General features: G+C 54.6%; 3 protein-coding genes across 4 annotated transcripts in view; 2 read left to right on the forward strand and 1 right to left on the reverse strand.

Annotated features, from left to right (window-relative positions):
* Positions 1-490: 490 nt before the first annotated feature.
* EFNB1 (ephrin B1) lies at positions 491-48833 on the reverse strand. Its single transcript, XM_084213123.1, has 5 exons — positions 48624-48833; positions 20147-20424; positions 6977-7069; positions 5935-6063; positions 491-4992 (listed from the first exon to the last, which is right to left on the reverse strand). Exons 1-5 carry the CDS (start codon positions 48737-48739, stop codon positions 4604-4606), a joined length of 1005 nt encoding a protein of 334 aa, XP_084069249.1. The 5' UTR covers positions 48740-48833; the 3' UTR covers positions 491-4603.
* Positions 48834-93031: 44198 nt separating this feature from the next.
* On the forward strand, positions 93032-112300 carry NALF2 (NALCN channel auxiliary factor 2; the record flags this gene model as incomplete). Its single annotated transcript, XM_084213239.1, has 3 exons — positions 93032-93802; positions 111226-111397; positions 111891-112300. 3 exons carry the CDS (start codon positions 93032-93034, stop codon positions 112298-112300), a joined length of 1353 nt encoding a protein of 450 aa, XP_084069365.1.
* Positions 112301-129519: 17219 nt separating this feature from the next.
* EDA (ectodysplasin A) overlaps positions 129520-140915 on the forward strand; it is a 60205-nt gene continuing 48809 nt past the window's right edge. For both annotated transcript variants that reach the window (XM_084212989.1, XM_084212990.1), the window contains exon 1: positions 129520-129844. In XM_084212989.1, the coding sequence (XP_084069115.1) occupies positions 129569-129844 (276 nt within the window). In that variant the 5' untranslated portion in view covers positions 129520-129568. The remainder of the gene's footprint in view (positions 129845-140915) is intronic.

Consider the following 140915-nt stretch of genomic DNA (forward strand, 5'->3'; position numbering starts at 1 on the left):
CACTCCTTTCCTGCATTTTCCTGCGCCTGTCTGGAGCAGGCTCATTCCTGCCAGGAATGGGACATCCCTGTCCTGTGCCACCAGCAGCTCCCAATAGGCTCTGTCTGCTCTGGAGCACAGGAGCAGCCCCTCAAACCTGAGGGCAGCCCAGTGGCCCCAGGAGCCTCTAGCTGCAGGCACAGAGCCATGGAAACACAAAATCATTTGGATTGGAAAAGACCTTTAAGATCACCAGGTCCAACCATATCCATGGAGTGCCCAACCATATCCACCCATATCCAGCCCTGAGTTCATCCAATCCTGAGTGCATGCTGTAAATATCGGACAAAAATCTCCAAATTTTTCCTAAGAAAACCAAACCCTCCAGATCCCTCCAGGACCAGCCAGTGAGGATCTCTCACAGCCAACTTTTTCCAGATCTCTTCAGCTCAGGCTGCAGTTTCAAACCTAGGGCAGGAATAAAGCACACGGGAGACAGCCAGAATTCCATAGGAAAAAAACCCTTTTATTTAACAATATATCAGGTTCCATCATGGCTCCATGGAGTTCAGCTGCCACAGAGCTGTTACCGATGCCGATGATATGCTACTGGGCGGGAGAGCTGGGAGAAGGCGAAAGGAATCAAAACCAGGAACATGACACGAAGAAAGAAAATCTGCGGCGCTGGGAGCGCGGCCGAGGGGATCCCGGCACCGCCGGAGCCCCACCGGGAGCCGAGGAGGATCAACCAGCATGGGGATGCCAAGGCCGGAGCCAGGACGTGCCCTGCAGCCGAGGAGGAGCCAGCACAGAGGGGCCTGGTTCCCTCCGTGCCCGGTTCCCCACATGGTGCCCAACCACTCCCGCTCGGCCCAGCCCCATCCATCCCCTGTGCCCCGCACCAGGAGCACATCCAGGCTCCAGCTCCGTATCCACCCCTCGGCTAAGGGCAGTGCAGGGTGCACAGGGAAAATCTGTCAGCCCGGCTGCTCTGGCAGGGGCACAGGGGTGGGGCAGTGGCAGTCCCAGCTGGTTGATGGCAGGGCCAGGCCCCTCGGGACAGGGACGGTGCGGATGTGACGCTGTGGGATGTGGAGGTGGCACAGCTCTGAAATGTGGGAGCGCAGTAAGGACGTGCAGGGGCGCAGCGCTGCCGGGATGGAGAGAGGGATGTGAATACCTGCTCCAGCACCTTTGGAACCTCCTAGAAACCATCTGTCAATATAATGCAGGTTCACAGCCCAGCTCCTGGGAGCAGCTGGGAGAACTGGGGGCTCCTTGATGCCTTCCAGCTGCCCACGACAAGTGCCATGTGACACCAGAGATGGCTCCAGGCGAGGCCACCACCCCTGGGCAGGGACCCTGCATTGAGGTGGGCATGGCTGAGGAGAAGCCATCCCAGCCCTGGCACCAAGAAGAGATGGGGCCATGGTGAGCTGGCAGTTGGCAACCAAAATAGGGAAACACAAAATGGGATAGCTGGGAAAGGGATCTGCACCAGGAGCAGCTCCACAGACCCAGAAATGCTGAGCAAGATCTCAGGATGTTGCATTAAGTTCTGCATCCCCAAGTCAGGGATTTTTTGGTTAAAGATAAGAAAGCAGATAAATTTGATGTCCCTTTAGATCACCACGTGGTCCCCAAGTCTCTGCCTGTGGCCAGGACAGGACTCAGAGCTCTGGGACTCACTGGGAATGAGCCACAGATTCAAGGATGGACTAGAATCCCAGATTCCTGCCTCATTCTCTGCTTGGAGCCCATCTGATCCTGCATTATATCGAGGGCAGGTCCCCAGTCCCGATCCCGGCAGTTCCCACACTCCAGCACAACCCACAGGCTCCGGGCTGAGCTCTATGACAATGTTTTACACCCGTTCTTGTGGTTAAAATTTCTTTTTTTTTCATCTTTTTTTTTTTAAGTTCTCATTTGTTTTTCTAAGAAAAAGCAACCAGAAAATAATTCGGAGTTTATACAAAACATTTTTACATTATTTCTTCCAAAAAAGACTAGTATTTACACAAACAAAAGGAGGGGGGGAGGAAACAAAAAAATTAAAAAAAAATTTAAAAAAGGAAAATCAACCAAATTTCAATGCTTTCCAAGAAAAGAACCCGAGGGACACACTCTGATCCAGGACCCAGCAGCCCGAGGTGCTCAGCAAAAACCAAGAGTTCTGATTTCACCCTTTCTTCACATATTTACAAGATTTTGCAGCTGTTCCCAGCAGCAGGAGTGGGACTGATGGAGACCTCAGCTGGGGACAGCCACCATAAGGAGCCACCAGCACTGTCAGATCACTTTTGGTACAACCTGTGGCCAGACTCTGTCCCTTCTCCACCAAAACCAAACCAAAACTACATCGTCCCCTCACTTCCCCCTGCACTCCAGTCACTATTCCTAATGGATTCCACTGTCACTGTCACCATCACCACTGCCACCACCACCCAGCCAGAGCCCTTCCCACTTGGGGAAACACAGGCTAAGGTTTGGCAGAGGGAAAAGGGAAAGGGGATTTTTTTAAGACACAATTCTCTGGGATCTCCCCATCAGGGAATGGGGGTCCTGGTGGGTGTGGCTCCCAGGCCAGGATGGGCAGTGGATCCCACAGAGCAGAGAGGGATGGAAGGTGCTACAAGGGGGAAGCAGTGCTGGGATGGGGAATAGGGGGGAGCACCCACTGTGCATCTCTCCCAAGGGAAGCAGCTGGTTTGGGGCCCTGGAAGCAGAACCACCTCAGGATGCCAAGGGCAGGAGGGGAGCTGAGACACCCCACTCCGCTCCAGCCCAAATTCCTGCCCTAAACCCAACAACGTGACACCACAGGATGCTCCCATCCCGCTCAGGGCCAAACTCCAGCACAGCAGCCGGGCCACCAGATCCCCCTGGGACCACCAGGTCCCCCCAAGTCACCAGATCCTCCCAGGCCACGGGCCCCTGTCCCTGCTCTGCCCCTGCCCCTGCCCGCTCCTTGTCAAGGCACTTTAGCAGAGCAGCTCCCTCGCTCTTTGGGCACTTCCTAACGCGGGATTCGGGGCCCTGGGGACAGGCGGGAACAGCCCAGGCGGGAACAGCCCCGCCGGCCCCACTCCTGCTCCCTGAGCAAAAGCAGCTACTGCTGGAAGGAAAAGAAAGTGAGGAAGGGGGGACAGCCCGAGGACAGGCAGTGACAGGGCAACGCCAGCCCTGGTGGGCTCACTGGCATCAGCCGCAGTGCTGGCCGCTCCTCCCGGGAAGAGGAAGCTGGGAATGATCCCACCAGACAGGCTCAACCTCTTCCCGTTTTGGGCGGGAGATGGGCAAGGCAAGGGCAGGGGAGCCCGGGCTGCAGACCCCCGGAAGGTGGCAGGAGAGGGAATGCTCCTGCACCAGGAGCAGGGCAGGGAACAGGCACAGTGGGGCTGGTCCCCAGAGCAGGTCCCACCGAGGGGCACTGGATTCTTCAGGTAAACCAGGAGGGTGGAAAAGCTGTTGGCTCAGATCTCAACCAAGCCAAGCCTGGTGCTCCAGCCTCTTGGGGGCTTCCAATCCCGAGCACCAGCCTCCTCCTGACACTCCTGGCACAAGCTGCAAGTTGGGAACCTTTGTTTTCCAGTTTTCCTTTCCAAGGACAACCACCTGCAGTATGCCCAGCTTGGGAGGGGGCTGCAGCTTCCCCCTGCCACCCCCTACTTTGCTTCCAGCAGGCTCAGCCCCAGCCTGATAGAAAGCCAAAGGCTTTTTTCCACAGTGGGATGCTCCAGAGGGGTTGGGAAGAGCTGCCAGGCGACGGCTGCTCGGCGTGGGGCAGGAGCAGTGTCCAGCCCCTCGTGCACTGAATGCTTGAGACAGGGTGGAGATAGAAATTTTTTTTTCTTTCTTTCTTTTTATAAAGAGACTAAAACAAGAGTCAACAGCTACGAACACAAACGTTTCCAGGGGCAGTAGGGGGAGCGGGATCTGCCCCGTGGCCGGCAGGATGACGTGCTGGAAGGAGGTGATGGCGTGTGCCCAGAGGTGGCGGGCCGGAGTCCCGCCCAGAATTCACAAAAATAAAAATGTTACAAAAAAAATTAAAATAATTATTATAATAATAATAATAGTAGTAGTAGTAAATCGGGTTTGCCAGCTTCCTCCCTGCACAGTTGTCTGCATCTTGGCACCATGGCAAAGCATCCTCCTCCTCATCCCCCTGTGCGCTCGCTGCTCCTGGGACTGAGGAGGCCCCGGCATCGCTCCAGGCTCCGGGACCCTGTGGCGCTGGCGGGCACTTCCCACAGGGCCAGAGGGGTGACGCGGGGAAATCCCAAACCACAAAGGGGAGGTGGAGTCTCCGGGTTTGCCAGCGGTGTCCCGAGCACAGAAAGGCACGGCGCCCGCCCCCCACGGCCGGCCACAGTCTGGAGAAGAAGAGGAGGAGGCTGAAGGCTCACCCTCAGAGTCTCGGGATTACAAAAGCTGAGAACTACAAAACTAAATACAAAGGGGAGAATCAGCACGTGAGCGTTGAGCCCTCCGCTCCCCGGCGCTGCTCCCGGCGCTGCCCGCGCCGTGCCGGGGCCAGGGGAACGTTTCGCTTCCTCCCTGCGGCGCCAGCCCCGCACCCGGCGCTCCCGCGCTGCTGCATCGGCCGTTCCCAGGCTGCTCCTCACACCTTGTAGTAAATGTTGGCTGGGCTCTGCGGGGGCATCTCCTGCACGATGTAGACGGGGTGCCCGTAGTCCCCGCTCACCTTCTCGTAGTGCGGGCAGTAGTTGTTCTCTGTAGTCCGTAAGGGGATGATGATGTCGCTGGGCTCTGAGCCCGCGTTCCCGCTGCATTTGGGGCTGGCCAAGGTGCTAAGGGACAAGGCTGCGGCTCGCTGCTGCGTGTGCTTCCGGTGCCGCTTGCGGATCTTGATCAGGAGCACGACGAGGAAGATGATGATGAGGATGAAGATGACACAGCCGGCGCCGATGGCCGCAAACACGGCCACCTTGGAGCTCAGGAAGCCATCGCTGGGACCTTGGGTCTCCTGGCCATCCTGGTTGACAGAGCCTGCAAGGCAAGGGGAGATGGGGGTCAGAAAGGCAGCCAGATCTGTGCTCTGTCCATGCATGGATCACACCTGTGGAGCAGGGGGATGAGTTGCTCATTGGAGCCCCTCTCTGCCCCCCAAACTCAGCACAACATTCTCCTGCCGTGCTCCCAAGGAGGGGAGCCCCCTCACCTCCAAGGGGACACCACTTGCTCCCCACCTTCCCACCCCAGTCAGACCCACACATTTCTGGGAAGGACTGGGCAGGGCAGGCAGGAGCCCCAGGCATCCACAGAGGGGGCACCACACGCCCTGTTCCCCATCCTGCACCACTGCTCCCCTTCCCATCTCCCAGCCTAGGGAGCAGAGTGTTGATTGTGTCCAGGTGACACCATTCCAGACCTGGGGAGCCTTCACTCCCCACAGCAGACTGGGATGCCCTGGTGAACGTGGGCTCTGACACGCAGAGCACCCCAGTCTCCAATTACTGACCCCTGGGCCAGGGCAGCTGTAGCCCCTGCAGGGGCAGCATTCAGAGATTGATCCAGGCAGGAAGAAAAGAAAAACTTCCCAGCTTCATCTGATTCCACTTTGCTCTCAGAGGGGTCAGGAACTCAGGAAACCACCTTCAAAGGGCTCTCACACCCAAGGACCTCACCTCCTCCAAGCTCTCAGATGTGCTGTAAGGAACACATGGGAGGAGGAGGAGGAAGAGTGCTGAAACAGCACTTCTCTGCCAGGAGCTGGGGAAATAAACCTGAGCTACTCTGCAGACTGGGCTTAGGATGGCAGCGGGACAGCAGAGATGAGCACAACACTTAAAGCAAACCCATCCAGATCCCAGATCCAGAGAGTCTGGTATCCCTGGGATCCAAGCAACAAGTTTAACTTGGAGGTGCTTCATTGGCCCCATGGCAGGCAGAGGATCCCATCCCTCTCCTGGGGATCCCTGGAATACCCACCTGGCTTGCCGGGCTCCTCTGCTGCCGGGACCTTGCTGCGCGGGCTCTGTGTGACGACCTTCACGGTGTCATCCGACTCCTTGCTCGGCCGACTCGTTGTCAGCTGCTCTGGGATCACTGCGTTGGGATCTGGGAAAGGGGAGGGATGGATGAGAAACCTTGGTCCAACCTGGAAGGCAGCACCTTGTTCCCCCTAAAGAAGTGCCCCCAGTTGTCAGCCCCTCCCATGGGGCACAGGAGCACTGGGAGATGCCGAGAGCAATAGAGCAAGGCTGAGCTGCTCCAGGGCTTGTGGGAAGCAGGTCCCCACCCTAATTCCCTGGTTTGCTGTTTTCAGAACTCCCGTGCATGGGCTGGGACAGGTTTCTTGCTCGGGCAGCAGGAGGAAAGGAAGGGAAGGGCAGGCAGGAGGCCAAGGCTGCAGCACAGCTTTGCCTGTTTATTATAAATATTGGCCCCAACGTGCAAACACAATAATGAGAAGCAGAATCGGGAGCTGCGCATCTGAGTGAGGGCTGAAATGAGGCCGGGGAATCACTGGGAAGCAGCTTGGGATGGAGGTGGTGGGGAGCAGGAGCTCCAGGAGAAGAGTCTGTTAGTGATATCCCTGCTGTCCCACTGCCACCAGAGTCCCCACAGCCTGGTGGCCTCCAGAGCTGAGAGCCACCAAGCCAAATCCCTGACGCCTGGCCAGCTACAATATCCCCTTGGATGCCCAGGAAGTCACAGGGGCAGTGCCTTTGCCAGCCCCACCGAGACACTTGCAGGGCTCATGGGTCCCGGTGCTGAGCTCACTTCCCACCGGGATATGGCCCACGAGGTAACTGGGAACAATCGCTCCCTTTCAATCCCAGTGCTCCGCACATGCGCCATGTTGGCAGGAGAAAAAAGGCAGGAAGAAAGATCCTAAAAATGAAATTCTGTTGAACTAACCCAAGAGTGCTCCCAGGAGCAGCTGGCCTGGCCTCAGTTTCCCTGGAATCTTGAATTCCCACATTCCCCAAAGGGGCAGCAGGAGACCCCAGGGAACAGGAGGACTCACCCTGCCCCACTTTCATGACAATCTTCATGGAGCGTGTCTGGCAGACCCCTCCTTCCCGGTTCTCCAGGCCATCCAGCGTGCCGTTGGAAGTGGCTGCAAGAAAAGAGAGGGAATGTTAGACAGGCTCCTAGGAGCTGGAAGGGCACTGCTGGGCAGCTCTCTGTTGTTCCCTGGCATTACTGTGCAGGTCCTCACTGTCCCATGGCACTGCCAAGCAGGTCCCAGCTATCTCCTGGCACCTCCGACCCCAGGGATTCACTCCAGACCCCCCATTACAGCCACATCTTCACACTCCAATCCAGAGCCCTCCAAACTGCCAGCTCCTGTCCCTTCCAAATCTGCCTGCAGCAGTGAGGACATGATCCCTGCAGCTTCCTCTCACTGCCACATCCACACAAGTGAGCCATTCTCCACGCCTGCACCCTCCTCCCCCTTTAATTCCTGGATAATTTCCTTTGCTCCTGGTGCAGAATGGGAACACTTGCATATGCACAGTTTAAATTATACATCTCTAATTACACCCTGTGCCTCGGTGAAGAATGTAAACTCAGAGCCCCAGTGGACTCCAGGGGCTCTAATTGCAGGGCAGAAGTCACTTAAATTCACATTAACTTTTTGCTGGAGCCGGCACGGAGTTTTCAGCCCTTGGATCCCATGGGAGCACAGGGAAGATTCCCCCATCCTCCAGCCCTCTGCAGGTCTCAGGGCAGGAGGGACACAAGAGAGAATAAACCCAAACACAAGGATTTCAGGATTAAGCACCTAAATGGCAGATTCTGCTAAACAGACTCAAAAATCTGGTTTCTGACCCCACCAGGGCCCTGGATGTGGCCACTGTGCCTGGCATGGAGCCAATGGGATGGTTCCCACCCCATCACCTCCCTCCATCATGGCAAACACAAAGCATCCCAGTGCTCCAGCAAATCTAACCACAGAGACCAATTCACCAGGGAAGCAGGGAAACCCAGGAGGAGCTCAGCAACAGCTTGGGGAAGGCAATGAGATGGAGAATCATGGAGTCCAGGGATTAGTTTTCCAGACACAAGGCAGGACTTGGCCAGCACAGCGCAGCCAACACCTCCCGGAGTCTCAAGTCAAAGCTCAGCCCCAGGGTTTCAGATTCCCTGTGCAGCCCAATTCCTGCCTCCATCCTGCAAAAAAGCAGGTCTGGGAGGGCAGGTGACTGACAGAAATTTGGGATGAATCCATTGGACCCTGCTGGGTGCTGGTGAGGGGACGGGAAGAGGCTGGAGTACAGAGCAGTGAGGCACTCAGGAGGAGGTTGGGTGCCTCCATGAGCCTCTACGCTGGGATAAACTGGAAAGCACACCCGGATCCCACCAGGAAGAAGGCTCTGAGTCCATCAGCTCTTTCCAAACACCTCTGTGCAATCAAGGCTCTTGCCTGAAACCCCAGCAAATGTTTTGCTAATCAGAAAGTCCTTGGGCCATTTGCTGAGTTATCACCTCTCCTGCAGCAGGGTCCCCCCTGCCAGCGGCTCCCAGGATGGAGACGCGCATCCAGCTGGGATGGTGCATCCAGCTGGGATCTGCTGGCAGCCCTTCCAACAGCAGCACTGTCAGCACCAAACCCCACGCAAATGCCTGGGAATGTGGAGAAACGCCCCCGACAGCCTGCACGAGTTCTCTGGAATCCAAACAGGATGGACCTGAGCTCAGACTCCCCATAAAAACACATCAGGAGTGAACTCCAGCAGAAGGCTCAGCAGCCCAGTTCTCCCAGGCCAGAGGCGCCGGTTTGGGGGTGAAATCAGCAGGTACATCCCGGCTCACAGCCCTGAAGCAGCTCCTTGAATTGTTTCCCAGCTTCCCAGCTCCATGCCATGGGTTGTTGCATCTAGAAGAGACACATCCATCGAAGGAGAAGGCAGCAGTCTGTAAAAACCAGTCTCTGTGAGGCCTCACAAGGTCTGATTTATAAATAATTAACTAATTATAACAAAATGTGGCAACAAGCAAGCATGGTTCCAGTGGGGGAAACCAGAAGACCCCACAAAGGCAGCAGTTCCTCCAAATAACTATGAAGACATTCCATCCATATACAACAAAAAATATTAAAGGTCCAAAGAGGACAGAGGGAGCAGCGGGAGCCACAGGGATGGACGAAGGGACACAGCTGAGCATCCTTCTTCCCACCCCACACTTGGACACAAAGTTTCTTCTTGTTCTAGCCATGGAAATGATGAGGGAGAAAGTAGCTTTGAGAGGGAACCATGTGGAAAAATGAAACAGTTGCCTGAGGCAACAAAAAAAGGGAAAAACATTTGTAAAACCCACAGTGATGGTCTTGGAATCGCCTCTGGAAACAAGGACATGAGCTTCCACATTTCGTGTAAATCCACAATGGGCCAGAGAGAAGCTGGATGCTCCACGCAGCTGGTTGGGCTTCCAAAAGTCAAAATCCTAAATCCCCAAATTCATCCAAATGGTGCAGAGTCCAGAGAGTTTGATGTGAACATGTAGGGCAGGGTGATGTGAGAGCAGCAGGTCCCTGATCCATCGGGAAAGGTTCCTCCAGCGCAATTCCCTGTGAAGCTCAGCGATGAAGAGCTGCTCCTCCCACTCTGTTTCCTGCTTTCCCAGTGGAAGAAGCTCCAGCAGAAGGCTCCAGGCTCAGCTCAGCCCAGCTCCAGAGGATCCAGACTGGGATCTGGGTGGCACTTGATGGATTCCTCAGGTACCTGTGCCGCTTACTGCCACAGTTAGGGTGAGCCATGGTGACACCACCAATCCTCAGCTGCCAATGGAATTCAGAGTCAGCAACCCACAGAAGAAAATGTTAAATCCACAGGCACGGCTGCAGGAGAGCTGGGAGAGCCTCGAGCTGCAGAGAGGCAGCTGCAGGGCAGCAGCAGGAGACAGAGCTGTGACACAACGAAGGAAGCCAGGCAGGGAGCTGGGAATAGCCATGGAATAGGAAATGGCAGGTCGCAAACAACACTGTCACCTCCCCATGCCACACCAGCAAGGCTCAGTCCAGCCAGACCCAGCAACACTGAGCGCACAGGAGCATTTTCCTGCCTTATTCCATTTTGGAAGTATTCGCAGGTTGGCTGTAGGACTGGGAGAGCAAAAATAACCTCTGGCCAGTGACTTCCAAAGGCTGACTTCCAAAGGCTGCTCCCAGCCCAGAGAGCCATCAGATGCCTCTGCCCTAATGGAGCATTAAGCCCCGGGCTGCTGAGTGATGAGGATTTAACAGTGATACCATTAACCATGTAATTGCTTGTCAATTTAGAAGAGATGCTCAGCCACCATGGAAGCCAGGCAGGACCTCCACTCCTGGAATCCCACACGCCCATCCAGCCCAGTGACACACACCACAGAGCTGGGACAGATGGCTAAGATCCCCAACAACCCCATGGTCCCGTCTCCAAGCCAGCAATGCCATGTGCTGTCCCTGCTGCCTCCCCAGCGCCAGCACTCAGTGTCACCAGAGCTTTTCTCCCTCCCCTAAAAATATTTCAAAGGAGAACTCGGGTTTTGGCAGATGGGAGACGCTGGAAGTAATACCTGGCAAGAGATGAAGGCAAGGGTCTCTTAAATGGTCAGCCTTGGCCAGAGTGAGATGTTTGGTTTCTCTGCTGGATTCCCTCTAGCAGGGCTGCGTTATGATTTGGGCCCCAAAGCACAATTAATGTGCTGAGACTGTAGCGAATCCAAGTCTCTTTCCTTTTATTGCTCTTAATCACTCTTCCATCTGTGCAGCTCAGCCCTGCTCCAGCCCCAGCCAGGCACAGCGTGGCCGCAGCCTGGCTGCCATCGCCAGCACCCCCCTCACCCCCAGACCTGCACAAAGTTCGTGTTACCATCACTTCAGGAGAGGTGGCAGCACCCCATCAGTGTCCCACAGCCTGACCCCGATCCTGCCAGGACCACAGGGGCAAAGGGGCAGCTTGAGCCCAGCCTGGACACCCCTGGGCTGAAAGCCCCTCCTGGCACAGGTGAAGTACCTACAGGTCACCCTGGAGATGTGCCTCCCACATCTCTGACGTGCCCAGACACTGTAGGGATCCACAAGCAGACTGCACTTCAAATAAAATCCCAGCTCCTGCCACCTCCCCTCTCCAGATCTTTCAAGCTGTTTTACACCCCCTCAGTACCGACACAGAGGTGCTGCACTGGAGCCCAACCCACCATGGGCACTGAGCTCCTTCCTCCCCATCCCAACCAGGGCTGGTACCCCAAGGGGACATGGAGCCACTTCCAGGTCACGGAGCAGAGGCACCCGCCTGCTCCACTGCACACCAACTCCCTGGGGCCTCCGGGGAGCACGGCTTGGTTACAGCCCCTGCTCCTCCTCCCCCTCCTCCTGCTCCTCCCAGGCATCAGGGCCATGCAGCTCCGGCTCAGGGCATCCCGTTATTGGTACTATTAATATTAATATCGGTGTCACTTCCTAGCCAGCCCCACTGTGTCCCCCACCCCGCACACATCCTCCAGTCCCTTTCCTGAGCTCCAGCACATCGGCTGGGGCTGCTGCCAGCGCCGGGGCAGGGGCTGTGCAGAGGGAGCCCACTCCACGCTGTCACACTGCCAGCGGGGCCGGCAGCCGCCTTCCAGCCTTCTCCCAGCCTTCCCGAGGCAGCTGCGCCGGGAAGGGGCCCTGCAGCCCCTGAAATGCCTGTGTGAGCCAGCCCGGCCCTGTCCCGTCCCTGCACAGCGCAGGAGGTGCAAGGCTTGGGTTTCGCAGCCACTCCTGCCAGCTCCAGAGCTGCTCCAGAGCTGCCCCAGCCACACGGCCCGGCATGGAGAGAGAAGGGCCTGGGGGCTGCTTCAGGGGACCCTCTGCTCTCCTCCCTGGCATCAGGGCACTGCCAGGCCCAGGCCCATGCCATGAAGACAACTGGGATTGCTGTGTCCCTCCTCACAGCTGTACAAGGCAGGTGAGGAGCCTGTCGCTGAAGCAACTGGGAATCTGGCCATCCCACCCCACACTCCCTGCTCCGGCAAACACAGTGGGAAAATCCCCAGTTCAAATGCACTGCTGGAAATAGGAATGAAAACCATCACATGGGGTTTGGCTAGGATGGGGTTTGGCTTTCCCTGGCAAGGGTCAGCACCCCCAAAATCAAATTAAATTAGTCCCATTCCTTATAGGGAGCAGCACACAGAGCTGGAAGAAGGGAGGACACCACCCACCACACTCATCCTCACCACCTACAGTTCCACTCTCTCCCACTCTTTCCTGGGGCAAAGGGAGAACAGGCAAACACTGAAGTATCCACTGGAAAAAGACACTTTAACACAAGTAATGCTTAAGTGAAAAGCTAATTTCACTTAAGCTTTCTGGTGGAAAATTATAACCAGTCCTAATTAGTGTCATAATTAAGAGTCACTGCTGGATTGCAGGGAACCTCATCCAGTCTGGAAAGCACATCTTAGCTGCAGGACCACAGCTTGATGACTCACTCAAGACCTTTATCATCAACACTGTCTGCGGGGATGAGCTGTGGAAACTCCCAGTGTCCATCCTGCTTCCTGCTCAGCTCAGGAGGACCACAGCCCTAAATAAACCCTTTGTCTTCAGGTCTGTCCATCTTTTCCAAAGAAAGAGCACATCATTGGGAGAGGAAAGTGATTTGTGCAGTCTCTGTGGTCACCCCAAGCAACTGGAGACGGGTCAGGATGAAAATGCCACATAATTCCCCACCTGATGCTCTGCCAGAGTCATTTGTGGGCCCCACTGGGAGCAGGAGGGGATGAAACCACTTACTGCCTTTTAACAGGGTGTAAATCTCTCCTGTTAGGTAGCAAAACCTCTGGGAGATGACTGAAAAATCCTTTGGAAAGGGGATGGAGACAGACAGTGCCATCCCCCAGCTGCAAGGCCGATGCCAGCTGCCCACCTAAGCTCACACTCCATCCACACTCGCAGGGGCTCAGAGAAAACTTCAGGTGATCAGGGACAGAGAGGCTGACAGAGGGACAGATTCATGTGCAGATATTCTGGAAGCTCCAGATGCCTGGGAGAGCTCATGGAGACAAGAAGATGCCAGGCAGTGGGGAGGGACAGCAGCTCTGGGTGCTATGGGATAGCCAGGAGGAAACCCCACTGCAATTACAGGCAAACTCTGCATAACCACCAGGAACTTGTGGAACTGGGGAGGTGACATCAGTGAACCTCCTGGCCCAAAATTGCAAATAATCCCCTGCCTGCAAGAGGAGGCAGCCCAGGCACTGCTCCCACTGTGGCTATGCACCCACCAGAGCCCAACTCAGAGCAGGATCACCTGTGGCTTCCAGGGCTGTACCCCACAATAACTGGAGCAGGAGATGATCCACTGCTCCTGGGGATTGCATGGAAGGACCTCAGGAGCTGGTCTGCTCCACACAGACACCAGTGCACGGATCAAATAGTACCCAGCAACACTCTGAGTTACAGGGTTTGGAAATTTCCAATAGATGCCACATAAACCCCTGACTCTCCAGACAAAGATTTGCCTCCTCGCTGAGTAACGGATGGAGGAAGGAGACTCTATCCCTAAATTAGAGCTGATCCCACTGCAGCCACCCCCAGATTCCACTGTTCCTGCAGCCCCCTCTCCATGAGGTGTGTAACTCCCACTCCACACTGCCAGGTGAGATCAAAGAGCTCAGCAATTACACAGCACCAGCAAAAACATCAATCCCGGGGCAAAGAGACTTCGAGTGGAGGATGACTCCAATCCTCCCCGGAAAGGTGACCTGCTGAAGGTGCCACACACCACCTGGGCTGGCCTGGCTGAGGGGTGGATAGACACAGATCCCCAGAAATTAGGGATGGAAAAGGGTAGCATGTCACAGTTCACTAATGCCAGACTCTCTGCACCCTGCATGTCTCAGGGTCCAAGTGTGATGGTGCTTTCTGGAGCTCCCAGTGAGCTCTTGGTCTGACAGACAGCACCCACCATCACCAGCATCCCCCACCACATCCCAGCACCCACCATCACATCCCAAGCACCCACAATTACAGACCCCTCCACACCAGTCTGGAGCTGCAGTGAACCCAACAAGCCTCTTCCCAGCACTATAGGAGCAGTGGATTGCAATAGGGATCCCAGAAGAAAAGCCCAGGGAGAGGGCCTGGATGTTACGGTTATTTAAAAAAATATGCCAAGGAAGTAGCTGCCTGCACTTACCCATGCACAGCTTCCCAGCCACACCAGTATGGCAGGATTTGTTTCAATTCCTCATCAAGCTGAAAACTCTTTCTGTCTTAAGAGTCTCCTACTCAATGTTTAATCCAAAAGCAGCCAAGTTTATTGCTTCTAGTGTCCCAGAGGAAGTCCTTGGAGGTGACCACCGATGAAGAGCCAGGTTCACCACAATCCATGCAGCTGCAGCTCTAGGAGATCCCCTGGGATTTGCTGCAGACATGGCAGGAGGAGCAGGGGCTGGAAGAGCCAGGGTGAGGAAAGGGAAGATGGTATGCACCAAAAAACCTGCTTTGGCATGAGCCTCCCACCACAGCAGAGCAGGATCAGGCAGGTGATCCAGGGGGAGATGTCACCTCTTCCCTGCCATCACCTCTGCCATCCCTACTGTCACCTCAGTGTTCAGGAGCACTGAGAAGTTAAACATGTTTTGTTTTCTCCTAATGGGTCGTGACAATATTAAAGGGATCGTGACAATGATAGAGATGCTCTTGCAAATCATTTCTCCTGGGGAAGAACATCCTGGGATGCAGCCAGCCCAGTTTCTCAGGCAGACAGCACCCAGTGCCCAAGTCCAGAGCCCTCTGCTGTGCCAGGGCTGTAGGAAGAGCTGGGCTGCCCAGCAGCCAGGGAGATGAGCGGGCATGAGGACCCCTGGGTGGGTGGTTATGGCAGGCAGGGACCCCTGGGCGGGGGTTTGTGGCAGGCAGGGCCCCCCTGGCCCCAGAGCAGATCAAAGCACGGGGTATTTACCTCCCAGCCGGGCCCGGGACACCGGCCCTTTCTGAGGGGGCTTTTCATCCCTATTAGGGCCATGAAAGGCTGAGCCATGAGATCAGCTGCCAGGGGCTGTCCGGGGACAGCGCTGAGCCGAAAAGGTCAGGAGGGAGGAGGAGAAGAGAAAAGAGGCAGAGGCTTAAGGGACAGGGCTCAACAAAATCACATTTACTATGGTCACGCTCTTCAGACAAGCCTGCAAGACAAGGAACCGCGTGTTGTCTAAGGGCCATTATTTGGGTTTGACATGGCCAGGGCCCGGGCTTTGAAGTCGGGAGCAGGACACCGTTAGAGCCGTTTGTGTCCGGCCACCGGCTCCCACGCAGCATCACCATCCCCTGCCAGCGGCTCCCAGCGGGATGGGGATGGGGATGGAGGAGCAAAGCCCCAAAACCAGATGGATGCCACCAGGCCGGCTCTGCTTGGCCCGGGTGTGTCGCAAGCCGGGCTCCTTTGGGTGAAGAATGAGGAAGCCGCTTAATTGGAGTTTTATCAGCAGAAGTTCACAGCTCCCATCATGGCATCAAACGGCCCTTGGGCTTTCAACTCCCCTCCACCAAACAAGTTGTGGGAAGGAGCACGAGGAGCACATGAAAGTGGCCACATTCAAATGGCATCAGCAAAGAGCTGGCAGGCTGACAAAGCCCCCCCTGGCACAGCCCCCAGCCCAAGGAACCAGGGAGGGAATTATCAAATCCCAAGGAATGCAGGAAGGAGCACGAGCGGCTCTGCACACATGCACTGGCACAGGCTGAAGGCTTCCCAAACCAACGGAAGCTGGAGGAGCACAGCCAGAAAAGCGAGTATGGCAACGTGTCCCAAAAAAGCTCCCGAGGAGGAAGGATGATCCTGGCAGCTGGCAGGGTATAGGTGACCCCCTTCCTCATGCTGAGCTGCAGGAAAATGCTGACAGAGCGTGGCCTGGGGACGAAGCCACATCGCAGCAGCAGCGATGGTTTACAACAAATAACTCTTGCCAGGTTAAGACTAATTGCATCTAAAAACAGAAATGCAAGACAAGGGCTTTAACACAACACTCAGGGTAATAGATCCGCTCTCACTGCATCCCACTGCCAAAAAGCATTGGATTGGATTACGGACATTATTACATCAAAAATGGATTGAAGGGCTTAAGGACTCACAATAAACAGCAAATGCGTCGGATTTATGAGGAAACATCTACTAGGACCTTGCTTTTCCTTCAGAGTCGTCATCAAACAAGGGCTCTGTGCTTTAAAGAGGCTCATGGGACAGGTTGGACACTGAGGAAGAACACCTGGAAGAACACCTCAGCACCACCACCACCACATCTGCAAACAGCTGCCTGGAGTGCACCCCAAGGCTGAGCAAGGTTTGCTTGGGGTCTCTATACCCCATTGAACACAGAGGGGCTGCCAGGACCACACCAGCTCCAAAACCCAGAGAAGGAGCTGGGAACTATGGGAGTCCATCCAGTTCATCCCCTGCCATCAGAAGGGACACCTTCTACTAAACCAGGTTGTTCCAAGCCCTATCCAACCCAGCCTTGAACACTGGTCCCTGGTATGGGACATTCCAGGGATGGACTGGGTTACATTTAACAGTTCCTTCTAACCCAAACTATTCTTTGACTCTCTGATCCAGAGCTCTAGGATAGCAGGGAGCCACTCCGGGAGCTCCTCCTCACGTCACCCTGCTGCCAGGACACAGGGATTAATGGATCTCTATCCAGGCACCTCATTACCAGAGATAGTAAAACTGGAGCAAGTTCAAAGAAGAGCAGCAAATGCAATTAGGAGTTGGAGTGAATTAGGAGGGGAGGTGGAAGGAGCTGAACCTGCAGGGCTGGATAAGCCATGGTGGGGCTGGAGCTGCCCACGACATCCCGAGAGTGCAGGCACCAGGCAGGGGGGAGGCTATTCCACTGGGAAGTATTTTGAAGGGAGGGGACAGGACACTGGGGACAGGTAATCACACCAAGACACCAAAGGCAAGCAGGGAAACACCCAGGAGACCCAGGGATGGAAGCAACCACAGCACATCATGATATAAAACACACAATTCCCAAATTCCCATCTCCTTCCCCCTCTCATCACTTCATCCTGGGGATGGTGCCCACATCCTGCTGGAGGCCCACATGCCCCTCAGCCTCTGTCTTCAGCGTAGACCTGCATGCAGATGCTGCTGCATCTTGTTCATTATGGAAAGCCTTAAGAATAAGCATCACCTTTCCTTATTCATCCCCAGGAGCAAAGATGCTTTTAAGGAAAGCCTGGAGCTGGTGTGGAGGGGGTCGGTGTGAGGCTCCAGAGAGGACGGGGACAGGGAACAGCAGCTTTCAAAAGCCTTTTCATTGCTAAGCCGAGGGCTGGGGCCGTGTCCCTCCGTGATAAAAGTGTCCCTAAACAAGGCTTGGCATATCCAAAGTGATGGCAAGGAGCAGTCCTGAATAGAGGGACCCTGGGAAGCCCCCAAGCTCTGGTGAGGAGGTTTTCCAGCCGCTGGGGAAGGTGGGGCATGAGTGGCACACGCCCTGCTCCCCTCAGCTTCAGCATTGCTTCCCTGGCTTAGAAATGAAAAGGGAGAAAAAAAACCTTTTGTGTCCAGGCAAAGCTTGGGGAAAGGGAGGGGAGAAAAATTGGGGGGGGGAAGACAACATGTGGGTGGTCTGCTCAGGAGACTTTTGACTTTGTTTTTTTGGCTATTTTATTTCTTGGCAGAAAGAACTCCTGGGGCTGCTCAGCAGAGGGTATGGCCAGATCACAGGAGCATCCTCAGCCCACCCAGGGGCCAAAGTTCAGCTGGCAGCTCCCAGCTCTGAGGGGTTTCGCATCAAAGCTTAGAGGAGTCAAGAGAAATTAAAGTCAGAAACGGTCCAAGGCAGGGATAGAGGGCACTGCCGGCCCCCTGAGGAGAGGGGGGGCATCCCACAGGGATGCTCCAAGCACCCTGCTTGCTGCATCCCTATACAGCCTGAAACTGGGAACAAGAGGATAAATAGGATTTTATATTAAAAAATGAGTTAAAAAGACTCAGCCCAACATCCAACAGGACACACAGGGATTTCCCAACCTGGGCTATGCTGTCTTTGCAAAATCCCGGCTGCGTGTCCCGTCGGATCCACAGCGAGCCGGAGCCGGTCACCTGCAGTGACCCAGGTGTGCTGGCAGCCTTGGAGGGGAGCTGGCATTGGCTCAAAGCTGCAGGAACCCCGCGGGAGCCGCGTTTGGAGTCGGCAATGCACCGGCGGCCGCTTGTGAAAGCACCTCCCAAAGCTCTGGGAGGTTGATTTTCACTTCAGTTTTCGTGTGAAATGCAAAACAGCTCCTTAAAATTTGGGTAATTCAGAGGCTGGTAAATCCTTCTGCCTCCATCTTCCTGACGGACTTGGTTACCATAAGAGGGATCCCATATTTCTTCTTCTTGGTGCTTTGTTCACCTCCTGAGCTCATTTTGGGGAACCTATTTGTCTTTGAGCACTCTTTGCAGCCTGAGAGTCCCATGGGCTGTAGCTCAGAGGACCCCAATTTCAGCCCTCATTAGCTTGATGACCATGTCAGGTGCTTGAACTTGACCCCCAAACACAGAGGAGGCACTGATCAAGTACTTCAAGATGCTTGGCTGACCTGGCACTTTAGCTTCTCCTCCAAATTTTTGCCCACTGCAGGCAAAGCTTATACTCAATCAAGCTTTCCATCAGCTGAAGGATGGCAGAAGGGCTGAACTTTGCCATCCCAGAGCCACCAGGCTGGTGCAGCTGTGGTAAGATGAGAGCCTACATGGGAGTTGTGCCAGGGGTTTTGGCATCCCCAGCCCATCTGGGGCATCTGGACTGGAACCAGGGTGTCCTGTCCACAACGGCTTCAAAGCTGGTGCCTCTCAAGTAACACAGGACAGACATCCCCATGTCTGGACAGTGACAGTGACCATTGTTCTGGAAGAGCCTGGCCCTGCCACAGTGACTCAGCCCTGCAGAGCCCACGGTCGCTGCCAGCACTGAGCCAAGCTGGCTCTGCAGGTTGTGGTGCCAGGTCGTCCCTGCTGTCACCCCTCCTGTTAGGGAAACTTCCCTGGCTGACCATGCAGGAGCCACTTTGGCATCTCCATGGCCACACAGGTATCAGAGCCCCCTGCGAGTCCCTGTCACTACCCAGCAAAATTTGCCATGACAGAAGTGATGAGGGGTCAAGGCTGACCTGCCAGAGCCTGACCCGGCTGCTTCATCTGCATCAGGTTTATCCCAAATTATTCTGCAGCAAGATTCCAACAGCCCCAGCCAGGCTCGCTGGGGACATCCAGACCAGCAGCCTCACTACAGCACCACACTACAACACAGCCCCCCCGTCTCCACTGCCTGCCATGGCCTTGCTGCCCCCTCCCAAAGATTCCAGGCTAAAAATACCCTGTTTCCAGCCAGGAACACACGGCTCCCACGGCTGGGAGCTCACTCCCACACGGGCAGTGACCCCTGTGCCAGCCGCTCGCCGCAGAGCCCACAGCACACAGCAAGAGGAGCTGAGCCATGGCCACCGTGCCCTTTGCAGTGCACCCAGCCAGGCAGGGACAGCCAGGCTGAGGAGGAGGGGAGGGGACAAAGAGAGAGCTGGCAGCACTGCCCAGACACAGCTGAGCTCCCCCTCCATCCACACCAGAGCAGGCACAAGGGGATACATTTCTGTGCAGCAATCCCCTGCATGCACAGACCACAGGCTCTGAGGAAATTCCAGCCTCCTCTCTCTCCCCTGCATAAAATGCCATGGTGCACCAAGACACAAACAGAACAAGCCAGTGTACAGAATTTTTCAGCCATTTCGATCGTATCACACACTGGACACCACCAGCACTTCCTCATGCTGGGGCTGCTGCTCTTGGAGGCAACGCCCAGGAATAAGGACAAGCATCACCATTCCTCTTTCTCCCCAGCCCCAAAGCAAAACCCCGCAACACTTCCAGCAAAGATGGCAGCAAAAATTAAACTCCAGGCATGACAGCACTCCAGGGCCGACCCCAGATGGGGACATGCTCCTACTCCCAGCTATGAGCAGGGCAGGGGACACAGCACAGCAGCCAGATAGGGACCGGTGACCCACTCGGCCAGTGACACATTCCTCCCCCTGCTCCCATCCAGCGGGACATATTTTCCATCCGTGTCAGCTCTCTGCACCGGCCAAGTCACACACAAGTGCCTGGTGACACTCTCCAGGCGCCCAAGCCCTCCCGAGCCAAGGCTGGCAGCGAGGAAGAGGAGGGCGACTCACATGTGATGAAGTAATCCTGCTGCCGCTTGAATTCCAGGCCCATGTAGTTGGGGCTGAACTCCTGGAACTTGATGGTGAAGCGGATCTCCTGCTCGGGCCGATTGCACGTCACCAGCACGTTGGGGTCCATGACGGTGCTGCAGGCGTCCGCCTGCTCCTTCCTCACCAGGTACAGCTTGTAGTACTCGTAAGGCTTGGACGGCTCTGCCTTGGGGCAGATAATGTCCAGTTTATCCCCAATCTCTGGGTAGATGACCAGCCCCTTCCCAGTCATGAACCTGGAAGAGAGGAGGGTAAGAGGTTACCATGTGGTAGAGCAGAGGCCACAGCAGCCCAGCCCACCCCACTCTGACACCATTTTTGTGCTTCAGCTCTGCTGCTCCCCCTCTGTAAGTTTTGACACCAAAAAAAAGTTCTCCTCTTCCCTCACCAACTCAGCCTGTGCATGAAGCCAGCACAAGCTCCTGCTGACAAAATCAGGGCTGGCTTGGGTCAGTCCAGCTCGCCAGCCATGATAAGGGTGGGCACCTTTCCCGGCCCCAAGCCTGGCATCCAACTGGGAATGAGTCTTCCCACAAAGGGCTGGGAGACGCCACGGCTCTGCCCGACGGCCAGGCAAGGAGCTTCCTGCAGGGACAGGCAATAATTAGGCATAGGGAGAAGTCCTGACAATGGGGTGAAGGGAGGGATCCCGTCCACGCCCCGGCTCCCTGAGGAATTCCTGTCCTTAAATGGAAGGGAAGGAAGCATCCTGCAGGACAACTTCTACTGAGCCAGGCTCAACAGCGTGCCCAGGAGCGTGGGAGGACCGGATGGAGAGGAGCAAGGAGGGAGGAAAGCTATTCGGGGCTGGAAGGCAGGGCATTGGGAAGGGTAGGAAGGCAAGATGCTGATAATTAACATTCGGATCTCGTTATGGTGGGGCAAGGCACTGATTAGGTTTTTTTCAGCATGAAGGAGAGGATTAGGGCAGCAAGGAGGGAAGCAGCAGATCATCTACTTTGATGTAGGCAACTAAATGCGTTCCTGATGGGAGATAAGGTGGGAATGGATTTTCCTGCAGTTATCTCTGCTGCAACTCCCTCACGTAATCTGGGCACGGCAAGCACAAAGCGAGCACTTTGCCAAGGCCATGCTTCCCCTTCTGCTGTCGGACACAGCCCATCCCTGCGCCAGCCCACCCTGGAGACTGAATGGGGCTGGGATACCTTCTCCCCTAGCCAGCTGCTCTGGCTGGAGCTGCAGGCTCCATGAAAGGAAGATCAAACACACAAGACCAACCTGCTTTGTGGCTCCATGCAAGTCTTAGCAAGAAGCCACAGAGCTGGAACCAGCACCAGGCCTTTGGCTGCAGGAGCCTAGCAGATCCACAGGCTGGGCTGGAGCAGGCAGGCGGAGCCGAAGCCCACGCACCCCCAAGTGCCCTTGGCAGAGGCTCTGGAGTTCAGTGCCAACTGTAGTAGCAGGGCAGACATGCAGACATCATCTGCACCTCACTTGCAGCTTGCCAGGTCAGAGGAGCATCCCAAGCACCTAGAGCACAGCACAGGGATAGCGGGCACAGCCCTATCACAGAGCTGGATTTAGAGGGGTTACAGTTCCATCCTCCCTGCCTGGCTGCCGCTCCACATCAGCTCCAGTAGTACCCAAAGCACCGCAGTGGGGCAGCTGGGATCATCCCAACCCCAGCACCAGTGGCACAGCAGCACCTTGGCCATGTGAGGTTGTAAGGAATTTTGTAGAAGCCATGATTCAGGCGGATGGTGACCAGGAGACAGTGAGAAACTTGGCCCCTGAAGGGTCTTTAGAGAGGCAGGTAGGATGCAGAGCACGCCTGCATCCCGGCACTGCCGTCAGGTGAGCCATGCTTTGCTTCACACTACCAAGTAGGTCATCTGGCCAGTGGCCAGCAGGCACTTCCAAAGGCTTGGGAGCGATAAAGGCTTCCCCACCCACGGCCGGAGCCCTGACGCAAGGCCGGAGCGGGAGCAGGAGGCGGGAGCAGCCCCTGTCCCTCCCTCCCTGCCCGGCCGCAGACACGCAGCGCAAGTGAACACTTGCACGGGTTCCCACCCCGAGAGGCAGCTGGATCCCACACTCCTTTCTCCACGGCTGGGCTGAGTCAGAGGCTTCCTGGCACAGGATTCTGGAGTGACTCAAGCTCCCTCCTCCAGCTCCTGCCAGCTCCCTCCTGCCCAGAAGATGCCAAACAGGAAGCCACAAACAAGTCAAGCAGATGTCTTGCACCGCCAGAGCAGGAGGAGAAGGCTCCTATCCACCCTCATCTCCATACCAGGAGGACCTATCACACCTCTGTGGCCAAAACCTTGGCCAACACCTGCAAACCAACCGGTCCCTGGGCCACCAGCCTGTTGGGATCAGGCCAAATGGATTTGTAAGCAGGGGAGGGGCCACAAAGCAACCGAGGGAGCTGAGAACCTCCCAGTACCACATCCTGCTGGCACCTCTTCATCTCAGAACTTCAGGACCAAGGCCTACCTTAGGTTTATGTAAGGATAAAACAAGGAGGCAAATCCTTTCCATGAACACTCAGTCTCAGCTCCAGAAGCACACAGCTGCTGTCTGGGAATTAGCTCAACATCTTCCAGATCCACACAAACATGGAGCAAGACAGAGCCACTTCTCTGTGCATGGAGCTTTTGCGCTTCTCCCTCCAACTGCTGTTCCCCACCTGCACACAGACTGTCTTCCATTTGTCCTCTAATTTTCCTGACTTTTTTCTCCTCCATTTCCCCTCTTCTCTAACAGCAGGGCCATTTCCAGATGACAGCCTGGGCAGCATAGGAGAGGAGATAAACCTGAGGCATGTACCTCGAACCCCTCACACAGCTCTTCCAGCTTTTCACCACACACAGAGACCTTTATTTCCCCCAAAAATTCTGCTTTGTCACAAGAACAGCTTGTGATGATCGTCCTAGGGAAGACCAACAATAGCTCCCACTATGCAAGAGGCTGGTTCTCTGGGAAATTCTCCTTTAAAATACACAGCGAAAAGCAACATTTATCACAAGAAAAGGAGAAGAAAAAAACGTCCAAAATTGTCACATGCTGCCTGAACACAGGATTTCAGCCAGTACTGGAGACAAGGTATTTTAGTTCCAAGGGATGGTTGAAGACAAAAAGGAATTACACTCTTGACTTGTCTTCACAAGGACATGTCTTCAGATTTATCTTAACCCGGAGGAGTGAACAGAGCAACTCTTAAATTAATAGGGAAATTCATCGTGCCCTCAGAGCACCCACTGTAATTTCAGAGAGGGAACGGGGAATCTGCTGTTCCTCTGGAAAATACAGCTTGATTTCCCCGTTTTAAGGCGGGAAGGGGTAAAAAAAAGAGAAAAACTACAACCTAGCTCAGCCTTAAGGCTGAAACAATGCTCAGCATTAAGAATCACCCTCCTCTACCTTGCCCACAATGCAGGAGGAAGAGGATAATGGTTCCAGCTTTATTCCTGCTCCATCCCTGAAGTGTCCAAGGCCAAGTTAGGTAGGGCTTGAAGCAACCTGGCATACTGGAAGGTGTCCCTGTCCATGGCAGGGGGTGGAACTGGATGAGCTTTAAGGTCCCTTCCAACCCAAATCATTCTGGGATCCTGACTGGCACCATCACCAGTTCACAGGTAACATCCCAGCATCATTTCTCCTGGTGTCCAGGGGGTGGGAATGATTAACTACAGCCACTAAAGCTTAAAACAAGCTTTTTTTTTTTTTTTTTTGCCAGCTGAGCAGGTGGAGAGGGCTGGCAGCTTCATCCCTGAAAGCCCCTGAGGTGATTTTTGGGTGGCATCTGTGGCTGCCCACCTGCAGAGCCAGGGGACCATCCCGGCCATCCCAGCCAGGCATCCCCATCCCCAGCGCCACTGCAGGCCTCCAGCTCCCGGCCCCGCAGGTTCCTTGGGAGCGATCAGGTGGCAGCGTCCAATTTCCTCATTGTTTCAGGAGGTGTTTTCTGATGGGAAAGGTGAAAAGGGGATTTGTGAGCCTTGTAAACCGATTCCTCTGAGTTGGGTAAACAACGGGAGCTCTGTTGGCAGCAGGATGCTGGGATGCCGGAGCAGGGAGATGGGATTAAAGTGCAGCCTCTCCCGTGCCCTGAGTTGGGAGGCTGCTGGTGGGGCCCCCAATCCCTTGCAGAGCCCCCCTCCCTTCCCCTTGGGGGTCCAAAATACAGGATCTGATGGAGTGACTGAGGGCTACAGGTGGGACATACTGGAAGAGCCATGGACTCAGCCAAGACCCAGTGTCACAGGCATCCCAGAAAGGGTTTGCTGGGACAGGAGGAAGAACAAGCTAAAGAGGAAAATCAAACAAGTTTGGCCAGAGCAAGATCAGGAGTTATGCTGGGAATGATACCCCACTCCTCCACAACCCTCTCCCATGCAGGCACCTCTCCTCCATGTGGGCACACATGGAGGAGCCAACACATTCCCAGCAGTCCTGCAGCAAGTAAGTCATCTGGAACCTTAAAATCCAATAGTCCGTCAGCTCTTTGTTACAGAAGACCAAAAAATGGCTTAAAAATACAATTTTTTAAAATAATAGGTTGACATATTTTCCAACTGCTCTCCCCCTGGATCCAGGCATTCCTTGCACCACATCAACCACAAAATCTCTGGGGCAGCATCACCTTTCCCCACATCCACAGCATACGATGCCCCTCACCTGATTTCAGGCTTGGCAGAAACAGAACAACATTTCCCAAGAACCTTCTCCTTGGAGAAGATGTTCTAACGCTGATGCTGACATACATATAAGATGACATATGCTAAATGCTGTTTGCTTCAAAGAAATCCAAAAATAACTGGATCTTACATGGAGAACGTGTACGTCTGGCAGGGAAGGCTGACAGTGCCCGGCAGAGCGAGACCTGCAGGAGCCGGGAGGTTTTCCTGGTGTCTGGGCAGCTGAAGCCCCCATGGGCCCAGCTCTCCACACCAACAGAGCATGTGAGTCCTTCCAGATGGATCACAGCTCCCACCCACCGGGAATCTCCTCAAGGAAGGGATGGGAAAGGGCCAGTAAAGAAGCCAAAGCTCCGTGTTCAAACTGGGTGTGGGATCCTGAAAAACACTCCTGAACCCTGCGATTTGCTGGTGCCCAGCCACACAAAAATCCAATCCTGCCCTCTCTGCCTCACCCGTCCAAGCTTCCCTGGGACACAGCAGCCATGCCCAGGCACTAGGGACTCTCTGACACCAGCCAGAAGACTCAGTCCTGTTCCCAGAGCTGTTTTCCAGACCTCAATGTCACAGAGCCACATCACACTCCTGCCTTTGGAGGGCCCCTGCACAGCTCATCCAAAGCTCCCTTGGTGACACCCAGCCACCTCTGACCTTGCCTAAATCTGTATATTCACCAAAAAAGATAATTGAGAGGTCAGTAGTAAAAACTGGAACCAAACTTAGGTGAAGTGGGATGTCACAGGTCAAAGAGCATTACCAGACAGGGACAACCACATGATCCTTGGGGAGCTTGAGCTGAGAACATCAGGCACCCCCTGTCACAGGGACAGGTTCTCCTGCTAACACCAGGAGGTATCAGTGAGACAGGGCAGCCCCCACCCACCTCTCCAGAGTGGAGGACAATCAAACCAGAGGAATTATACCTAATCCCAAAGGCCCACCTGATCCCAGCATACCACTAACATCCACAGCCCACGCCCAAAGTGGTGCCAGTACACAAAGGCACAGCCCCTTTCTCCTATTTGACTCCCATTCAGCTCTTGGGAACAAAGATACTCCGTGGAAGGAAGTTAATTACAAGTGGAATGAAAAGGTTCCTCCCTCTGTATCTGTCTCCTTCTCACTCGTCCATCGCACCGCTCATCACCACAAGAGGGTAAATAGGAGCACACGAACCCCCACGCTCTCAGATCCCACTCCTTTCATGTGCTCCTCTATTATTAGTCTCCTTTAGAAGAGCCTGCCATCTTTTTTCCCCCCTGCTAATCTATGGGTAATTATTTTCCTTGCCCTTCAGCAGCCCTCTTCTATTTCTGCTCTATCCTTTTGGAGCCGAGGTGGCCACACAGAGCCAGCAATTCCAGGTATCTGAAAGTAGCTCATATCTCCTCCACTCCTTTGGTCTCTGCTGTTCAAGGAGATATTTTTCACCTTCCAGCCCCCCCAGCTCCTCACCATTGCTGGGAGAGGGAACAGCCTCAGCTGAGCCCCTCCGGGGCCGTCCCATCCAGTCCCCCTCCCAGATACACTCCAAGGCCCTTTTTTTTTCCTCATCTCGGGTTTAATGAGGCCCATTCAACCCTCCCAAAGACAAAAGGCCCTTCTCGTTTCCAAACGGATTTACACGACGCATCAGTGAGGCATAAACGGGTCTCCATGGCAACGTTCACCGACCCCCCCCAGCTCTGGGATGCCATTTTCCAACTCTGCTGCTCCCCAAAACCCTTTTGTTGCTTCTCTGCCAGCTGGGAGGCTCCTTGCAAGCTGGTAACTCCCCATCCCACACACCCGGGTGCCAGGAGTGACATTTTTGAGGTGAAGATACAAGATGCCCAAGCCAGGGTTCCCCCGGCACAGACACCCTGCAAAGCTCTGCACTGTGACCCACTCCAGGTCATGGTCAAGCCAGGGTTGGGATTGAGAGGAAGGGATGGAAACACCAACTGCAGGGGAAAACCCAAACTGCCCCTCTCTGCCCAGAAAGAGGGGTGATGCCCAAGGCAGTGTGGTCTGTCCATGCTCAAACACCAGCCCCAGTCACAGCTTGGCTCCCAGCACCTCTCACAGGGAAACCAGTGGCTCTTGGATTCCCATGGCTTTGGCAATGGCCAAGAGGCCACTCCAGGGCTTCACACAGAGGTTTGGCAAACAGGAGTCTCGTGTTCAACACTGGACCGTAACTCTCCCCAGGCAGCCTCAAACACTGAAGGCTGAGAGAGCACTTTGCTTACCCTGAGCAATCGTGGAAGCAGGGAAGATGAGATTCAGGGAATGTGGGATGCAGGGAATGTCTCACTGTAGCTCCCTGAGCTTTGCTCACATGTTGCAGTCACTGCCATAGCTCTGAAGACAAGCCATTGCCCAGCATCTGGGGAACACACCAGGGGACCCACTTTTTCAAGAAAATATCCACCACTGCTGGGTTTCTCAAGCAGGAAGTCAGGAGCAGGACCCTGATTTCAACTGCAAACCCATAGCTTGTGGACAGGTCTGCTTTCCCCTCCTGCAGTCCAGTTCTCCTACCACCAGCCAAGAGCAGAGGAGGGTTCCAGCCATCAGGATGCTGGGAGCACTGGTCAGCAGGCTTCAGGAAAGCTGGCATGGATGCTGTGGGATGCCAGCCACACCTCAGCACCCACAGCCAGCGGCTGCCACCACAGCTGGTGACATCCCTGGCCCCAGTGACTCAGCCCTCCTGTGCCACAGCAGGGCTGCAGGAAGGGCTTTCTCCCTGAGCTATCCCCATAATTACAGCATGGCCAGAGAGAGTATCCAAGTGCCAGACTCCCCACCAGCCCCAAGGAGTATGACAGATCACCACCACCAAAGGCAGCACCCACAAAAGGAGAATGTTCTCCTTTGTGCCATTGTGGGCTCCGCCAGGATGTATCCTGCTGCCAGTCCATCACTTCCAGGAACAGCTGCTGACCACCCTCATGCCCCAAGGAGGAAGGAGAAGAGAAGGGGGAGGAGAGGGAAGGCTCCGAGCCCTCACAGCAGCCAGGCCTGCCAGGAGCAGCCATGTGCTGCTCCATCCTCCCAAGTCCGCGCACACTCCATGCATTCAGATGCTGCGCCCGAAATATCTCAATGCAAACATAGCGAGGGGGGGAAACAAAACCTGCTGCTAATTGAGGGATTTTGGAGTCGATTTAATTAGGGCCAGAGCACTGGCGCAGGCTGCTGCTGCCACCTGCAGCACTCTCCGCAGCCGCTGGCGTGGGCTCAGGGGACCCCAGGCTCCCGCCCACGCCCGCCTGGGGTCCAGACAGGGAATGAGGAACACCGGGAGTCCCACAGGCTCACCCCTGTCACACACCCACCCCCCAAACCCGTTATTTCCCAGCACAATAAGCACCTCCAGCAGCGACAGAACCAAGGGCTTGGCCAAAAAATAGAGGAAGAAAAGCCATATTTTCTCCCTGGAGTCGGATCGTCCCGATCTCCCCTCGGAGGAATCAAGAGGGGCCGAGTTATCTAATTAATGCTGGCAGAAGCGGGAGGCCGAGGGCTGGGGGGTGGCGGCGGCCCACAAAGGCGGCGTGGGGAGCGGTCTCCCCGCCGCCGCCGCCGGCATCCCCTGGCAATGGGGCCCCACGCTGGGAGTGAGGTAAGAGGGGATTCAAAGGGGGGTTTGTCAGGGGTTTTGTTTTTGGAAACGGGGGAGGGGAAGGGGACAGGGCTTGACAAGAGCTGACAGACAACTGAACAAAACCATAAGGGCCATGAATGGCAACACGGAGCTTTAATTGGCGTAGGAATGGAGAGAGAAGTGAGACAATGAGGCTGGGCGGTGGCGGCAGTGGGCACTCACCTTCTCCTACCCGCACCCCAATCCCCACCCCAACAGAGGTTGGCAGCTGGAAGCTGCACCGTGACCCCCATGCCAAAAAACACCACCTAAAACCCACAGGGAGAACACGGAGGCAGAACGACATAGCCCAGCACACGTCAGGCATCACAAAACCCTGACGGCACCAGGAGCAGCACAGTCCCAGCCCCGGGATGCTGCAGATATTAAATGATCCATCGGAAACAGCTCATGTTCCCGCTCGGCTCCGTGTGTTTTCCGGCTTCGGTTTGGCCACTTGTGCCCTGGCTACAGCCCCGCTCATCCGGAGGACGGGGGGCCGGGAGGGGGAGAGAGGGAGAGGCAGGTTAAAAGGGAACACGGTTGGATCAGCGGGGTTCCCACTCCTTCCCTGACCCCTCCGAAATAAAACGGAGGAGATTTCGTCTCCCGGTCCAAAGCAAAGAATTACTTTGGCAGGGGCTGCGGCGGCGGCCGGGCGCCCACTTGGAAGGGAAAGCAGCAGGAATATGCCCAAGGAACCCAAGACAAGCCCTCCCCGCCAAGCCCTGCTCATTCTCATGCAGATCAACCCCAGTTGGGACAGAACAGAGGCAAATTGCAGGCCCCCCTCCCCAGAGCAGGGCTGGGGGCACAGGGAAGGGTGGGTGGGGGGTTCAGCACATCAGACCTGACAGAAACCCCGGTGTTCTCCAAGATCCCCCCTCTTCCCACCTCTCACTTTTCAAGCTCAGTTGGAAAAAAAAGAACAGAAAGCTAAGAGCCAAGAGCTGAAGTTACAGCTGGTAGCTGGGCCTTAGGAGAAAAGCTGGGCCTTCCTTCCTGAACCCCTGGACCTGACACCCCACATAACCCGGCACCCCACAAACACAGTTTGCAGCCAGGAGTCTCAAAACACCCAGTAAGTGAGTGCTCCAGCTGCTGCATTCCAAGGGGTACAAGAGGGGTCCCCAAATCCCTCAGCTTCCCACTTCACTGGCCCCCTCCAAAGCAAGGGAGAGGAGCCACCAGCCTCCCCATTTTTCTGAGAAATACCAGAAAAATAAAATAAAGCCCACAGATGTCCTGGGGAGCAGCAGAAATCATAAGGTCTCCTGGATTTCCCCTGGCTCCAAGAAGCCCCTCACTGGGTCCCAGGGCTCTGGTTTCCATCCCTGGAGATCCCACTGAGGGCTGGGAGACAGCTCCAGAGCACCCACCCAGGTCCCTGGGGCTCTGGCTCAGCCCGGGGATGCAATGCTGCGGTTTCAAAGATTAATCCCAATGTTAGGAACTGGGCAGGGAGGAGCAAACCCTGCGGAGGGTTCCCCATCCCAGCTGTGGGATGCCCTGCCCTGCCCTGACAGGTCTCCCGGGTTTCGCCAGCCCTGCCAGCCCCTGGTCCCAGGGGAGCAGCGTCACCCCCACCGCGCCGCCCTGACTCACTCCGGGCCCCTTTGATCCCCCGGCTCCCGGAGTGGCCAAACGAGTTCTGGCATTCCAGCTCTGGCTCCCGTCTGGAAGCGCCATCTTCCCAGGCAGCTGCAAATCAGCAGCCCTCAGCCCTGGTCATTACTGGGAACTTGTTCGGCTGCCACCGGCACTGGGGGTTATTAAGAGCTTCCCAACCCCCATCCCAACAGAGGCCATGTGCACATCTGCCCACAGCTGCCCAGCTAGAAGGGACCCTTGACTACCCAGTTCCAACCCTGCCATGGGCAGCGACACCTTCCACTAGCCCAGGTTGCTGCAAGCCCTGTCCAACCTGGCCTTGGACACTTCCAGGGATCTAGAGGCACCCACAGCTTCTCTGGGCAATCTGTGCCAGGGCCTCTCCACCCTCACAGGGAAGAATTTCTTCCCAATATTCCATCTAATCCTGCCCTATGGCAAGTGGGAAGCCATTCTCCCTTCTCTCATCCAAAGTCCCTCTCCAGCTGTCCTAGAGGCCCTTAAAGCACTGGAAGGGGTTCCAAGGTGTCCCTGGAGCCTTCCCTTCTCCAGGCTGAACCAGGTCACCCCATGCTCCTCACAGCCACACCAATCCCACCACCAGCTGGCTGCACTCAGCTGCCCCAGACCTTCGGCCCCGCTCCACGGGGGTGGATGGAGCTGGGTTGGGTCTGGGAGAAAAAGCTGAAGATGAGTCACAGGACCTCAAAAGTTCATTTGTTCTCTCCTCTCTTATCCTCCTGCACATAACTGAGCCATCACCAAAGCCTGGAGAGCCAGCTCTGCAGGGAAGCTGGATCCAGTCTCCTCCTCCAGTCCTGCTCTGGATGTCACTTAGCAGGGCAGAAACTGCCCCTTTCTCCCCAGAAGATGTTCCCAGTGCGGCCCACACCCCTCTTTACTGCGAGGTCCTGTCCTGGAACAACAGCCCAAATTTTCTCCATATTTACACCAAAAAGACCCTCTTAAAGTTTTCATCACTGGAAGGAGCTGGGACACTCTTGCGCTCCCCCTCAGCAGTCCTTCCACTGCTCCCAGTTTATCCAGCTGAAGGCTGATGGGAAGAGCAGCAACTGAGGGAGGGGCCAGGAGAGAGGCCAACACAGCACAGGAGTGTCAGGTTTTAATCCCTCCTCCAGTACAAACAGATCTGGCTTGTGCTTGCTTTTATTTTTAGGCCAGATTTACATGTACAGCTGAACTTCAATCCAACGTAAAACTTCCAGCTGGGAATGGGAGAGGAGAGGAACCAGAACCCAGCCAGAGATCTCGGAACTGGTGCTCCTTTCCACCTCCAAGGATGTCACCAGACTCTGCCGGGATACACGGCTCCCACTCCCAGAGGGAGCTTTCACAAGGCACTAAGCAAAGCTCATGTTTAAACCTAAAAATAACCCAGCCCTTGGGCCTGGGGAGGAGGAGGAGGAGGGCAGAGCACCCAGCCTGTCCCGCTCCAGTGCCAGCAGTTTCCAATTGCCTGCGGACGGGGAGTGTTCCCAATCCTCCCCCCGAGACGAAATCCTCCGCCTTGCCACCCACACTCATGGAAGAAAACTGGCGAGAGCCACAGGAGAGACCAAAGTCTCCCCCAGCCACATCCTGCCCCCCTGCTTTGCTGCCAGATGTGATCCCCCAGAGCCTTGTCCCAAGATCCCACTACCTCCAGCGTTCCCAGCAGCACTCCTCTCCCCACTCAGTGTGTGCCACCAGGCTGGGGCCACGTCCCAGCCGTGCCACCACGCTGGGAGCCCGAGAGGGCTGATGCCACCAATCCAACCGGAGTTCATTCCAAGGCTGGTGTCTGTCTGTCCTGCTGAGGCACAGCCGGTCCCTAATCCCCAACACAGAGCAATCCTCAAACCCACAGAGCTGTGAGAGCAGAGACCAACCCCCACCTTGGAGCAATGGTTTTGGGGTGCCCCCAAGGAGAGGGGGTCCTTTAACCTGGCTTGGGAAAACCCCAAGTGAGCAGCACCAGTGCTGTTGTGGGTTTCCCCGTCCTGCCCTGCAGCCCCTGGCAGGACTCACCCACACAAATCTCTCACCAGATTCCAAATCTCCTCCCCAGCCCTCAGCTCCTGCATCCTGCCCTGCAGCTGCCAGCCCCTGGCAGGATTCAACCCACAGACCCCTCGCTGGACCCCAAATCTCCTCCCTGATCACCAGCTCCTCCATCCCTTTCCTGCTTCCCTCTCCCAGAAAAGCCCTTCATAGGGCTCCAGCTTCCAACTATCCCACTTCACTCCAACTCCCTCAATCCACTTACGTCTTTCTTTGCCTGTAAGGTGTTTTTTTCTTTGCCTCTCTCTTTTTTTAACTTATTAAGGAGAAAGTTCAAACCGTTGGCAGTGTCTGCGACGCACTAATTTGGAACTTAGTGCAGTGTCGACATTGCATTAAGTATTTCTGTCAACCATGAGGACACACCATGTCTGTGTAAGAAATTACACCAGCAATTATAGCTAAAGAGGCATGTAAAATTTAAAAAAAAAAAATTAATGTATTCAGAAATGATAACTGACATTCTTATTAGGATTAATCTAATTTTAGTAGACTCATTTATATCCTGCCTCTGGATAAAAAATGAGTTTCAATTTTAAAACCTGGATAAAAAGTGGCATTTTTTAAAAAAGTACTTTTAGAAGTCACCCTGCATGATTAAGCGGGATGATAATGCAAGGAAGCTTAACAAAAAGCTGTGCCATTAAAGGAGATATTTGTTAAACAAAACAGAAGCAGAGATATTTATCAAGCCCAGCAGATTATTCCAGGGTAACTCTGGACCTGGCACTGCTGGATGTTGCTTGCGGTTGCAAGTTAATGGAGAGAAAATTTGGAATGGCAGATAACGGGGAAGGGGCAGGAGTTTTGGCGGGTGCATCCTGCACCAGCAAGCCAGGGAAGGGCAGCACTGACGAGAGCCATCCATAGCCTGGATGAGTCCATGCCCCACTGGACAAAGGCATAAGGCAAAGCACAGGAATCACTCACAGAGTGGGAAGAAGAACCCCAAAAGGTGAGTCAGTTCACATATCCAAAAAAGAAAGAACACGAGATGGAACAACAAGGTCCTTCCCGAGGTTTGCTAAACACCAAGTGGGGCTCAGCCCCTGCCAGCACGGCCCAGCCTGCCTCCATGGCACTGCCGTAGATGGGCTGCTGGTACAAAATGTGCCCCTGGCCTCAAGCTTTGGTGCTGGCATGTTTTAACTCCATGGAAATGGGTGCTTTGATTGACACAGGTTCTGGCAGAGCACATGAGTGTCTCTTTTCCCTGTGCCAGCCCACCACACGCTTCCTGCTATGTCCTTCTCCAGCAACACCTCACCGACCCACAAATCTCCTCATCCATCAAACCAGCCAGCCCAGATGAGAAACAAGCCAAGAGGCCTCCCCCAGGCTCACCTGTTGCTCCATGTCCCCACATCCACATCCCCTGTGTGTCTGTGACCACCACATCCCATGGGGCAGTGATGAGATCCCAGCGATCCCATGGGACAGGACATGGAGGCAGGAGGGCAGAGGTAGTCTGCACAGCCAGGATGAGATCCGTGGCACCCACAGGGCTGGGCTGCCTCCTCACATCCACATCCCCCCATTACAAGGGAATTAAGCTCGGAAGCAAAGCACCAAAAGATTTAAGAATATGTGGAAAGAGTCAAAAGCTGAAGAGGAAAAAAAATCCCAGGCTGATTATTTTATTTTCTCCTGACAGTTTGAGCCACAATGGCCAATAAATCCCAATTACGGATTTTAAAAATGCTTCCTGCAGACACTTAGACCATCAAGGCAATTCTGGGCTCCCATAACTCTTGGTTTATGATGGTCATACATGTCAGTTTTCCACAGAGCCCAGCATTTCAATAAAATGACCATAAACCTAGATTAGAGATTAAAGGACTGACTCAGAAGTTGTCAGAGGAAGAAACAAGTTTCCCTGCAATTGCTTTGCCATTTTTACCGACCAACAGTTTGGCTTTTTGATGGGTTTATGCCAGCAGTAAATTTTGGGCTGCTGACAGCTCGGTGTGTGAGACAAGTGAAGGCAGCAGCAGGGAGGTGCGGGGAGGACACGAGCCCAGCCCCGGGCTCAGGCGACAAGGCCGAGATGAGAAGTGACAGGGCTCCTCCTGGGCTCCCCAGCACCGGCATGGAACACGGATGCTGGCTCCGACCGACCTTCCTGGCCCCCCCTCCCAGCCCCCCGACCTGTCAGACTTCTCTCCAGGGAGCAGCTCTGTCCTCGTTTCTCCTCCTCCCACCTTGGCGGGGTCAGGAGCTGCCAGCACATGGGAAGGTGACCCCCCGAGGGCTCCCCGTGGCCAGGCAGGACCTGGGACCCCGGGGATGATGCACTGGGAAGCATCCCCAGGCCCCCCACCAGCAGCTGCCTCTTTCTTCAGCCTGTCTCAGCAGCAGCAACAGCTCAAGGGAGATGCCTTTGAAAGGATAAACGGCAGGCGTTTGTTGTGCTCCCCGTTTCCTGGATGAACGCGCTGCTTCCTTTTACTAAGTGCTCTCTTAGGAGAAGGAAAAAGGAAAAATAAAACAGCAGCAGAAAGGAAGGAGGATGACTCACGGAGAGGCCACATCTCCACCGACACGCGAGAGCTGCGAGATGGTGCCAAGGACAAAGGCTGGATCAAAAGCACCGGAGAGGATCAAACACGCGCCCTCCCAGGGGAGGGGGAAGGTTTCAGGGAGCTGCCCGGGGGGAGGAAGGTGGGATGGAGCCGGGCCCTCCCAGCCACCAGCCATCTCCCTTTCCTTAGCTTCAGCCACTGCTTTCACCATCTGAACAGGAGCTCCGGTTGTTGAAGTTCAGTTAAGACACGCACACAGGGCTCCACACCAGGACATGGGCAGTGATGGGGACGGAGAGCACCAGGAGGAACTGTGGCTGCACTCAACAGGAGGTGAAAAAATGCCCTTTTCCTGAGGAAATGAAAGAGCTGAGCCCGGAGCTCAGCGCGCTGAAGGGGGCCGGTGCCCTTTCTGCCGGTGTCTCTCAAAGTCTATCAAAAAGTCCCATTTACATCAAAATGCCCTTCCAGACATGCTTCGATTTTACTTTTCCCCTTTCATCTCCGTCCCCCTCCCGCCCCACCTCGCAGGCCCATTGTCCTCGTAGCACCAGGAGCGGGCCGAGCGCGCTGCCAGCGGGAAAGGAACAGGAGAGAAAGAAAAGAGCTGGAAACTAAGAGAGAAGCCGGAATCGCTCCTGGTCCCGCTCCAGCGGGAGCTGTGACCCCATCTCCTCCCGCCTGCTGCTTGGCGGCCGCCCCGGGGGACGGCGCTGGCCGTGTCCCCTCCGCGGGGACGGGGACTCGCTGCCCCAGCCTTCGCTGTCGCCCGGAGCTCTGCTCAGGCTCTGGTGGCCACAGTGAGCTTCAACAAAAGCCAGGGCAAGGGCTGCAGGAGCCACCGTCCTGCTTTGCTGTCCCCGGCCGAGCAGCACTGCACACCCTGCTCCCAGCACTGAGGACACTGGTGGCACTGGAAAACCCCGACACAGCACTCTGGGCTTGGTCATGACTGCGCATCCCAACTGGCAACGAAGTGGATCGAGCATAAATGCTTCACTCTGCAGATGAGTCTTTAAAATGCCAGGGGAGCTGGAACACTTCCACAGGTGCCAGTGCCAGACTCTGCTCTGCCCCAGCCCTGTCCCACCTGTCCTCCTCAAGCAACTTGGATTTATTGAGCTGTTTCCTTCCCCAACCCTGGCCCCAGTAGTGCCACATCCTTCCCTCACTTTTCCAAGCCCCTTAAAAGCAGAAGTGCTTTCCCCAGCCTGCCGGATGGACACGCAAGCCCAAGACTGAAATCTGCTCCAGGTTCCAAGTGCAAATGAGGTTTAAGTGCAGTTTAACCCAGTAAAGCCCAGCACTAGCAGCGCACAATCCCAATGCCATTCACCAGGCTCTGTCCACCTTGCCTGACACAGAGCTTTTCCAGTCCTCCCGTCCTATTGTCAGCGTCTATTTTTAACCCCCAGCATTATTTCTCCCTGCGTGACTTCAGACACTCTCTGGGGACGAGGTAGAATTGCTGAGCTGGTTCCAGGCAAAGTGACTCAACTCTCACCTTCAGAAGCCACACAGGAATCAGAGGAGAAGTAAATTTTCCTCCATTCACATTTTCCTTTCTCCTTCCCTCCAAGCTCTGTCTGAGGCTGAAAGCAGGGAAAGCTGCAGGGAGGTAAAGCCTGTGTCCATCAGCAAGAACAGCAATGCTGTTTTCCTCCCTTTTCCTCCCTGGTACCTTTATTTATAATCAGCTGGATTTACCTTGGGAAAAATCCCACATCAACTGCTGGTATATACAAAGGTTAGAACGGTAACATTAACACAGGTGTTATGAGTGGAGCTCCGAGCTGCCAGGCACAGGGAATCTCACGGAGAGAGGCACCATCCTGGCAGAAGTGAAGGAGCAGCATTCCCCTCGCGGGGCCCTGGGCCGAGCGCCGGTGCCGACGCTTCATTGCTCCCTTTGAGCTGGTCTTGCCGGCGCCGCAGAGCAGTAATTAAGGAGAAGGTCAGCAGCGAAGCCCTTCAAGAATCTGTCCCTTCAGGGGAGTATCCAAACAACCCCACCATTTGCTACCTTCTAATTCCTAAAGCGCACAAGCCCAACGCCAATCCAACGCCAACCCAACGCCGAGCACTCGGATATGCCTCACGGAATGAGGGATGCGTGTGCTGCGTCAGCCAGATGTTGACATTATTTGGCATTAAGAGCCAATAAATAATCATTAATGCTGCTGCAGCAACCAGGCTCTCTGCAAGAAAGCCCAGATGCCAAAAACACCATGTTTATGGCACAAAGGGAGGCAGGATCCGGCAGAGCTGCCTGCCGCGCACAATGCAGCCAGTGCTGCCAATTTCAGTGCGCATCCCAGTCCCTCAGAACTCGGCACTCCTCCTGAAGCCCCAGCTCAGGGGCTGGCAGAACTGGGAGAGCCCCTGCAAGCCAGCCTGCTTCCACAGCCACACAGGATCACAGTGGCCACCAGAAGCTCGGGTGACATCAGGAGTCGTTGCATTCCGAGCTGTCTGACACTGCTCCAGCCAGCCCTGTTTTTTGGGATGACTCCCTGGTTTCACTCACTGGAGCTGGCAGGACGCTGGAACACACACAGCCCCGGAGACAAGGGGAGGCAGCATCTGGAAGCAATTATCCCAGCACTCTTGTATCTGTCACCCACTCCTTTTGTAAGGAACTATTCCCAGTATCAGCAATCTCTCTGTCATAAACCAGGAAAAGGGATTTTATCCCTCATCCCAACGAGGCAGAGGAGACTTTCCTGATGGAGAGCAGGGAGGGCAAGGTTCCTCCTGCCAGGTCACAGGAGAACTGGGCACAGCAGGAACAGGCACCTGTAGACACCTTCAGGAAGAAGCCCACTCAGATAAGGAATACAACAATTTGTCTCCTTTGCCTATGCCCTGGTATGATGCTGCACCACTTTCAACACAATACTTTTGAGTTTGACGCCCCGAAAACCTCCAACTGTTTTACAGGCGTGGATGAACTTCTGGGAGCTCTGTGGGATGGTCCCCATGCCTCCAACGCATGCCGTGCAATTCCATCCTCAAACCATGTGCTCCATCCTAAACCAACACGCCTCCAGCCTCAAACCATGTGTTTCCATCCTCAACCCACGTGCCTCCATCCTCAGAGAGGAAAAACAAGGAGGAACAGGCCTTGTCTAGGAGAGCAGGAGCCAGGAGGATCCCACAACCTTTCCCCACCACCCTGAACAACCCCTCCCCAGGCTAGGAAGCCCCTGCATTCTCCCTGGCATTGTCCTCATCCCACACCATACTCAGGGACAACATATAGCTTGCATCCCAAAAGGAAAACCCAGCCAAGAAAGGCTGGCCGATGGGCACTAGATCTTTTTCAGCTGGCTGGCACATCCAGAAAATCCCCAGCACCTCAAACAGGGGCACCCTCGCCCACCTCCCTGAGCCCACAAACTCCACATGCAGCAGAGGGAGGTGGCTCACGAAGACTTTCGTGCCTCTCTTGGATGTTATGAAACCAGGCAGGGAGCATGAAACTGCCTGCCGTGGGTGGGAGCACCCAGGGCTATATGGAGAGCCCGGAGGATTCCTCCATGGTCTGGGAAAGCACGTGGCTCCCCCGCCCTGCACACACCCTCGCAGGGTGGGTTTTTCTTCTGGAGAGACTCAGTGAGCACAAATACCCAGCACAGCCCCACATGAAGGGGGTAATTAGGGAACAGCACCAAGTTAGAGCAGAGATCAAAAGCAGAATTGAGCATTAAACCTCACCAGGATTGGGAGCTGCCTCTGGGAATGGACTCCTGTAGGAGCCCCCACCCCCCCCCACCAATCCCTGCATCCCAGAACCATCACTGCAGGTAGGGAATGCCAAGCCAAGGCAACACAAGCAGGCTTTCCTCCATCCCCTACTCCCAGCAAGTCTTCCTGCATCTCAGGGAAATGAAATAAAAAGAAGGAAAATAGGAAAAAGCTCTTTTACCGCCATTAAATGAGCAGCAAGCATGAAGCTCAAAGGATAGAGCAGTGGGAGAGGGCTGGGGCTCCAGGAAGCACAAGGGACCCTCCTCTCCCTTTCCCCTCCCTCCACTGCTTTGCCTGAATTATTTCAGTAATTAGTTGAGCCCAGGCACGGCTAATGGGAGGCAGGGGAAGAGGGGCACAGGGAAAGGGGGTTGCAGGAAAAAGGGGGCACAAACCAGTTGGGATGTACAGCCAGATCTCAGCCTCACAAAATTTCCATGAAAGAAGAATAATACAAATCTTAAACCCAAACACAGCTGAAGGGGAAATTCCAGCTGCCTCCAGCCCTTCACACCTCCAAGCACTTTCCTGAAACCCCAATCCAGCCAGGCCTCCTTGGCCCAGTGAGAGGGAAGGGGGCTGTGCATCGCCAATGGCACTGGGACAGCCTTTCCCACCTCCTGGGGAAGCATCTCCTCCTCCTCCTCCTCACATGCTGTGAAGGAAGCTGCGAACAATGGCATGCACCAGTGCCAGCTCCGGCAGGGATGGACACTCATGGACCACCCACCCGACTGCCCAGGGACAAGGGACAGGCTGGAAGGCACAGCCTGGAGCAGGGGGCACAGGCAGCTGGCAAGACCCCCTCCCTTGCTTGGTGTGAGGGGCAGCTCCCTGTTGTCCTGGTGACATGGGGGGGGACACAAGAGGGACACAGGGAATTCAACAACTGCAGGCTGTGGTCACTGAGGGAGGGGCTGTGCAGAGCTTCCCCATCTTCCCCCACCCCAGCTCTTCCCACAAGAGAGGGGCTGCTGGCTGAGCCATGGGCCAGACCTTCCCTTACAAAAATAACATTTCTTTTTTTTTGTTTGTTTTTAATTTCTTCTTTTGAAATAATTGACTAATTGGCCGAGCCCCAGGTCCGTGCTGGGAGTGGATCCCAGGTCTGCTCTTGCATAAAGCATTTATTAAAGACATCACAGGAGGACAGGAGAGAAGAGGAGAGGAGGGGGGCCAGGCAGAGCCCGGCAGGCCGGGGCGGTGCCCAGAGCACGCTGGAAATTTCCCATCGCACCCAGAGGGAGGAAGCCCAAAAACTAATCCTGATCATCCCCCGCAGCACAGCTCTGCCCCGAGCAGGGCCTGACTCAGCCGGGATGGGCATCACCCAAGGCGGGCAGCACCCAGGATAGGCAGCACCCAGGCCCAGCACCCTCAGAGCAGGGCTGTGAGTGCGTGAAAGGGAGGGGGTCCCCCTCCTCTCCTCCCTTTAATCCCCAGCCCCAAAGCAGAGCCCTTTCAGGGGAAAGTGTAATGCAATACCTGGAAAATTTCTCCCACCCGTTCCTCGCTGTCGGCTGCCAAATTTAAAACATATTTGCTGCCTGGCCTTGAAGAAACGTAACCTGCTGCCCAATTCCAACACGTTCATTCTTTGGGGGGCAACGAAAAAATTCACAGAGCCGCTGGTGGCTCCTCTCCTTACACCCCACAGCCCTCAGGGCTGGGAGTTGCCAAAAAGCTGCCTGGGAGCCTCTGCCAGCACACATCGGAACGCCAGGAAAGACCAGGAGGGAGGGAGCCCTTGCACAGAAAGAGGTTTTTGAGTCAATGACCACGAGCCCTGAGAATCAGCTGAGGGTGCCACCAGACAAAAGCCCTTAGAATATGCAATATTGAGGGCAGTACAAAACTCCGGAGCATGGGACCTGCGGGGAGAGGATCCCCACTCTGAAGTGGAGCCACCCCATCTCCCGTCACAAGTGGAGAATTGAGGGAGCAGGTGGATGCACATGCAGCCCCATCTCTCATCCCACCACCCCAGCTCCTCACCAGGAGGAATTTTCTGGCAGGCCAGGGTTTCAAGGGGAGGCTGGAGCAGTGGGAAGGGGCTGGGGGAGGGCACAATGTGTTTAGCAGACTGAGCGATCCGACAGGGCCCATTAAAGGAAACAATTTGTAATACAATAATTATTATGTCGTTTCTCTGGCCTCTTTCCTAAGCCTCCCTTTAAACAGTTTGAGGCTTGAGGGGCCTCTAGAAGCAGAAATTTGTGGGGCTGAGGGTGCTCCAATATCTACATGTGCCAGAATGAGGAAGATGGGATGGACATATGGAACAGATGCTTGAAGCTCTCCATGCGAAGGGAGCTCATCCTGGTTTGCTCACAGTCCTTGAGGAACAAACAGAACAAAGAGGAACTGCTGCTCCCCAAGTGCAGGGGATCATCAGCAGATAAGGGTTCTCTCTGGGAACACCACTGGATGTGGATCCATACTTGCTCCAACCTGGAGCGAGGCCGGGCCCTGCGGCCACTCCAGCTCGGCTTTTCTGCTCTGAAGTTCTCGGCCACACATCTGAAGAAAGCGGCAGTAGCGAACAACAGAGCGAGAGCGAGCAACACAAATCCCCGGGATAATGAGCCCGGAGGAGGGAGACGGTGGGCTCTGTCTGAGGAGGGAGCAGTGCTTTTATTGGAGAGGCCTAAAAGGGCTATAAATCCTCAGATTCAAAGGCGAACTCAAGCTCTTTCAAGTCGGAGGAAGGCCTGGGATGTGTCAGCTGGGAGGACTAACCACGCCGCGTCCCCTGCTGAAGTGGCCTCTTCAGCAAAGCCGCGGAGCAGCCCGGGATATTACACCCAGATCCTTTCCATATGCTCCCGGCCGGCCGCAGGCAGGGCACGATGGCATCCCTGCCGGCACCGGGAACCGCCCGACCCCCCGCACAGGAACACCGGCCACCCTGCCTTAATGGGGCTGCCTCTGTGCCCATTCCCCTTCCAGACCCCACTGAGGATTTGCCCCCCAAAATCCCAGTGGGAGTAGGGGGCTGCATCCCTCCCTCTCGCGTTTGGCTGCGATACTACAGCAAGCCCAGACAAAGAGCGCAGAGCCCAGCACCAGCACATCCCTGCATCCCTCCACATCCCGAGGCTGCCAGCCCTGCCTGCCAACCCGCACACCAGGCCGTGCTCCCACGTTTCAGAAATCCATTAAAAGGGAAAAATCGGTGGCAAAGAGGAGACGGCGCCGAGCCTCAGCCCTGCGCGAGCAACCGCAGACGCTGCCCAGCCTAATGAGAAGGAAAACATGGACACATTCTGGGATCAATGGGAATGGCATAAGGGAGTTTATAGCTCAGAAGCCATGAAAAGGCACTTTGCTTTTCCCAAAGTATCTATTCAGAAGAGGTGGGATAGCAAAAGCCAGGCAGCTGGTACACAGGGCTGGGCTCATCCTGGTAGGATGCCAGGGGCAAGGAAAGGGATTGCTGGGAAGTGGGATGTTCCTGCCCATCACCAGCAGTGATGCAAGCCTAGGTGTCACCAAAACCAGCCAGGACCCCCAACTAGGGAGGGCACCACTCCAGGGCTTTGAACTTCTCAAACTCCAGCCTGAAGGTGCTGGGACAGAAGGAGCTGGGACAGCTTGTGCAGTGTCTCCCAGCCTGGCACCTCCACATTGGCGCTAGCAAGGGCCAATCCATGTTAAACCAGGTGACTCCAGGCTTCTCACCACAGCCCAGCCCCAGCAGACATGACACGTGGACCTCTGTGCAGGCACAGCACCACAGAGGGATAGAGCCTGTGAAAAACACCAAGAGGAGCTCATGGCTGGACACCAAGCAAACCCCCGGCTCTGCCCTCACAAAGGCCCCCTGGAAAAGCCAAGTCCCATGGCCTCAGAAAGGGCAAGCAGCCCACCTGGGAAGGGCCGGCTGCGGGTAGGAAAAGGTTATTCCCGAGCAGGCGAGGCAGGGTTATAAATAGCTGGCATTTTTGAAGTGCAGCTGCTCAGCTCAGCTCGGCTCGGCCGGGGCAGCACTGCCACGCCGGCACCTGAGCCGGCTCGGATCCCGCCTGGGGGCTCTGGCAGGGAGAGCTCACAGAGAAGCCACTGCTCACTGCAACACCACGAGGAACCCCCCAAACCTGTCCCCTCATCCTCCAGGGAGGAGGGACTGGAGGCCCCTGAGCCGCGCTCCAGGGACCGCCCGCAGCCTCCACTCCAGCTCCAGCAGAACCTGCTCCACAGAAGGGCAGGGGCCAGGAAAACCCCACTGTGCACAAATCCAGCCTCACCAAGCAGGACGTTTAGCCCTGGCTTGTCCAACTCCTCTGGGACCAAGCCTGGACAGGCTGGGGGAGCCAGGAGGGCCAGGACTCCAAGGCTCAGCCGTGAGCAGAGCACTGGGGCTCCAACCAGGGATGGGATCCTGAGACTCCACAAGCCCAGCACCACTGTTTCAACCAGAGACAGGCTCCCAAGGGTCCAGCACAGCCATGAGCTGAGCTCTGATGCTCCAGCTGGAGATGCAATCCAGAGGTTCCAGCAAAGCCCTGAGCAGATCAGCAGGGCTCAACAATAGATGGGACCCCAAAGCTCTGAGCTGGTGATCAAGCAGGAGACAACCCACAAGGGGCAAGAAAACCCCCCCAAAGGATGCCGGGACTGCACCAAACCTCTCCACAAGCAGCATGACCAACACCACCATCCCTCCTAATCTCCAGAACAGGATTCTCTGCAACACCACCCGACTCAGAGCAAGAGATGGGAAGGGGAAAGGCATTGGGAAACAGCAGCAAGGAGCTGGGCTCTCCCTCAGCCCTGCACAACAAAAGCCCCACAGCCTGGCCGCGCATTCCTGCCCAGATGTGACGCCGTGATAGCGCTGAGTGAGTCCTGCTCCTGCTCCCTGATCCCAGCAATCATTAATTAGAGACAGAACGGAATCAGCTTTGTTTCTCTCCACCCTATTCCAGCTGCCAGACTCCAAGTAGCATGTGCTACTGATCGCTCCAAGATGTTTTCCCACCGGAGTCCAGCGTTCCTTGGGCAGACAGGCTTCCCAGCAGCACGGCCACTGTTGTGCCAAGGACAGGGTGCTCTGCCACAGGGGCAGCGAGCACAAAGCTATGGGAAAGCTGGGGGGAAGCTGGGACATACAAATCCTACAGGGAAACAAGGGATCATCCCCACCACTAAGCCTCTGGTTTATAGGGGACAATCCAAAAAGCTCCTGAAGGACGTCATGCAAGGGACTACTCGTGCACTCCGGCTCTTTGCAACCCCCATGATCCCTAAAAACATGGACAGGGCTTGGGGGGACCCCTGAGCCCCCAGTGAAGCTGTTTGGGGGAACCCCTAAACACCTTGTGAAGCTGCTCAGAAGGACCCCCAGTCCACCTGGGCACACCACCAAGGGCATGGACACATCCCGCCCTGCCACATCCAGCCTGTTTGGGATGAGGATACAAGAGAACAGCTTAGACCCCACAGCGACACAGGAGCTCAGGTGCAGTGGAGGAGAGCAGCCCCTGCCAGCCCCCTGCCAGCCCTTCCCAGTCAAAACTGGCATGCAAGCCCCATCCAGCCCCACTGCCAGGCAGATCCAAGGAGCTGCAGCAGCTGTTTTGCTCCGGAGAAAGCTCCGGCTCCTTTTACAATCAATCAGCCACCCCATCACGGCTCTTTTTTTCTTTTAAAGGAAGCAGTTAAATCCATTTTATGGAATCCAGCGGTATTTACCCTGCTACTGCAAGAGCCGCAGCCCTGCCTTCCCTTTTTTTTTAATTTAAGTTAATGAAGTCATTCCCAAACGACCCGCAAGGAGCCCTGGGTGCTCCTCTCCCCCTGGCACAGGCAGAGGGAGAACGCCTCCGGTGAAACGTGGGCTGGGCACAGGGGTTTTGTCTTGTGGGGAGCAGGAGCTGGGAGTGTTCCCAAAGGCCGGGCACCCAGCAAAGGGTCCCCCCCATTCCAAAGGGAAACTCCAACTGGAAAGTAGTCTGTCCAGGCTTGCTTTGCCCAAGCCAGCCTTCGGAGATGAAGCAAAGCTCTGGAAAGGCCAGGGTACACATAGGGGCCTTGGGATTCTTGATGGGAACACAATCATAAATCCTGGAATGGTTTAGGTAGGGAGGGGACCTTAAAGCCCATCCAGCCCCTCCCTCTGCCATAGGCAGCAACACCTTCCACCAGTCCAGGTTTCTCCAAGCCTGTCCAACCTGGCCTCGGACACATTCAGGGCTGGGGCAGCCACAGCTTTTCTGGACAACCTGTGCTAGGGCCTCCCCAGCCTCACATCCAAGCATTTCTTCTCAATATCCAACCGAAACTTCCCATCTTTTTAGCTTAAACCTGTTCTCCACCTCTCAGCCTCAGGAAGGGGGAGTGTCCACAAGTCAGAAATTACTTTTAATTAAAAATAAGCAGCGAGTTTTCCCTATTGCCTAAATCCTGACATCGCGAAGCGCCTCCCGCGCCCACGGCTCCCGTAATTCCATTCCATCTGCTCCGACAAGTGCGAGCCCCCTGCTCCAGAGCTCCAGGCCAGCCTTTCCCCTCGGAAACAGCCTTCCCACAAGCACTTTGTCCCTCGTAAAACGGCATTAAAAGAAGCAAAGATCTGCCAGGCTTCAACCCCAGCGCTGACAGAATTCCATGGGACACCATCATGTCATTAAAGGCAGAATAAAAATACCACGAAGGATTAGACTTTTGTCTGGCTTTTTTTCCTCTTTCCTTCACCTTTTTTTTTTTCTTAAATAAATGCATTTATTTGGTTTTTAACAAGTTTGGAACTGAGCAAAACTTTCTGGAAGGGGAAGAGGGAAAAGCAGAGGCGAAAGGAGGCATTCTCCTGAGCAGCGTGGATGATGTGTCCCATTTCCCCCACCTCCTTATTAAAATACTTTCTGGGGAGGCAAATTCCAGCCTGAAATGAATTTTCCAAACCATATTTTATTAGGAATGTTTCCCTTTAACGGTCGGTACAGGAGCCCACCAGGGTCAATATTTCTCCCAAATTACAGCCGAGGGAGTTGAGAAAGGATTTAGCCAGAATTCCTCTGGCAATTCCCGGCTGTCCAAGGAGAGCACGCTCCCACCGCCCCCCGGCTGCACAGCAAAGGGGACGAGTAAATCCCAGAAGCACTTTCCCCAAAGCCCTCCTTGGACACGATGGAATAAATTAAAGCCATATTGCCTCTCCAAGCCCCCTTCCAAAGGGCTCTGCAGTCATCCCAGGGAAAGCTCACTCAGAGGGTGAGCTCATCCCAAGCACAGGTTTGAGACAATTATCACTTTTTCCAACAAAACCGTTTCTAGGCCTATTTTTTTCTCTTTCAAGACCCAGCATCCTCAAAGTGGGAAGTGGGTGATGATTTCACCGCTGGCTTTGGGACACACACCCAGGAGCCGACCTGGGCTTCCCAAACCAGCACACAGCTTAAGCCTGACTTAACTCAATTAGGAAATCATTCCATCTATCGGATGTGTTATCAGCATCCCTCTGATAACACCAGGAGCCCCAGACTCGCTGATGGAGAGGGAGCCCACAGCTCCCAGCTGCCCAGAAAGGGCAGGAAAATATTTTCCTTATTTACAGCAATCGCACTGAGGCTGGCCGGGCCCGGAGCACCACGCTTGCTCCTCGGATTCGTTGGAAAATTCCACTTAGCTGTGTTATTTTTAAAGGCTTTAGCTCTCTTTACTCTAAAAACAAGAGTTAAAGCTCAGCAGAACGGGATGGGGGCTGGCACAGCCCCGGCGTTGCCCCAGGAAGGGGCTTGGAAGCCCAAATACAGTGGCCAAGGGTTTTTATGGATCTATCTGGAAGATAATCCCAATCCAACCAAGAGCATGAGTTTTCCTGCAGCTGGAGCCGGACTTTGCCCAGCACACCAATCCCCAGACTGGTTTCCTCAGCTGGGTTTGCGGGAGCGGCCATGAGGAGGCTCTGCCCGATGCCACGCAGCCGGCAAAGCTCGGAGCTGGGAAAAAAAGCGACAGATCCCAAAGACGGATCCCGGACACGAGGATCTGGGGCTGCTCCGCAGGGGCACAGACTGGAGGGATCTGAGTGGGGTCACAGCCGGGCCCCGAAAGTCCCCACCAAGGCAAAACACTTCCATGGGTTTTGCCCGTGCATGTCCCAGCAGAGATATTTCTGGGTAGAAATGCTGACGTTTCGGGCGCTTCTCACTCTCTCCTGTCCCTGTGGGGATACAGGAATGGGGAAGCACCCATAGGAGCAGCCCCACATAGGATGGCACATTCCCAGAAAGCTGAGTCCAGGCCAGACAATCTCTGAGCTCCATATCCACGGACAACCGAGAGCAGACAACCCCCCAACTCCAAATTCCCAGAGAATGGTGAGTGGGCAACCACCAAGCTCCAAAGCGGGGTAGAACTGAGGGTGGCAAAGCACCAGGCTCCAAACTGGGGGAGGAAAAGCACCGAGCCCCAAACTGGGGGAGAACTGGGGGTGGAAAAGCACCGAGTTCCAAACTGGAGAACTGAGGGCAGACAAACACCAAGATCGGAATTTGGGGAGAATAGAGAGTGAGCAACCAACAAGCTCCAAACTGGGAGAAAACTGGAAGCAGACAAACTCGGATCTCTGAACTGGGGGAAACCAAGGGTGGACAACCCCAATCGCTGAATTGGGGAACTGAAAGTGGGCAACCACCGAGAGCCAAACTGGGGGAAAACCAAACCTGGACAAGCTCTGAGCTCAGAAATAGGCATGAACCAAAGGCAGAAACCACTGAGCCCCAAAAACTGGGAACAGAAAACCACCAAACTCCCAGTTTGGGAAAACCAAGGAACCCCTCAAGCTCTCCCTGGGCACCCAATCTCCAAGGCCACTACTCCAGGGCTCAGTGGCAAGTCCTGGACTGTCACCCCTGTGCCAGCCAATGGCCACGGCCTCCTCCCAGCTTCCCAGTCCGCAGGAGCTTAAGGAAAACCCAGGATAAGGAAGGGAAGAGGGGTGACATGGCATCCTCCAGCACCAAGCCGGAGCCACCTCCACCTCCAGCTGCCTTTTCCCAAATAAAAACTCTATTTTCTCGAACCAATTTGCCTGCCCCTCACCAAGCTCACGAATCCAGCGGGGCAATTCCTGAGGGAAAAGGCTCTCTCTGCTCCCAGCCAACTGACACAACTCCCAAAGAAAGGCAAGGAAAAACACACCCAGGAGAATGAAGCAACGGAGCCGCCGTCCCGGCGCTTCCAGAGCTGGGGACACGCAAAGTGTGCCTCCAAAGTTCCTTTCTCCCACCGAGAAACCAAGGAAATAAACATTTGGTTGGAATACGTGTCCAGGCAGGAAGGTTGTCCAAATTGTTTCGGTTCTTTCCAACCCTCAAAAACTCTTTGGATTATTTTAGGCTTATTTTTTACCTTGAGAAGTGTGGTGGGAGGAAAAAAAAAAAAGGCACTAAGCTAAAAGCAAGAAATTTTTTTAAGAGACAAAGGAGTAAGCTGAATAAACATTCTATGATCTACAAGATAAAGCTGAGCAAGGGCCACCGACCCATCCTGACCACCAGCCCCGGCGTAGGGGCGACCAAACACACTCCACTTCTCCCACTTCTCCTCCTCCTCCTCGCCTTTCATATTGTTCCTGCACGGCAGCCACTTCCATATGCTGAGATTTATATAAAAATAGAAGAATTTATAGAATTTAGGTGGCTTTACAGGCGGAGCAGCCCCAGTGCCCGCTTTGTTCGGACCCAGCCCGAGGTGGGGGAGGAACGAATCCCCTCGCCTTCCTCCGCGGCTCATTTCGGATGAGAAAACCCAGAAAAAATAACAATTTAAAAAAAAAAAAGGTAATAAATCCAAACGCTGGAGGGAAGCAGCAATCCGGGGAAAAAAAAAAAAAAAGAAAAAAAAACCGAAGCATGAAAAAAAATTAAAAATCAAGAAACAAAACGTGGTTTTCAAAAACAAAAACGGATTTCAAGAGAGGAAAAGCTGCGAGAAGTAAAAGCATAGTTAAAAACAGGGGGGAAAAAGGAGAAGAAGGTTTTTTTTTTTGGTACGAAAAGCAGCGCGGCGCCGCGGGTCCGTCCTCAGCCGGGGGTCGCTCCGTCCGCCGCCCGCAGCCTCCAGGCGCGATTTTACCTTAAAAACCTCGCTGTTTCCATTAAATTCGCATTTAGAACGCGCTTTCGGTGCCTTTTTCCCCGCGGGGGGTGCGAGGCGCGTCCCTCCCGACCCCCCCCTTCTCTCGCCGCACGTACTTGGGGTTCGCGGAGCTCCACGACACCGGCTCCAGGCTCTTGGCGAGCGGCGCGGCGAGGCGGCACAGGGCCAGCAGGACACCCAGCAGCCACCGCCCGCCGCGGGGCCGCGCCATCGTCCCTCGGCGGCGGGACGGGCCGGGCGTCAGGCGCCCATCACGCTCCTCCGCCGCCGCCTCCTCCCGCTCCGCTCCCCACCCGCCGCCTCCGCCCGCCCCGCACCGACTGAGGCGCCGCCCGCCGCGGCAGCCGCTCTACCCCTCCGCGCAGGCAGCGGCGCGGACAGCCCGGACGGGCGGCCAATGGCTGAGCGGAGCGGGGGGGCCTTGCGGGAGGGCACGCCCACTGTGGGTTCTTAAGGGGAGCGCGGAGGATTTTTGCTTTTTTAATGCCCCCCCAGCTTGCCCGCCGATGCTACCGGGTTACCGGGGGGAGGGTGAGGAGGCGACAGCGTTGGGGACGAGCTGGCGGAGCTCCGGTATGGGCGCCGCACCGGCCCGTCCCCATCCCCGCCGAGCCCGGCAGCCCCCCCGCTACGCGCCGCGCTTGGCCTCGCCCTCCCGTTCAGCCGCGATCCTGCAGCGCCCCCCAGCGGACGCCGCCGGCCACGCCCGAAGCGGCGGCGGCACCGAAATATTCCCGAAATCCCGATGGGGAGCGGGTAACGGCGTTCCACCGCTGCGGGACTAATATCCCAGCCGATGGGGGGGGATCTAACTTTTTAATTAAAGAAAAAAAATAAAGTTTTTCTAATTTTATTTTATTTTATTTTTTCTGGGGTTTTTCAGAAGTTTTGTTCATTTTTTCCCCATTTTTTTCAAAAAGATTTTCCATTTCTTTGACGTTTCGGAGGGTCTCTGAAAGATTTGAAAATATTTTTACTTTTTTTCCAAGGGTTTTTAAAAGGTCTTTCAATATTTTGGGGCTTTTTCGAGAGGTTTTTTAAAATATTTTACATTTTTGGGATTTTTGAGCGTTTTTCAGTTTTTTTAACTTTTTTCTGTTTTTTAAAAGATTTCTCAATTCTTTTTACTATTTGAGGCTTTTTAAAGTAATTTCTGACTTTCGACTTTATTTAAAGATTTTTTTAAATGTTTGGACTTTTTTAAGCGTTAAAAAAATATTTTTCCTTTTACCAGTTTCTTTAAAGATTTTGAGGGGTTTTTTACTTTTTTACAGGGTTTTAAATTTTTTTTTCCAATTTTTGATTCTTTAAGCTTTTTTTATGTAGTTTTCCAGTTTTCTGATTTTTTTTTTAGTATTTTGAAGTTTTTGCCATTTTTTATTTTCTTTTTAATTTTTCAAAGCTTTTTATTTTTTTAAGGTTTTTTCATTTTTAAAGCCTCAAAAATCTTCTTGATTTTTTTTTTTTTTTTTTTGTGTTTTTAGGGTTTTTTCAGGTTTGAGAGATTTGAGATGGTTTTCAGGGTTGGTGTTTTTTTAGATTTAAAATTTTTTCCAAGTTTTCTTGATTTTTTTTTTTAGGTCTTCTGAACTTTTTTTAACTTTTTTTTCCCCAAAATTGTTTGGAGCTTTTCTTCCTTAATTTTTTTTTTCTTTTTAAAAATTTCTTCTATTTTTGAGGGGTTTTGAGGTTCTTTTAAAATTTTATTTAAAGTGGGTTTTTATTTTTGTGGCAATTTTTTAATGTGTTCTGAACTTTTTGGAGTTTTTGTAATTTTGATGTTTTTTTATTTGGGCCATGAGGAGGGAGGAGCCAAAATCCAGAATTAATTTGCTTCCTATTAAGAAAATCTTTGGAGTCACTTCACTTTCTATTACAAGAACAATAATAAACCCCTTTGGAGTTGGTTTAATTTCTATTAATAAAATAAAAACAAAATAAAATAAAACCCCCTCCTGAGTCTGTTCACTTTTTATTAAGGAATTTTTTTTTAAAACCCTCAAGTCAGTTCCTTTCTGTTAAAAAAATAAACCAACAAATTTTGGCGTCGCTTTCATTTGTGTTGAGAAAATTGAAAAACAAACAAAAAAGTCACTTTAGAGTACAAAAATAAACCAACCCCCCCCCAAGTCCCTTCGGTTTTTATTAAAATAATTCAAATTAAAGCTCAAAAATTCAAAGAAATGGTGGAGTCAGTTCCGTTTCTATTGAGAAAATTATTAAAAAAATTATACAATCAGGCTCAAATTGGCTCCATATTAATAAAATTTATTCAAATTGGAGGTTTAAGTGTGATTTTTACATCTGTTCCAATGAAAATCCCTAGCTGGGGGTGGCATGTGAGGTGTGGGGCTCCCTGGGCACAGGGAGCAGCAGGATTTGGGCTCTTGGAGCCATCCTGATCCAAAGGAGAGGAAAATACCTGAGAAAGGAGGAGAAAAACATCCAAAAACGTGATTTTTTTTTTTTTTTTAATATATTGGAGCACCTGGTTGTGTCCTGGGAGAGGAGCCTTGGATCCCTGCCCGCTCCATGCGCATTCCCTGCCCGTTCCCGCTCTCCCTGCCCGTTCCCCGTTCCCTGCCCGTTCCCGGCTCTCTCTGCCTGTTCCTGGCTCTCCCTCCCCACTCCCTGCCCATTCCTTCCTTCCCTGCCCGTTCTGTGCCCATTCCCTGCCCATTCCTGCTCTCCCTGCCCGTTCCATGCCCGTTCCCCTTTCCCTGCCCATTCCTTCTTTCCCTGCCCGTTCCCTGCCCGTTCCCTGTTCCCCGCCCGTTCCCGCTCTCCCGGCCCATTCCCCGCCCGTTCCCGCCTGTTCCTGCCGGTTCCCGCTCTCCCTGCCCGTTCCCCGTTCCCGCCCGTTCCCCGTTCCCCATCCCCTGCCCGTTCCCCGTTCCCTGCCCATTCCCCGTTCCCCATCCCCTGCCCGTTCCCCGTTCCCTGCCCATTCCCCGTTCCCCATTCCCTGCCCGTTCCCCGTTCCCTGCCCATTCCCCGTTCCCTGCCCGTTCCCCGTTCCCCATCCCCTGCCCGTTGCCCGTTCCCCGTTCCCGCTCTCCCTGCCCGTTCCCCGCTCCCGCCCGTTCCCCGTTCCCCGTTCCCGCTCTCCCTGCCCGTTCCCCGTTCCCTGCCCGTTCCCCGTTCCCGCCCGTTCCCCGTTCCCCGTTCCCGCCCTCCCTGCCCGTTCCCCGTTCCCGCCCGTTCCCCGTTCCCCGTTCCCGCCCGTTCCCTCTCTCCTGCCCCTCCATCCCCGCCGCTGACATCAGGCCCCGTTGCCATGGCGATGCCGCTCTCCCGGCTCCGGCTCAGGTGGGGCTCGGGAGCCCGGGAATCCTTTGGAAAAGAGGAGGATGATGATGCCCAGCCCCACAGGATCCCTTTGGGAACGCTTTGGGATCGGTTTAGCGCCGGGGGGGGATGGAGGATGTGGATCCTTGGGACGGGGGGAGGAGCAGGTGAGGCAGGCGCAGCTGAGCCAGGCAGGAGCTTCCAAAGGTCGCCTCTTCACGGAGAATTCCACACCTGGCACAGCCACCCCTGGCACGCCAGGAACAACCCGGATTGTGGCCTCTGCCCACACCAGAATGTGCCAGCGACACCAAACCAAACACTTGGAGGTGGGAGCGGCCCCGTGGAACGGGAACAGGTCTCACCCAGGGCAGTGGGACACCCTGGAGGGGTGGGAGAGTGGGAAAACTCCTTCCCAGCCCTCCTGGTGCTGTCCCAGCTGGAAGCACCCGCCCAGGGAAGCAGAGCACCTGGTTTTCCCTCCCAGCCACAAGAAGGAATCCCTGGTGACCAACCAGGGTGATTCCTTGGATGGTTCAGGGAATAAAAAAACCCAATAAATTAAATAGGAAATTGTTCCCTGCCTCAGGTGCACTGAGGACACCGGGATCTGGGCTGGGCTCCAGGTGGGAGAAGGAAGGGATCCATATCCTGGGGGGCTGACCCAGGGGGCTCTGAGCAGCTCCAGGAGACCACAAACCCCATCCATGCCCAAAATCCCAGGCATGGTGGATGATCCCTGTGCTTCCATAAGGAGTCACTGGGATTTCCACCTCCCCTCCCTTCTCCTGGGGCTGGCATGGACATTCCCATGTGGATGTCACGAGTTCTGGGGGACTCAGCTCCCACCCAGCTGCATCCCGGGGTGCTGCTCCAGGCTCTCATTCCATGAGGGATCCAAGAGCCACCCACAGACCTGCTGTTCCCTCACCTGCAAATGGTGGGGGACTAGAAGGGACATTGTTGAATTCCCAAATTCTTCACTTTTTGGGGGCTCAGGAGCTGCCTCGTCCCCAATCCATGCCCCCTTCCCACACCGTGTGGGTTCCAGACTCTTGGCTTCCCTCTCCTCTCTCTTCACCTAGAAACCTCTTTAAAACATTTTTGGGGATGGTCTGGGTGATTTTCCCCTACCTGCTCCATTCTAAAAGGACTGGACTGGTGACACCCGGCATCATTCCCAAAATTCCCGGCTCTCCCACCTCCCTCCCTGCTGGCAGAGTCTCTCCGAGCCCAATCAGCCCCTCATCAAGTGATGAGCTGCAGCCCAATGTATTCCACAGCCACTTCACATTTAAATTACCTGAGAAATTTCCGAGCCGAAGAACAAAAAAAGAAAAAAAAAAAGAAAAAGAAAGATTCGGCTGAACACCAGGAAAAAGTGCTTAGTGCAGAAATCCGGGGGATGGTTCCCCCAGGAAAGCACTGGAGTTATTTAAAACTCACCTAAATAAAACATCGGTGGGGAATAAACTTCTCTCATCCCACAGGCACCGTGGGACCAGGGAGATATTCCCCCTAAGTGTTTTCTAGGATGAAAGGGATGAGATCCCACCGGGGCTGGCACGTGGATCCCCAACACCCTGGCAGAGGCACAGCCCCTCTCCCTGGAAAGTGCTTTTCCAAGGAGCCCTGCAGAGATGGGACCAAAATTCGTGATTAACCCAAATTTCTATAAAACAAAAAGCAAAAACCAAACCAAACCAAAAAAAAAAAAAAAAAAAAAAAAAAAAAGGGATTTTTTTTCTGGGATGCATGGAGACATCCAAAGAGCCTTGCACCCGTCGAATACCAGCCAGGCAGGCAGGATGGGTGCCAGGGAAGCAGAGAAATCAGAGCATCAAAACCAGCAATGAAGGTGATGTCAAGGATTCGCCTTTCCCGTGATTTATCCCATCATTCCCGCGCTCAGGCTCCGGGAATCTTGCACCTTCTGCAGATGTGCTGCCTGATTAAAATGATGCAACATTTTTGCTGGCTGTGTCATAGGATTTCAATTTGAAAAAAAGACCCATTTTCCACCTGGAAATCCGGGCGCTTCCCACCTGCCCCAAGGGGAGAGGGAGAGGGGGAGCTGGGAGTGTTTAATCCATGGGGAAAGGATAGAGCAGGGAAATGCAGCAGCACGAGGCCGTGGGGCTCCAGAGGAACATTTTATGGGGCTGAGAAGTCGCTGCATAATAGGCTGGGGAAGGAAGTATTAAAATCTTTAACCGGTTTTCAGAGCCGCGATAATTAAGGTGTTGCAAGCTACAATTGCCTGGAAAAAAAATCCAAAGGCAGGGAATAAGATTTTTATCGCTTGCAGAAGTGGCCACTCATGGATTTGGGGTTTGAAAAAAAATTAAAGGGAAAGAATAAAACCCTGCAAGAAAGGGGAAAATTCAAAGGTGGCTGAAAAGGGGTTGGGCTGGAGATGGAAAGTGGAGCTGAGGGAGCAGCTGGGAAGTCAGGGAAGCATTGTCTGGAGTCCAGCACTTTAATCATGAGCTTTAATGGAACTGGAGTAGAGGTTTAATCCTAAACATCCTCACTGGAGCAGCTCCCTTTCCCCCGGACCTCTGGGAAGGGAGGAATATTGGCTTCAATGAATGAGGCCACAGAAATGGGTGAGAGGCTGAATTCCCTCCTGGCTCTGCCCTCCCGCTGCTCTCTGGGACAGGACACATCATTCCCCATCTCCAGCAAATCCATGACTTGTGCTGTGCCCAGGGGAAGACAAAGGGAGAGGGAAGGAACAACAAAAAACACAAGAAAAATCCCTGGCAGGCAGCTGGTGCCTGGAGAGAGGGCAACAGAGGGGTCCTGAGCATCCAGATATTCCCAGAAAATCAAGCAGTGCATCCCAAAACCCCGCCAGAAATGAATCAGCTCACTCTTGTAAGAACAAAGGTGAGGGGTGAGACGGGCTCAGGAGCTGCCTTTAGCTCTTTGACCATTATTGTTGAAAATACCAGAAAAATGCCTCAAATTGGTTGGAGAAGGAGCAGCTCTGAACGGCACAGTGGGAGATTACAGGAGGAATATGGTGGGGAAAGAAACATGTATAGATATATATTAATGTGTATATATATATATACACGTGTGTGTGTATATAGTATATATTTATATGTGGGTATATATAGATTTCCTGTATTTATACATGATAAAGGAATTGTTGCATTTTAATATATTATATATGCATATTTATACATGTTTATATACATATTTTATGTATGTGTGTGTATATATATATATGTATGTATATATATATATGTATGTATATATATATATATGAGGTAGCAATATATCTATTCATGCAGAGCTTGCTGGAGGAGGCGGGAATAACCAAGGGGACACTGCCGAGGTCATTCCTTAACATCCCTCTTAATGACCTGCAAAAGGCACCACCAGCTCGTTAATGACCTGGCAGCGAAGATAAGCCGCTTGTCGCTGGAATTCCCGCTGAAATTCCCGCCGCTGTCCCGGTGCGCGGGGCCGGCCGTCCTACCACAGGCAAGGAGACATGAAAGGGGCCTAAACAGCCAGAAAGGAGCGCAGGAAACTCCATGGTTTTGTTCGCGGGGGAAAAAAAATAAATCTAATCGGGTCTATCTGGGGCGAGTGATTAAAAAGTTGTTGGAGCGGGAGCGCGGCGGCGGCACCTCGGGAAAATCCGAGGGGTTTAATATGCAGCTATGCCGGAGCTCTCCTCAACCACCTCTCCCAGGGAAAGCACAAAGTGCATTTTCAGGTCAGCGAGCCAGAGAAAGAAGGAGAAGCCCCAAAAAGGAGCAGAAGCTGGAGGAATGCTGTGTAAGCTGAGATTTTCAAACACATGGATCTGTTTTCTTTGGAGCGGCAGCGGCCGGGGGAAGTCGCAACGGCAGACAAAGCTCCCGCAGGGCTCGAACACCAAAGGAAAGGCGGCGGAGTGGTGGCAGAGGAGCAGGAGGTGACCCGGGGCTGTGTCCTGCCCCAGGGGGAGTGCAGGGAGCCCGAGGCTGTGCCGGGACACGCGGCTGCCGATGGATGTGCCCGAGGCATCGCCGCTCCCGGGGCTGCTCCATCACCTGCTGTGGCCGCCGCTCTTCGGCCGGGGGGCAAAATCCAAGTGCGGCTGTCCCCAGAGCCAGATCTGCTGTCCTCAGCGTCAGACCCGCTATTCCCAAAGCCGGATCGTCCATTCCCAGTGCCACACCTGCCATTCCCAGGGCCACACCTGCCATCCCTGTGATGAGACCATCCACTTCCAGTGTCGCAATTTCCACCCTCAGTGTCACAACTTCCATCCCCAGGGTCAAACTCACCGTCCTCGGGGTCAGACCTGCCATTCCCAGGGTCACAGCTCCCATCCCAAGTGTCAGACCTGTTCCCCAGTGCCAGACCTTCCATTCCCACTCCCAGTCCTGCCATCCTTAGGGTCAGGCCTGCCATTCCCCGTGTCACACCTGCCTCCTCCAGTGTCCTGTCTCCCATCTCAAGGGTCCCACCTGATACCCAGTGCCAGACCTTCCATCCCCAGTGCCAGGGCTCATCCCCAGTGTCACACCTGCCATCCCCAGTGAGTGCCACACATGCCATGCCCAGGATCAGAGCTGGAGCACCCGGGTGTGACAGCAGGTTCGTGCCAGCTGTCTGCAGAGGTTGGGGAATGCTGTCTGCGGCCACACGGGCACGGTGCTGCTGTAAGAGGGACCTGTAGGGAGAGGGCTTGGATGGGCTGAGCTCTTCTCGCAGCTCCCAAGCGGCGGGCAGTCCCCGGGACAGGGTCCCGCCGAGCTCCCGGCGCGTCCCCACCCCGTGCCCCGAACCAGCCGGTGATCTCACGTGAATGAGCTCAGAGCTGGCTGCGTCCTGCCAGGATTTACATGGGAGGCTCCAGAGAGTCTGTGTGTACTCACAAGCCTCCCGCCGAGAGCCACAGCTCCCCCCGAGGGGAGGAGGAGCGGGGCTCCCTTTCCTGCTTCCCCACCCTGCCCTGCCAGCTCCGGCTCCTGGCAGCCGGCCTGCTCCGGGCGGCCCACGCTGCTTCCCGGGCAGCTGCGGGAGCCAGGACAGGAGATCCAGCCCCCCTGGACCCCTCACTGCTGCACCCCTGTGCCCTGCACTCCTGCAATCCCCGTGTCCTGAATCCACCCTGCAGCCCTGTGTTTCTGCAGCCTTGCATCCTCAGTCGTGCACCCACACACCCCTGCACTCTTATATCCCCTGCACTCCTGCAATCCTGTGCCCCTGCATCCCTGCATCTGTGTGCCCCTAAATGCCTTTTTGCCACTGCATCCTGTCTCCCCTCTAATCCCCTGCATCCCCACCTGCACCCCTGTGCTGTATTTCACATCATCCCTGTGCCCCTGCATCCCTGTACGCCCACATCCCTGCCCCCCTGAATCCTGTAATCCCCTGCATCCTGTGGCCCTGCATCCCTGCCTCCCTGCCTCCCTGGATCCTACAATCCTCTGCATCCCCTCATCCCACACCCCAGCATTCCCTGCCATCCTGCTCCCCTCATCCCAGCATCCCAACACCACTGCATCCCTGCATCCTCACGTTCCCACACCCCATCCCGATCCCCCTGCACCCAGGAGGGGATCCCAGCTTCCCACAGAGCACAAGGCTCTGTAATCCTCCTGTTTGGGTGGATCATGGCTCCATGATTCCCTCTCAGGCCTCGCTCCATGGGGATGCAGCCCCGTGGTGCCACTGAAGGCTCCCTGGGCTGAGCAGGATGGGCTGAAAGGCAGAAGAGGAAAGTGGAGAAATTCACTTTTATCTCCCAGCAATCACAAAAAGGGATAAACTGAACATCCTGAGCAGTTGCATCGCTGCTTTTGTGGGGCTGGTAATTTGTGACAGTGAAGATCACGGGAAATATCTTAATTAATGTTTATTTTGATGGCTGTGGAGGTTTGGGGTGACGTGTCCCTGAGTCTGGAATGGGGAGGGGGGGCAGGGTGGCAGGGGGGGAAAAAAAGCAGATTTTTTTTTGACTTGCTGCCCAGAACCACAAAAATGCCTTTTAAAGCGTCCCTCCCTCGCCCGAACAGGCTCGTCGGGAGCAGAGCAGAGCTCATGGAAAGCGGAGAGATAGAGAGATAGAGACTCAGAGGAAGGAGGTGAGGGGCAAAGACATGGGAAGGAGACAGACAAACACACACGGAGCAATTTGCATGGTTTATGAGTCTTTGATTCCAGCCTATTTACAACCTGGGCGCTCACACCCCGGTGGGAAGTTAGGAGATTACTGTACTTACCCTCGATTTCGCTTCACATCTTTATCGAGGGATCTCTCTCGCCTCCAGCCAGACTTTAACGAGCTGCAGCTACGGCAGGGACCGGCCCCGTGCGGCCGAGCCCCTTCCCTGCCCGCTCCCGCAGCCATTCCCGGCTCCGGCTGCCGTTCCCGGCTCCGCAGGGACACCCTGGTCATCCGAGGGACCCCTCTGTGGGCCAAGGGACATCTCTGAGAGCCGAGAGACATCCCTGCTTTCCTTGTCCTCCCCCACTTCAGGGGGTAAAAGAATTTCTGGGATCAGACCGGGCAGTTTAGGGTTCAGCACAGAGGAAAGGGACCCCAAGCCCAGAGCATTTGGCTCCAGAGGTGCAGGAGCTCCTGGCCTGCCAGCATCCCATTCTCCCATTTCCTTCTCATTCACCCTCTCATTCTTCTCCCCCTTTTTTTTTTTTTTTTTTTTTTTTTTTTTTGCCATTTACCCCCTCTTTGAGCCATTTTCCTCCTGCCTTTTCACTGAAAAAACCGAATTCCACGGAAAGGGGACGGCTGGTGGAATTACCGGATGCAGCGGAGAGAAACACATGAGCCAGGGCTTTTTGTTCCTTTGATATTTGAAATCCCAACATCCACATCCAGAGTAACTTCTGGAAAATTCCTTGGGGGAAAGGTCTTTCCCACCAAGCAAAGATGAGGCAATCTGGGGTGAATTCCAAACCCTGAGTGAATCCTTCATCCCACTGAGAGCCCCAGGATGAGCCAAGAGCCACCAGCTGGTGCTGGGTTCCTGAGCACCCTCATCCCGCCTCCTGCCATGATCCCAATCAGCCCAAGGAGACCCCACGAGTTCCTCTCCCAGCGCCCTTCCTGGGGTGTTTTCTTGGGATGAACCCTACCATCTGCCTCCATCACTCAGGGCAAACCTGGGATTCATCTCCCGTTCCCCCACCCCTGAGCACACCACGGGGTGATCAAGGGAAGCTTTCCCGCTGTGTTTTGGCTCCTTTTGGCTGCTGGATTTCCCCCAGGTGCTCGGGATGATTTTTTTGCTCGCAGTTTGACACCCACACGGGCGGGGCTGTGCCAGGAGGGGCAGGGGCAGCTCTCCCTGCCTGGCAGGGGCGTCGTGCCCGGGCTGGGCCGGCGGAGCCTCGGCAGCCGCTCCCTCCCCCTTGGCTGCGACCCCCGGCACCGTTTCCATTCCATAATTGGGCAAATCTTTTCCTATCAGATCTCAGCACAAGTGTCTGCAAGCCTTGCCCGAATAATGAGGAATATTCAAGGAAAACCTGGTGCTTTTTCTCATCTCCCTTTTGCCAGGAATCTGGTTTTTTTGGGATAGCGGCTGGAGCACAGGCAAGGGCAGCTCCCGCATGACTATTCATGGGCAATCTTGGGGGATTTGCTTAAACTCAAAGCAGATTTGGAGGAAAAATAGGAAACCTGGAAGCCTTTGCTGATGACTCCTCCCGGGTAGCTCCCGCTTGGCACCACGGGAAGCTTCTCCTCTCCCTCCTTCAGCTTGTTTTTATTGAGGTGTTTTTTCCTTCCTCCCCCTGACGTTATTTAAATCTTGTTCTTTAATAAGTCTACAACTAAAAGCAATTAAGGAGCTCAGTGAACAGCATCCATTTCAGCGCTGCCTCCAAGGCACGTCCAGGGCTGGCAAACCCTGCCTGGAGGCACAGAGAGCATCGGGAGAGCATCAGGAGCCCGATGGATGCCCAGCTGTGTGAGACCTCCCGCCCTGGGGGGCACAGTGGGTCCCTTCCACCCCTATCCTGAGCCATCCCATCCTTCCAGGGGCTCCCAAGCCTTTTCCTCAGAGGTTTGGGGGCCCTGCCCACAAGCCCCTTCACCTAAAGGTGTTGCTACACTGATAAACGATGCTTAAAATAAAATAAAGAGAGAAAACGCGTGTTTTCCTTTTCCGGGAGCAGCAGATCAAAGCAATTCTGAGGCAGATGATAATTCCTGGCAGTAACCACCCACAGCAGATAAGGGGGATGGAGGGCTCCTCAGAGAGATGTGCTCAGAAACTCAGGTGACAGACGCAGAGAGGGCTTTGGCCATTAAAAGGGACATTGAGCTTTGCCATTGGGGTAGCCCAAATCAAACCCACACTGTCCCAAAGTCCCCTGCCAAAGTCTCGGTACACATGGGCAGCGGCCACAGCCACAACCATTGCCACACACCCTGGGAGGGCAGCCCGTGAAAAGCCCTTCCTGCCAAAACTCCTTCCCACTCTCCCTGACAAAGGGCTCTTGCTTCCAGCTCAGGAGCAGCAAACACGGAGGCAGGCGAGGCAACCTCTTCCCACAGCATTTTAATGAAGAAAACACCCACGGAGATGCAAACACGGCCTCAGCTCGCTGCCTGCCCATCCTCCTCCCACCTGGGCTCATCCTCCTCCCACCTGGACCCATCCTCCTCCCACCTGGGCTCATCTTCCTTCCACCTGGGATTGTCCTCCTTCCACCTGGGCTCATCCTCCTCCCACCTGGGCCCATCCTCCTCCCACCTGGGCCCATCCTCCTTCCACCTGGACCCATCCTCCTTCCACCTGGACCCATCCTCCTCCCACCTGGGCTCATCTTCCTTCCACCTGGGATTGTCCTCCTTCCACCTGGGCTCATCCTCCTCCCACCTGGGCCCATCCTCCTCCCACCTGGGCTCATCCTCCTTCCACCTGGACCCATCCTCCTCCCACCTGGGATTGTCCTCCTCCCACCTGGGCTCATCCTCCTCCCACCTGGGCTCATCCTCCTTCTACCTGGGCCCATCCTCCTCCCACCTGGGCTCGTGCAGGGATGTGCTGCCTCCCCACTGCCTCTGCCCTCGCATCCCAGGGTGGATTGGCCAGAAAGGGCATCCCAAATCCCGTGGCATGGGATGCTCAGGGAACAGGGCACTGCCAAGGGTGGGCGGTGGGCATGGCCCCGAGGGGAATGGTCAGCAGGGCCCAGGGAGAGGGGAGGGAATCTGCATAAATTAGCAGGAGGCAATTTTACCCTCATCTTCTAGTCCCTCGCAACTGCCCCAAGAGGCAAATGGCAAAGAGGGGCAGGTTTAGTCCATCAGAGGTGAGAGGAGAGGAGAGACCCCATTGAGGGCATCACATCCCTAATTCCCAGTAGGAATCAGGATCCTGGATAGGGATAAGCCAATGCCAAGCTTCCAGCAGCAGGGCTGGGCACACCCAGCAGGACCAGCCCGTGGCTGGAGCCTGCTCAGCCCCCAGGGACCCCAGAACCCTCCAAGGCCTGGGTTGATCCCCTGTGTGGGAAGTAGGGAGGGGGGAATTCTGTCCTGATCAGGTGGGACCCCACCTGTAGAGCTGCCCCCCAAAACAAAAAGGACCTGGAGCTGCTGGAGAGAGTCCAGAGGAGACCATGGAGCTGTTCCAAGGGCTGGAGCACCTCTGGAGCCAGGCTGGGAGAGCTGGGGGCACTCACCAAGAGAGGAGAAGGCTCCAGGGAGAGCTCAGAGCCCCTTCCAGTGCCTGAAGGTTGCCCAGAGAAGCTGGAGCTGCCCCTGGATCCCTGTAAGTGTCCAAGGCCAGGGTGGACAGGGCTTGGAGCAGCCTGGGATAATGGAAGGTGTCCCTGTCCACAGCAGAGGGTGGGACACAATGGAATTTAAGGTGACTTCCAACCCAGACCATGCTGAGATTCCATGATTATTTCCTGTGATTTCATGATTATTTCCAGGCTCCAGCTCCTGAGGACTCTGAGATGGAGACCTGGCTGGAAGGACTGTAAACAGGAGGTGGGAAGGTGCTGCCTCTGATGTAATCCTGCTGATCCCTGGGAACCGCCGGCATCTTCCCACATCTCCCTTGGCCTTGGGAGCCCAGCTCAGCTCACCCCACCGCCCTCCAGACAGGCACATCTGACTTGTCCTCAAATCCAGCCAGCAGCTCCAAGTATTGCCCATAAAAAAACTTAAAAAGAACCCAAGAATGATTTATTGAAATGTTCCCATTTTCACTGGAAACACAAAGGAAGGATACTCCAAGAAATGTGGTTTGCAGCTGGGAATTCTTTAACTAAAAGTACTAAATGTGTGCGAACGAGAGACTGTTTTGGGGCAAAAACCAAAAATGCAACACGAGAGCCCAAACATCTGTTGGAAAACCATTCCCAAAGTTCAGAAAGGCACTACCAGCAAACCCCACAAAGGCTGCAGCAGAGAGAAGGACCAAGAGCAAGTCAAGTCTTCCCAGGTGGACACGGGTGCCGCATCCTCGGGACAGGCATCATCTCCCCCTGTGAATTTTTGGGTTTTTGTGGAAAAGCCAGGCTGTGGGAGCACTGCCCCAGAACTCCCAGCAGAGCAGCCCAGACGGGTGAGGCTCGTGCCTGTCAAAACATTTCAGAATAATCGTCATAAAGCACGGCCAGATCAAAACAAGTTAAAACAGAGCCGCCAAGGTCTGGTCACCTCATAAACCACAGATAAAGCCAGCAAGGCCTCGCCAGAGCAGGTTTGATCTTCCTCCCTTCCTGTATCTCTTCCATAAACATTTTGGGGAGCCGCAGGAGAAGAGTCTTATTGATGAAGTCTGAAAACTAACATCCTATGGATGCTGGGAATTATCCCACGCCTCACCCTCGCTGTCCGGGGCAGCGCCAACCCCGGCGGATCCTGCCAGCCCTGCAAGGACTCCTCTGTTTACTTTAAACCAATTCCCATCAAACTCCTCACTCAAGAAGGGGAAAAAACTGGATCAAAAGAGGCCCTTTGGCCACCCCCTTCCTTCCAGTTGTCCGACCTTGGCAGGTGTTGGCCGAAGGAACCAGGGCCATCAGCAGCACCTCAAGAGCTTTTGTCAAGTCCAAAGAGCTTTTCCCAAATCCCTCTCCACCTTCTGCTGCTCTTGTGCTGCTGCATGGAGGGGCTGAAGGATGTCCAGGGAGGGAATGGAGCTGGGGAAGAGTCTGGAGCACCAGAAGTGGCTGAAGGAGCTGGTGGGGCTCAGTTTTCAGAAAAGGAGGCTCTGCACAACAGGAGGAGGCAGCTGGGGGGGTCAGGCTCTGCTCCCAGGGAATAAGGGATGTAACAGCCTCAAGTCCGGGCCAGGGGAGGTTTACTTGGATATCAGGGAAAATTCCTCATGGAAAGGGTTGTCCAGCCCTGGCACAGTCCTCATCCCTGGAGGGATTTAGAAGCCACGTGGATGTGGCACTTGGGGACATGGTCAGTGGTGGCCTTGGCAGTGCTGGGACAAGGTTGGACTGCACAGTCCCAGAAGGCTTCTGTGGTTCTAAGGATCATCCCTCCTGCCTCAGCTGAAGGTGTCCATGAATTTCCAGGTCACCCAGCTCATGCACTGCTTGGGATAGAGACCTGCCAAGTCTCCAGCCTCCAGGAGAAAAGTGGGATGAGCACCGAGCCCTGGCAGTCCTGGGGCTGGTGTGTCCACACCGGCCATGCTGTAACATGACCTTAATTAGAGTAATTGAGCTCCTGGAGAAGGCTTGGAGCAAAGAAGTTGCAATATTTGGGGTTTCTCAAAGGTCTCTGCAAGGTCACTCAGCCCTGGATGGTGAGGCAAGAGCAGCCCAGGGATAAATGGGAATGTTAATCCCTGGTTGAGGATGGCAGGATTTGGGGAACCGCCTGTTTGTGCAGGAGAGAAGACTTTGAACAAGGTCCCACAGGAGTTTGGCCAGAAGCCTCCTCTGGTGCCCCCCAAAATGATCCAGGAGAGGGAAGAGCAGAGCCAAGCACTTTGGAGCAGCTCCAAATTACTCCTGGCACTGAGGAGTTGCCGGGGAATGGAATGATCGTATGGAGCAGAGCAATAAAATGGCAGATGAACTTCCCTGCTCATAATTGCAGAGTAATGAACATGAAAAGCTTTTCCCCCACCCGGACACGCGCAGCGGCTCCGTATCAGCAATTACTGGGATTTAACGAGATCTCGGAGACGCTGCCGAGCCCCTTTGAAGGCCTCCTTTCCATGATTAGCAGGAGTCAAAAGAGGCAAGTGGAATATTAAGAACTCTTGGAGCAAGGAAAGAGAACAAAAGGGGAAATGTCCTTTTTTTCCTTCATCTCTTGCCTCTCTGACGGATCCATGCCAGGGAATGAGGGGATGGAAAGGATCACATGGATCCAGGGTTTGGGATAACACCTGTGTGGAGGGAGTGAAAATGAGCTGGGGAAAAGGGGGTAAAGAGACAAATAAGTTAAAGTTATAGAGGTTCGGAATGGGAACATTGACAACAGGATCCTTGGATAATGGATTTGATGCTTTTCCAGGTGGCTTCATGGAGGTGTGGGAATTGTCATCAGTGGAGACTGCTCACCACCCCGAGATCAGATCTGCAGGGTCAGCTCTGCATCTGTGAGAAAAACAGGATCAGCTCCAGGCAAATCCTGCCAGAGCTGGGATGGAAAGTAAAGAGAGCCAGGGTGGGCACATGTTTGAGTCCTTCACCTGGAACCTCCTGGGAAATTCCTGGAGCTTTCTTGGCATCCACAGCACAACAGCTCCTGTAGGGTTTTGTCCCTTGAATTTGGGGAGGGCACGTTCCTTTCTTGCAGCTTGAAGGCTTCCTAGGAATTTCCCATTACTTGTATCTAGAACATTTCCAGGAATGTTCAAGGGCTTCATAAGACTTCTCCAATCTGAAACATTTCAAGGAATGCCCTAGAGCTTCCCTGACTTTCCTCCACCTAGAAACTTCCCCAGAATCTTCCATTTTTCCCGTGAGTTTTCTCTCTCCCGGAAGTTTTCTGGCATTTCCTTATCAGCAACCTGTCTAGGAGCATCCCAATGAATTCAAAGACTCCCACAAGGGCTCTCAAGAAATTCTTTAGTCTAGGATATTGGTATGAAATTCTCCAAATACTTTTGAGAAACTTCTCCATCCAGAAAACCTCAGCCAAAGACTTTTCTCAGATTCTTCCACCTTTTTCTAGAAATTCCTCAAATGAGGAATTCTAGGAATTTTCCTGGTGATTAAAAAAAAATTTTTCATTGTGCTTTGCAGGACTTTTTTCCTTTGCACTTCATGATGCTTCAAGGAATTTCCCAAATGATTTTTTTTTTTTAAGGAATTCAGCCCTGTTTTGTGAGTTTTCCCAAGTGCTCTGATTTTTACAGCGCATCCATGAAATACTGACCTCTCCAGGCAGCCCAAACCAGGAGGGAGGAAGGGAAGTGTCCCTTTGCTGTGCCACACCCTGGAGCTACCATGATGGAGAGTGGAGGTGCAGCATCCCGAGATGTGGCTGTGGTGGAGCAGAGTCACCCCGTGGATGTCAGGGCAGCCCCACCAGCTCTGTGGGAATTATGCCATGGCAGAGCTGGGAAGGAGCAGGAGAAGCACCTCTGCCACATCCAAGCCTCTCCTGGAAGAGAGGAGCCGTCCCTCACCAGCCCAGCAGGACCATGGGGCAGCTTGGCATCTCCTGGGATCTCTCTGCACACCCCTGGAGGCTGTGCCAGAGTGACCAGCCCCTTCCAAGCTCCCTGTTGGATCCAGAGATCTGTCACTGCCACACCAAGAGCTGGATTTGGGATGTGATCCACACTTCAGGCCCTTCCCTCATCCAGCAGGGAACACACAGTCTGCAGGCTCGGGTGCGGCAGTGACACAGCCACATGTGGCCAGATGTGAGGAGAGAAGGAAAAGGTAAAGCTGGGAGCAAGGCAGGATAAACCCAGATTGCTCTGGGATAACTCCTGGACACACCAGCAGCTCCTGCTGCTCCTGCTGCTGGCTGTGGGTTCACCAGGGTCAGCTGAGGTCCCTCAATGCTCCTCAACCTCTTGGATGTTCTGGAAACTCAGTTCCTGGTTCAAGGAAGTGAAAGTTCCTTTGAACCAAGCATCACCTTGCACTGGGAGCTCCAGAAGGAGCATCAGGAAGTGTCCAAGGCCGGGTTGGATGGGGCTTGGAGCAACCTGGGCTAGTGGATGCTGTCCCTGTCCATGGCAGGGGTTTGGAACAATATCATCTTTAAGGCTCCTTCCTGCCCAGACCATCCTGTGATTCCACGATCTCCCAAGGAATCCTCAGGGTGCTGTGGGGCCCCCAATTTTCCTGACATCCACCCTGGTGAGGGTGATCCATGCAGAGGACCAGAGGGGTCTGCTGAGGGGGCAACACTCCCCTGAACAGACCCAGGGGTGCTCTGGGTGCCCCTTTAAGGGCACAGAGCAGAAGAGCTGGGGAAAGCAGGGGCTGCACCCCCGGCAGGGCACCACCCCTCTGCCACACCCTGCTCGGGGTGACTCAGGTGGGTGGGGTGGACACACCTGGTCTGCAAATATTGTCTGAAATGCAGCAGCCCAGGCCGTGTTTGCTCTGTTTATCTCCTGACATTATTTATTTCCTACCTGTCCATGGGCTGCTGGGGACTGCCACCACCGGGCTGTGACCATGGCCATGTTGACTTTGGCACAGGGAAGGAGAGCCTGGGCCAAACGTGTGAGAGGAAGGACTGGGAGAATCCAGGGCAGGGAGAGCTGGGGCTGCTGGGTTGTGGGGAGAGCACCTGGGCACGAGCAAGGAGCAAGATGTGGAAATCAATCCTGGAACTTGGTCCTGCAGCTCCATCTTGCAGGAATTTGGGGTGTGATGCCCCTGGAGCACCAGCAGGGCCAAGGGCTGGGGGAGCAGGAAGGCCCTCTCCTCCTGCTCTGGTGTAATTCCACAGCCAGTGGGGTCACAGTGATCCCAAAAGTGTGGCTGGCTCAAGCATGAGGATTTCTCTGGGTAAAGCAGTCCCAGCGTCCACCTTCCTCCTCCTCCTCCTCTCCTGCCTCTGGACCTGCAGCCTGGGCTCTCTGCAATGTCCTGGATTGCAAAATAGCCCAAAAGTCCCCAAAAGTAGCACCAACTCTCTGATCCCACAGAAGAGCCACCCTGCTATGCTCCAGCTGTCACCTGACACGGGTGAGGGGTGACAGAGGGACAGGATCAGGCAGAGGGACCATCCTGGAGGCACCCAATTGTGTAAGAGGCAGCTCAGAGAGGAACTGGAGGATTTGGATCCTGTTTCCTGCTTAACTCCCTGATATCTGATCCCTGGGGAGGAAGAGAGGATTGTTCTGCCCTCGTCAGAGGGGACTTAAGAAAGGCCACTAAGAAAAGCTTCTGAAGCACCATGCGAGGGCTCTGAGCCCTTCCCCACCCTGCGGGCGATGCCTTGGGCTGTGGGTGCAGGATGGGGATCCCAGGACTGTGCATGGTCCCTGGGTGACCAGGGACAGGGGGGACAGCTCCTGGCAGCCTCCCAGCCCTGCTGCTGTGAGAGAGCACCGGTCCTCTAGGAAGGGGATTTCTAACAAAGCTGAGCTCACGTTGCTGTTTGGCTTAATCTCAGGCCATTCTGCCTCCAAATCCCTCCTAATTCCTCGCTGATATTAATTACAGTGTATCCGACCCAGGCCTGGGGAGTGGTAGCTCTTCCCGACATCCCAAACCGAGCGCTTCCCCGGGATCCTGCTCACAGCCAGCAGCCCCTGAGCCAAATAATCCCTGGCCTAATGCACCGACTTAAATTAGATTTGGGCCCTCTGTCCCTGCTCCGCCACTTTCTGCTCGCTCCCCACAGCTGCAGCCCAGACAAAACAGGAGGGGTTGGGAGGGAGGAGCCGGCTGTCTCCCCCAGCACTCCTGGATCTCGGGATTTGGGCTCTGCTTTTCCTGCCTCTCCCCCGACCAGCCACTTGCAGCCTGTGGTGGCAGCAGCTCTGGTGTCACCGCTGCCACCCCGGTGGCTGGGACAGACTCTTCGGTCCCGGCTGCAGGGCTGGGGACGCTGCAGCTGAGACACAGAGTGAAGCCGAGGGTTTGTGCTGACCTTTGAGCTGAAAGCTGCTTTAATGGAGTCATGGATGCAAGGGAAATATGGGAGTCCTTGCTCGGCATCTCCAAAATATGTGCCCCACCAGCTCTGCCTGACATCCCACATCAATAGGGGAAAACTGCTGACAGGAGAGCCCCCCACACCTTCAGCAGAGCATCCCCTGCAGGCAGCCCAGGCAGGGAATCTCCCCCCGGCTGCCCCGTGGCTCCTGTGACACGGAGAGCAGCTGGGAATCCCTCTGGGAATCTCTCGCGGCACTGATCCGAGCCCCGGGGCTGTCCCAGCCCCACGGACAGGCTCCCTGCAGGTGGGATGAGCCGAGCAGGGGCCGTTGTTATTCCAGAGCCCCTTCCCAGAGCAAAGCCAGACCCCGGGCAGTGCCCTTTGGCCGCGGGCGGTGACCCGTGGGCAGCACATCGTCCGAGCCCTCCGGGGGCAGTGATTGATGCTGGGCCCTGTCCCCCGAGCCACAGAGCGGCTGTCCCCTGCCCTGCTGGGACAGGCTGGCCCGCGGGATGCTCCGGAGAGGAATCAAAGCTTTGGGAATGCGCATGGGAGCTCCAGAACCTTCCAGTCAGGCGGGATCCACAACCCTGCAGGAGGGCTGGGGTCAACCAGGGGCTGCCTTGCCCCGCTCCTGCCCTGGATTTGGCAGGGATTTGGGATGCTCCAGGCACAGCCATTCCCTGCGGCGCCTTCCCAAGGCATTGCCGGTCTGGCTCAGCTTCCCTTTCCCCTCCCTCCCTGCCCTGGGGTTCACTTCTGGGATTTTTTATCTGCTAATGTTTGTGCCGCACTCTGTGGGGAAGGGCAGGCCTGAGGGCACGGGGTGCAGGGAATCCTCTTGTTCCATCCTAACTCTTCCAAGACCCCGCTGGGGGTGAGAGCCCCTCACCGGGCAGGAATGGCCGCCTGGCTGGGAGCAAGGAGTGAAGCGGAGCCGCCTCCCTCTCTCCCAGGTTTTGCCATAATCCGGCTGGTTCTGGCCAGGTTTGGGAGACCTTCCTCCAGGAATGCTTCCTGCTGCCGTCCACACCATTCCAGACAAATTGATGGAGTCAGCAGGATGGGAAGTGTTATCACGTACTACAAAAACATGGAATAATTCCAAGTCCCAGATTATCAGATAAATGGGCTCCTGATAACTCGCATGATTGGAAAGTAATGGGGAAACAGCTAAACGTGGTGGCAGGGGGTGTGTAAAACATGGAAAAGATCCAGGAATTCTTTGCCCTGTCCTTGAGCTGAGGGGGCTGGGAATGGGCTTCCCGTGCCTTCCCAGCGCTGTGCGCTGCTCCCGGCCCGGGGTGAGCCGGGAGAGAAGCCCCTGGGAGAGAAGCCCCTTCCCCAGGGGAATGCCCCGCAATTCCCCCTTCCCCCGCGCCTGCCCAACCCCTGATTGCTCATTAACCAGCTCTTGCACCAGAGAATAATGAGTCGTAAATCACCCTGCAATCGCCTGGACTTTAAACTCCAGCCCTCCTGGAGAGCGCGGCCATCCCACCAGGGGAAGGGGGAGAGGCCCCCGATCATCCCAAACCAGCCTCGCTTTTCCTTGGACTTTCGCATCTTGCAAGCTCGGGTTAATCTTGGAGTAAACAGTGTGGAAGATAAGGAGCCGGCCGACCCCGCGAACCCCTCGCCCTTCATCCCACGCCTCACCTTTGTTTTCCCTGGCCCAGCCCCGCAGGTGTTCGCTGCCAAAGCAGCCCCATCGCCCCTGGATGCCAAAGTCTCCGCCAGGCAAGTGAGACCAGCGCCACCCAGCAGCACCTCAAATCCATCCTGGTGATCCCCCTCCTCCCCCCGGCAGCTCTGGATCCCCCTTTCCTGGGCTCTTTCCTTGTATTTTTCCTCTCTACATCATCCTTGGGTGGGGTGTTAACATCCATCTCGGGAGATAAAACTACTTCCATGTCCTCCTTTTTCTCACTCTTGGTGTGGGTTCTGCCACCTGGGGCCAATGTCACAGCCCTGGCACGTGGGGAGCAGGCTCAGCCGTGATAAGGAAAAACGGGAGGAGGGAAAAGGGAGCGAGACTGGTCAGAAAATGGCCAACACTTCCCCTACACATAAAAGAGATGGGGGAAATCGTGTTTTCAGAGTCTTTCATCAAAACCAGGAAGGCGGGGAATAGGACTTTTTTTTTTTTTTTTTTTTTGTGAAATTGGGGAAAATAAAAACTCCAAAATGTTCATGTTTGAATTTTTCTCCACCCAAGCTCTTCCATGGCAGAAAGGAGGTTTCAACATCAGCCTCAGGCTGGCACAAGGAGGGGGGGATGGACTGATGTCACACCCCCTTTCCCCGGTCCCCCCGCAGCCCCCCGGCCCTGCCGCACCCCTGGGCTCGCTCAGGAGCCCCCGCTCTCCCTTTGAACCTCTCCCTTTGAACCTCCCTGCGCCGGTTCCCTGCGGGACACCTGAAAGCCATTACCGGGCAGATGCCGGGGCGAGGGGAGCCCGGGATGTCGGCAGGAGGGACCCGGCTTTGATCGAGACCTTCGCTGCCCCTCCCAGCCGCGCTCGCAGCCTCCCCGGGTCAGCGCACGAGGGCACAACTGTCCTTATCCAGAGAAACGTGTGGAAATCCCGGCCTCCCAAAGCCACCTCGATGTGGGGACATCCCACCCCCAAAGCCATCTCAACGTCGGGATAACCCACCCCTCAGTAAATGCAGGGCATCCCACTCCCCCTTTCCCTCGGGTCGCCTCTTCTGGGACACCCCACGGGGCTTTTCAAAGATGCTGGAGCCCCAGGAGCAGCCGGACAGGAGCGGCCGCACCTTCTCCAGCTGTTTGCACCAGCTCAGGAGACAATCCAGCCGCAGGAACATCCCCCAGAGCCACACGAGCCCTGCACGGCTGCCGGGGGCCAGCCATGGCCACCCCGCCGCCTCCCCCGGAGCTGTGAGGGATCTTTGATCGGCTTGCAGCCCCAGGAATCCCCGGGACACCGGGATCTGCCCCGCGGGCGGCTCTTGTCAGGAAGAGCGGCCGCACTAAATCGCGCGTCCCCAGCACACACAAACGGCTCCACTCATCGCCCGTCCCTTCCCACCCTCGGGCTCCGGCTCAGCAAGTGCTTCCAGACACGGCCCGGGGCTTTGGGAGCTTCCCTGGGCCCCCGGCTGCGCTGTGGAGATGGGAAAACATGACCGGGGGCTGCACCGGTGCTGCTGAGCCAGCGGGTTGGGGGTGCAGAATGCTGCCCACTGTCCTGCCAGCCCTGCCAGCCCTGCCAGCCCTGCCAGCCCTGCCTGTGCTGCCATTCCTGCCATCCCTTCCAGCTCTGGCCACTTCCCAGCTGCAGGCTCGTGGCATGTAGGGGTCCCCATTCTGCCCCCCAGCTCTCCAGACACCCTCAGCTCCCCAGAGAGGCTGATTTGGCAGTGCTGGGTTAGGGGTTGTACTCGATGGTCCTGGAGATCCTTTCCACCCTAAACAATTCTAGGATTGCCCAGCAGGTTCCCACTGGAATTTCCTGCCCCTCTCCCTGCCCTCATCCCCCAGCACATCCCTTCCCTGAGGTCCTGCAGGGATGTGCCCTCCCTCGCACAGGACAGAAGGATGAGGGACTCATGTTCCGCTGTCAGTGATGTCCCACAGCCCCGTGGTCACCCTGCACAGCCAGTGGAGCACCCACCAGCTCCTCAGATCCTGAACTCACTGCTGCAGCCCCCAGGACAGTGAGTTCCAGTAAGGATCTTCCCTTAGGAGCAGCACTTCCCCGCAGCAGCCAGGAAATGCCACCCCTGCCCTTCCTTGGGGCCACCGTGGTCACCCAGAGCAGTCACTGCTGGGAGCTGCTCCAACCCCTTCCTCTCCCCTGCTAAAATCCCTTTTCCAGAGGAGCCTCCAGTCTTTGGGTTCACCTCTCTATGTTTGTAATGAGTTTGTCCCATGATTAATCATCCCAGGAATTCCCTGCAGATCCTCCCTGTGCTGGGGAGGGGACATTGTGCCTATGGCTCCGAATTCCTCTGGATTAGCAATTAAGGCATCTTTTCTCACTTTCTGTGCAAGGCAGAGCCCTTCTGGTAGAGCCATTACAGGTCTCACACAGCCTCGCTCTTTGTAGGGCTGAGATTCCGTCGGTGGGATTTGCTCCCATCTTTCACCAAGGTCCTTTTTGGGGACCACAAGCTTAATTAAAACCTTATTCATTATAATTTTAGCATCTCGTTGTGCCTCAAGGACTTTGCAATTCTCTCTGGGAAGCCTGGGAGCAGAATAAAAAATGGGTTCAATGTTGGCTTGAAGTGAGTCAAGAGGTGCAGGTAAAAGTCCCAGCTCACATCTCCAGCCACTGCTCCCAACATTCCGGGATCCTTTGTGGATTCCTCACACCCCATCTTGCCCTTATCATCCTCTTGGATGGGCTTCTCTCCATCCAAATCCATCCCCAGCTGCAACACTGGGCACTGGGGATGTGGCATCTCAAAAAAAGCAGCTAAAAGATGGTGTGGGGGAAGGGAAAATATCTGCAAAGAGGAGCTCAGGACAACCCAAATGTGCTCCCCCCAGATTTTCCCAAGCTTTTGTTTCAGTCACGATGGTCATTTATTTTTAATATGTTTTCCTGTCATTAAGTTTAATTTCAGGATTTTCGAAACAGAAAAACGTGTTCAATAATTTGGGCAGTTTCTCTTTTTTGCAGTGAAAAAGGCAAATAGTGCTGATCTGCTCCTGACAAAGTTGATGAATCGGCATTTTTAACAATTGTGTTTTTCCTTGGCCACTTCCCAGCCCGATCTCTTTGCTCTGGCAGAGGAGCTGCTCCATCCTCCTGCACTCCTGGAGAGGCTGGTGGTCCCTGGGGCTGATGATTTTGGGATTCTCCTTGGCAGCAGCAGCCCCTCACCCCTGGCATTTCCTTCTCGGGGACATTAGCTCCAAAGAAATCTGTCACAGAAAATCCTCCCTCTCCTCTGCAGTGTCCTTCCCACCTTCACTTCCCTTTTCTTGCCTGTGGCTTTCTCGTGGAGGCACAAATTCCCTGGCAGAGCTTCTCCTTCTGAAGTGCTGGAGGACTTTGTTCCCTACCCTTGCCTCAGCCTACTCTATTTCCTGTCCTTTCTCCTGCCTCCAGGCAAGTTCGGCTCCTCAGGGCTGAATAAACCTTTGCAGCTCCCATTCCTCAGGCTCCTGCCCTCAGCCTCGCCTTTCCCAGATCCCTTCTCTGCTGGAAAAGTTCCAGGGCTGTGCCTGCTGCTTTCTGGAAGAGCTTGGGCTTCCCATGTCCCCCCCAAAGGAAGGACTCTGGATTTCCCAAAATGTTGTGGCTCATGGCATCCCTGTCCATTCTCTGCCTGTTCCCTGCCTCTCCCCCACCCGATCCCTGCCTGTTCCCTGTTCCCTGCCCTGGCACTGCCACCACCAAAAGCCACTCCCAAGGTCCTGCCTGGGACATTCCTGCTCACTGGGATGCTCCCAGCTCACCCAGGCCATGCCTGCAGGGTGCTGGCAAGTGGAAAAGGGTTCCCAAAGGGATCCTGTCCTTCGGCACTGTGGGGACAGGACACACATCCCCTTTCCAGGGGCTCAGGAAGGGCAAGTCCTCCAGAAAAGGATTTGGAAAATGAGGTCACTGCTGATGTGGGGGCATGGAGCTTTTCCTGCCTGCTGGGAATCCAATCCCTAAGGACACACTGTGCCTAATGAGGGGGGCACAAGGAGCTAGAGCAGGGGGACACCTTTATTTACCCTTAATCAGTCCTGGAGGATGCCCCAGTGAGATCCAGGAAGGTGCCCTCACCCCATTCTCTGGTGAAGAGGGGCTGACAAGGGATGGGGCTGGAACACACAGCCTTAATTTATCAGGAGAAGGCAAGAGATCCCCAGGGCCCCCGACCTTTCAACAGCCACATGCAACCCCCTCCCGCTCCTGTTCCGCAGGTACTCCCTCGTTTCCAGTTGAATGAAACCCAAATAATGTCCTCAGCCTGATGGATCGCTGCTGCCCCACCAGCATCCACCTTCTGGGGGGGTGGGAAGGAGAGGAAATGGTTCCTCTGCACTTCCCACCCAGCCCAGTGCATGGAGAGAGCACAAAGCACATGGAAAACATCATTGCTCCATGGATAGGAACCAATTCACCCTCTGGAGCTGCTGGTGCAGTCTGAGGAAAGTCATGGATTTCATCCCTTCTTCAGGTCTTCTCTCTACCATTTGTCCTTTCTATTTAGATTTTGGACATTTGTGGCTGCTTTTAACTATTTCCTGCTGGTTGGAGCATCTTAAATAGCCCCTGTGCCAAGGAGATCCAGTTGGGAAGCAGAACCACCAGGATCCACATCCAGAACTCTTTCCTTCCCTGCTTTCCCACATTCTCCTGCCCCAAAGTTGTCCCACAATCTATGCCAGGTCAACATCCAGTGACCCTGGGGGGGGAAGGTGACAGTCCTTGAGTGCTCTGGGGGGATGAGTGGGACCCTGGCAGGGGAGGGCACAGCTCAGCCCATGCAGGGTCACGACAGCCAGGCAGGATTCCCAGATAACCTCCGGCAGAGCCAGGCGGAATTCCCAGATAACCTCTGGCAGAAATACGGCTGCTGCCAGGACCTGCCCTCCCTCCTCGGGTGAATTAAGGCAGCCCAAGCCCTGGGACATAAATTAGTGATGGGAATCAGTGATAGGAGCCAGCCCTTGGCCTGGAGGGGCCTGGAGCAGAGGGATCCAGAGCTGCAGTGCCCATCCCGGGATGCTCTGACTCCACAAAGGCCGTGAATTCCTGGGCTGGCTGGGGGCTTCAGGAATGGGGGTGTTGTTAATACCTGCTGACCTTGAGGTCACAGGTCAGGGACAACTATCCCAGTGAGCCACGGGAAGTGGCCTTTGCAGTGACACGTGGCTGCTCCAGGCATCATCACCATTCCTAGGATGGGGGACCCTGGGTGCCAGGCAGGCTCCAGCAAAGGGATGTGGGAACAGGGAACAGCAAACCCATGGCTGGCTTTGCATAGAGAGCAGGCAGAAGACAAAGATTTCCTCCACACTTTCTATTCCTCATCCTCTCCTTGCTCACACAAGGAAAACATTTAATCTTCTGGCCAAAATTTCCTACCACAAGAAAATGTGGGGGAAAAAAAAAAAAAACCTACAAAAAAACACCAAAAAAAAAAGTATTTATATGCTCTGCCCAGACACAAGCACAGGTACCCCAGGGATGTAACCTGCAGCTGCTCAGGTCACCCCAAAAATGATGCTTGCCTGAAGGTACTGGGGCACTTCTTCCCCCAGATCCAGGCAGAGACACATCTGGCAAAGGGATCCTCATGGATTGCGACAAGGCAAGGACACAGCTCCTGGACAGGGCTGGTGAACCCCCCTCCCAGCACTGGGACCCCAGCTGGCAGCACCTTAATAACCCCTGGCGCTGAGAGCGGGGCCCTGAGCATGTCGGGCACTAATTAGCTCTGTGCTCATTAGCCCAGACATGGGGGCAGGGCTGTCAATGGATTGGGGGGGATTAGAGCCCCACAGAGCCTGGACCTCCCCTTGCCACCCCCACCCCAAAGAGGTGATGAGTCAGTGCTGCAGGGCAGGCAGGATCCCACAGTTATCCACAGCATCTCCAGTTCTCCCAGTGCTGGCAGGGACCGGAATTCTTACCTGGCCGGAGAGATGGATGTCCCTGGAATGAACCCAAAATGGAAGAGGCCAAAGATTAAAACCACCCCCTCCAACAGCCCCCCTGACTTTAACTTTTGGTTAAGTGCAGCAGATAAGAACAAGTTAAATTTATCTTCAAAGAACCCCCAAAAGTGACTCTCCCTTAACCCCCCCCTCGCCAGAATAAATCTTCCCCTTATCTGAATTTCCAAGGAGCAGGGCTGGCAGGGGCCAGAGTGGGAATGCTGCAGACTGGGTTAAGCCAAACCCCTCTCTGGTTCGGATTAAAGAGGAGGATAAAAGAGCGTGGGGTCCCGGCGGGAGCATAAATAACGCGGGATGGGCCCTGAGCAGGGATTTACACCCGGGAATGCTCCGAGCCCAACACAACAACAAGGGGGGTCAGCGGGCTGGGCCCTGCCAAGGGGTGACCATGGCTGTGGAGAGGGTGGAAAGGGCAGGAGGCACAGAGTGGGAAGCAGGGAAAAGATGGGATGCAGGAGGGATGGAACAGGTGTGGTGTGATGTCGGATCCTGCGGCAGGAGGGAGGGGAAAAGGGGAGGGAAATAGGGAAAGAGAAAAGGAAAGGAGGAAAAGAGGGAAGAGAAGGGGAAGGGAATAGGGGGAGGGAAATGTAAAAGTGGAAGGGGAAGAGGAAGGAGAAGAGCAAGAGGAAGGAGCAGGAAAAAGGGAAAAGGGGAAAAGCTAAAGGGAAAGGAGTAGGGGAAGACAAATGGAGAGGGAAAAGGGAAAGGGAAAGGGAAAGGGAAAGGGAAAGGAAAAGGAAAAGGAAAAGGAAAAGGAAAAGGAAAAGGAAAAGGAAAAGGAAAAGGAAAAGGAAAAGGAAAAGGAAAAGGAGAAAAGAGAAAGGGGAAAAGGGAAAGGGAAAAAGGGGAAAAGGGAAAAAAAAGGGAAAAAGGGAAGCAGATCCCTGCCCTGAGGCATCCATGCCTCAGTGTCCCACATCTCACATGCCAGCACATCCGCATCCCTGTGGATCGGACAGAGGAAATCAGGCAGACACAGCCAAATTCCAGAAAATTATTTTTTCATTTTCTCCTTTATTAGTTTTTTATTAGAGGAAAAAACAAGCTAGAGCTGCTTCTGCCCCAGCACAACCTTCCCCAGCCACAGCGGCTCCGTTCGGGCTCCAAGCACTGCCCTGGATGGCCGGGAAGAGCCTGGATTTGGGAATTGTTGGAACCCCCCTGCTCTGGTGCATGGACAGGGGATCAGGAAGGCTTCACCCCCCACCCACACACTGTGAATGTTCCAGCAAGAGGTGTCCTGGAGGGCAGATCCATAGGAAAAACCCTCTGGGATCCACGTGCTGTGGGACAGGCAGAGGGGTGAATAAATCCATCTGGGATGGGAACAGCTTGGCCAAGGAATGAGCTCACCGTGGGGTCGGATGTGGGGGATAACGAGCACTCTCCTGCCTTGATGCAATCCGGGGAAGGCACAGCCCGGTGAGAACCATCGGAAAAAGTCTTTGACCTTGCTGAACCTTTGGAAAGATTGAAGCTGCACCTCCGGCCTGGATTGCAGGGGGGAGGGAAGAGCAGGAGCAGATGTCCCTGTGGTGGGGGACACGTGCAGCAGCCGGGGAGGATGAGCTGGATCAGGAGGTGGGATGCATGGAATGGCCACCCACGGCCATTCCAGCTTGGATCTGAGCCCTGCAGCATCCCGGGAAGCTGATGCCCTTCCCACCATCCCTCCCTCAGCAGGGGCTGTGCCCCGGTCCCACTGCAGCTGCAGGTTCCCCGTGCTGGAGGTGGGAAGGGCTGCCAAGATCCATCGCCCTCCTGCAAAACTGCTCCGGGATCTGGAATCAATTATTGTGCAGGCCCAGGAATTAGCACATTGCAAAGGCACAGTGACTTCAGGAACCTGGAATGGGATCAGTTTTTGCTCCGATTGTCACCTGCTGCCCTGCCCGTGCCCTGGGTGTGGGAAGGGCCAGGACAGGGATCCCTGGGAGGGCAGGAACACCCTCTCCAGCAATCCACAGCTCTAGCTCCCGGCCAAGGAGAGGTGTCAGGGCTCACTCCCCATGTCACAGGGAATTTTCTCATTCCTGGGTGAAGCTCTCCAGAGCTCTGCCCAAGGTGGGAAGTGACCCCACGTGTGTCCTCCAGCACAGGATGGAGGATCCTGACACCTCCCACCCGAAGCATCTCCCAGTTATCAGCAATGCCTCTCCTGCTGGGATTAGCGGAGTAACCCGAGGAGAGAGCGGTGGGGGTGCTCCAGGGCTGAGGAATTCATCTGTTTGGGAAAGCAGATCCTGCCTCCAGTGGCTGTGGGTGCTTGTGACAAGCTGCCCATGCCAACCCCCAATGTTTCCCTTCAGGAATCACCAACCATCCCATATTCCTACTTAAACCTACAAGGAAGAAAGCTCTTCTGAGAGGAATGAACAGAGCAGAGGAGTGCAGGCAGTGGGTGCCCCTGGGTGGGACACAAAGCCCCCAGAGCTCAGGCAGTGAGGGCTCTTTCCCGGGGGTCAGGGTGGGTATTCTTCCCCTGGTGTCATGGATAGAAAAAACAACCACAGCAACTGCCAAAAAAAATTTCAGGAATATAATCCCAAAAGCCCAGAAAACACCCCAGAGGGATGTCCAGGGGTCATGAGGAGACCCCAGTGGGCTCCTCCCTGCAGTGCTCAGGGCAGGTCATGGAGCTGGGCATCCCAGTGCCCTCTTCCTCCTCCTCCTTCTCTTTCTCCTCCACCTCCCCCTTTGCTGCCCTGGCTGCTGGCTCCAGCTGGAGAAATCCTGCTTTTTTGCCTCTCGCCTGCGCTAAGTGAGCTGGAGCAAATCACCCCGGGATTTGCATTAACAGCAGTCGCTACAACAAGATCCCAGCCAAACACAATACTGGAAACTCGGCCTTCCCCCCATCCTTAGTGCTTCCAGATGGAGCCCCTCGCTCCCACCAAAGGGTAGGGGCCAACCCCCCTGGATTGGACTTTTCCTTCAGCCCCAGGCTCCGGAGGGGGTGAGGAGGGACAGATCTGCCCTTTGTCCCCGCTCCGTGCCCGGTGCCAGAGCCGGGAAGGGCCCGGCAGCTTTCCCTATTTCCAAAGCAGAGGATTTATTTCCGCTTACATCAGAGAAAGTTGAAAAAAAATCATCATAAAAGAGAAAGAGATCAGGATATTCTTCAAGTCCTTTGGGATCTGTATAGGGGAAGACATCCTTGGAATAACATCAGCAGCCCCAGCACCGCCTTTGGAGCCGGCCAGGAACGGCCTCTCCGGGCACTAAAAGCACTCTAGCAGAGTGCTAAAAATATTCATTATCCAGGCGGGAATCGTCAGCACGGCACAGGCCCCAGGTATTAAGTAGGTAGCAGGACCTGGCACGGGCTCCTTGGCTTACACCTCCTCACACACATTTGGCTTTGTCATTAAAGCCTCCAGGCAGAGATGTTCCCGAGGAATGGCCAGGAGCAGAGGGGCTGGCTCGTCCCTCGCCTCCCTGTGCCAGGAGACCCCCATCCCATGGAGTTGGCAGCTCCTTTATTGGAGCTGGAGCAGCTGGGTCTCTGCCAGGTGCTTCTGATAAGGAAATCCATTGCTTGCGGGGATGTGGGGTCTTGGGGAGCACCCAGACCCCCTGCACCCACCAGAGCTGCTGTGTTCCCTTCCATGGACTGGAATTCCTCTGCTCAGGTCCTCATCCTGTGGGAAGCTCATGAAACAATCAAACTAATTTTTGGCCAGACATTGGATGAGCCCAGCGTTGCTTTGGGCAGAGATTCCTGCTCTTCCCAGCCATTCCAATAGGAAATGGGTTCCACTGCTTCCTCCAGGTGGTTTTGTTCTTCCTCTCTTTTGTTGGGACTGAACCTCCTGCAGAACTGCCATTGAATCCTCCTGGAATCACAGCAGCTCCCATCAGGATCACCAGCTCCAAGACTGCACAAAGAACCTTCACACAGATAAAAACCCTCAAATTTAAGTCACAGGTTCTTGTTTTTCACCCTCACTTTTGCAGCTGCTGCTTCCAAACCTTCCTTTGCAATCATGAGGAAAGGGAGAGGAAAGGGAGGCAAAGCACCCCAGCTGCATGGGGAGTTAGCATGGAGCCTCTGCCCAGGGAACCATGGAATCACAGACTGCTTTGGGTGGGAAAGGGCTGTACAGACCAGAGTGTCCTTCCACCCCTGCCATGGCAGGGACACCTTCCCCTGTCCCAGGTTGCTCCAAGCCCCATCCAACCTGGTCTTGGACACTTCCAGGGATCCAGGGGCAGCCATGGCTTTTTTGGCACCCTCTGCCAGGGCCTCTCCACCCTCACAGGGAAGAATTCCTTCCCAATATCCCATCTAACCCTGCCCTCTGGCAGTAGGGAGCCATTCCCTCTTGTCCTGTCCCTCCATCCCTTGTCCCAAGTCCCTCTCCACCTCTCCTGGAGCCCCTTGAGGCCCTGGAAGAGCTCTAAGCTCTGCCTGGAGCCTTCTCTTCTCCAGATGAGCGCCCCCAGCTCTCCCAGCCTATCTTGCTGTCACGCTGTGCAGGGGGCACTGGGAATTGCAGGATCAGGATGCTCCTGGTGCAATCCCCCAGCACGCCCAGCAGTCTGGCTCCCAGCCCGCTCCCCTGGCCCCAGGAGCGCCGTGTCCATGCCCAGCACTGCTGGACAGATGCTCCTGCTCACATCCTGTTCAGCCCAGGCTGTTTCCAGGTTTCCAGGCCCCCTGGACCCTCTGCAAACCGGAGGCAGCTGCAGCTGCAGGAGGGATGAGAGAGGGGGGTCTGAGTTGCTCCCCAGAGCTGGATGTGGGACAGCCCAAGGAGCTCAGCCTTGTTTATCCTGCTGTGGTTTCCCTGCAGGGAACATACGTGTGTTCCTACAGGGACACACGGAGCATTCCAGCTTTCTCCCTGCCACAGCCTTTGTGCATGTGAGGTCTCCAGTCCCTTCCATGGGAGAAGGACAGATGGGAGGGCTGCTAAATCATAGAATCATGGAATGGTTTGGGTTGGAAGAGACCTTAAAGCTCATCGAGTGCCATCCCTGCCATGGGCAGGGACACCTTCCACTAGCCCAGTGTGCTCTGTCCAATCTGGCCTTGGACACTTCCAGGGATCCAGGGGCAGCCACAGCTTCCCTGGGCCACTCTGTGCCAGGGCCTCCCCACTCTTCCAGGGAAGAATTTCCCCTAATAGCCAATGTAAATCTCTCATCATTTAATTTAAAACTATTTCCCCTTTCCTGTCACTGACTGTCCATGTAAAAAACCACTCTCCATCTTTTCCATAAGCTCTCTTTAGAGGAGAGGAAAGGCAAGAACTTCGCTCAAATCCTTCATGCAGCAAACCCAGGAATGTTTTCTCTGGCAGCTGTTTCCAGTGTCACGTTTGAGGCTGGCAGCATCACGGAGGGGACCCCAGAGCTGTGTCCCCAGGCAGGGCTGACCCTGCAGCATCCACTGGCCCTGCAGCATTCCAGGCTCTGCTTTTACACTCCTCAGATTTGCTCTGTGCTTTAAAGTAAAGCCCCTTGTAAAACCTGGCAGCCCTGAGGAGAGATAAGGGGGGTCTCAGGGAGCCTTTGGCTCAGAATGGGATATGGAAGGAGCTGCTGTGATGGAGAGCCAAGCGTGGGGGCAGCCAGAGCAGGGGGAGGCTCTGGGGCCACTGCAGAGCATTTGCCTGCCCCAATCCCATCCGTGGAGCTTGGAAATCTGCGTGGTGGGATCCAGGCCAGCACAGGGAGCACACAGCTCCTGCCTCCCCATCACACAGCTCAGGGTGGGGCTGTGGCCATGGAGGATGCTGGAGTTCCAGAGCATCAGAGACTCCTTGGAGTGGTACAGCAGCTGGTTCACAGCTGGATCCAGGAGTGGGAGCCACAGGTCTGTCTGCCTGGGTGGGAATTGGGATGAGGGGGATCCATTCCAGGGAGATGTTGGGGTGCTGCAGGTGATGGCTTGGGGAAACAGCCAGAATGCTCTGTTGCAGCGAACATCCACCCCAGGATTCATTATCAGGACCAATTTTTTCATGGAAAGGGTCAGGCCTTGGAAGGGGCTGCCCAGGGAGGTTTGGAGTCCCCATCCCTGGAGGTGTCCAAGGAACAACCTGACATAGCACTCAGTGCTCTGGGCTGGGATCAGTCACAGGTTCGACTCAGTCTTGGAGGGCTTTTCCAACCCCAGTGATTCTGGGGTTCTGTGGTTTTAGGGATGCTCTGCATCTTTCAGACTCACTGAGCAAGGCAGGGGGAGCTGGACTGGGTGCCCAGTGTGGCACAGCCCAGGAATGGGGGAGAGGAGAAGGTGGGGGCACAGGGCAGTGACGAGAAGAGGAAATGATCCCCCCACGGATAAGGGGGATGTAATCCCTCATTTCACACACATGGAGATACCAAAAGCCAAATCGTGGAGGATAATTGCTCCAAAAAACAAAGGGGTGCTTCATATTCCTTGGCTCCCTGACAGAATTAGCACAGCAAGAGTTCCCTGGCTTTCCTTTCATTCTCCTCCAAAAACATCACTTTCCTGGGGGTGGATTTGGGGATGGGAGTGGGAAAGCCATGAGTGTTACTGGGTCCAGGCAGGGTGGGATGGGCAGCTGCCCACAGGGCGGGGATTTGCCCTAACCCCTGCCTGCTGCTTCCCCATTCCCCCAGCTCCTTGGACTCCCCAGACCACATCCTGGGGGCAGTCAGCCCCTATCCCATCCCATTCCATCCCATCCCACCCCTGGGGCTGTGTTCCTGGCAGAGGTGTCAGGATCGTGGCGGGGGAGCAGCATGCCAGCAGCACAGGCTCATCCACGGGGCTCAGGAGGCATAAAGCAGCTGGGAAAGAAGAGCCTGGGAGGCTTTTTCCCAAGCTGGGCGAGCTCTCTGAAGCTGCTCGCCCCCGGAGCCAGGTGGCCTTTGAACGGGAGCAGCTCCCGGCAAGCCCCGGCATGGGCGGCGCCGGGAGTGGCACCGCCAGGAAGGGCCGTTCCTGACGGAGTTTTGGGATGGAAGTCACCTGCTGGCCTCAAACCAAGTGTTTATGAACCTGCAGGAGGGTGGGTTCAGAGCTTTGGTGGAAGAACAAAGGGCCCAAAAGGAGGGTGGTTGCTGAGGAGGGAGAGGAATGAGATGAGGCGCGGTGGTGGTGCTGGGCCAGCCATGGGGTGACAGGTCTGGTGCCACCACAGTGGACAGAGCCACTGGACACCTGGTGCCAGGGAACCCTTGAGCTCTGTTTAACTTAATAAAAATACACAATGAGAAACCCTTTCCCTGCCCTTGAGGTCTCATTTGAGGCCACCCCATGCCACCCTCCCCCTGTCCCTGCCACCCCAAGCCTCGTGGGCACCTGCCCCACTGCCCCTCCAGCTCCCTTCTCCCCAGGTCGCTGTGGGTATCAGGGACACAGAGGGGGCTCCTCCAGTGTCCCCACCCCCAGCTGAGCCCCCCCAGCCCTGCCCCCGTCAGGTGAGGGCTGCAGCTCTCCAGGCCCATCCAGACTGTTCAGGGCTAGAACAACGAAAAAGCTGAAGTGTAAAAGAACACTGAAGGGAGCAGTGGAAGAACCGGATTTTCTTTTATTTGATTTTTTTTTTCTTTTCTGAAGGATGCTGTATTGAGCTGAACATGACAAATATGCCAGGAATGTTTGCCCTCAGGGCCTGGGAGAGCAGGGAAAGGCACTGCTGGCACCTTATCAATGCAGCAGCTCCAGTGTTTGTGCAAAAACAAGTGCCAGGGGCAGGTCCTGGGGCAGCAGCTGCCCGTGCCTGGAGCAGAATGCCAGCAGGAACCTGCTGTGACAAGGGGGAATGTCACCTTGGCACGAGGACCTGCCCTCAGCCTGCACATGGGGCAGAAGAAGCAAGTCTGGCTCTGCTCCCAAGGAACGAGGGACAGGCCAAGAGAAAACAGTCTCATGATGCCCCAGGAGAGCTTTAGGTTGGATATTAGGGAACATTTCTTCATGGGAAGGGCTGTCCAGTGGAGTCTCCATCCCTGGAGGGGTTTAAAAGCCGTGTGGATGTGGTGCCTGGGGACATGGTTAGTCATGGCCTTGGCATTGCTGGGGGACAGTGGCACCCACTGATCTCAGACGGCTTTTCCAGCCTCAGCAATTCCGTGATTTTCTACAAGAGCCGGCGGCAGCTCCGGAGAGCCCCGGCCCAGCTCCAAGGAAGCCATGTGCAGCGGGCTGGGGCCAGGGCTAATTAACAGGCCTCATTAAAAATATATTGTGTTTGCTTTAAACAAGGTTCCCCCAAGCCAGAGGAAGCTGGAGAGGGACTGAGGAGAGATAGAGAGGGAGAGAGAGGCGGCAGGGAGGGGGAGGTGATGCCTGGGTGCATTTATTCCTTCCCTTCCTTCCATTTCTAACCCAAACCAAAGTGTCTCTGTGGCTGGAGGCGCCCTCTCGTCTCATAAAGTCCCACATAGGAAATTGTAAAGTACAGGAAAACAACCCAAACCCCCTGACCCCTTAACAAACTCCAGCCACAGCCGAAGTTGCAGGGTAAACAAAGCCAAGCTGCAGTCGCCAAGCTCTCCTGGGTGCTGGGGCTGTGTTTCTGGTCCCAACAGAGGCTGGATGGCCCTATTGGTGGCTGGATGTCCCCACCCAAGGCTGGATGTCCCCACAGCCCTCACCCCACCCCCAGCCACAGAGCTGCCTCTCAGCCTAGGGTGCTGATTCCATCAAAGGCAGATGCTTCCTCTCCCCCCCACCGAAGATGATGATGCTCTGAGCCAGCAGTTGGTCATCCCTCTCCCATTCAGAGCAGGACTGGTGTCCCCTGGAGCCTCGGGGTTTGTCCCCTGAGTGTGTCTGACACCCACAGAGAAGCACCGGCCCTGCTGCAGCACCATTAGCATCGCTGCCACCGAGGGAATGATCCGTTTCCCTGGACACCGGTAATTCAGCCAGAACCTGCACAATTTTCTGTGCATAATAGTCCCAAATGTGCTCTCTGGCAGGCTCAGGAATCAGCAGCCCAGCGGAGGCAGCCCGGATTAATCAGGCTGGCCACGACTCGGAACAAACCTGCTGATGAAGCCTTGGCAGCAGAGAGGGCTGCCCCTCCCCTCCTGCTCCCACACAGCCCCAGGCACTGGGAATCTTAACGGGGTGATTGACCACATTCTTCCAGAGCCCTCTGCCCCCAGCACGGTGCCTCCTGCTCCATGTCCCTGTGTCACCTGTGTCCCCCAGGAGTCACACCAGGAGTGGCAGGAGCTGGGCAGGCAGGGGATGTGGGGCTGTGGCTGCAGAGGGGGTGAAGGGGTCAGGGAGTCCCTGCTTGTTGGGATTCCAGTCACGGCACTCTGGACACTGCCCGGGACACTCTGCTGGCTCATCCAGCCACACACCCCAGCAGGAGATGCCTGGAGCAAGGGACAGGAAAGCCTTGTGGGATGCTCAGAGCAAGCCCTCAGGTTCCTTGTGGTCCCTAATCCTGGTGTTTCTCCTGCCTCCTCCTTTCAGCCTCCCGCCCTCTCTGCCTCCCTTGCACTCTCTGGCTGAGACTCCACTGCCCACAGGATGCAGGCTGGGAGCTTTCCTGGGGTATCCCAACTTACTGACCCCAGGACATGCCCTTCTCTCCTCCCCCCACCTCATCTCCCTCTGAAGGGACAGCGTTTGAGCCATTTTTGGCAGATATTTGTCTGTTGGATGCTGTACTCTGGGCTGGCACTGACAGCAGTCTGCAGCCAGGATGACTCCTGCATTCCTGGGGATTCCTGGAGATCTTTGGGGTGACCAGCCAGGTCACAGGAACCATGCTGAGCTGGAGGGATGTTGGCACTCTCCTGTGCCCCCTTTGGTGGTGGGGGGTGGGCAAGAGGGGACAGTCCTGCAGAGTGGGAGGCCGGACACCTCCCCCCTTCTAAAGACACAGCAGGATGTTTACGTGACGGATTCTGGCTGGTGAAGAACACACAAAGCCTCGAAAAAATAAAACGAATAACAAAAAAAAAAAAAAAAAATCCCCCTGTTGTTCCCTGCAGCAGATGGAAAATAAACACAGCTGCTCCTCTGCCCCGAGCAGTGGCCGCACACCCCAGCCCCTGCTGGTCCCCGTGCCCAGGACACCAAATGCCCCTGGGATTTATCCCACAGCAATCCTGGACATCCAGGGAGTGACAGCATGGCTCTACTGCTGCATGAGGGGTGTGGGAAGATGAGGTGGCACTGCCAGCCCTGAGCAGAACATGAGAAAAGGGATTGCCCAGCCCAAGGAGCCATCCCGAGGTGGTGCCAGATGGGGTGGATGAGCTGATCCCCTGGAAGGAGAACCCCCTGAGGGGGTGGGAGTGAGGCAAGGGACCCTCCCCCGCCCAGCTGGAGCAGTGGAGGAGCAGGGACACCGTGAGGACACCACAGCTGTGTGGGGACAGGACAGGCTGTGAGGCCAGGGCTGCCCTGTCCACATGGAGCACGGGGTGAAGTGGAGATTACACATCAGGAAACATTTTCTGGCTCTAGATGGCATCTGAGAAGCAGAGCCAGCTCCCAGCTGGGAGCCCGCTCTGTGGGGACAGGACAGGGGCTGGAGGGGACCCCCAGTGAGGGCTGTGTGTCTGTCACATGGCTGGGATGTCTTGTATCCCTTCATTCCTCCTGGATTTTAATGCCAGCAGCAGGGCCTGCTGCAGCCCCCCCAGTGTGCAGAGCCCCCACTCCATCTGACCTGAACCTGGGGAAAAAGGGAACATTTCCCATATTTACTGTGAACCACAACAGCTCATGCACAGGCAGCTGCTCCCTGTTCTGGATTTAAATAAAGTACAAGAAACTATAAATCCCATGGACAAGCAGAAGTACCAAATACCCCCCAGTTTCACCTTTGGCAGCCCAAAACCTCTCAGTCTCCAGGTCCAGGAGGCCCAAAAGTCCTGAGTGAGGTTGGGCTGTGCTCCAGGCTGGGGGGTGATCCAGGCAGTTTGCAGGAATGCTGTCAGGGATGCCCAGGGCTGCAGGGCTGTTTTTAAGGATGCAGGGATGCTGCCAGAGGTGTTGGGGACTGCAGGGATGCTGCCAGGGACTCCCAGGGCTGCCAGACGCTCTCTGGACTGCAGGTGTGCTCGGGGCTGGAGGAGTGCTTGAGGCTGGCAGAGATATTCAGGATTGCCAGGGGACTCAGGACCGGCAGGGATGCTCCAGGCTGTGAGGATGCTCCAGGCTGGGGAATGCTCCGGGCTGTGCTCCGAGCTGTGGGAATGATCCGGGATGTGGATGCTCGGGGCTGGGGGGTGACCATGGACAGGCTGGAGGTGCCGGCGGCCAGGGCAGGGGCTGCGGGGGCTCCTCCCGGGCCGCTCGCGTGGAGCTCGGCTGTCCTCTAGTGCGCGCCCGGCTCCATAACACGGAGCCGTGGGGCTGGGAAGGGCCGGGAAGGGCTGGAAAAGGCAGGGAAAAGCAGGCGGGGCACCACCAAGCCCCACCTCCCACTCCCTTCCAACCTCCGCATTTTTAGGGGCTCGGCTATTTATTCAGCATCCCTTTGTCCCCTCATTTTTGTTCCCACGTCCCAGTCCCCCTTGGCCTTCCCCCCTTTTTGGCCACAGGTTTTTTTTAAGTCTCCACTTAATTTAATGGTGTCCAGTTATTCCTTAGGCTCCTGCTCCTTCTCCATCTCCCGTTTTTCAGCGGCCTCCACTCTTCATCAACCTCTCAGTCTCCATTTCCCACTACATTTTTGTCGTCCTCCCACCTCTCTTTGGCCTCCCCCTCTTTTTAAGCCCCCAGTTTTTCCTGGTCTCTACTTGCCCTCGAGCCTCCCACACCTCTTTGGACTCCCACCCCATTTCGACCCAGGGGAGCCACCACAGGCCCGTGGCACGGGAAAAGGAGGGGAAGAGTGAGGGTCCTTTGGGGACCCCGGCTCGCGCTGTCCCGGCGCTGTCCCGGCTCTGTCCCCTCGTTGTCCCCGCGCTGTCCCCGCGCTGCGGTGCCAGCGGTGGCCGCGCGAGGGCAGCAGAGCGCCAGGCACAGGCGGCCGGAGCAGCGCCGGGCGCGACCCCGAGCGGGACCGGGACCCTCGGCGGGGCAGAGCTCCGGAGCGACCGGGGACAGGGACCCGAAACACCGCCCCACCCACCCTGCCCTGGGCAGCGACACCAGCCGCCAGAGCAGCTTGTTCCCAGCGCCGTCCAACCTGGCCTTGGACACTTCCAAGGATCCAGGGGCAGCCGCAGCTTCTCTGGGAACCCTGTGCCAGGTCTCCCAGGATGCTCTGATGGAACCAGGTGTCGGCTTCTCTCTCTTACTCAGGCAGCTCCAGGACCTGGCATTGTTCACAAGGACTTCTTCATCTTCAACCACAAAATAAGAGGGAACTGAGGAGACACCTGTGTCTGTGTATGCTACCTTCCCCTCTACTCTGAGTCATTAATCTGCGCTGGCCCAGCCCTGGCTGAGGAGCAGGTTTGAGGATCATCACTCCAGGGCTCCTTTGCTCCAGCAGGATGAGCTTCCCAGCAGTTGCTGGTGCAGACCGGGGTCTATCAGCCTGGCCTCAGGCTCTGTGCCCATTCCAATATCCACGCGTGACCCCCCCTCACCAGCCCCCTCTCCCACCCCCACCGTCTTCAAAGCCAGGGACCTGGCAGTGGTTCTGAAAGCCGGGCAGAGCCTCCATGCCATGGCTTGGCATGGAACTCAAAGGCTCAATTAGCAACATCTGCTCTTGTGGGCTGTAAAACCCTCTTGCTGCTCCCCTCCCTTGCTCCGAGCGCTCACAGCTGGGAGCAGCATGGGGCTGCAGCCAGCCCGGCCAGGGGAGCTGTGCCCCTGACCCACAGCTGTCATAGCTTGCTGTGCCACCTCTGCCACTGTGCCACCTCTGCCACCACTCTCCAGACCCCTTAGATCCACAGCCTGATGGCAGCTGAGTGTGAGGGACAAGGAGTGAGCTCTTCTTGCTGGCAACCAGGGAATGGCTGGAGCTGCGTCAGGGAGGGTTAGGTTGGATATTGGGCAAAGGTTCTTCCCCTAGAGGGTGGTCACGCATCAAACGGAGGGAAGGGTCTGGAGAACCTGGAGTGGCTGGGAGCGCTCAGCCTGGAGAAAAGGAGGCTCAGAGGGCCTCCTGTCAGGGAGGCTCCACAACTCCCTGACAGGAGGGAGCCGCTGGAGGGGTTGGGCTCTGCTCCCAGGGGACAGACACAGGATGAGAGGGAACGGCCTCAAGCTGTGCCAGGGGAGGTTCAGTTTGGACATTGGCAGGAATTTCTTCATGGAAAGGGTGGTCAGGCATTGGAAAGAGCTGCCCAGGGAGGTGGTGGATTCCTCATCCCTGGAAGTGTCTAAGGAACGACTGGATGCGGTACTCAGTCCTCTGAGTTTGTTGACCAGATGGAGATCGGTCAAAGGTTAGGCTTGATGACCTTGGAAGTCTTTTCCAACCTCAATGATCCCATGATTCTGTGAAAACCAGCCCATGCCCTGGAGGCTGGCTGAGAGCCCCCGCCAGCACCCATTGTTCGGGAGCTGAAGCAATCGGAGCCCTTTGCCGAGGAGCCTGGTGGGCCGGGCGGGCTGTCCCGGGAGGGCCGTATAGCAGCAGGGCTGGACGCTGCTGTCATCATGCCGCGGATGCCTCCGAACGCGGCCAAGCGGCGCCACACGAGGCCACCGGGGTCGGGAGGGAGGGCAGGGAGCCAGCCGGGATTGGGATTTGTGAATGGGAGCGGGACGGGCAGGGCTGATGGGACAAAACCGTGTGGAGAGGGGGTCCCTGAACCCCCACTTGGAGGCAGCTGTCCCCTCACAGCCTGGTGCCAGGAGGGGACAAGGGAGTCCCACGGGCAGCACTGGCAAGGCAGCCCTGATGTCTGACATGGCACCAAGTGCTTCCCCCGCCTTTCCCAGTCTCATTCCAGGAATGTCCAGTATGTCCACTCCTTCCCCGCATTTTGGCCATTAGCTCTGATTATCCTTGATTTACTCACTCTCTGGGGAGCTCTCAGGGCCTCTCCCTCTGTACAAAGCAATCTCAGCTGCATTCTGGCTGGAGCAAAATATCCCACCCTGGGGACATCCCTTCGGGGAGTCCCCAAAACCCACTGCCCTCCTCAGCTGGGGGTGTCCCTCAACTCCTGCTTGGGAGTTGGGGGGGCAGCAGGGCTTGCCAGGACTGTCACCCCATGACAAACAAGGGGTGTGATAACAATCCTATAAAAACACATCATTAAAGCCCTTTGCCAAGGCCAGGCCAAGCCTTGGCTGGAGCAGTGGGCAGTGAGAAAACATCTTGTGCTGATGGTGATTTCCTCCCTAGTTATCCCCACCAAGGATTTGCCTCACAGATAATCATGGAAACTCCAAATTCCCCAGGGAATCTTCCCAAGCACCGAGGCAGAGGCTGGCAGAGCTGCCTCTCCCACCTGAGGAACCAGGACTTGAGTGCCAGCCTGTCCTTATCTGCTTGGAGTAAGAAAAACATCCATAAATCACATTTTCCTTGGAATACTGGCAGTAAAACATCCATACAACATTGCCCTTAGCACAGCAGCAGCAGCACTAGAGGGAGAGAAGCCAGAGGAGGGCTGAGCAAAGCTGTTCTCTCCTGAAGGGTCATGTGTGAGCCGCTGGTTTGGCAGGGAGTGGGAGGAGCGGATAATGTTTTCCCAGGCAGAGGAAACTCCTGGGTGGAAATAGCGCTGTGCCCTGGAAACGGAGCTGTCAGCAAACAGGGCTGGTGCAGCCTTGTCTCAGCAGGTCATGCTGAGCTGGGCACAGGTTCCACGCTGGATGGACCTCTCCCGATGGGAATGGGAGTGATGAGCTCCTGTCACAGCCCTGTGGGAGCACAGGGGAGCTGAGGTCAGGGAGAGGCAGAGTGCTCCTGCACGGTGGCTCCATGGAACACCCTCTCCATGGCCTCCCCCCTGGTTTTGTTCAGCCCCAGGTACACAAAAGAACCAGGAGTGGTGGGGCTGGAAGAAAGCTGAGTCCTCAGGCTGGGGAGAAAGCTGAAAAAGGGTGGGAACAAGTGGGGCTTTGTGGGAACAGACAGGAAATAAGAAAGGAAGGACAGCAGGACTCGGTGTCCCATAACTAACGGGGTGCACAAGGCTTGGAGGGGCTCTGTTGCTGTCTCAGCTCTTCCTAGACCTGGACAGGACGGGGCTGATCTCCTGCCTGCAGCACTCCCCTCAAGACATGGAGTGATGGGACAGAGAAGGGAAGTTTAGATGGCAAACTGTGAAGAAATTATTCCCTGTGAGGGTGGTGAGGTGGGGAGGCCCTGGCACAGGTTGCCCAGAGAAGCTGGAGCTGCCCCTGGATCCCTGGAATTGTCCAAGGCCAGGTTGGATAGGACTTGGAGCAACCTGGGCTAGTGGAAAGTGTCCCTGCCCATGGCAGGGGCATGGGCAAGGTGATGTTTAAAAGTCCCTTCCAACCCAAACCATCCAGTGATTCCTCAAACACTGGTCTGACCCTGCATGCACAGAGCAGGCACAGACAGTGCTGGGAAAGAAACCCACCCCAGGAACCCCAGACCTGCAGGAACAACACTCTGAGCTATTCCAGCATCTCCTCCCAGCGGGGCCGTGGACATGCTGGAGGTGCAGGAAGGGAAGGGGTGGAAGAGCCGAGGGAAGCAGCTCCTGAGGGAGTCACAGGTGTCTGTGCCACGGCTCAGAGGAGCTGAGCCTCCAGCCTGGGTTGCAGATCCTTACATCACTCCCCGTGATGTTCAACATTTGTTCGTTCCGGCTGTAAAACCTCTCCTGGCTCTGCACCAGGTATTTCCCTTCCTCAGTGCCTCAGCCAGGGCTGAGCTGCTGGAGCGTGAGCAGCTCACACACCATGGCCTTTGTGACTAATGGCACTGGCTGAGGTGGCAGCCCCTCCATGAGAGCCCCTTTCCCGTGGGGCTTGCTCTCCTCACAGGTTAGGATGATGAACAGGAGAAGGATAAAGCCTCTGGTGTCTCCCTGTGCCTGCAGGATCCCACTCTCCTGAGGGAGCTTGAGTAAGCAGCTCCAGCACCTCATGGCCTCAAAGGAGCTGGTTCACTTTGGGACAGAACTTGAGGAAAACCCCAGGAATAGGAACACCCGGACCAATTCCCACAGCTGAGGTAGTGCCCGAGGTGAGGATGGCTTTGTGGATGGAGAAGGCAGCTCCAAGCAGGCTCTGCCCTCTGTTCCATGTACACTGGGGTTTCTTGTCCATAAAATGATGGAATCATTTAAGTCGGAGTGGCTCTCAGAGGCTGTGAGTCCAGCCATCACCCCCAGCACCACCAAGGCCATCATGAATCCATATTCCCGAGTGCCACATCCCCATGAGTTTCACCACTTTAGTGACTTCACTGCTTCCCTTGGTGTCTGTTTCAATGCCTGGCAATATTTTCAGTGAAGAAATTTTCCCTAATATCCCACCTAAACCTCCACTGGTGCAACTTGTGGCTATTTCCTATTGTCCTGTCTGTTGTTTCATGGGAGCAGAGCCCGACACCCGCGGCTGTCCCCTCCCGTCAGGGAGTTGTGCAGAGCCAGAAGATTTCCCCTGAGCCTCTTTTTCTCCAGGCTGAGCCCCCCCAGCTCCCTCAGCTGCTCTTTATTTTCCACTCCCAGGGAGCTGATGGTCTCTCAGGGTTTAGCCATGCCAAGAACCCCCTAACAGGGATTTAGGGACATGAATAAGAGATGTCCCTGGAAGCTGCTTTTGCTCTCTGGTGATATCTGTCTCCCAGTCCCCCAGAAATGGAATCACTGGGGGCTCTTTGTGGGGCTGAGGGTGTGTGGGCAGTGAGGGGACACGAGGCTCTGCTCTTTGGGGACAGCACCCTGTGTGTGGCTGCTGCTGGAGCCCCCAGGGCCACTCTGCACTGGGACCTGTTGACACCGGGGATGGGACCAGTCCGTGAGGGTGAGGATGGAGGTGAAGTGAGGATGAGGATAAAGATTCAAGTGAGGGTGAGGTGAGGGTTAGGATGAGGATGAGTATGAGTGTGGAGATGATGGCAAAGGTGAGGTGAGGATGACGGTGGGCGAGGATGAGGGAAAGGATGAGGAAGAGGCTGAGGGTGCGGATGAGGTGCGGATGAGGTGACGGTCAGGGTGGGGGTGAGGACGGGGCTGAGCGCGGAGCTGCCGCCGGGGTGTGGCGGGTGTGCGGGCGCGGGGGTGTCGCGGCCGGGCCGGGCCGGGCCGGGCCGGGCCGGGCCGAGCGGAGCGGAGCGGAGCGGAGCTGTCCTTCAGCACCTCGGCAGCGCCGGCCGGGCCGGGCCGCGGCCGTGCCGGTGCCGGCGGAGCGGAGGCAGCGCGCAGGCGCAGCGCTCGCGGCTCCTCAAGGTGTTGGCGGCGCGGCCGAAGATGGCGACAGACTGAGGGCGATGGGGCCGGGCGGCGGCGGCGGCGGGCGCGGCGCGGCCCCGGCACCGCGCCGGGGCAAGCGGAAAGCCGAGTGAGGGCGGCCGGGGCATGCCCGGGGCCGGGACCGGGGCCGGGGCCGGGGCGGGCGGCGGCGGCGGGGCGCGGCGGGGGCGGCGCGGGCATGGCGGCGGTGCGGGGCAGGTGACAGCGGCGGCAGCGCGGCGCTGCCCGCCCGCCGCCCGCGCGCCCCCGGCATGATCCGCGGCGCCTGGATGTCCCCCCGCGGGGGCGCCGCCGGCGGGGCCGTGTGCTGCGCGCCGCGCCGCAGCGACAAGCCGGTGGCCGACCCCGAGCGGGCGCAGAAATGGCGCCTGTCGCTCGCCTCGCTCCTCTTTTTCACCGTGCTCCTCTCCGACCATCTGTGGCTCTGCGCCGGGGCCAAGCTGCGGGCGCGGGAGCGGCCGCGGGGCCGCGGGCCGCGGGCGCTGCTGGCGGCCGAGCCGGCGGGCGGCGGCAGCGGCGGCAGCTGCGAGGCCCTGCTGGGCAACCTGAGCCGCGGCCCCGGCGGGCCCTGCCCCGCCGCCCGCGGGGACCTGGACTCGGCGTGCGCCCGGCTGCTCGCCCCGCAGCGCCCGCGGGCCCCCGGCGCGCCCCTGCGCTCGCCCCCCGCCGCCGCCGCCGCCGCCGCCGCGCCCTTCTTCGCCTCGCCCTCCTCCAAAAGGACTTTCCTGCAGGCTTACTTCAGGAACTTCAACCTCTCCTTTTGTGATACTTACACGATCTGGGACCTGCTGCGGGAGATGGCCGGCCCCGACGGCCTGGACTGCAGCCTGGACAACCTGATGGTGGACCTGGTGGTGGCGGCGGCCGGGGCGCTGGATGGGGAGGCCTGTAGCAGCTGCGTCCAGGCGTACCAGCGGCTGGACCAACACGCTCAGGAAAAATACGAGGAGTTCGACCTCTTGCTGGAGAAGTACTTGCAATCGGAAGAGTACTCGGTCAGATCCTGCCTGACGGACTGCAAGGTACGAGGGGGCGTCCCGGGTGAGCTGGGCCACAGCAAGCTTGGTGTGGTGTGTGGGTACCGTGGTCCCCCTGCTCTCACACCTACCTTCAGGATGGGATCTCACTCTGCTCCCCAGACTTCTCCTGGCAGTGGTGGTGTGACAGGTCTGGAGCCTTTGGGAAGGCTGGGACAGGGTGGTGGGACAGAGAAGGCAAAGCAGGACTTGGCCTGAATGAGCGCTTGCACATCCCTCCACATCTGTGCGCACACAAGCAGCTCCTGTCATCCCACTCCCAACACTCCATTCCCAACACCCTGTTCCCAACGCAGTCTGAGCACCCAACTCATGACATCCCCACTGCCAGCACCCCACTGCCAGCACCCCACTGACACCTCACAGCCATCACGCCTCTCCTGATACCCCAATCCCAACATGCCACCTCAATCTGAGTACCTCACTCCTGACACCCCAGTCCTTGGTAGCCTTACCCACACCCCTTTCCGTGTGCACCCCTGTACACACAGGGGCCGAGTTGGGGCACACATGAAGCCCCTCACCTTTGCCTCAGACTTGCTGCTGCTCCTGGGACAGCCCAGGGTTCTGCCTGGATGTCATTAGACCAGTGGTGACCTGAGATGAACCATGTTGCCAGGGCCCCTTCCCTGTATGCAGCAGCTGTTTTCCAGCTCTTGCACCCTTTCTCCCAGGGGTGCTGGACTGTGCCTCCCACCTTGGTGTTCCCCCAGTGTCACTGACTGTTCCCCAGCCCCAGGGCACAGCCCCTGTTCTGAAAGCTGATGGGTTGGTTGTGTCTCCCAGCATCAATGGGATTGAGGCTCAGTATGGAGCCATCTCCTCTCCCAGATGAGAGCTGTGGTCGGATCTCCATTGGGACCCCAGTGTGGTTCTGCTGGATGCTCATTCTTGCAAGCCTGTGGTGCCTCCAGCTTCCACCAGCTCCAAGCTGCCTGGTTCACCTGTGCATGCTCCTTCCAGACATCACCTCTGGGAAGTGCAATGGTCTCCATAATTAAATCTGCTTCCCTTTCTCAGAGCTGTGTCTTGGGGTGTGTGACAGCATTGTCCCCACAGGGATGGTGGCAGAGCTTCCTCCCTGGCAGTGCAATGGGGTTGGCTGCTCCTCTTCTGGGACAGGAGTTTTGAGGGCACTTGGATTTGCAGAGCAGTTCTTGAAGTGACGTTCATGCCCTGGGAAAGTGCAGGAGCAGCACCAAGAGCAGCACTGGGACACCAAGGTGGTGTCTTTCAGCAAGGGCACATTGGTGATATCCTGGCCACTACTCCAAGGGTTGCTTTTGTGGGGAGCTGGGTTTGAGCAGGAGCCTGTGCTTGTGTTCTGGGCATGGGCCAAGGCAGGTAATTACAGTCTGCTTCCCAAATTCCCCTTGTGGTTTCCAAAGGACGTAGTATTCAGCCTGCTCTGAGTAGTTTGGTCCTGCTGCTCCACTTCCACAGGGTGCTGTCCATTGTGCTGCTCCTGCTTCCAGGGGCCCAGCAAGATCAGGATCTCCCTGTGCCATGTCTGGTGGAGCATAAACATTCCAGCTTCAGGCTTAGCTTCTATCTCTGCTGGGAGTCACAGAGAAGGAAGTGAAAGAGGTGAGAAAATAATCATTATGTTGGGACTCCAAACTGTGTAGAAACAGAGCCGTGTTTTAATGAGTCTCCATTAATTGTCCCAGGGTTTAACATCCTTGATGGGAGAGCAGGAAATGTTCTGGGGAGATGCAGAGCTGGAGGTAGTGGCAGGACTTGTTTCTCTGAACTGGTTCTGTGTCATGTCAGTGCATCCTTAGAGCATCTGTGAGCTCCAACCTTACATTCCACAGGCAGCACTTGGGAAGCAACAGGAGGCAGGAGCAGCAGGGACAACCTGTGCACATTCTCCTGGGCCACCCACTGGGAAATTCCCATGGGAGTGCCTGAGTCTACGCACTCCCACTGGAGCCCTCACAGCTCCTATCCTGAAAAATCAGGCTGCTCTGTTTAAGGCCATTCACTCCATCTTTATATGTCTTATTCCAGCCTTTCCCATCCATGAGATTCAGCTTTTCCCTCTCAGTGGCTATTCCCCATCTGTGAATTGAGGCTAATACCAGACCCCTCCAGCACTGTGGTGACAAGCAAGTTTTGGCCTGATTTTGAGTCCTCTGGACTTGAGCAGGGACTACAGTTACTCATTGCCTTGTAAAAATGTGGCTGGTGGGATTTTTGGAAGCAGTTTGAATTTGTGATTCCCATCCAGATGCTGGATAATACCTGTTTGTGAAGGATGGCAGAGCTATTGCTTGACGGTGATAACATCTGAGAGCAAATAACAGAAAAACAGCAGAGGAGTGGAGGAAAACAGTGGAATGTGCAGCTTGGCCAGTGTGAGAGCTCCTGCAGAGCCCTCACAGCAGGATTCTGGCTTCAGGAGCTCTGGAGCTGGAGAAACAAGATTTAAATTATAATTCTGGGACATGGGACCGTAGGAGCAGGGCTGAGCGTGGAGGGTTCATGATGCATCCCCTTCACATCCCTGCCATTCTGTAACAGCAGCTGAAATACTGAAGATGAGGAAGCACAGCAGCTCCAACTCACCTGCACACAGCCTCCCTCTGCTGAGCCACAGATCCCTCTGGAATTTGATGCCTAAAGTGAGGCTCAGTAGAGAGCTCACAGGGAGCTCTATGGCAGCCAAACCACTCTGGTGATTTTGGCTCTTTTTTCCACGTGATTTCAAACAACAGCAACACCAATTGGAGCTGCCAGTTCCTTCCTATGGCAGCAGGTTTCACCCCAAGCTAAAGATTTGCAAGCATGTAAGTGTTGTGGATTGGTTTCAGGAGACACATAATGCCCTGTTAAAAAAGCATCTTGAGAGCTGCCCTCAGGTTTGGGGAGAAAAAGCAGGTCCTGCCAGGAGGGGAAACAGCATCCTGGGCGTCCCAGCCCCAGACCTGTCTATTGGAATAAATCACTTGAGCTCCATTTTTTTTCATGCGGGAAAAGCCGAATCTTTATTCACATAACTTATTTACAGTTTTCACAGACCTCCTGTGCAACATCTATTACCTGGTAGTTTTCTTACTACTTCATTTGTTGGTCAGAAAGTGATTTGTGTGTATGTGCTAAGGTTCAAGTTGTTTACATTTTTCTTTTGTGGGTTCTCATGGAACAGATCTAATAAGTACGAGTGCACTTACTTTTCACCCAAAAAAGGTTTTTACATTAACAAGCTGTTCATACCCAGATTGTTTTCACATGGGAACTTGCATGGTACTAGCTGCACTTAGAAGAAATGACAGGCTAGCTATTGATTTAACAAAGCAGGGCTGATTTTATGAGGCCTTTCTTTTATAATTTCTCTACCTGTCTGCAACATCCATCTGTGCCCAGAGATTGGGGAAGACTGGGCCAAAGTCCCCCTGGGAGATAGGAATCCCATGAAATGTTGAGGTCTGTGTGGAATTCAGCTGCTGAGATTACTCGGTGCTGTCATACTATCCCTTTTTATTTTCTTCTTGGGGATCATTCCTGGGCAGATCCCGCTTTCTGCATATGTTGTTATTCCTGTGTAGCACCGTCAACTTCCAAATCACTCCCTGGAAATGTTTTATTTGTTACTCTTCCAACTAACACCAGAAATCCCTGTGGCTGAGAGACAGTAAACAATGAAGATGCACTTCTGGGGTTTATTATTTGCATTTCCCATTTGGTGTGATTTTGGGGGTCTGACTCCCACAGGGACACTCATGGACAGGGACGCCAGCGTTCTGTGACAGGAGGAAGAGACAGAAGTGGGTTCACAAGGTCCATCCATCTTCTCAAATACATTTCACCTCGTGCTGTGAGGATCTGCCTGCCAGCTGCTGGGTGATGGTGCTAGGTAGGGATGATGTGGATAAAAGGTGGCAAAGGCCTGTTTTTCTGAACATGAGAGGGAAAAGTCATTAATTGAGTCAGGAGCAGCTGCCAGCCGCCTCCATCTCGCCTGTTGCTGTGTAACTTGTACCCTTTGTCACTGCAAGACACAGTGAACTTGGTGCACTGAGCAGTTGTGGGAACACTTTGGAGCATCCTCCAAAGGGGCTTGAGGAGGTCATGGCCTGGGGATGTGTATATTGGACTTGAATATCCATCAGGAAATGTGGGGCGGCAGCAGCACTCAAACTTGTCAGCCCAGGCTTTGCAGGACTTAGTGCAGGAGGAAATCACTGTCCCTCCAAAGCAACGCCCTGAGGGATGCTTAGGGCTCCTTTGTGCCTTTTCCCATCTTTCCAAACAGGAAAAGAGCAGTGTTGCTCCGGCTCAGACACCACATGAGAGCTTTGCTCATGCCAAGGCTGAGCTCTGCATTCTAACTCCCGCCCCAACAGCTCCCAAACGTGCCCCCTCCCACCAGTCCTGGGGCAAATCAAGATCTATGGGACAAAGCCTGGGGAATTAAGGAGTCATTAGGTTGCAAGAAACAAAGCTGTGGCGAGAGAAGGGCTGACAGGCAGGAGGGGGCTGGCAGCAGAGCTGGGCAGACTGGGCTGGACAGGACCTGTAGCATCTCAGATGTGATTAGATTATCAGGTTTCTCTGCGCACGGGCCTGCGGCTGTGGGATCTGGTTCTGCACCTCTGGTTTCCCCAGTACCCCTGGCAGGGCAGGATTTCACTCCTGAAGCTTTGCTGGTGTTTCTGTGCCACTGGTGTGCAGTGATGTGGTGAGAAATGGAGGCTGTTCCTCCTCTGGCACATCCCTGGCACATCTCACGTGGAGCCGGGAGCAAATCCCCAATGCTCAGGTTCAGCACCCTCTGGGGTCCTGTTTTCTGGCTCTTGTTTAACCAGGACTAGCATCAGCAATCAGCATCCCTACAGAGCATCCCTCCCTGTGGAACTTCCTCTGGAAATCTAAGCCTGCTGGTGCCAGGAGCTTTGGGAACACCATGTCTTGGGGTTATCCCAGTGCCAGGGACACCTCTTGGGGGAACCAAAGTAGCATTTTACCTTCACAGAAGTAGCTCAACTTGAGTTTTTTTGGGCTGGGCTTATCCAAAATGTTGCTAAACCTGGTGCACTCCTGCTCTGAGGCTGGATGGCTCCTTGCATGGAGGGAAGGTCCCTTGAGAACCATGGCAAAAGTGGTTTCACCAAAACCCTGTGGTTTTTTAAGGTTACTAAGTTACTTTAGGTTTTTTAAGGTGGCTAAGTTACTTTAGAAGTGAGGCTTCCAGAGAATCTATGGATGGGTGACTGTGAAGTTGTACCCAGGACCTGGTCTCCTGTGGAGCATTTGGTGCACCAGGAGCAGCAGGAGGGGAGAGGCTGCTCCCACACACCTGTGTCAGCTCCAGATCTTCTCCACAACCAGCTTGGCCAGTGAGGTGTTTCATGAGGTGAAAAAAGGTTCCAGAGTGAATTTGAAAGTAATTCCAGCAGATCAGTGCAGTCATTTGGCAGCTTGAGCAGGAGCACATGCATGAGCTTAGCCAAGTGTGCAGCTCCATGTTCCCCACCCATTCCATGGGAACAAAGGGAATTTTTTGCAGCCTTGCACAAAGATGTGGTTCAGTTGTGTAAAGAATTTGGGCCAAAGGACCAAGGTGGGTTTGGTCTGCAGGTGCTGTGTCTGCAGCCTCTGGCACAGCCCAATTCCAGTGCCTTGTGTCTGGTACCTCCTTGATGCTTGAAAATGGAGATCAAGGCTTCAAAAACAGGAGAAACAAAAGCTAAACTGATGGAAGGAGTTTGTCTCATGGAATAAAAGATGTAGAGGTGTCAGGAATGCGCCAGTGGTGCCTGGGACTTGGGAGGGCTGCAAGCCAGGTGGGAGTGCTCAGATGGTGCTTGGACAGTCCTGAGTTTTGCTTGGGGTAGAGACATCTCAAGTTGCCTGGGAGTGTGTGGTGGGCTGGAGGCTGAACCTACACAGGTGCTGTGGGGTGAAGCAGCCTCTGGTGGGGTCGGGGTAGGAATGGGAGGGATTTATGGGGGTTATTGGGTGGTATTTGGCTGCCTCCTTCGCTCTGGTTGTCTGTCAGTCCTTGTTGTCTGCCTGTCCTCACCTGTTTCTGTCAGTGGTACTGCAGGGACAACCCACAAGTTTCCCAAGGCAGCAGCAGGTCTCCATGGAGCAACAAGCAGGTCGGCAAATGGTGCAGGGACAGCGAGGGAGGGTGACATCTCTCTCCATCAAAGTGTCACCAGTAGCTCCAAGTGCCACAGGCTCTGGCACTGGTTCCTGTTCCGTGTGCTCCCAGCTGTGCCTGCTGCCATCAGTGCCAGGTGCAGGCTCATGTTCTTCTCCAAGTGTGCCCATCCCTGGAAGCACAGTGGGCACAGGGGCTTCACCAGCAGGGTGGGAGGAGCTCCTCAGAGATGCCCCCTCAGCAGCTGGAGATGGAAAATATCTGGCTGCTCTGTGTGGTGTGGGAAGGCTCTGGGAGTCAGGAGCTTGGCAGCACGTGCAGTGATATCAGCAAAGTGTGAGATCTGGGAAAACAACACGACCCCCCAGCCCCCTTGCTCTGCACATCCATTGGCACAGGCTGCCTGTGGCCATCCAGATCAGGGCTGTCTTGCCACGCTGCTTTTCCTACCAGGCAGTGATCCGTGCTCCCCATGGACGAAGGGATCTGCTAGTGCCATGCTGACTCCCAGCCCCACACACATCCCAGGGAGAGGAGACAGCACCTCCTACACCAGCACTGGGAGGTGGGAGAGGATGCACTTGGTGTCTGCTTGAACCTGAAGCTGCTGGACCTGCCCTCACAATGGGCTTCACCTGGTCCCTGCTGAGGACAGGATTCTTTTCCATCAGAAAGGAGCCGTTCTGCCCAGCGAGGATCACACATGGCCTGGCCTGACTCCGGTGCTGGGCAGTGCCAAGGATCCCACACAGAGGGGGTTTGTCAAAACATCCCACAGCCCCAGGCCTGTCCCTAGGGATGCCCCACAGGCTTTTCCTCTGCTGCGGGCTCCAGAGCTGCCCTCCAGGGTGGGAGGCAGGCAGGTGGCAGAGGCAGGATGTACTTGGCTGCCGGGGGCTATTCCCGCTGTCACCGGGATGCCATTAGGATGCGACTCATGCCTGGCTCCACGCAGGAGCTCAGCTCTGCTGTCCTTTGAAGGGCAATGACTCAGGGACAGCAAATCTGTGAATGAGACACGGAGGCTGCCTGGGCAAGAAGTAGCCATCTGTCCACGCTGCTCCAGCCCCATTCCCGTGGGCAGAGCTGGCAGCTGCCTGCCTGGAATGGCTCGCCTGCTTCAGCCTCGCTCCACTTCCAGCTCCTGGCTTTTCCTTGGTGCCTCTCTCCTGGCCATGCTCCTGGGGTGTCACAAGAAGAGCAGTGCTGGCAGCATTAGCACCCCCAGATGCTGCCAATGTGGCCACTCTGTTCAGAAGGCAGCATGAAATGGCCTCACCTGGCAAGGATTTGGTTTTCCAGAGCCCTGCCTGCGCCAGCATCCTGGTGTTCCTGGTCCTGGCTGGAGAAGGAAATGCCACCTGCCCTGCTCATGCTCTTGGGAGTAACAGATACACGTGTTTGGCTGGAATCTTATCCCTGCATGGCAGCTCTGCAGCACTGCTGGTGGGTGGAGGCTGCGGATGGACAGGAGAGCAAAGGTAGAGCTGGAGAGGGGGCCTGGAGGTGGCTGGGTTGGGGTTTTCCTGGTAAGGGGTGTGCCAGCTCCTGGGTTTGCACAGATCAGGGAGACTGGAGCACCCTGAGCCCACACGCACCAGTCCCAAGCATTCCCCACTGCTGGTGGTTACAGAAGGAGAGGAGGCAAGTGGAATTTTCTTGGAATTTTCTGAACAGCCACAGTTTGGGAAGGACTGACCAGTGCTGGCAGAGCAGGAGCTGTGTTTGTGTCTTTAATGTAATGAGTTCAACCCCCTTCAGACCTGGGCATCTCCCTGACCTGCTCTTGGTCTTCAGTGTCATATTCCTTGGAGCTGGTTGTCTTCTGTGTCATTTTCCGTGGAGTTGGATGTGGAGAGGAGGAATCCACAGGGGTCTCTGCCTGCGTGTGCAGGGAGCAGTGTTTTCCTGCCATGCTGTGTTGCTTGTTTGTCATCATTCCTTGCTCTCCCATTCAAATGAGACTGTCAGGAAGCACCAGGAGCTCTGGGTGGCAGCCTGGCTCAGAGTGTAGTCCTGGGACTGCTCTCCAAACACCCCTTGCTCATGGGAATGCAGGGGAAGCACTTCCACTCTGGAGCATGAGGAAGAGGGACAGGGACAGGGAGAGCCCCAGCCTGGCCTGGGCTCGCTCCAGGGGAAAGCAGCAGGGATGGGTTTCCCTGCAGTAGCACATCCCTTGGGATTCTCTGGCTGAGGAGCGATGCCAGCCGGGAGCGCCTGCCTGCTGCTCACCACGGAGACAGAGTTATGCTGGGGCTTTCCTCCCTGGAAGGCAGCAGGAGATTTCTGCAAGTGCTGTTCAGCCAGGGAGAGAAAACCAGAGGTTGCAGCTCTCAGGTCTGACATGAGCCGTGGCCTGTTGTGTGTCTCCAGCAGTAGGAGCTGCCAGGAGTGCTGATAAGCATCTCAAAATCATCTTTACTTGCATTTAAGGGACCTGTGGGCACAAGTTGAGGTGGATACAAGACCCAGCATGAGCATGGAAAACTGCACTTCCCTGTGACCATGGAAGGTGCCCAGGAGCCACGATGCTCCTGTCTCCCCACTCTTTGCTCCATGAGGGAGTGGGGATGGGTCAGATCCTGCTGCTTGCCCATCTCTGTGGGGTGCACAAGGATGACATGAGGGACCACGTTCCTCCTGCTGCCTTATACCTTGTCCCATTCCCACTCAAGCCAAGTGGCACCTCACAGGATGCTGTGCAGGGGGCTCCTGGCAGAGTACAGGTTTGGGCTGTTCCATAGGCATTGGATGCGAGACAGCCCTGCTGTGACAAGCCTTTGCTGGGCTGGACACTCACACCATCCTGAGAACAATTTTCCAGCCTCACCACTTCCTTGGAAGGGGGATGAGCAGAGAAACTTCTCCCTTGCCCCCATCACTGGTGGGTAATTTATGGCTCGTGGCACTGAAGTGTCTCGCCTTTATTTTTTTATATCTTATCTAATGTAACAGGATGTTCTCATTAGCTGTATAAATGTTTAATCCACTTTTGAATCCTGTTAAGCCCCTGGCTGCAGCAGGATGTAATGGGAGTGAATTCCTCAAGCCGTCCTAATGGATTGCAGGGACCTCACTTTCCCTCTGTCCCCAACTCCCCAACATCGTGTTCAACTTCAGTTTTGCAGAGGTCTTTAATTACTTTTAAAGTCATTGGGCTGGTAGGATTGGCTGTTATCTGACCCACTGGGGGCTGGCAGGTGAGGGATTGTACAGGATGGAGCGAGTCCTGAGGAGGCCATGGAGCTGTTCCGAGGGCTGGAGCCCCTCTGGAGCCAAGCTGACAGAGCTGGGGGTGTTCATCTGGGGAAGAGAAGGCTCCAGAGAGACCTTAGAGCCCCTTCCAGTGCCTAAAGGGGCTCCAGGAGAGCTGGAGAGGGACTTGGGACAAGGGATGGAGAGACAGGACACAGGGAATGGCTTCCCACTGCCAGAGGGCAGGGTTAAATGGGACATTGGGAAGAACTTTCCTCAGAGTGTGGTGACACCCTGGAACTGGAAGCCTGGCCTCCCTTCTTCCACCTTGGGGCATGGCCATGTGGTGTCACAAGGACAGAGCCCTCCAGATGCCAGGGAGAGCTGCTCTCTCCCTGGCCACCAGCTGTTTGTCCCTGTCTCCTGGTGTCCACCCCCTTCCCACACAAACCTCCACACTCCAGCTGGCCTCACCTTCCTGACAAGCTGCTCTTCTCTTCTCTTCTCTAAAGCCCAGCCAAGACCCTTTTTGAAAGGGCAGCACAGAGCAGCAGCCTGGGAATGCTGGTCCCTGTGTCCTGCCCGTGCTCCCGGGCTGGGATATTGGGACAGGGACTGGCTGTGCCTGGGGTCTGGCAGCAGTGCCCATGGGCAGCCCACCATGACTGGGCCACTGTGTCCCAGACACTGCCAGAGAATTCCCAGGGTGGAATTCCCAGAAGGGACACACCTAGGATGTGAGGAGGGGGGACTGAGCAGGAGACTGACATCAGGAATGCTGGGATAAGAGCTCCCATCACTGAGCACTGTCACCCTGTGCTCACCCCCCTTGGAGAGAGGATGCATCTACCCCGAGGTGGAGTCTGATAATGAAATGGAAATATTCCATGGGAATTGGGATGTTTATAGCAGTGGTCTGGGATCAAGAGCCTCCTGCATTGGGCTGGGGGCTGTAGGAGTGGTCGGGCAGGGCGGGGTGGCTGGACAGGGGGTAACCTCCAGCCAGATCCCAGCCTGCAATGGGAAAAGTGGGAGCTGTGGTGGGAGGGAAAGGGCTACAGACACTGCTGGGCAGGGACATGGAGCAACCTGTGACATGCATGGAGACAGGCACTGGCTGTGGGAAGCAGAAAGGCCTGGCAGTGGTCACTGCCTTCCTGTTCATCCAGCTGTGGCATTAATTACTGTGATTAATCAACAGGCACAGGCACATGGCCATGTTGGGATGACATGTGCTTTGTCCCCTCAGCACAGGAGCTGTCAGAGGTGTCCAAAGCAAGTCCACAAGCTCTGCTCTTCCAGGGAATGCTTCCTGCTTCAGTGCAACCACGAGCACAAGCTCTTCCTCCTGGGCTTGTTCCAAGGGCAGTGTGGCATCTGCTGGGATGAGACCAGGCTTTTCCCTGGGCTCTGCACCACAGCAGCTCTCGGTGCCATGAGCAGATGAACAAAGCCAGGAGGCTGTGCCTGTGGTGTCTGTCCCCTAAGAGCATTCCCAGGGCTGGGAGCTGGCACTGCCACCTCCTACCCAGAGCTGGGAGCTGGCACTGCCACCCCCCAGCCCATCACCTGTGGGTGCTGGGGGTGTGTGTGGTTGCAGAGACAGGTTGGGGTGCTGGTTCTCCCATCCTTGCCCAATCCAGTCCTTCCCAAGACATGTGTTGAGCTTCCTGGTATTGTGACATAGTGTGACAGTTGTTACCTGAGCCTTGAGTCTGTCAGGTGTGTGGGGGTCACACTTTAAAGCTATTTTCTCTTAGTTTTGATCTATGAGCACCTGGGGCATTGTGTGTCTCAGACTGGGTTTGCGTGGCTTAGAAGGGGAAATTTGGGGCTTTTCCCTCTAAAAGAAGGAGCATTCACATAGTCTCTTTAATCCAATAACTGGGAATTAAAGCCAAAATGCTTTATTTTTAAAATTAAAACTAAAACTTTGGAACTATCAGCTGCTTCATCAGGTGATTGAGTAGTGAGTGAGCAGCTCTGACAAGTTGCTTCCAGGTAATTTGGAAGTGACTTCATCACTCAGTTCAAGGGATATGGTCTGGTCCTGTGGGATGTAGGTGGGAAGGCACAGTTTGGGAGCACAGAGGACATTCCATTGCCCAGGACCTTTCTGGAGGATGAGCCTGGTCAGTGCCAGACCCGGACCCCTGTGCCCAGAACAACACACAACATCAGGATGCAAACTGGTGTCATGGGTGGAATGGCTGGGGGAGAACTTCTGGGCAAACCAACCCTGGAGAGGAGTGGGCTGCAGGGTAATGGAGAGCCTGGAATGGGCACATGCCAGCCTGCCCAGCAGCTCTGTGTGGAGTTTCCAGTGGTGTTTGAGGAACACTCACTCTAGTTGGGATTCCCACCAGTGCCATTCCTTGCAGCCTGTGTGCATCCATCCCCACTCCCCCATCCCCATCTGTGTCCCAGGCATTCCTACTGGCAGCCCCGTCCCCGTGCCCACCGCAGCCGCCGCTCCATGCCCTCTGGAGCTGGGTACAATGGGCACAGGATCCCCTGGTTGGGAAATGGAGGAGCTGTGGCTCCAGGGCTGTCATCGCCAGGCAAAAGGCAACTTTATATTAAAAATGAAGGAAAAACAATGCAAATCCCATAATCCTGTCCAGTTGTTGGGGTTTAGGGTTGGGTTGGTGTTTTTGTCCCCTCTCTCCTAACCCAGAGCATGTGAATGTGTCAAGGCAGGGATAACAACTCCAGAACTATCAAAGAAACCAAAAATCAGCTGTTCCAGAGATGATGTTGGAACAGCCCATAGCAAGGAGAATTTTTTAAAAAGCCTAAAAGACGCTGGTTTAAAGCTCCACATTGTTACTGTCTGAGTTAATTGAATACAGTGGTAATTGGACATTGCAGATGTGTTTGTGACTCCTCCTGGCTGGCCCTGGACCTCAGTATTCCCTTAATCCTCTGCCATCCAGGGGGGCTCTTCTCTCCCCCCCAGCCTGTCCTGCTTCCCGGGCTGCATCCTCATGTGCCAGAGCTTGGAGAGCTGCCCGAGCGGCTCATTAGCAGTGCTCATTTCCCTGTGTCCAAGATTAATGAGGCACAGCCACTCCAGATGCTCCTCTCAGACCAGGATGGAAATGTGAGTCCCAGGAACTGCTCCGGGAGGGGAGGGGGCTGCTCCAGGCTGGGGGTCTGGCAGGGGCAGGCAGGGATTTTTCATCCCATCCCTGCTGGGAGCTGGGTGCACCAGTGAGAAGAGGAAAAGGAGGCCCCTACTTCCAGAGTGATCCTCACCTCTGGTCCAAGCACACTCCCAGGACTCCTTCTGAGGTTATTTTGTAGGGACAATCTCCCTATTTCCTCTCTGCCTTCCAGACTGCATCTCCCCCTTCCAGAGAAGTGGATTTTGGGCTGGGGAGGCTACCCCAACCCCTGCCATTAATTAAGGAGAAGAGTTTGTTATGTTTGTGCCATTAGCAGGATTTTCCTTGGGGAAACTTCCCAAGCATTGATTCCTGTTCAGACGGGAAAACAACAGTTTGTTGTGTTAATTACAGCTGGCATTCCCAGTGAGCATCCAAACTATCCCAAGCACTGCATCCTCTGCAGTAGTGGTGTGTCCTGAGAATGCTGCTCCATTCCTGCTCCTTGGTTCTCCCAAAATGTAGCTGGGATGGTTCCACAGCAGTGCCAGTGTTTCCAACATACTGGCAGCAATTGGACTGGCCTTGAAGTGGCCAAATTTGTGCAGAAATCCTAAGGACACAGAAAGACTTTGGAAAAGCTGTTTGGTGGGGAATGCTGTGCTGGTACTGCCAGGAGACAGAGGGAATAGTGCAAGCAGGGAAGAACTCCCATTTGGCACAGAATTCCCTGTGAAAGCGCCATCCCTCTGACTGCTGCTTCCAGATCCCACTGGAAGCATGAGCAGACAGCCTAATTCACTATTAGAAATCCAATTCATTTGGGGTTTTTTTAATGTCTTTTAGGATGAGGTTTTTCATCCCACCTCCAAAATTCCAATGTGGACAGATAGCCTGTCCTCTTCCTTCCATATAAATCGGGTCTGTGAAGTTGGCTCCTTTCCTAGGCAGCCAAATTGTGTGTGCTTCCTCAGAGTCATGCAGCCAGACCTCCAGAGCTAAAAATGCAGGAAGAGGGCACCAAACTGGAGCTATTTTGGAGTTGAGGTCACTTTAATTTACTTGGCCAGGCTGGAGATCTGCCAAAAGCCAGACCAGCATGGCAGGAACACTGATTGCAACCCAACCCGCTTCCTGAAGAATCCAGAGAGGGCGAGAATGGAAACCAGGGAGCTTTCCTACTTGATCTAAGCAAGGAATAAATTTCTTCCTGTCCTGAATTCTCACATGTCCTTTTTAATAGCAGAACTAAGGAGGTTGTGGGGGGTAAGCTTGGAGATACCAAAACCTTGAACATCCCAGGGAACTTGCTCCTTGTCTGTGACATGGATCTCTGTGGGTGAATGATGGGAGGACACTGGGATCTCCTGGAGATGCATCTGTATCTCAGCCTGATCCCAGTGGAGTGGGAGAGCCCTGTTGGACCAGCAGGTCTTGGATGTCTCTGTTTTTGAGTACACACAGGCAGTTTCCATCCTGCAGAGCTGCAGGAATTCCTGCTTCAGCACCTGGAGGATCTGTCACAAGGGAATGGCAAGGGCTGGCTGGGGTTAGTGCTTCCCTCAAGGGGAAAGGGAAAGAAAGAATAGAAGGCAGCCAGGGAATCCTGGTTCAGGTTCTGGATGAGTGCTCCAGCTCTGCCCTCCCCTGTGGTATCACCAGCTCCATGCAGTGTCTCCTTCCATATTTTCATTAAATTCATGGAATGTCCCTTTGTATGACCCCAACCCTCTGCCAGACTTCCCTGATGGGAATCGTCACAAACATTTTAGGGGGGATATGTGTGAATCCATGCAGAGCCTTCTTATGCCAGCTGTTTCAACATGAGAGCAGGATGAACCTAATCAGCTTCCTACAAAGCTCTGGGAAATCTCCTGTTCCGGCTGCCTTTTCCACCCAAATCTGGAGCTGGGACAGCTCAGGTGACACCCACAATCCTCTGCTGGAGCACTCAGTGTAGCCTCCATGCCAGGCTGCATGTGAGCCCAGGTGGGAGCTGCGATGTGACTGGGATCTGGGAAGCAGCGTGGGAGAGCTGGAGCTGGGAAGAAGACTGGCAGGAAATGGGAGTGAGTAAATCAGCCGAGCTCGCCTGAGTTGTGACTAAAGGGGGAGCATGAGACATCTGCAAATATTAGAGATGTGTAAACACGGAGCAGGGAGAGGGAATGGTGGAGGGAATGATTGAAGGGAGTGAACTTTTGGATGGAAAAATGTAGGTCAAGTATGAAGGAAAACTTGTAGGCAGCGAGATAAGTGCTGTAAAATAACCTCCTTGGGAAACACGAGGAAGTCCCACTGATGGAGATGTTTATCCTAAGGCAGATGAGGGCTGAAAAAGAGGCTGAGCTGGAGGGATGGATTCAGGGTGTCCATCCCAGATGGGACTGGGCACACCAATGATGGCCGTCCAGCTTCTTTTGTGTTCATAATTCCCCTTGAAACTGCAGGCTGGTTGTGGTTTAATTAACCCATCCAGATTTTAATCCTGAAAACTTAATGGCTTTGGGAGGAATTCACCTACCTGACATGAGCCAGTTTAAATTCAAGCAGGTCATCCACACCAGCTGTCCAAAATCCTGCATGGTCACCAGGGGAAGGAGAAGCTCATCCAGCTGCTCGCTGCCGGACACTCTGAGGGTCAGGGTGTTCTCAGGACACCCTCTCCTTGTTGCTCTAAAGGCAGCCCAAATAATTAAGGTAATTAATAAGGCCTCTCTGTTTTGCTCCACATTACACTGGAGTGTGTCTGAAGCATGTGGGAACAACAGCATCGTGACCAGGCAGGGACTTGCTGAGTCCTCAGATTGGAATAAGGATATGGCCTGTCTGAATACATCCTGGGCACTCAGTGGCTGCTTTGGAGCCCGTTACACCCTCTGGTCCTGTGTTCCATCAGTGTAAGGTGTCACTGTCCCCTGAGCTCTTTTACCCTGCTTTTCATCCAGCTGAGGTTCCATAGCAGCTGTGAGAGGTCCTGCTTTCCCAACAGAGAGAAACTTGTGGTGCCTGCAGAGGGCCATGTGCCACCCACTGAGGGGTCCTGCTGTGTCCTCCTTGCTGTCCCCATGTCTGCTTGTCCCCATGTCTGCTTGCTCCTGACACTGTCCCCAAGGGAGCAGAGGCCATCAGGGAGGGCACGTGTTGCAGTGGTGGTTGTGGCCCCTCTGGAGCATGGTCTCTTCCTCCTCAGTTCTAGGGAATCAGCTCAGGCAGATCATGCAGTCATAGCATGGTTTGAGTTGGAAAGGACCTTAAACCCATCCTGTCCCACCTCCTGCCACAGGCAGGGACACCTTCCACTATCCCAGGGTGCTCCAAACCCCATCCAGCCTGGCCCTGGACACTTCCATGTTCATGGATGCAGATCCAGACCTGGAAACTCTCCTGCTTGTGTCCTCACCCTCTGCAGAATCATTCCCTGCTCTGGAGCTACTGGGACATCCAACAGAACAAGGAGAACAAGCACCTGCATTCCCACATCCCAGGGGCCAGCCCTGCCCACATTACTGGGGACTGCTCCAAAATGTTCACTCCATAAATTGCGTCCTGGTGCCCATTAAACTTTTTGGGATGAAAGTTTCACCAAAGCGAACACAATTCTGTGAAAATTCTGGCTTTCATGATTTGGCATTTTACAAGAAAAAAAAAAAAAAAAAACTAAAATAACTTGCCAAGAATTTCCCAACCAGCTTTAATCCTGAGACACCACCATGGGCCAAAGAAACAATGATAAGGATCTATGAAAAACATGGGGAAACAAAGAAGTGATGGGTTTAAAGCCTCCAGAAAATGAAAATGCAGCTGGAAGGCAGAGCAGGGGGTTTCTCTAAGCATGCAGAGGAGGGAAACTCATTCCCTTTGAATCACAAGGAGCCCTTTCTAGCTGGTTTCAAAGGAAGTTGGATGTGGTCGTGGAATGACCGTGGCGCTGTCACTGGTGCAGCCTGAGGAATGATGCACACCAGGAGAAATGGGAGCTCTCCCTCCCTGTCTGCTACAGCCAGTGGAGACAAACAACTTCCCCCATGCCTGATGCTGGGGAAATAAGGGAAACTTGGGAATGTGGTTGTAACTGAGCCAACTGGGCACTCAGTGGGCACAAGCAAGCACACGGAGGCTGGAAGGGAAGAGGGGAACCCAGGACTGGACAGGCAGGAGAGGCAGGGAATGTGGCACAGCCTTGCAGTCACACCTGAACCCCCAGGGTGCTATTCCTTCTGGAAATGTTGCCAAAAACAGCTTGAAGTATCAGGCAGGTGAAAAGAGCAAGTGGAGACACCTGTACCACTGGTACATCTCAGTGCCAGAACGTCCATGGAAAATAAACAAGTTTCCCTCTTGAGCCAAAAGAAATGGCACAGCAGAAGTTCCAGATGTCAAGGAATCAGGAGTCTCTCCCAGGACCTGGTGGGAAAGGTGAGGAAGGTGTTATTTGGTGGCAGAGAGGGACAAGCCTGAGGTGCAGTGGCTGCATGTGCTGCATCCCAGCTGCTTCTGTCCAGCAGCTTTTCCAGCAGGAAATTTCCAGTAAAGACCAGCCTATGATGTGTTTTGCTGTCCCATGTCCCGAGCTGATGGTGGCCAAAGCACTTTCGAGGAGGTGAGAATCCTCCCCTTCCCAGGAGAGCAGTGGGATGTCTTGGGGATGAGGAGGACACTCTGGGACAGGTGATAAGCAGCGTTTGAATTTTTGTGTGACAGACTGAGCTCTTGGGTCACTGATGCCTGTCTGTCACGATGCCTGTCTGTAGGGGACGTTAGTCCATGTGGTAATTAGCTTTATTTGTGTGGTGGATTTTGCTGGATAGGGGAGTTCCACCATTGTTACACTCCAGTGGATGGTGTGAATCCATTGCTGTTCAACAAATGACCCTGACACACATTTCCCACAAGAGCTGGGAGCTCTCCCGTCCCCTTCCACACTGCGGTGCTCCAGCTGTCCCAGTGCTTGGGAAGTGACGTGTCCCTCTCTCCATGATTTCCCCCAGGCTGTCTACAAGGCGTGGCTGTGCTCCGAGTACTTCAACGTGACCCAGCAGCAGTGCCGGCAGCGGATCCCATGCAAGCAATACTGCCTGGAGGTGCAGACCAGGTGCCCCTTCGTGTTACCGGACAATGATGAGCTGATCTATGGAGGTTTGCCTGGCTTCATCTGTACGGGTAAGGAGGGCCGGGCTCACACCGGGCACAGGGGGGTGATGGTGAGCCCTGGCCAATTTCCAAGCCACTCCCCGGCTTTGGAAGGCTTGCCGGGGTGGAGTGGGAGGAGGGGCAGTGTGGAAACATTGCCTGATGCCAAAATGTGGCCATCCCAAGGGTACGGGGGTAAAGGGTTAATGAGGGCACAGCTCAGCCCAGGACGTGAAAGTCTTGCCTCTGACTGAAAGCTAAAGCATAGAGGGAGCTGCAGGTGATGGATTAAAGCAGGGTGGGGATATTGAACCACTGTGAGCAGGATTTGGGGAGCCCTGAGCCTGCCTTGCTGCTATGTGCAGGCTCACAGACGTGCCAGGGCCAGTCCCAGGGGGTGTCTGGATGTCCTGGTTCTCAGGTGTGCCCATCCCACAGCTGGTAGGCACCAGGGCTCGCTTCCTCTGCAGCCTTATCCTCAATGTCCTGCTCACTCCTACTCCTGCTTCCTTCCTTCCTGCAGGGCTGCTGGAGAACCAGCTGCCCGACGAGGAGGCCAAGTGCTGCGAGGTGCAATGGGACTCCTGCGAGCACCCCCCAGACAGCAACGAGGACACATCCCCCAAATCCACGGCGTCAGAGTCGCTCCATTTCCACCGCCACGACCCCCACCTCCATCACCAGAGGCAAAACCACTACCACCTCTACCACCACCACCACCACCAGTACCACCAGTACCACCAGCCTCACTCCCCGTCCTTGCTGCCGGTCTCTGCGGGGTCTCGCCTCGGCAGCAGCAGGATCAGACTGTGCGTGCTGGTCCTGATGCTCCTCCACACCATGGTGTCCTTCTCGAGCGTGCACGGCGGCGCCGGGGGGCTCGGCCTGGAGGCTCCGCCCGCCTTGGAGGAGAGCGTGGCCCGGGACGAGTGACACAGAGGGCAGAGCCGACCTCCACGTAGAACGCCAGATCTTTTCCCATAAGGGGGGCACATGCTATTCCTCCAATGGGAGGCACGGGATTGGGGGTGGCACACACGCACCCCCGCACATCCCCCAAGAGCTGCTCGCGCGGGGCATCCCCGTGGTGAAGAGTCTCTAATGCGCACAGGGCTGCGGGACCCGGCGCCAGAAGGGTTCGGGCAGGGCCAGCATTCCCAGCCCCGCAGGCGCCGGGAGGGCAGGAACGGCACGGAGGCGGGGGGACCGAGGGGAGGGGTCCCTGGGAATCGAAGGGTGTCCCCATGGGACTGCCGGGTGTCCCCCGGCCGCTGCCGCGAGTGCCTTGAGTGCCCGCGCCTCCCCAACCCGTGCCGTGCCGAGGTTTGACGGTCAGCCCAGCCCTGATTCCTTTCCTCCTGGGTCTGAATCCCGAGGGAGCAGGCGGAGGGGCAGCACCTCCCGGCACAGCCTGGCCCATTCCTGTCCCAGGGAAAAGCCACTGGGGCTCGGGGCAGAACCACCCTGGTGGGGCGCAGTGTCCTCAGCATGGCACTGCCTCGCTGATGGCATTTGGGGACAGGAGTGGGACGCTGTGACACTGCACTGTGGTACCGCTCGGGGTTGGTCTCACTGCATCCGAGCCTGCTCCTCCAGCCTGGCCTTTCCTGCTGCTCTATGTGAGGAGGGGGAGAGGGAGAAGGCATGGAGCAGGAGGGATATCCCCAGCATTGTCCTGATGATTTGGTGTAACCTTTTTTGTTGTCCTCCCCGGCTGGTAGGACTGGTCTCAGTGAGGAGTTGGGGAGATGTGACTCCAGCAGCACACAGGCTGTGAGGGAGAGGGATCCCATGTGGCAACAGTTGGATGCAGGGAATCCCAAAGGCATCCTTCCATGCTTCCCAGCTACAAATCATTGACTGGATGGCAGGAAGACTGGGTAAACGGGCTGGAGAAATCTGGCTTGGAGGGAGAGTCTCCCACACAAAGAGGCACTAATAAGGCCCAGCTAGGGAGGAGCATTTTTGTGAATAGTTTCAATCCATGGATGCCCCCAGATCCGGAAATTTCTGGGAGCCCAGCTGGACTTGGCTGGGCAAGGTGCTGGCTGGTGTAGCCTCATTCGGCTCACTTGGGGTAGTTTTTTAACCTGAGCAGATCATATCCAGGGATTCAGCCCCAAACAAACATCGGATCCCTAGGATCTGATCCCCAGGTCATTTCCTAGGAAACTCCCAATTCTCCACCCACCAACCAGAACTGTTCCCAGCACGGACGCTGCGAGGTGGTGCCTCAGGCTGGGCACCAGGGGCTGTAATTTGTCCTGGGTGTGGGCAGGGAAGGAAGAGAGGGTGTTGTAGCACAAGGTCACGAGTTGGGTGTGAACCCACTCCCTGCTCCCAGAGGGGCTGGGATGGTCCCTCTGTTTCCAGGCTGGCTCTTGACAGGAACCTACAGCAGAGCCCTCCATGGGTCACTGCAGGAGACAGGGATGGAGCAAGAGGAATGTCCTGCATCCCAAATTGATCCCAGACCCCTGTGAGGGTACAAGAAGTTCCAGAGTCGATATTCTGTAGGAGTTTTGTGGCTTCTGGTCTGTTGAGGTGAAGCAAAACCAAGCAGAGCCCCATGAGCAGAGCCCCATGAGCAAAGCTACTTCCTGCCTGGCTGGAAGAAGGAAGTACCAGGCATCTCGTGGGAAGCACAGGTTTCCTGACATTTCCAGCCCATTTCCAGACCAAAGAGGCTCTGAGAAGCAGCTGAATGTTTGATTCCTGCTTTGACTTGAATCTCAGAGCTTTGGGGTGATGTTTACACACTACCAGTTGCCTGTTCCCAAAGTCCTGCAGAGACGAGGCCTGTGATCCCATTGTCCCATGATTTTTGGGGTGGGAGAGGTGGTGCACATGGAAGATGGAGAGTGTTTCCCGAGCAGATTCCCTTGCTACTACCACCCAAAAAGTAGGATGTCTCTCATATGACTATTCCTCATGACATCCATATAATTTCAGCCTAGTTTGCACCAATCAGAACAGTTGGACATGGAGCAGTTCTGCAAACCGGGATCCAGTCCCTTGGTTTTCTGTGAGCAGTGGGTTGTGGAGCTGCTCTGACAAGGAGGAAAAGCTCCCAGGCAGGCCAGGGGAGGGAGCACAGCCCTGTCCCTGCCTCCAGACAGCCGGATCCCGAAGGAAATTAGATTTCTCCTGCACTGCCAAGAGTTAAGCTAATTCCAGGCGCCTCTCTCAGAGATAGACTGTGTCCAATCTTGGAGCGACTCATCGGGAGAGAGAAGAATAGCCCAGTGTGGTGCGTCAGCAAGTGGCCCTGAGTCACCGGCCCTGTTCATTGTGTCATGTGTGACACTGAGCAGCGCTGGCGGGCACGGGGTGGCCCGGCCTCAGTCCCTGCACCGCATCCGGATCCGGCACCACCCTGAGGGATGCACGTCCTTCTCCCTGCCCTGAAGCCCTTGTGTCCTTCTGGTGATGGAGCATCAGGCTAGGCTTGGGGGTGGCGATGGGTGATGTGGGATTCCCAGAGAAGTTGTGGAAGTGTCCAAGGCCAGGTTGTACAGGGCTTGGAGCAACCTGGTCCAGTAGGAAGTGTCCCTGCTCATGGCAGAGAGTGGAACAGAATGGGCTTTAAGATCCTTTCAACCTAAACCATTCCATGATTCCATGATTTCCACAGAGCTGCAGGAGTGAGATCCAACAACCCAAGTCATCTTCAGGGGGTGCTGGCAGGGATTTGCTGGGATAACCTGGAAGCTGTGAGAAACAGTTTAACCTTCCCTAACACCAGCTGGAGGCTTCCCTCAAAGTGGAGCCAGTTTAGAAGGGGGCTGGTTTGGGTGGCTGCTGGGGAGGTTTGAGCCCCATCCACCAGGAGTGAGGAGGCCACCAGGACAGGAGATCCATGTGTTTTCCAGGCCACAGCTCCCAAGGGGTGTTCCCAAGAGGATGAGATGCTAGAGAGAGAACACGGGATGCGTATCCACTCTGGGAGTGTGGGATGGGCTTTACCTGCTGCAAGGGGGAGGAAAGTGCTGGGTCTTCCTGGAGCAAGGCTGTAGAAGATCTTTTCTTTAGTGAGTCTGGGCTGCTGTCAATAAGTTCTGTGGTTTTAGGGCACCATATGCTGCATTCAACACTTTGCCAATCTTCTTAAACGGATCCAGACAAGGCTGTTCCCAGAGCAGGAGCAGCTGGAAGTGGTGTATGGAGCAGTCCATCATCAGGAGCCCATTGGATGAAATTCCTGCTTTTGGTCTGACATTACAACCTCCTAATCCTCTATCCCTGAGTGGCTTTGCTCTCTGAGAGAAAGCCCAGGAAGCAGACGGTGACATTGTCTCACTTAACACCGTTGCCATTATTTTTATTACAAAGTGGAGGGAATGGGCCTGGAAAAGGAGCGAGTGTGCTTGGATAAAGAAGGAATGTGCCTGGATAAGGAGGGGAAGGGCTTCCTTACCCTGTGTGTCCAGGGATGCTTCACCCCAAGCCCCGTGTCCACTAGAGCAGGAGCCCTTTGCAATCCCAAATGCATTCCACATTCCCAAAGCCACCTTGGAAAACATGAGCTCTAAATGATTTATCCTGCCAGAAACTTAAACCCAAGGGGCTTTGTCCTTTTCATCCAATGATCTTATCTCTTCTCCCTAAAGAAGATGCCCCGTGTTGGAATTAATATGTAAAACTCAACTTTTCCTTCAGTGGACAAACTTCTCTTTGCTCAGAGAAAATTCCCAGTGGGAAGCAGTGATTCCTCCAAGGTGAGGGGGTTTCTTATCCCCAGGGAAGTGAGGGATGATGATGTCTCCACAAGCTCCAGGTGTGGGCAGAGAAAAGGAGCAAAAGGAGTCGGGTCCAGCATTATTGCCGGGTTTTGCACTTTCATGTAGCTGCCAGTTGTACAAATTAATTAAAAATAACTGAAGAAAAATCCCAAAGAAAGGCCCTGCTTCCTCTGGGGAACATTAATCATTAGCTGAGTCTTTTTCTTATGAAAATACAGATCCATGGTAGCCCCAGGCAGAAGATTCCCAGGGAGAGCCCTCACCATTCGTGCTCGGAGTTAGGGAAATCGCTTTGAAAGCATCTGACAACTAAAGCAGAACATGTTGAGTAACTTGGCAACACTGGGAAAACATCTGGAACTGGTTTATCTTCAACACATTTTGCTTTGCTTCAAGAGGAGATGTCAGGGCAGTTCATTCACTGCCACTCAGGGCCCTGGGCTGGGCTGGGAGATGCTCGGCTGCCGCCTGGAGGAAGGGAATAAAGGGAAGATCCCAGATATCTGCTGCTCCTGGGCAGGATCTTGAGAGGCCAGGCCATGGAGTGTCCCTGTGCTGAGCTCTGCAGGTGCCTCCTGGTCTCTGGTGGCTCTGAGCGTGTTGGTTTGGGACAGGTTGTTGAGGTTGCCTGGAAACACTGTGGCTGCCCCATCCCTGGGGGCATCCAAGGCCAGGTTGGATGGGGCTTGGAGCAAACTGGGATACTGAAAAGTGTCCCTCCATGGCAGGAGGTGCAACTGCATAATCTTGAAGGTCCCTTCCAACCCAAACCACTCTGAGATTCCGTGACTTCCACAGAGCCAAAGGGAGTGAAGTCCCATAGCCCAGGTTACCCTCAGTTTGTGATTCATCCTAATCCCATTCCTGCTGCTGTCTGGGAAAGGAATGCCTGTAGGGCTTGGTGGAGACAATGTCAGGACAGAAACATTCCGGGATTCTCCCAGAAAGTGATAGGGCAGTGTACTAGCTTGAAAGCAAACCAGCAGGAGATTCCAAGTCAGAACTACAATTTAATAGGAAAATTAAAGTAAAGGCAATAGTACAGAAGCACTGGCTTAGACTGACAGAGTCAGAGTACGACCTGACAGCCTGTTTGTCAGGGTGATGGCAGCAGTCTGATTAAATGGGGGCTGGTGATGGCAGCAGTCTGATTAAATGGGGGCTGCTGGAGTGATGGATGTGGTTCTGTCAAAGCAGTGATCTTGTAGGAAGATCTGGTCCTTCTCTGGAGGTCCCGTGGTGGTTATGGAGCTCTTGTCCTCTGGAAATCCAGTGGTAGTGCTCTTGTGGTGTTCCAGGCCTCAGATTCTATTCAAGTAGGAATGTTTGGTTCCTCCCCCTGCATGGAACATCTCACAGTGGGATGATAAGATTCTGTGAGAGGAATCCTGGTGGCCCATTAGTGGAGATCGCTCCCCACAGAGTGGCTGGTGCTTCCCTGGAGCGCCTTTTCAGGGTCGAGTCTTGGTGAAGATAAACGCTGCCCCACCTATCTTTTGGTTACATCTTACATTGTAACCCAAGACAGGCAGGGAATTCTGTGAATCAGCTTTTTGCAGCTTCCCTGGGGCTTCCCGCCCCTGGTGGTTAAATCTCTCTTAAACTAGGCTGGAAAAGTTGGGAAGGGCCATGTCAGGTGTTCAGGTTGGATGTTAAAGATCTCCTTCAGCCCAAAAGTTAGCTCATGGGCATCCCAGCTGGAGGTACCACCATCACACAAGCCCAAAATCATCCCTTCTCCCACGGAAGGAGCCTGCTTGGAGCTCCTGCATCATAGCAGCCCTGGAGCTGCGCAGCTCCCACCATGAGTCCATTTTATTCCAGGAACGAAAGGATTTTAGCAGCTCTTTTTGGGTATTCTTGGTCCAGGTGGCTCTTTGGGTGACCTCCCAGCCCTGCATGTCTCTGTGAGGAAGGAGGAAGGGAGCAAAGGGAAGACTGGTGGGGGGTGGACCATTTTTAATTTAGGATCATAAAAAAATAAGGATTAATAAATTTTAAAAGTTGTTGGGGTTTAATCAAAGCTCTCAGCCCCTCTCAAAGGCCTGGGCAGGAGATGGGTGAGTTCCTGAGCCCAGTCCCTCCACCTTTTCCTGCTCCACATCTCCAGGACCTGTGTTCCAGGCAGGCCAGGAGTGGTTTCTTTCCAGCCTTTTTAGCACTTCAGGATGATCCTTTTTCAGCCCAGTAAGTCGACAACTCTGCTTATTGTAAACTGAAATTCAACAAGAAAACCCCAAGAATTAGGTTTGGCTTATGAAATTTGGGGTTGGTTTTACCATTTTTAAATATATTTGGGAACTGGAATGCCTAAGTTGCAAAACAAAAAGACAAAAAGAGCCAGACAGTGATTTTTTTTTAATTTTGAAACTTGTCAAAACAAGCCAGATTGATCATTATGACCAATTTTTTTCTTTTTTTCTTTTTTCTTTTTTTTTTTTTTTTTTTTTTTTGCAAATTGAGAAATGCATCCAGAACAGTCCTTTCCCACAAAACCTTTCATTTTCCAAAAAGAAAACGAGGAAAAAAAAATCAATCACACTTTTTCTGCTCACAGAGTTGGAACGGGCACCAGTGGATTGGGAGAGAATAGCAATTTGTAAGGAATTCCAACCAGCTCTCCTTAAAATAGCATCCAGCCAGTTTCTCCAGGGCAGGAGGCTGGGTGGCTCCGTGGTGGGAACAGGCTGGAGCAAATCCTGGCTGAGCAGGCCGGGATAACACCTTGGGAATGCAGGGACACCTTCCCCGTGGGACTCAGAGACGCTGATGCCTGGCAGGAATTCCTGGGGATCCCCAGCCATCCCTCTGATGGAGGTGTGGTTTGGTTTTCTGTTCCAACCCAAACTGAATCCAGCTCCTCCGAGCCTCCCGTTCGGACGCAGCCTCAGGATGCCTTCAAAAGGGAGACGCTCCCATCTGAGCCCGGGGGTGGAAACTGGGAACAAATTCCATGTGCTGGTCCTTGAGGCCGTGTTCAGGAGGGATGTGGGAAGGGAGAGCAGGAGGAGAGCCCAGCCCCTCGTGCCCTTCTCCCTCTGGAGCGTGTCCGAGTTGGGGCTCCCTGCCTTGCGCGGGTGTCCCAGGGCCTCGGGGGCACCTGTGGGACCCGACCCCTGCAGTGCCCCGGCTGCTGCTGCCCGAACCCTTCTCAAGTGCTTGCGCCATGTGGGTGGTGACAGAGCTCGGCCCGACCCCAACGAGGTCCTTTACAGTGCGTGGTGGTGAAACACAAACCAACATTGCTGAAGTCAAAGTATCCTTTCTAATCCCCCGGCCCGGTTTCTCTTTCTTTCCAGCTTTTCCTCCTCTGCCTCCTGGACCCTCCCTCTGTTCCCACCCCCCTTCTGTTTCTCTTTCTCCCTTCTGTCATAAGAAAGTGACTGTGTCCTCGAGGGGACAGTTTTCTTATGCCATTTTATACACTGTGCTTCATGTTTAGAACTTTTTTGCACTAGTTCCTATTACATTTATTTTCCAAACTGGTTTGACAAAAAACAAACAAAAAAAACCCAACAAAAACACAATCCCATGCTATAATTCAGTTGTATTAAAATATTATCCTACTACTCTCTGTGTTCAATAGTCTCTGTACCTGTAATGCTTTCAGTTCTGTTGTATTTTGGGGCCGAGGTTTTCTCTGCTCCTTGTTTAACCCAGTAAAGAAATAAAATGTTAAGAATTGATGATAACTCCTCCTCCCTGTCTCTGCTGTGTCACTGGGGCCATCAGGGTCCCACGGGGACGGGCTCCCCCCAGAACCTGCGCTAAACCCCAGCCACTTTCCCATGGGGGTTGTTTTCCTGCCAAATCCAATCCCAACTGGAGGCCAGAGAGGCGGGATGGAGGGACAATAACCCTGCCTTAACTGAATTTGATTTCGTAACCTTTCTTTATATTCTTTTGTTTCTTGCTTTCACATTTCTTGCCACGGGGCTCACCTCAGAACAATAGGGGCGAAGGCTGTCACCAAGAGATTCATCAGACAATAATGACTCAACCAGGGTATCCAAATTTTGCCCAGCTGAAGTCCACACCCACACATAATCTGGAATTAATTCCTCTGGACAACAGAGCTCGGCATGGAACAGAGCGAGGACACCGCGCTCCAAATTGAGCGCTGCGTGCCAGGCTGGGAAAGGCCACGGGACAAAGCTCTGGAGTTGCACTGTGGCCATCCCCATCCCGAGCTGGAAACCCTCTGTTTGGAAAGAAAACCAGGAAAAGGGGAAGAAATTGGATGGGGATGGAAATAAATGGTTTTAAAAAACCAGATTGGTGCAGAAGGCAAAGGGGGGAGGCACCAGCTGTGCTGGAGAACCAAGGCACGGAGTTGGGGGTGCAGGAGGGGGAATTCACGGGGCTGATGGGTCACAGTGGGAGGGGCTGGGGGTGACAAGGAGGGGCCTGCACTTCCCCAGCGTGGGCAGCAGGAAGGGGGGTTCTGTCTCTGCCCTGCTCAGGTGAGACCACACTCTGGAACCCCCCAAATTCAGAGCCTCGGACTCTGGAACCGCAAAATCAGAAGTCCAGAGGAGCTCACAGAGCTGCTCCAAGGGCTGGAGTCCTTCTGGGACCAGGCTGGGAGAGCTGGGGGTGCTCATCTGGAGAAGAGAAAAATCCAGGGAGACCTCAGAGCCTCTTCCAGAGCCTAAAGGGGCTCCAGGAGAGCTGGAGAGGGACTTGGGACAAGGGATGGAGAGACAGGACACAGGGAATGGCTCCCCACTGCCAGAGGGCAGGGATGGATGGGATATTGGGAAGGAATTCCTGTCTGTGAGGGTGGTGGGGCCCTGGCACAGGTTACCCAGAGAGGATGGAAGAGGCGTTTGTCCCCCCAGACAGGAAAGCACCCACTGGATCCTGTCCCCAGGAAGCCTCAGGCTGTCCTGCTGCAGGCAATTACAGCAGCCCAGGTGATTCCCAATTCCAGAGGGATTCCTTCTGGGTGTGCCCTAAACTGCCCCAATTTGAGAGCTCTGGGCCTCAGCTGGGCTTTAGGAACTGCATAAAACGGTCCTGCAAGGGTCTGGGTTGGTGAACAGTGCTGGGATGCAGCATCAGCCTTTTCAGGGGGGTAGTTGGGACCTTTTCCTTTGGGAATGCTGCTTGCAAGATGTGTCCTGGCAATCCTGCTGCTTTCTCTCATTCTCCTGGGTGCTTGGGGAGCAGTGATGCCACTCCTGAGCTCCCAGGGAAGGGTTTTGGTGGCCACGTGGTGCCCAAACTGCTGCAGCAGCTGCAAATCCACCCAGGAACGTGATGATTCCCAAGGATTTGATTAGGAGGGATTTGAGTTAAGTGGATGTGAATTTTCATGGCTATAGGGCTGTGCACATCAAAGCTGGGAGGCAGCGTGGGGCCAGGGAGAAGTTTCTCAGCTGTAAATTTGCCTCGTGACTCCATAAAAATTGTGATGGGCAGCATGGAAAGAATTCTGCTGGAAAGAGCCTGGAAAATGCTGCACCCCCGAGAAAACAACACAAAGGGCTGCAGACCCAAATCAAAGTCCAGGCCTGGGAATGTTTTGAGGTGTGAGATGGGACACTCCAGATGCTGAAGTCCTGGGTGGGGTCTGGGTTTTGAACCTCAGCCCTTCTTGGATGTGGATTAGGAATTCTTCTTTTATGTCTTTATTTATAGTTTAATAGATGGCACACCAGCTCCTGCTTTCTGGGTTAAAAAGGATCCTTTTCAAACGTGTATTTCTGGACAATTTCAGACCTCCTGCATCCTCTCCATCCTCCCTGAGCAGAGGAGAACTTGGGCTTCATGGAAATCCAGAAGCAGGGTACTAAAAATGGGCTTGAGATCCTTGTTTTTCACACCAACACTTAACCATGGGAGCTTAAGATTCTGAAGAGAGGATTCCTCCTCTCAGGAATGCAGTTTCAGGGTGTTTTCCACCTACCAGGCAACTCCAGGATGATTTCAGGCCTTTCCAAGTCTGGACATTCTGGATGCATTCCAACTGGAGCTCCTGTTGTTGGTGAGTTCTGCATTTATTTTTCTGGCATCAATCAGGTTTTTTGGGTGTGTTTATGGCTTTTGTGACTTGACAATGTGATGCCACCTCAGCCAACTGATGAAAATCCTGGAGTGAGGAGTTGACGTTATTAATGATTGTCATTTTCCACATTTTTTGCCTGAAGGACTCCTTTGTTCTCTTCTTTTTGTCTCAAAATCTGTGTTAAGTAACAGCTTACAATTAATTTTTCATTCCAGCCCCCTTTGCCCCAGCAGAGCCCGGAGGGGCTGTGGAAGGTGGGTTTGTATGGATTTCCATGGGTGCTGTGAGCCAGATGGTTTTCACTGGTAATTTCTTTCTCCCTTGTTCTGCTTTCCCTGGTTTCTCCTTTGGAGCACGGCCTTGGGTCTGTTTTGGTACCTGAGGAAGATCAAGGTTTCACTGTTGTGTTTTCCCCACTGAAAAATCCATGTTGTTATTAATCCAACTTTAACTGCAGTGGAGAGAAGCCCTTGATGGGCAAGAGGAAGGGTTTGCTGCCTCCACCTCCCCCTGGTTTCTTGTTTACCCTTCACACTCAGTGTCACCTTTCCAAGGGCTCACAGCCAGCTCTGATCTCTGCTCTCTGTGACCAGGGACAGCACCCAGGGAATGGCTGGAGCTGTCAGGGCAGGTTCCGGTTGGATTTTAGGGAAAGGCTCTTCCCCCAGAGGGTGCTGGGGACTGGAAGGGCTCCCCAGGGAATGGACACAGCCCCAAGGCTGCCAGAGCTGTTTGGACAACTCTCCCAGGCACAGGGTAGGATTGTTGGGGTGTCTGCGCAGGGCCAGGGCTTGGACTGGATGATCCTGTGGGTCCCTTCCAGCTCAGAAAATCCTGGGATTCTGTGACTCTTCTTCCTCCAGTCTCAGCATCTTCCTACCACCCTCTTCTCTCTCTCAGCTGTGTTGCTTGATCCTTTCTCCAAAACTCATTGAGTTTTTTAATAGAATTATTTGGGCTGGGATCTTTGGATCATTTCTACCCCACTCGTGTTCCTTGCAGAATGGGTTGTCTCCCCAAAATCCCTTCTCTGGGCTCAGAGCCCAGCCCAGGTGAACAACCAGCCCCAGGTAAGCCCAGCACAGGCTTGGAACAAAGCCTCCCTGCCAGGAGATCCCCTGACATGTTTGCACTCATAAACTTGTCAACATTTGGCTTTTTTTGTCCCTCTTGGGGGAAATTACTGCAGTTCCTCACCCCATGTCAGCTCCCAGGCTGCGTTGAGATCTGTGCTAAAACCCCTGCTGTGGGTGAGGCTCCGGTGGGAGCTGTCACTACCTCGGGGTCAGGAAGCCAACGGGAACCTCTGTTCCATAAACTGTGAGTTTTTCATAAAAGCCTTTCTAATTTGTACCAAAGAGACTCCAGCACACCCTTGGGACTGGTAAAAATAATAATAGTTTGAGTGGTGGAAGACTGTGAATTTGAAACAGAAGGTTGTGAGATCCATGAGAATTACCCGAAACATCAACGTTGGACATCAATTAATGTAATTTAGATATACAATGAGATAGCAAAGATTCCCACAAAGAACTGTCAGCTCTTACCTCTTCAGATCTCAGTGAGATAAAGCAGATGTTTCCATCCCATTGATCCAGAGGAATGGGCCCTTCCATCCCAGAGCGCGTTGCCTCCAATCGCCCGGGAATTATTCCTCACCAAAATTACAGGGTTTGCTATTTTTCAATCATTTTTTTATTCATTCTGAGATGAAATGCACATGTTCCTATCAGCAGGTTTAGCTTAGGAATGCTGCGTTCCCAAAGCCAGGAGTCTTCTCATGGAGGAGACATGAAGGCAAATGGAGCTGGAGCTGTTCCCTCTGGAAAGGTCCCTCTGTAACACCCAATTTAATCTTTACTATTCCATCCCCAACAAATGGCTCCTGCCCCTTCCCAAATCTCCTCAGCCAGGCTCACATGGAGTGCTTTATCCTGCCTTGATCTCACACGGGCTCCACAGAGGAAATTGCTGCTTTAGGGCTGTGTTCTGGAGGATATTCTGTCTGAGCCTTGTGATCTTTCTCCTCACTTAAATCCACAAGTGCTGGCATGCTGGGAAGAACAAACACGTGGGGTTTTCCTTCCCTGGTTATTGCTGTCATCTCACATTAACAATCCCAAGGCTGGAAATCGCTGAAATCCCAGGTCACCTGGAAACTAAGCCCCGGATGTGGGGTCCTGTAGCTGGATCAGGGCCTGGGCATGCAGTTTCCAATCACTGTGAGCAGAAAAAGACACTTCCATATGTTCTCCTTATGACTGTTCCTGCTTTGATATGAATTCCTTGGATTTACCCTTTTTAAAGCCAGGGCTTCAGTTCTTAATGCTGGACTCGCCCTGCCTTACCCAAAATGCTTGAGAGTTTGAGTTTAGGCAGAACTGAGCTTTGGAAAAAGGTCTGGAGTGGCAGGAAAATGGGGAATGGCTTCAACCTGACAGAGGGCAGAGTTAGATACAATTTTGGGAAGAAACTCTCTCCTGGCAGAGGGTGCCCTGAGCAGCTGTGGCTGCCCCTGGATCCCTGGAATTGCCCTAGGCCAGGCTGGATGGGGCTTGGAGCACCCTGGGCTAGTGGAAGCTGTCCGTGCCCATGACAGGGGCTGGGATGGGATGAGTTTTAAGGTCCCTTCCACCCCAAACCATCCTGGGATTCTATACTGGGGCTGGAACTGTGGCCCTGCTCCATCTGCAAGGGATTTTAGTCACTTTACATTTGTTTCTCTTAATGCAGAAATTGCATCTTTAGGCTCAAATCATTATCCATGGAATTTACATCTCTAAAGAGAGAGAAGCAAAAGCCAAAGAGGCTGAAATGGGCACGTGGGGACAAACCTGGGGCAGGGGATTTCCAGGAGCTCTCCTGTCAGAATTCCTCCTGCCTGGAGAGGACATCAGTGGTGGCACTGAGGTTCCAGTTTCCTATACCCACAACACAGTGCTAATCCCACGTACTTCTGGCAGTGGGAAGCCATTCCCTGTGCCCTCCATCCCTTGTCCACAGCCCCTTTCCAGCTCTCCTGGAGCCCCTTTAGGCGCTGGAAGGGGTTCTCAGGATGTGATAAAGCTGGTGCAAGCCCTTGTGCTGTGAGAGCAGTCCTGGTTTGGGTGGGGAGGGCTCTGTTTGAGGGGGTCCCACCTGGACAGGGTGTAGCTCTGTGGTGTGGAACCTTTTCCCCAAGGAGCCCCAAATCCAGAGCTGTGCTCCTGGGCAAACAGGCCTGGAAAAGCACAGAATCCATGAGGTTGGAAAAGACCTCAGAGATCACTGAGTCCATCCTAGGGCCCAACAAGACCATGGCATCAGGAAGGCTGGAGAAATCCTTGTCAAGGGGCAGGGAGAGCATCCCCCTCGCTGTGGTCAGGCTCAGCATTACGGGTGCAGCTCCCTCCTTTCCCTTCTCCTCCTTTTCCCTGCCTTTTGGTGAGGGGCAGAGCGGGCTCTGGGCTCTCTGGCAGAGCATCTTTCATGGATCACGTCTGCTCCTCGAGGCACAGATCGTATCCTCTTTCCCTGGCACCAGCACAGCCCCAAAGTGGCACCCCCAGGACAATGCCTTGGCCGGCTCTGGCGCTGACCCGGGATGTGGGAGCTGAGGAGGGGATGGGGATGAGGGGGCCAGGAGGCACCAGGGAGGTTGAATAACGTGGTGTGGAATATCATTGTTCCAGCCAGGATGAGTAAGAGCACAGCTGAGCCTGGTCACCGACGGCACTGCCACCATTCCTGGGGAGGCAGGGGCTCGGAGACGGCTGCACAGTTGAAAATAAAGACAATGAGTCTATAAAAGTTTAAGAACTGAATAGATCCCGAACATTTGGTTCTCATTATCACCAAATAACATATAAATAAACATACAACAGAACCAAGAGCAGCATCTTCCTCACCCCCTCTGCAAGAAGTTGTGTTTAGGCTGAACTCGGCCTCCTTGGCCAAACCTCCCCCTGTGTGCTCTGGGATGGAATCGTGGGGCTGCCAGGCCTCATCTTCCTTCAAAACACAGCAAAGCCTGATCCAGGCAGGAAAATGAGGTGTCAATGTGCTGCTGCTCCTCAAAAGTCAGCAGTGCAGTGGGAAATGTGAAAATAAACCCAGAAGGAGTCAATACAGCTTTTTTTCCTCTCTTCTTGTTGTAAAAAGCCCATCCTACCCTGTGCCATGGGCAGGAACACCTTCCTCTGTTCCAGGCTGGTCCAAGCTCCCTCCATCCTGGCCTTGGGCACTTCCAGGGATGAAGCACACACAGCTCCTCTGAGCAACTCTGTGTTCATTGTGAGAATTCATGGAGGAAGATGAGAGGGAGAGATGAGTGATCAGAGACACTGCAATGCCCTGAGAGGGAAAATCTTGGCAGAGTCCCTGGCAGAGCTAGGAAAAAAGGCATGAATGTGATTCCTTAGTACATCTTGCTGTTCTAAGAAGAACATGTTGCTCAATCCCTGCCCCTATGGAAGCAGTTGGACACAATTACCTTTCCTGCATAGACAGAGCCCACAGTTACTGAAAAAACAGTCTTAAGCAAAGCAGATTGTATGGAACATCTGAGATATCACTGAGGAAGAGGAATTGAGACTGCAGTGCTGCATGGAGGCTCCATAAAATCAGGATTCTCCTTCCTAAGGGCTTGTAAACGCCCGTGGATGCGCAGTTGGAGCACCAGGATTTCAGGTTTTAGGAGAATTTATTGTACTCATGCTGTTGAGAACATCACTGAGAGAGCAAGGAATGGCTTTCCTCAAAAGAAAGTCAGGAATTCCAAAGCTTTTAGGTCACACATGTTAAACTGACTCTGCAGCCGCTGCAGGAATTGCAGCTGCTGCCAAAATGTAAATGGGAAATGGACTCAAAGCTGCTTTACATCACTCAGAGATTCCCTGATCTGTGGAATTCACATGGAGGGGGCACTCAGACCTGCCACCTGTGCTGTGCAGAGCTGTTCCCCTTCCAAAGGGAAGGGAGTGCTCCTAAGCTGCAGCAGCTTCTTCCCACCTGTGGTTAAATCCTGCTGGGATGGGAATGCTGGAAAAAACACAGCAAGTTTGGGAATCGAGAGAAAAAAAGTAATTCCAGACATGTCCCCTGTGTGTTCTCCTCCTCTGCAGCCTCTGCCCACCCTCCTCAGGACCCTCTCAACTGCTCTTTATTTTCCCATCCAGAGCATCAGGGATCCCTGTCCCTTCTGCATCCTCCCCACCCTCTGGCTCCTCCTTCTCCTGGACCAGGACTCTTGGAGCACAGGCAGGATTCGAAAAACAACTTAAACTTGTGAGGTTCTTCATCCATGTAATGAAGTTTTTCAGGGATGGCAGAGGAAGAGGAGGGAGTGCTCAGAACAAGAGGAATTAAAACAAAATCCAGGAGAAATTGGAACCATGGGATGTGGGGCTCGAGTGGTCCAGATGTGAGGATCCCACTTATTAATTATGCTTTAATTCCATCATCACATGGGATTCCTTTTAGATTAGTGGGATGCTGGTCAGCTCTAGGAGGCAGAAATCCTCAGTATGAGGATTTGGCTAAATCCCTGATGAGATCAAGGCAGGAATGGAGAGCTTACATCTTCCCCCTGACCCAGCCCCAGGCTGACCTGACCTCTAAAATTCACCTTCAAAGTGACCTAAATGACTCTGGAAAATGGGATGAGGCTGCTGCAAGTATGGATAGGTCCATGTAGGATTGGGGTTGGGATTTTCATATTGGAAAACAGGATTTTGGTGGTGCAGGAATTCATCTTGATGATCCTTGCGGGTCCCTTCCAACTCAGGGTATTCTGTGATTCTATGAAAACCAGTAACAACACCAAGCACTCAAATAATTATAAATGTTCCTAAAATAATTACAGGGTTTTGAACAGAGGGTTCATTTGTGTTTATTTGCTTTTTGCTCCTCAGTTGTTGGGGTTGGCAGCGCTTGATGCTTCCAGTTTTGCTCTTCCCAAATATTAGGGAAACATTTCTTTCTTAAATGAAAACAGAGACTCTCATGGAATTTCATGTCTATGACACAGGATTTATAGGAAAAAAACCCTACTGCAGGAAAACAAGGCCAGGAAGGGCTGGAAAAGGTTGTCCTCCTCCCCAAAGGCAGGACAAGGCCACCGTGGGATTCTTTCTGGCTGTGATCTGCGGCATGAAGACCCCACAAATTCTCAGACGATGTGTTCCAGGGCTTGGAAGGGTTTCTCATGGAAGGGACAGCCTCGTGGGAAACTCACCCTGCCCCCAGGTCTGGGAGCACAGACCTGGCACCGGACCACCCAGCTCTTGGAGCCCACCCAGGGGGGCTCACCAGGACACATCCCAGGGATGTGCTGGTGACAGTCCTTGGTGCTGGCCCTTCCTGGAGATGGCTCTGACATCTCCCAGCACTGCTGACCCACTCTGCTCAATGTGATTCTCCAAAACCAGCTGGAATCCTCCTCTGCAGTGCCACCTCCTCTGCAGCCATTAACACCTCGTATTTAATCCCGTGTTTCCTTTTACTTTTCCAAATCACATCCTATTCTCTTCAGGCCACCTCTCGAGTTTGTTCAGAACATCTCTAATTTCTCAATTCAAATTTCCTGGCAGCCTGTGAGCATCACACAGCACCGTAATCATCTAATTATCCCTCTCGTTATCAATTAAACCCCCTGACTGGAAATAGAGCCAGCACAGGCTTTGCCAACTCCTTTCGATGAGCTTTAAGGTCCTTCCAAACCCAACCAGGTGTGATTCGTACCATGCTTCCCTCTCCAAATGCACTCCCCTCCCTGGTTCACTCTTTCCCAGGCTGTTTTCTAGCTTCCATTAGTTTCCAGCAGTGACAATCAACCTTTGAAAAGTTGGAGAACACTCACACGGCCCTGGGCACCCGTGCCCGGCCGTGTCCCCCGGCAGAGCGGTGACAACGCTGTTCCATCACGGAATTGGTGGCGTTTGGTGCCTGCTCCCAGGAATCCTCCGCCGGCTGCGGGGACCGGGGCCGGGATCGGCTCCATCCGTACCGGGATTGGGATTGGGATCGGGATGGGGATGTCGGCCGGGACGGGGACTTGGATCAGGACCGGGATTGGGACTGGGATCGGAAGAGGGACTGGGCCCTCCTGAACCGCACTGGGGACGGGCTCACCCATCACCGCTCCTGTCCGTACCGGGACAGGGACAGGAATTAGGGACAAGGGATCGGGATCGCAGCGGGGCGCGGCTCCAGCCCATTCTGACACCGCCCTCTAATTTGCATGTCACCGCCCAGCGGTGTCGCCGCCGCTGCTCGGGCTCCGCCCCTGCCTTGGCCCCGCCCCCCGACCGGACGCTGAGGCGGTGCTGCCGCGGCCGAGCCCCGCCCCTCCCCGCCGGGCCCCGCCCCCTGGCGGGGCGCTGGCGGCCCGGCCGCGCAGCCCGCGGTGCCCGGCGCGCCCCGGGAGCAGCAGCGCTGGGGCCGCTCCGCGCCGCTCCGCCCGAGCGCACCATGGGCGCGGAGCGCAGGGCGGCGGCGCCGGCTCCCCGCGGCTGCGCCTGCGGCGGCGGCGGCAGCTGGCGGCTCTTCCTCGGCTTCTTCGCGCTGTCGCTGGCGCTGCACGTCCTGACCCTGGGCTGTTACCTGGAGCTGCGCTCCGAGCTCCGCCGCGACCGCGGCCCGCAGCCCGCGGCCCCGCCGCGCCGGGACGGGACGGCGGCAGCGGCCGGAGCCCCGGCCGGGGGCCGCCCGCAGCGCGCGGCCGAGGGCGCGGAGCGGCGCCAGCAGGTGGGTCCGGCCGGGAGCGCGGGGACCGCGGGGGCTCCGCGCTGCTCGGGGCCATCCCACGGCTCCATCCCCGCGCTCGGGGGCCGCGCCCCGGGGCGTTTCGGAACGGCCCCTCGGGGGAGTTCGGTGAAAAAAGGGGGGAAAGCCCCAGCTCGCGTTGCGGGGGTGAAGTGCGGGGGGAGCTCGTCTGGGCTGGGGGTGATGGGCTGCGGGGCCGCCTGTGTTCCACCTGCTGCTCGCAGTTTCCCTGTCGCGACAGACCCGCCGTGTGTCCCGACAACCCAGCCTTGGCCGGGGGCAGCGGCTCTGCCCTGGCCCTTACGGGGTGCCCCCGGGCGCGGGGTGCTGCTGCCGGGGAGGCCCGCACAGCTCGGCCCCGCACCCGCCGTGCGCTCTGGGTCCCGGTCCCGCACGGCCTCCGCTCGCTCCCCTCCTTCCTCCTGCGCTGTGTTCCTGATTGCACTCCTCTCCCAGCCCAGGTGCATCATCTTTTGGGTGATGGCTCGGTGTCCCCCCGCAGCAGCTGCTCAGCCTGTGCAGGACAGGTGGGCAGCAGCCTCCCGGTTGTCCCCGCCGGTGTCTCCAGCCCTTGGGGGGGTCGCCTGTCCCGAGAGCCTCTGGGAGAGCCGGAGCGGAGCTGGGGCCTCCGCTCGCAAACTTAGCTCATTTTTTCCAGGCACGAAACCTCGCTGCGGGCAGGATAAGCTGGAGGAAGGAGTTTCCTCCCCTCCGAGCCTCCGGAGCGGATGGCCCGCTCCCCCAAGGTGCCGGGTGGCTTTGCTGCGGAGTCGCAGCGGGGTTTCGGGGGAGATGCCAAGCCCTGCCTCGGCACCCCGGCGGTCCTCGCCTTGCTGGTTATCAGTGCGTGGGGGGAAGGACAAAAATAGCTTTGATAAAGCGGCGAGTTTGGAACTCTTCCTCCCACTTGGCAGCGGGAGCCGTTCCGCCGCGCCGGCCTCGGCTGCCCCCGGGAAAGCCGGGCTTGCGCTTCCTTCGCTGCCTGGGTCCCGCAGCTTCCCATAATAAATCCAAGTCCGGCGTTGAAGCGGAGGGAAGCCGAGCTCCCGGGTCATCGCTCTGCCCTCGCTGCCTCTCCAGCAGTGTCAACACAGAGCGAGCCGGAGCGGTTTGATGTCGTGCTGGGATTCCTGGGTTGCCTTGGAATAGCGCGCGGCTGGAGTGCCTTTCGTGTTATCGTGCTGGATCTGTTTAGTCTTTCGAGCTCTTCTTTCCAGCGAGCGTATAATGAAATACCAGGGCAAATACTTGAGGCATTCATAAATTACAGCGTTAGATAATTTGTCTCTGGATGCGGACGGAGCTCCGAGCGTCGCTCTCTGCAGCTGACGGACTCCAGATAAGGTAACGCTAATTATTTATTTCTTTATTCTACATCTGGCCTGTCAGGCTTGAGATGAAATACTCTTTGGGGCACATTGAAGCAGTTGGGTTGCAGAGAAAGGTTGCTGGTAGTAGGGACATTGGGAAGGAAGTCTGATCGTCCCGAGCAGCTCCGGTTGGGAATGGCTGCTGTGACTGCGTGTGATTAATGGGATTTGTAGTGGTGCTGCTCACCCATTTTTTGCTGATTTTTCTGCTTTGCAGCTAAAAACAAGCACTTTGGGTGTCCTGGGGTGCTGTGAGTGAATCCCTTTAGTGATTATAGCAGTGGAATGAGGGGTTTGCAAACAGCTTTATTTAGAAAGTTATTGTCCAGGTTTGGGGTACGTGTGGGGTTCCCAGCAGCCCTTCCAAGCTGTGCTGCTGATAAACCCAAAGTGTGATCCCATACATGTGATGCTTGCATAAATTGGGCTGAAATTACTAAATAATTAATTCAAGTTGACATTTCTCTCCTGAGGACCGTGGTCAGAGTTCATTTGGGGGGCACCAGTGACCAGAGTGCTGTGCACCCTCAAATGTCCTTCAGCTGCTCAGTGAAGAGGTCTCCTCAGTGAAGAGGCCAAGTGCTGTGTGGGTTGAGATTGTACAAACTGATTTAAACCCCAAATATACTCCCCTTTCTGACCCTTTTTCCTTTATTTTTAAATAATTTTATTTCCCCTCCCCTTCCTGACCTGAGGCAGGACGAAGAGGAGCATGGGGGGAAGGACGGGGAGCGATGGTCAGCGCTGAGATTTTGGCCCAAACCTCACCTGGCCTCGTGCCAGAAATGACCTCATGACAGGAGTGAGATTTGGCAGCTCGATAACGCCCTGCTTCCATATCTCACAGGGTATCCAAATATGTAACTCATTTGGGATGGAAGGGCAGATTTTCATGGCAGAGGTTGAGGCATTGTAGTTCCACATCTTTGTCCCAGAGCCCGCCGGGTGTTGCATCACCACGCTGGCTGCGAGATGAGGAGTTTGTTAGAGCTGCTTTAATTCATTGACTCTTCAGTGCCTCGGAGGTGTGAGAGAGGGTTTGGGGAGTGGTGGAGCCTTGGCTCCACCAATAAAATCTGAATAATCCCTCTGGATGGGTGTGCTGTGGGATGGCAGAGGGATTGTGTCAGGCTTGTAGAGATCCACATCAAGACACTGTGTCCCTTTAGAGGATTTTGTGCCTAAATTAAATAGTATTTTGCTGTCAAAAAATCATCCTTGCAATATTTGAGTTGTGCAGAGCATCATTCCCGTGCTTTTTCTCCAACCAAATCCGTGTGCTGCCACATTTCTGCCAAAACTTTCCTTTTGGCCAATGCTGGGTGAAATGTGTGCCCTGAGAATGTCCCAAGATGGGGATAAAAACTTCCAGAGCCTGGGAATGGGATCAAAAGCCATCGTTTTTGTCAAACTAATTGTGGAGGCGCTTGCAGCTGGTGGGGGGAGGGAGGGGAGGTGCTGAGTCATCCAAAAAAATGTGCTGAGCAGCAATTTGCTGACTGGCATTTCACCTTCCTGGTGCCAAGGTGTCTGATCTCAGTCTCCACTTCTCACCTTTTTAACAAGGGATGTTCCCACTTTGGAGCACTGCCCACATCGGTATTCCTGATCCTTGCTTTCAAGGAGTACTTTGGGCTGGAAGGGACCTTAATGCTCACTTAGTGCCACCCCTGCCATGGGCAGGGAGACCTTCCACTAGCCCAGGTTGCTCCAAGCCCTGTCCAACCTGGCCTTGGACACTTCCAGGGATCCAGGGGCAGCCACAGCTTCTCTGGGCACCCTGTGCCAGGGCCTCCCCACCCTCACAGGGAAGAATGTCTTCCTTTCTTTTCCCTCACCAGTGTGTGAAATTGAAGTTATTTTTCCCTTTTTTTTTTGTTAATCCTGGCTCCAGAGTAAGAGGCAGCTCTTGGTGTGGCTGGCACAAAGGCTGTAAAGGTGTGGAAGCCGCTCCAGAGGCTTCTCCCACCCTGAGCATACCTGTGGCTCATCCATGCATCTTCATCCCCGTGTCTGGCTCCTGCATCCCAGCTGAAACCTGCCCAACGTGCTGAAAGCTTTGAGCAGAGCTGTTGGAAATACTTCTCCAGCCTCCTCTGAAAGCAGCCTCAGCATGGCTCCTGTGGTCTCTGACCTTTCAATCCCTGCTCAGGGCCTGTGTGTTGGGATTTCATGGCTCTGCTCCCGACTTAGGGAAAGGCTGGGTGTGTGCCCAGGGAAGATGGTGATTAGGGATGTGCTCTCACAGTGGGTTTTCCCTCAAATTTCACTTTGTGGTGCTGCTTGTAGCTGGAAGAAGCTCTCAAAGGGCAATAAAGGGAGCCTGCAGAGCTCTGTGGCAAATGTCAGGCTCTGGTTACCTTCATTCACAACTCAAATTCTCGTATCCCTGCTTCTGTGCCTATGAATATTCCATGCACAATCTGGCCTGAATCCAGAACTGCTCCTGTTGAGATGCTGCAGAGTGGCAGGAGCCTGGCAGTGGCTGTGGGATGTGTTGCATCCTTTGGGAAATTAAATACAGTGTGAGCTTTCCCCAAGGGCGGGAGGTGCATCCCTGCAGGTGCTGTGGGGTGAACTCCTGTGTGAGGAGAAACCTTTGGCTGGGTAGGAGCAGCCTGGCTGGTCTTTGGGAACTGTGCAATCACAGAAGGGTTTGGGATGGAAGGGACCTCTCAAGGCCATCGTGTCCGATCTCTCTGCCACAGGCAGGGACACCTTCAACTCCATGAGGACCTTCCCAAAGTCCTTATTCCCAGATTTATGGTGCTGCAAGGGTGCCTTTCCTTCTGCCCCTCCAGCCTCCTCCATTGCTGAACTGGGGTTTCGTTTTCTCTTTTCTGCTCGTACCATGAAGGAGAAAAACTGTGACTGTGTGTGAGGACCAGGATGTTTTATCAGCATTAACTGAGTTCCTTGATGGAGAATATTGTTGCCAGAGTAAGTGTTTGACTGACCCGTGACCAAATTGCAGGGTTTTTCCACAATTTTTCGATGAATTCCCTGGCAAATCCTTTGACTCGGGTTTTTAACAACATTCAGTGGCATTCCAAAGTTATCTTCCCCTTAACCCCAGAGTAAATTGTGCCATATCAACCCCATATTATTTTAACCTTTTAACATTATTTTTCTTACCACATAATACCATAAATCTTCCCTGCTCTCCCATACACATGTAGTGTCTTGTAATGCTAATTAAACTGCACACCAGCCTAATTTTGCTCTCAGACTAATCCAATATATTTTTCTTGACTGGAAGCCAAACCCTGAGAGCTTCAGAGCATGCGGAGCTCTCATTCCAGTCTTATTATATGTTAATGGCTTTATATTTTAATATCTTTCAACACTTGGGGAGGATGTTATTTTTAGAGGTGTCTGGCTGCAGAAGGTACAGGTCTGTGAGGGGTTTGGGGGATGTGAAGCGCTGAGTAAACTCCGTGCAGTAAGTGAGAAGCGTGTCCCTGAAGAGGGGTAATTTGTCAGGATCCATTGTGCCCAAGCACATCCCAGGGGGGTTTGATGTGATTTTTACCGTGGTGCAGTGGGAGATTTGGCTGCAGTTTTACCGTGGTTAAGTGGGAGATTTGGCTGCAGTTTTACCGTGGCTAAGTGCCTTTATGGGGCGGTTTCAGTGGTAAGTGCTCTCTCGTTAAACTCTGGGTTTGTGTGCTAATGGTGCCGATGCCAGTCGGGCCTGGATGCTACTACAGCAGGAATAATCACTCCCAGATGGATGTGGATGGAAACCAGCTCTTTCCCTAAGCCCCAGTGAAACTCTGTTATAAGTGCAAAGTCCTAACAATGCAGGACCCTACTGATGGGGTGCCAGCCCTATAACACCTTCCAAATGGGATTGCCAGCATCCTCCTGCCTGGCTGCACCTCCGCTCTGGGGATGGGGCTGAGATGCCCTCCTTGGGGGTGGCTCTTGCCGTGGAATCTCAGAATCCGCTGGATCCCATCAGGGCTGGAGTTCACTGCGTGCTGTGCGGTTGAGTTGTGCGGCCTTGCAGCCGCGGGCAATGCGTGACACGAGGTGGCATTGTGTGGTGAGGGTCTGTGTTCCATGGTGAGAGGGCCCATGTCCATGGGGAGGGTCTGTGTTCCATGGTGAGAGGGCCCGTGTCCATGGGGAGGGTCTGTGTTCCATGGTGTGAAGGCCCATGTCCATGAGGAAGATCTCTGTTCCATGGTGTGAGGGCCCATGTCCATGGGGAGGGTCTGTGTTCCATGGTATGGGGCCCACGTCCATGGTGTGAGGGCCCATGTCCATGGGGATGACCTGTGTTCCATGGTGTGAGGGCCCGTGTCCATGGGGAAGATCTCTGTTCCATGGTGAGAGGGCCCATGTCCATGAGGAAGATCTCTCTTCCATGATGAGAGGGCCCATGTCCATGAGGAAGATCTCTGTTCCATGGTGTGAGGGCCCGTGTCCATGGGGATGGCCTGTGTTCCATGGTGTGGGGCCCACGTCCATGGTGTGAGGGCCCATGTCCGTGGGGAAGATCTCTGTTCCATGGTGAGAGGGCCCATGTCCATGGGGAGGATCTCTCTTCCATGGTGAGAGGGCCCATGTCCATGGGGAGGATCTCTCTTCCATGATGAGAGGGCCCATGTCCATGGGGAGGATCTCTCTTCCATGGTCAGAGGGCCCATGTCCATGGGGAGGATCTCTCTTCCATGATGAGAGGGCCCATGTCCATGGGGAGCATCTCTGTTCCATAGTATGGGGCCCATGTCCATGGGGATGGTCCATGTCCATCGTGTGAGGGTCCATGTCCATGGGGATGGCCTGTGTTCGATGGTGTGAGGGCCCACGTCCGTTGTGTGTGGGTTTATGTCCATGTGGAGGGTCCACATTCCAAGGCTTTGCCGTGGTGGGAGCTGGTGGCTTCGTGGCAGTGGCTGTTGTGTGACGTGGCTTTGCCATGGTGGTCAGGACAGGGGTTGCTTGTGCTGTGTGGGGCTGTGGTCACTGCATGGTGTGGCAGACAGCGGTCACAATGGCTGGAAGCTGCTGGATGCTCCCAGGATGGAGGAGGAGAGGACCAGGGAAGACTTGCCTCCTGCCAGAGCTGCCTCTTGCATGGCCCTTGGGAGCTCAGAGCCCTCCTGGTTCCCGTCCCAGGCAGTGCTGGTGCCCCAGGGGTTAAATCCCATCCCTGTGGGACAGCAGGGTTAAATCCCTGTGTGCCAGGCCATCTGGGTGCTGTCCCTGAGTGCTGCCTTTGTCCTTTAATCCCTCTTTGCAATTCCTGTCACCTCTGGGCTTTCAGCCTCTCCCGAGGCACAAAGGGAGGGGGCAGACAGGGAAGGTCTTCCCTGAGCTGGGCTGGATGACAAATCCACCTGGGAGCAGGTACAGGCTCCGTGGTTGTAAATTATCTGCAGGTGGGAGGCTTGGGGAGATGCTGTGTCAGACCCCAATGTGCTCCTTAATCCCACAATCCCAGCATGGTTTGGGTGGGAAGGGACCTTAAAGCTCATCCCCTTCTATGGGCAGGGACTCCTTCCACTGCCCCATATTGCTCCAGCCTGGTCTTGGACACTTCCAGGGATGGGGCAGCTTCTCAGGGCATCTTCCCAGTTGTCTCTTCTCCCTTTTCCAGTTCTTGTTTTAACTGGATAATTCTGGCATTCCTTCCCAGAGAGTTGAAAAGATCGGAGTTCCCTGTCCAGAAAAAAGAAAATTAAATTCAGATCTTTGAATCTCATTCTTATTTGATAATAATATTTATATTTTCTAATAATAACTAAATCTTTTAATTCTTCCTCATAAATTCTGATCCATGAGGCAGCAGCAGCTTTTCCCGGGTTTCCCAGGGAAGTGTGGGACCAGGGATGTGGGGCAGGCACTAAATGGCCTAAACAGACCTTTGTGATCCTTCCAGTCTTCCCCACGTGCCAGGCTCAGTGAAATTAATCCAGGAAATCATTTTAGAGCAATTATTTCCTTCAACTTTGCAAACAAGTTGCTGAGCTACTGGTTCCCTTAACCAGCTCTTTATTCTAATTTTCCCATGGGATAGGAAAATAGGATAAGGCATTTAAAGCTGGCAGCTGGAACTGTTGCCAACCCAAGAGGATGGAACAGCTTAGACTGAAAAATCAGGGGGTTATTTTAATTTTTTACTGCAGTTGCTGCTGTTCCTGGGGCTGCAAGAAGGCTCTGCCTGGAAAACTTGAATTCTCACGTTTTCCCATAAAACATAACCTCTGACAGAAAAATGGGATCAGACAGGGAATCGCTGGATGTGCAGCTGATGAGGTGCATTTGGAGAGCAGGATGAAGAGAGGAGCTGGGTTTTCTACTGCAGCTGTTTGTATCTTTTGAGTGATAATGAACTCAATGAGTAGTTGACTGCCTTGGGGCTGTGGATGGGCTTGTTGGTGCTTGCTCTGTCTGTCTGGGGTGTTAACTCTTGCCGGGAAGGGGGGAGATCCTATCCAAAGGGGAGGGAAGCCCATCAGGAATTACCTCCACGTGCCCTCGGAGTAAATTCTGGCAGATTTCTAAGGTCAAAAGGGGATTTTTTTTTTTCTAGGGGGGCAGGAGGGCAAAATTTGAAGCTGGTAATTGTCCATTTTAAAGGAATATTAAATCTTCTTTTGAGCAATATCTTTATTGCCAACTTGGGGTTTTCTCCTGTGGTTGACAGGAGTTGTTTTGGCTCAGAGCATGGCTCCTGCAGAGATTCCTGGACTGTGCAGGACTTGATTGTGGACGGCAAGGGGTGATGGGTGTAAACTAAGAAGGTTGATTTAGATTGGATATTGGGAAGGAATTCTTCCCTGTGAAGGTGGTGAGGCCCTGGCACAGGTTCTATGGCTGTTCCATCTCTGGAAGTGTCCAAGGCCGGGTTGGATGGGGCTTGGAGTCACCTGGGATAGTGGAAGGTGTCCCTGCCCATGGCAGGGGTGGCACTGGATGGGCTTTAAGGTCCTTCCCACCCAAACCATTCTGTTCTTCATTCACTGGAAAGGGAATGTGTGCAGGAAAAGTCCTTGAACTGAAGGCTTCAGCTGAGCCTTGGGAGCTCAGCATTAATCCTGGCTCAGCTGAGCTTGGCCTCTATGTCTGGCGAGATGCTGAAACTAAGAGAAAAACTCAACCTTTTGCTGGCAGGGTGGATTTTGCTTAGGAGGTGGGAGAGCCTCCATGCTCAGCACCTGCAGGAATGCTGTCTGGTGTAATCCCTGCATCCTTTGGATGGAATCCAGCACTCTGGTCTCAGTCCAGTGCATCTCCCCTGTGTCCCCAGGGGCTGCTTCATATTTCAGGCTCAGCAGCAGAGGGGCAGGAGAATCTCTGTGCCACTGCCAGGGATGCAGGGAGCCAGCACATTCCCAATAAAAGCAGGATTTGACTTCAAGCAAGGGGCTGGGCAGGTCGTTCACACTCCCCTGCGTGGCTGCAGAGCTTGGATAATTCCGGATGTGCTGTGTCCCTGTCCTGGCTGGGATGGAGCTGCAGGAGCAGCTCTGGGAAGTTGAGGTCTTCAAGTGTTAAATCCCAAGTGCTGCTCCTGCCGGCTCCGCTCCGATCCCGCGTCTGGCGCACGTTTCCAACAACAGCCTGGATTTGCCAAGGAAAATGACGCTGGATGCAGCAAAGAGCTGTCAACTCTTTCCTCCCTATGCTGCCAGGCAGCTTTTCTCCTGCTTTCTGCAATAACTGGGCTGCTGGGAAGCGATACAGAATTTCCCTCCATCCTCACCCCACTCCAGGCAGCAGCACCTCACACAGAGGGCTGTGGGATCCCTCTGCAATCCCATTGCTGAGGGTCAAATTAAACTGAGATTAACTCAAGTTTTTCTCCTCTGGTACCTTAAATGTTGGACCCAGGGGGATTTTGGCTGGACTATTAAAGAATTTGCTCCTAAAAGAGGCTTTCTAAGCCTGGTTATGTGCAGATGGGTTCAGGAGAAGACCCCCAGGGACCCCTGGGCTGGTGTACCCCCCACTCACTGAACATGAGCTTGTCTGATGGGTTCTTCTGACTCAAAACTCTTTTTTCCTCCATCTCTGAATATGCAGAACCCCCGGTTTATAAATGATAATTCTGCTAACAAGGGTCCATGGGGTGCTTGGGGCAGCTACCTTTCAGTCAGATCCCTGTGAAGATCCCATGTGGCTTCAAGCTGGATCAGGTACTGAAGGAGTTAAAAATTCTTGCTGTTGGTGCACACGAACAGAGCCAGGTATCTCCCAGGTGATCCAAGTTTGCTTTCTGAAATCTGGCAAATAGCAAAAATTTTGATGTCTGTGAGCGGCAATCACACCCCGAGGCGATGACGGCTGACAGGGAAGGGCTCCTGACATATTTACCGAACAATTTTCTTATCATGAAGTGCTCAAAAAGCCCAAACCTGGAGAACAATAGCAACAAAAACCCCACTGCAGGGTTTGTCAGCAGATGCAGTTTGGAGATAACAAATGATTTTTGCTTTTTGTTTGACTCCTTGGCATTTAGGGGTTAATTGGAGCGAGGCCAAATGTGGTGAGATAGTGCCTGACTCAGAGTTTTAAAAACACTGGGATTGGAAGGGTTTTAACTTCTAACTTCTGTGAGGCTCTTAGAGGCTGGTGAAGAGGGGGGTTAAAAACAACTAAAGGAAAATGTTTGGCTTGGGCAGTAAAATTGGCTTTGAAAAGGGCAGCGCTTCTTGAGACCCCAAAAGTCATCTCAGCCCAGCTGGGCTTTCCCTTGTGCTGGGGCTGGATTGGTCTGAATTATTATTAAATAGGAATAAATGTTACTGTGAGGGTGTTGTGTCACGTGTTCATCCACCAATCCCTCTGTCCTGGTTGTGTGTGTTTGCAGAATGAAGCAAAACTGCATTTGTGAGAAACAGGAGGACTTTGACACAAAAAATTTGGAATAAAGCTGTAAAGTTGGTCCTGATCCAGCTGCTCCCTTTGATTTCACTCTGATATAGAAAGGCACTGGCCTGAAACTGGTCCAGAGGGTGTCCAGGATGCTCTGTGAACTCTGGCATGAGGAATTCCGAGCAATAAAACTTTGGAAGCGCGGCCTTCAAGGGCTATTGTGGAAGGAAGGGCATAAGAAACATGACACTGGGATTGTGATTCCTGGCAGGAATGCTTTGCAATGGGGAAATTTCAGTTTGGTTTGTGTTGCTTACATGCCTTTCTACTCGCTGAAGGGCAAATGACAGTGTCAGCATTAAATGTGAGGAGCTGACATCTTCCCATGAAATATGCCTGACATCCCCAGAACAGAATTGTTGCTGCTCCAGAAATCCGCCTTCCCTGGATTTTACTTTTGCTCTTATCCCGAAAGAGACCCGACTGAAATGTTCCAGCTGATAAAGAGGTTGGTTGTGGAGGGAACTGTGCTCCAGGGAGAGGTCTGAGAGCAGGAGGAGCCGTGGCTGAGCTGGATGTCCCTGTGTCCCTTTTGGCCCCGGGGCTCTCGTGTCGGGATGTGTCAGCCTGACGGGCGCCTGAGATGGAACAAAACCCAGGGCCATTGCTTGGATGTTTGGGGTTTTTTTAAGGCCACTTCTCTGGGTTTGAAGATCTTGAACTTCTGTGGGGAAAATTTATGGCGGTTTAGAGATGGAATAGATTGGTCATGTTCTCTGTGATGCCCTGTTGGTCCTGTGTCCCCAGCAGCTTCTGTTGTGGTGGCTTTTAGGTTGGTTGGTTCAGCTGGGCTT

Source organism: Fringilla coelebs (assembly GCF_963513975.1).
Source record: "Fringilla coelebs genome assembly, chromosome: 11".
Taxonomy (NCBI): Eukaryota; Metazoa; Chordata; class Aves; order Passeriformes; family Fringillidae; genus Fringilla; species Fringilla coelebs.

Excerpts from the sequence above, each read along its gene's own strand:
- EFNB1 (XM_084213123.1), bottom strand. The coding sequence starts at position 48,739 with ATGGCGCGGCCCCGCGGCGGGCGGTGGCTGCTGGGTGTCCTGCTGGCC. Across the intron at positions 20,425-48,623 it reads TGGAGCTCCGCGAACCCCAA|GTTCATGACTGGGAAGGGGC; the intron begins GTACGTGCGGCG and ends CCTCTCTTCCAG. Across the intron at positions 4,993-5,934 it reads AGAGGAGCCCGGCAAGCCAG|GCTCTGTCAACCAGGATGGC; the intron begins GTGGGTATTCCA and ends CTTGCCTTGCAG.